Source organism: Pristiophorus japonicus, chromosome 1 (genome assembly GCF_044704955.1).
Source record: "Pristiophorus japonicus isolate sPriJap1 chromosome 1, sPriJap1.hap1, whole genome shotgun sequence".
Classification (NCBI taxonomy): domain Eukaryota; kingdom Metazoa; phylum Chordata; class Chondrichthyes; family Pristiophoridae; genus Pristiophorus; species Pristiophorus japonicus.
This window is the reverse complement of record NC_091977.1, coordinates 481,140,345-481,284,523: the sequence shown is the minus strand read 5'-3', so window position 1 is coordinate 481,284,523 and position 144,179 is coordinate 481,140,345. Positions and strand designations below refer to the sequence as shown.

General features: G+C 46.9%; 1 protein-coding gene across 1 annotated transcript; it reads right to left on the bottom strand.

Moving 5' to 3' along the window:
* Positions 1–26,844: 26,844 nt before the first annotated feature.
* Positions 26,845–140,803, bottom strand: pth1r (parathyroid hormone 1 receptor). The gene is made up of 13 exons (XM_070876518.1): positions 140,729–140,803; positions 99,827–99,932; positions 83,554–83,664; positions 79,026–79,150; positions 72,669–72,763; positions 65,767–65,956; positions 63,026–63,179; positions 53,774–53,834; positions 46,974–47,040; positions 46,752–46,846; positions 35,509–35,650; positions 34,346–34,387; positions 26,845–27,614 (listed from the first exon to the last, which is right to left on the bottom strand). Exons 1-13 carry the CDS (start codon positions 140,801–140,803, stop codon positions 27,243–27,245), a joined length of 1,635 nt encoding a protein of 544 aa, XP_070732619.1. The 3' UTR covers positions 26,845–27,242.
* Between the last annotated feature and the right edge of the window lie 3,376 nt (positions 140,804–144,179).

Below are 144,179 nucleotides of genomic sequence, written 5' to 3'. Positions count from 1 at the left end.
GAGGTTCAGCAACCCCATAGAAGAAGCAGAGGAAGAACACGATGTAGAGTTCACTCCTCCACAGGTGACCGAACACCGGAACCAAGTGGAGGAGAGCCCAGTCACTGTGTGCAGTCTGGACAGGCCTGAGGCACCGCAAACAGCAGGCACTCAGGCCAGCGCCCAACAACCGGAGCCCCAACTCAGGCGCTCTACAAGGGAGCGTAAACCACCAGAGAGACTTAGCCTGTGATCCCAATAAGACTTTGGGGGGAGGTGATGTCATGTATTTAACTGTCATTGAACCCATGTATAAACTGACCTAAGTTGTACACTGTGAGAACACTGACCACTAGGTGGTGAACTGGTGGGAGACACTCCTAACCTGGACTTTCAGGTATAGAAGGGGAAGCTCTACCCACCTTCCTCACTTTAGTGCTGGGAATTAAAGGTACTGGTCACAGAGTGACCTTCTTTCAAGTATGGGCCTCGTGTGCATTTGTACTGTATAGTAAGGCCATATCACAAGGGCTGCACATGTGTGTCTGTGGCCCAATGACCTCCGACGGTCACTCCCCCTGGTGGCAGGTAAACCCAGGCATACATACATTCCAGTTGACAATGCCAACTTCGGCACTGAGTACTTCCATCAGCACTGCACTAAACTGTCTGCCTGGATTCAAGTCTCTGAATTGGGTGCTTGAATCCATCACCTTCTGACTCAGAAGTGAGAGCCAAGCCTGACAAGGGTGGCACTGATGCTGCGGGATGCAGTGAGTGAGGCCATTGAGCTCAGATTGGGTGCCAAAAAAGTAGGGGCATCAAAGGTTACGGAAAATTCAGGCTTAGCCGTTGTCAACCTGGGTCAGTTAGTTCAAGTCCCACTCCAGAGACTTGAGCACAACAATCTAGACTGACACTCCAACAAGGGAGTGCTGCACTGTCTGAGGTGCCATCTTTTGGATGAGATGTTAAACCAAGGCCCCGTCTACTCCCTCAGGTGGACGTTAAGGATCCCATGGCACTATTTCGAAGAAGAGCAGTGGAGTTATCCCTGGTGTTTTGGTCAATATTTATCCCTCAATCAACATAACAAAATCAGATTATCTGGTCATTATCACATGGCTGTTTAAAGTGACTACACTTCAAAAGTACTTCATTGGCTGTAAAGCACTTTGGGACATCCTTAGGTCATGAAAGGCATTATATAAATGCAAGTCTTTTTTTAGTCACTCCATAGGCGAGGGAGTGGAATTGTCATTCACCCTGTGAGGTGAGCACTATCCATGAAAAGCACCCTGCTCCAAGAAACCATGAAAAACAGCGGGTGGGCTGGTGGGAATTTTGAAAGAACTCAGATGGTCTTCTGGCCTTGTCAGCAGGAGTTCGCTGGATTGCTATACAGGCACATGCCCTTCCCCTTCCCCAGCCGCACTGTTTTCACCTTCCATCTGGAACTGCCTCAGGAGCTGGCTGTTTCTACCAGTTAAATTGATGTAAAGACAGATACATAAAGCAATGGAAAAGGCTAATGGAATATCGGCATTTATTTCAAGGGGCTGTATTACAAAGGGACGTACTACTTTAGTTGTACGAGTCTTGGTCAGATCCCATTTGGAGTATTACATTCAGTTTTGAGCACAACACCTCAGGAAGATATATTGGCCTTGCAAGGGGTGCAGCGCAGATTCACTAGAATGGTACTGGGGTTTAGTAGGTTAAATATGAGGACAAGTTGTATAAACTTGACTTACATTGCCTTGACTATAGAAGATTGAGGAGTGATCTGATCAAGGTATTTAAAATGTTGAAAAGATTCAATAGAATAAATAGAGATACTATTTCCTCTGATGGGGAATCATGAACAAGGAGACATGATCTTAAAATTAGAGCTAGGCATCAGGAAGTACTTTTTCACACAAAAGGTAGTTGAAATATGGAACTCTCTCCCAAAAAGCCTGCAGATGCATGGACAATTGGAGCTTCCAAGGCGGAGATTGATAGATTTTTGTTGGGTAAGAGTATCAAGGATATGGAGCTAAGGCAGATAAATGGAGTTGAGGTACAGATCAAACATGATCTGGTGGAATAATGGAACAGGCTCAAGGGGCTGACTGGCCTACTCCTGTTTCTATGTTTCTGTGCTGGCTGTCCCATTGCCATATCATTTCCCCATTTGTCGTGTCAGCTGTGGCTCATTGAGTAGCACACTCGCCTCTGAGTCAGAAAGTTGTGGATTTAAGTCCCACTCCAAGGATTTGAGCACTAAAAATCTAGGCTGACACTCCAGCTGAGGGAGTGCTGCACTGTCGGAGGTGCCGTCTTTCAGATGAGACATTAAACCGAGGCCCCGTCTGCTCTCTCATGTGGACGTAAAAGATTCCATGGCACTATTTGGAAGAAGAGCAGGGGAGTTATCCCCGGTGTCCTGGAAAATATTTATTCCCTCAATGAACGTATGAAAAAACAGATTATCTGGTCATTATCACATTGCTTTGAGATTGTTTGTATGCAAATTGGCTGCCGTATTTCATATATTACAACAGTGACTTCAATCCAAAAGTACTTCATTGGCTGTAAAGCGCTTTGAGATGTCTGGTGGTCGTGAAAGGCGCTATATAAATTCAAGTATTTCTTTCTTTTTTGAGCCCATCATGCTTGTTCAAACTCTCCTGACCATTCACCATTTGACACATCATGCCTGTGCTGACTCTCTGATAAAGCTCACTGCTCAGACCTAGTCTCTTGCATTTTACCCGTTTGGCATATCATGCTTTTGCCAACTCTCTGAAAGAACTCTGCTTAATGCTATTCTCCTGCCATTTCCCCAAAGGTTTATCCTTTTCCGTTTTAAAGGCTATTGTGGATTCTGATTTTATTTCTGGTCATGTCCTCCCAATCCTCTACATAAAGCAATCTCCTTATATTCCCTCTTTGTTCTTTTGGGGTATAATATAAGAAATATGTTTTGAGTTTGAGGACTGGTGCCGAGCACGGGTTTTGCCAGGGAAACCTGGCACCGAAGAGAAGCAGTTCTCGAACAGGGCCGAGAAGTTAAGTTTATAAATATCTTTGTGGGTTGGGAGAAGAAGGAGTGCATCTTGGGCCCTACAAGGAAACCTGCCCTGGACTTCCTCCTCTCTCCAATCATGATTGCCACTGGTTCCCGCACCACCCCGCACAGATGCACTTACCTGACTGCCGGGGACCATTCCTACGGGTGTCTGATGGTGGCCTCCTGCCACCTCACTCACCTGAGAGATGGAAATGAGACCCGGGAGTTAAAATGGCGCAGGCCTCACCCCAGCCTGGTCATGCAAGCTCAGCGATCACTCGACCTCACGCCGAACCAATGCCCCAATTTAAAATCGGAGCTTTACTATTCCACCTAGTTACAGAGGAGCTCGCTTGCCGTGCAGGAGTTCCGTATAGAGCACTTGCTTTGGGAGTCTTGTGTCAGGCTTGCGAACAATGTGGCCTGTCCAATGGAGCTGGTCGAGTGTGGTCAGTGCTTCGATGCTGGCCTGATCGAGAACACTGACGTTGGTGTGCCTGTCCTCCCAGGTGGGCAGAGGAAACGTTTCAAGGACACCCTCAAAGCTTCCTTGATAAAATGCAACATCCCCACCGACACCTGGGAGTCCCTGGCCAGAGACCACCCTAAGTGGAGGAAGAGCATCCGGGAGGGCGCTAAGCATCTCGAGTCTCGTCGCCGAGAACATGCAGAACGCAAGCGCAGGCAGCGGAAGGAGCAAGCAGCAAACCAGACTCCCCACCCACCCTTTCCTTCATCGACTCTCTGACTCATCTGTGACGGAGACTGTAATTCCCGTATTGGACTGTTCAGTCACTAGGAACTCACTTTTAGAGTGGCAGCAAGTCTTCCTCAATTTCGAGGGGCTGCCTATGATGATGATGATAGTTACAAAGGAAACGGCATTCATCAGTCCCAGGAAATCAGATTTTAATTTATGTCTCGAATTCACATTTTTGTTAAAAGCTGTTAGAATAATTAAATGAGTTCCAAACAGGCATAACTAACTCGGTTAATTATTTACTGAGACAAGTTAGCAAAGCAGCTCAAACGTGTAGCAAAAAGAACATTTGGCCCCGTCATTGCAGAAACACGTCCCTTCAAAAGATGTCAACAAAGTGATTGAGAGAGTGGGAGAAAATGCACAGTGCTCTTGCACATTTTTATATTCAACGATGCGTTTCTAGAAAAATCTAAAATACACTTGTAAACTAAACATGATGTTGACTAACATCAGTTGATTGATGGCCATCAATTGATGGTTTCGGCCTTGGTCCAGTGCTTGCATTTTTATCTCTGAATCAGATGGTTCAAGCCCCACTCCAGAGACTTGGGCACATAATCCAGGTTTAGTCTTCAGTGTAGTAGTGAGGGTGATCTATTATACTGTCATATGCATAATAAATTGTCCTCTCAGGTGAAAGTAAAATTTCCTATAGCACTATCTGAAGATGAACAGGGGAGGTGCCTTGACTAATATTTATCCCTTAACCATTATTACTAATGCAGGTTATTTGGTCAATTATCACATTACTGTTGTGGGACCTTGTTGCGCCCAAATTGGTTCCACATTTCCTTACATTAGAGCAGCAACTACACTTTACTTTTCATTTATTTTCAGGATATGGTGTCTCTGGCAAGACCAGCGTTTATTGGCCATCTCTCAGAAGGTTGGACTGGGCCTTCTCCTTGAACCGCTGCAGCCCATGTATTGAAGGTGGTCGCACAATGCTGCTTGTTATTCTTGGTAGCAGCTTGATACAACTGAGTGGCTTGCTAGGCCATTTCAGTGGGCAGTTAAGAGTCAACCACATTGGTGTGGGATCATATAGGCCAGACCGGGTAAAGACAGCAGATTTCCTTCACATTGAAACATATAGGGCTCGAACATGGTGGCCTTACTGCCCACTGTCGCCCAGTTTTTTGGGCGGTCTCCCCACGGTGACAGATTGCTCTAGGTCTCCTGCCGGTGGCAGGGGAGTACTGCTGGGAACCGCCCACTGACGGCCTCTGACGAGCAAGTCGCAAAAATAACCTCCCACCCACCGAGCTGCCATATTGGTGCGGGTTGGAGTCAGCGGCAGCAGGGGGAAGGAACTCTGCGTGAAGGCAGGTCTAACCCTGACGGTAAGTAAGAAGACCTGCAAAAAAAGGTTAGTGAACTTATTTTAATTTTTTTTTCAGCGATTTATGAGTATGGGGTCCCCTGAAGGTGTTCCAGTGTTTTTTTTCATTTTTTGTGAAAATGTTTATTTTTAAGTGTTCCCCCTTCCCTGGGCTCAACGCAATCCTCGGCGGCACTTTGGCGAGGATTGCATTTGCCGTTGAGATTGGGAGCTCCCGCGCGCAGCCGCCCAGATTTACGGCATAAGTTTTTTTTTTGTCGCCAGGCAGTACTGTCATATGTTTGAGAGGAATCTTCCTGGCAAAGTACCGCCCAGTCTCTCGGTGCAGGGTGACTTGGACAGGTTAGGTGAGTGGGCAAATGCATGGCAGATGCAGGATAATGTAGATAAATGTGAGGTTATCCACTTTGTGGGCAAAAACAGGAAGGCAGAATATTATCTGAATGGTGACAGATTAGGAAAAGGGAAGGTGCAACGAGACCTGGGTGTCATGGTACATCAGTCATTGAAAGATAGCATGCAGGTACTGCAGGCGGTGAAGAAAGCAAATGACATGTTGGCCTTCATAGCTAGGGTATTAGAGTATAGGAGCAGGGAGGTCTTACTGCAGTTGTACAGGGCCTTGGTGAGGCCACACCTTGAATATTGTGTACAGTTTTGGTTTCCTAATCTGAGGAAGGACATTCTTGCTATTGAGGGAGTGCAGTGAAGGTTCATCAGACTGATTCCCGGGATGGCGGGACTGACATATGAAGAAAGACTGGATCGACTGGGCTTATATTCACTGTAATTTAGAAGAATGAGAGGGGATCTCATAGAAACAAATAAAATTCTGACGGGATTGGACAGGTTAGATGCAGGAAGAATGTTCCCGATGTTGGGGAAATCCAGAACCAGGGGACACAGTCTAAGGATAAGGGGTAAGCCATTTAGGACCGAGATGAGGAGAAACTTCTTTACTCAGAGAATTGTGAACCTGTGGAATTCTCTATCACAGAAAGTTGTTGAGGCCAGTTCATTAGATATATTGAAAAGGGAGTTAGATGTGGCCCTTACGGCTAAAGGGATCAAAGGATTTGGAGAGAAAGCAGAAATGGGGTACTGAAGTTGCATGATCAGCCGTGATCATATTGAATGGTGGTGCAGGCTCGAAGGGCTGGATGGCCTACTCCTGCAACTATTTTCTATGTTTCTATGTTTCTATATGTTGGCTATGACTTGGAGTTCAGCCTCTGTGTGTGCGCAGACGCAGGCGTTGTCCGTGTACTGTAGCTCGATGACAGAGATTGTGGTAGTCATGGACCTGGCTTGGAGATGATGAACATTGAACAGGTTCCCACTGATTCTGTAGTTTAGTTCCACTCCAGCAGGGAGCTTGTTTACTGTGAGGTGGAGCATGGCGGCGAGAAAGATTGAGAAGAGGGTTGGGGCAATGACGCAGCCCTGTTTGACTCCGGTTTGGACGTGGATTGATCTGTAATGGATCCGTTGATAAGGATCACGGCCTGCATGTCGTCGTGGAGCAGGCGGAGGATGGTGATGAACTTATTTGGGGGCATCCAAAATGGAGGAAGGCGCCCCATAGACCCTCGCGGTTGACAGTGTCAAAGGCCTTTGTAAGGTCGAAGAAGGCCATGTATAAGGGCTGGTGCTCAAGCACTCAAGATGCTACCCCACTGAGGGCTAAGAACGGGGAGGTGCTCATCAAGGACAGAGAGGCAGTCAGTGCCCGCTGGAAGGAGCACTTCGAAAATCTCCTTAACCGAGATTCTGGAAGAGAGATAAAATCTGAGGCACGCAGCCTTATTAAAATATTTAAATGAGAAGCCCGCCTCCTGAGAGTGGGTTGGTTGCCCGTCTCCGTTCCGCCTCCGTTAAAACTGGAAGTGGGCGGGTTCGAGGCGGGTTGAGTTTGAGTTTGAGGTTTTTCAATGTTTTACATCATACCTGACCCAAACTCACCCATTTTTTTCGGGTGGGGGCGGGTGGGGGTGAGGCTTAAAATTCCCCTCATTAACTGTTTCTCTCTGCACAGATGCTGCCTGATTTAAAATCATAGAATGACACAGCACAGAAGGAGGCCATTTGGCCCATCGTGCCAGTGCCGGCTCTTTGAAAGTGCTCCCTGCTGAGTACTTTCCAACATTTTCTGTTTTTATTATAGAACCTTGCACTAGCCTACTATCCCATCAGTTGGCCCAAAATACTTACTTTCTGAAGGCCTCATTCTCACCTGAGGCCTTGCTTTGGAGTCACACCTGCTCCTTTAAAGTCCCTTTTAAACCACAGCACTGCTGGGATTATCTTCCCTGCTTCCCTCTTAGCACCGAGAGCCCGCTGTGAATATAGAGAGAACATCAGACCAGGAAGATGGGTTGAGGTGATTGAGGGCGGATCTGGAAGGTGGGGCAGAAGGACTGATCCACCAGAATTCTGGCCTAGAGGGGAGAATCCCCTCAACGTATCTTATCAAGGAATCAGCACCAATGTGGGAAAAAACATATACTAAACAAGCAAACAACAAAAATAAAATACTGCAGACGCTGGAATCTGGAATAAAAACAGAAAAACAGAAGGGAGCCAAAGATTGGCAGCGGTTACACTCTGAAATTGTTGAACTCGATGTTGTGTCCAGAAGGCTGTGAAGTGCCTAAACGAAAGATGAGGTGCTGTTCCTCGAGCTTGTGTTGAGCTTTGTTTGGACAGTTCAGGAGATCGAGGACAGAGAGGTCAGAGTGGGAGTGGAGCGGAGAATTAAAGTGACAGGCGACCAGAAGCTCAGGGTCACACTTGCAGACTGAACGGAGGTGCTCCACAAACCGGTCACCCAATCTACACTTGGTCTCCCCAACTTGCACATAGCACATAGTAAAATGTCCCATGATGTCTCACAGGAGTGTAATCGGAAAATATTGACGTTGAGCAAAGAAAGTGATATTAGGACCGGAGACCATCATCATCATAGGCAGTCCCTCGAAATCGAGGAAGACTTCCTTCCACTCTAAAAGTGAGTTCTCAGCTACAGTCTGTACAGTCTAATACGGGAATTACAGTCTCTGTCACAGGTGGGACAGACAGTCATTGAAAGAAAGGGTGGGTGGGACTGGTTTGCATCACGCTCCTTCCACTGCCTGCGCTTGATTTCTGCATGCTCTCGTCGACAAGACTTGAAGTGCTCGGCGCCCCCCCGGATTCTCTTCCTCCACTTAGGGCGGTTTTTGGCCAGGGACTCCCAGGTGTCTGTGGGGATGTTGCACTTTATCAAGAAGGCTTTGAGGGTGCCCTTGAAACGGTTTCTCTGCTCACCTGGGGCTCGCTTGCCGTATAGGAGTTCCGAGTAGAGTGCTTGCTTTGGGAGTCTTGTGTCGGGTATGCGGACAATGTGGCCCGCCCAATGGAGCTGGTCGAGTGTGGTCAGTGATTCGATGCTGAGGGTGTTCCACCTCACCTTACTGCAATGTTCCACCTCACAGTGACCAAAAGAGCTAGATTTCAAGGAGTTTCTTAAAGGAGGAGAGGCAGAGAGCTTTAAGGAGGGAATTCCAGAGCTTAGGAACTAGACGGCTGAAGACACAGCCAGCAATAGCATGGTAAAAGGAATGGGGGATGCATAAGAGACCAGAGTTGGAGGAATGCAGAGTTCTCAGAGGGTTGTAGGGCTGAATAAGGTTACAGACAGTGAGTATCAAATAGGTGCGGTAAAATGATCTCCAACAGCTTGTCAAAATATTTTTCTTGAAACAGATTAAGATCTTCATTCACTCATTAGGTTCCTATTATAATCAAGCTGGTTTTAATCAAAGCTGGGTAAATGGGTCAGTCAATAGGTGGAATGCACATTTCATTGGTAATCTCATTGTCTGAAGATCAATATTGTTGATTCATGTAATTGTAAAGCTAGAATCGCTGTTCTGTGTAATTAAGCATAAGGTTTTGAATTACCAGTAATAGCAGGGAATCGATGAGAAGATTCGGCAATGCTGAAATGTCTCATGCTGGTGCAAGTCAATGTTTCCATTTTCGAAAATTTATTTTTCAAATTTTCTAACTGCCATCATCCCTTAATCACCAACAAAAATATTCATTTGAGTGCTGTGTAAAATTTGCCAGATCGGGATTTTTTAAATCGTCTAGATGGAAGGATGTGAGGAATTATAAGTTGGTAAAGAATGAGTTAGACTGACATGGTGCAATAATTCTTGAGGGTATATTCTATCCGGGATGGGTTCATCAACATTGGTGGATTGAGGCGCAGGCATTCAGCCACCACCCTGCCCCTTCTGCAACCCATTTACCTGGGGTTGAGGCTTATCAAAGAGTACCCCTGTTGGATCTCCAGAGAGCAAAATGGGAGATTGTAGAGGTGACAGTGTAGGGAGGGAACAAAAGCCTTTGCTGGCATTGAACACATTTGTTAATGTTGTCTTTAGTGTCTGTAGCCAGACTCATTTCCAAATTCCTCATTGTCCTATTAACCTCCCCATTAATGTTTCTGTAGGTTCTTATCCCAGTTGGTCCTTCCATCTTTCTCCTGATTAGGAGGGAACCATGTATGGAACCAAGGAGCACACCAGAGGTCAATGTGCAAGGAATGGAGGATAAAGCATTTGAGATGTAATGGTGCTCAAACAATCTGTTTACGCATGGCCAGCCAAAGGCTGCAAAAAGTTAAGTGATCAAAAGCAATGATGGGGAGAGACAGCTCACGTATAGCAGCTGTTGGCAACAAGGGTATACTTACTTGCTACTGACAAATCTTCTTTAGAGTTGCTCAGATTATGCTCTGTTTGATCACACATGGTATATTATTCTGCTGCTAAGGTGCAGCTGTATGCAACCCAGCCTGTCCCTTCAAACCCACAGTGGTAAATGGTTTTGTTATATATGTAAACCTGTAATTACCATGTCTAACCACCAGAGGGCTTATACCCTGGAGTCCTAAGGGATCCCACAATCCCTTGGGAGCACCTGTATATAAGGAGGCCTCACAGGCTGGAGAGGCACTCTGAGATCTGTAATAAAGGACTACGGTCACACTTACTTTGAGCTTGTGGTATCTAATTGACTCTTCATTCAAGACATAACAACTGGCGATGAGATAAAGATAACGAACCCCAAAGCAACAATGCAGAGAACTGTGGACATCCTGGAGACATTTTCAGAGGGAGATGATTGGAAAACCTTTGTGGAGCGACTTGACCAATACTTTGTGGCCAACGAGCTGAAAGGAGAAGCGAACGCTGCCAAACGAAGAGTGATCCTCCTCACTGTTTGCGGGACATCAATGTATCCTCATGAAAAACCTGCTCGCTCCAGCAAAACCCACAGACAAGTCACACGATGAGTTGTGCACACTGGTCTGGGAGCACCTAAACCCGAAGGAAAGTGTTCTGAGGCATCGATTCTACACGTACAAGAGGTCTGAAGGCCAGGACGTGGCGAGCTACATCGCCGAGCTAAGGCGCCTTGCAGGACATTGCGAATTTGAAGGACACTTGGAGCATATGCTCAGGGATTTCTTTGTACTTGGCATTGGCCATGAAGTAATACTTCGCAAACTTTGGACTGTAGAGACCCCAACCTTGAGTAAAACCATAGCAATAGCCCAGGCGTTTATCTCCACCAGTAACAATACCAAACAAATTTCCCAGCACACTAGTGCTGCTGCAAGTACTGTGAACAAAGTAACGTTTTTGAATCGAAATGTACAGGGCAGAACTTACACGCCTGCAGCTGCACGTCCGCAGATGACTCATCCACCATCAAGGGTGGTGAATACAAGGCAATTAATACCTTGTTGGCGCTGCGGGGGTGATCATCGATTCCATTCATGCCGCTTCAAAGGATACATTTGCAAGGGTTGTGGAACAATGGGACACCTCCAATGTATGTGCAGGCGAGCTGCAAACCCTGCTAATCCTGCAAACCACCATGTTGCAGAGAAGGACAGATCCACGGTGGATTATGACGAACCAGAGCCTCGGACCGAGGTGGCAGAGGTATAGGGGGTGCACACATTTACCACAAAGTGTCACCCGATAATGCTGAAGGTTGAATTAAATGGACTCCTAGTGTCCATGGAGCTGGACACGGGCGCAAGCCAGTCCATAATGAGTAAAAAGGCTTTCGATAAGTTGTGGTGCAACAAGACTTCAAGGCCAGTCCTGACTCCCATTCGTACCAAACTTAGAACATTCACAAAGGAACTGATTCCCATAATTGACAGTGCTACCATAAAGGTCTCCAACGATGGAGCGGTGCACAATTTACCACTCTGGGTGGTTCCGGACGATGGCCCTACGCTGTTCGGCAGGAGCTGGCTGGGAAAGATACGCTGGACGACGTCCAAGCACTTTCGTCCGTTGACGACACCTCATGTGCCCGGGTCCTAAGCAAATTCCCCTCGCTGTTCGAACCAGGCATCGGGAAGTTCCAAGGAGCAAAAGTGCAGATCTATTTGATTCCGGGGACGCAACCCATCCATCACAAGGCGAAAGCGGAACCTTACATGATGAGAGAGAGGGTGGAGATCGAGCTGGACAGGCTGCAACGAGAGGGCATCATTTCGCCAATCAAATTCAATGAGTGGGTCAGTCCGATTGTTCCAGTCCTCAAGGGAGATGGCACCGTCAGAATCTGAAGTGATTATAAAGTAACTATCAATCATTTCTCACTGCAGGATCAATACCCGCTAGCAAAGGCAGATGACCTATTTGCGACGTTGGCGGGAGGAAAGACCTTCACGAAGCTGGACTTGACCTCGCCCTACATGACGCAAGAGCTGGCGGAATCTTCGAAAGGCCTCACCTGCATCAACACGCACAAAGGTCTTTTCGTTTCCAACAGATGCCCATTTGGGATTCGATCAGCCGCGGCGACATTCCAGAGGAACATGGAAAGCTTGCTGAAGTCAGTCCCGCGCACCGTGGTCTTCCAGGACAACATCTTGGTTACAGGTCAGGACATCGTCGAGCACCTGCAGAACCTGGAGGAGGTTCTTAGTCGGCTTAATCATGTGGGGCTCAGGCTAAAACGCTCGAAGTGCGTTTTCCTGATGCCTGAAGTGGAGTTCCTGGGGAGAAGAATCACGGCGGACAGCATCAGGTCCACCGATTCAAAGAACGCACCGAGACCACAGAACGTGATGGAGCTGCGGTCGTTTCAAGGACTCCTGAACTATTTTGGTAACTTCTTACCAGGTCTGAACACATTGTTAGAACCCCTGCACTCTTTACTGTGTAAGGGAGATAAATGGGTATGGGGTAAAAGCCAAGAAAATGCCATTGAGAAAGCTGGAAGCTGTTATGTTCAAACAAATTGCTTGTGTTGTACAATCCATGTAAACGTTTGGTACTAGCATGTGATGCGTCGTCGTATGGGGTCGGGTGTGTATTTCAACAAGCTAATGAATTTTGGAAATTGCAACCGATTGCTTATGCATTCAGAAGTCTGTCTAAGGCCAAGAGGGCCTACAATATGATCGAAAAAGAAGCGTTAGCGTGTGTTTACGGGATAAAGAAAATGCATCAATATCTGTTCGGGCTCAAATTTGAATTGGAAACCGACCATAAGCTGCTTATATCCTTCTTTTCTGAAAGTAAGGGGATAAATACGAATGCATCAGCCCGCATCCAGAGATGGGCGCTCACGTTGTCAGCATATAACTACGCCATCCGCCACAGGCAAGGCACAGAAAACTGTGCCGATGCTCTCAGTAGGCTGCCATTGCCCACCACCGGGGTGGAGATGGCACAGCCTGCAGATTTAATCATGGTAATGGAAGCATTCAAGAGTGAGCAATCACCTGTTACCGCCCAACAGATTAAAACCTGGACGAGCCAGGACCCCTTACTGTCCTTAGTAAAAAACTGTGTGCTTCATGGGAGTTGGTCTAGTGTCCCGTTAGAGATGCAGGAAGATATAAAACCGAACCAGCGGCGTAAAGATGAAATGTCTATACAAGCAGACTGCCTCCTATGGGGTATCAGGTAGTTGTGCCAAAAAAGGGCAGGGACATTTTCATTAGTGATCTCCACAGTACCCACCCAGGCATTGTAATGATGAAAGCGATAGCCAGATCCCACATGTGGACGTCCGGTATCGATGCAGACTTAGAGTCCTGAGTGCACAAAGGTAATACATGTTCCCAGTTATGCAATGCACCCAGGGAGGCGCCACTAAGTTTATGGTCTTGGCCCTCCAAACCATGGTCTTGGGTTCATGTCGACTATGCAGGCCCATTCTTGGGAAAAATGTTTTTAGTGGTTGTAGATGCGTACTCCAAATGGATTGAATGTGTGATAATGTCAGCAAGCACGTCCGCTGCCACCATTGAAAGCCTACGGGCCATGTTTGCCACGCATGGCCTGCCTGATGTCCTTGTAAGTGACAACGGGCCGTGCTTTACCAGTGCCGAATTCAAGGAATTCATGACCCACAATTGGGTCAAACATGTCACGTCTGCCCCGTGTAAGCCAGCATCCAATGGTCAGGCATAACAAGCAGTTCAAACAATCAAGCAGAGGTTGAAGAGGGTAATTGAAGGCTCACTACAGACTCACTTATCCCGAGTCCTGCTTAGTTACCTCACAAGACCCCACTCGCTCACCGGGGTCCCTCCCACTGAACTGCTCATGAAAAGGGCACTTAAGACAAGGCTCTCGTTGGTCCACCATGATCTACACGAACAGGTAGAGAGCAGGCAGCTTCAACAGAATATATATCATGATCGCGCAAATGTGTCACGCGAAATTGAAGTAAATGATCCAGTATTTGTGTTGAACTATGGACAAGGTTCCAAGTGGATTGCCGGCACTGTATTGGCCAAAGAGGGGAATAGAGTGTTTGTGGTCAAACTCGCAAATGGACTCACCTGCAGAAAACACTTGGACCAAACCAAACTCAGATTTACAGACTATCCAGAACAACCCACAATAGACTCTACCTTTTTCGACTCTCCAATACACAAACAAGTGGCAACCGACCCAGCAGTTGACCACGAAGCAGAACCCATCACCCGCAGCAGCCCAGCAAGGTTCACCACCCCCAGGAGTCCAACAAGGTCAGCTGCACAGCAGCCCAGCGAAGGCCCAACAAACGACTCACCGACACCAGCATTTGCACCGAGACGATCCAGCAGGAAAGGAAGGCCCCAGATCGACTCACATTGTAAATAGTTTGGGGGGGTGTGTTGTTATGCATGTAAACCTGTAATTACCATGTCTAACCACCAGAGGGCTTATCCCCTAGAGTCCCTTGGGAGCACCTGTATATAAGGAGGCCTCACAGGCTGGAGAGGCACTCTGAGATCTGTAATAAAGGACTACGGTCACACTTACTTTGAGCTTGCAGTATCTAGTCTGACTCTTTATCCAAGACATAACAGGTTTCATCCTGAGGTCAATTGCTGTTGGTTGGAGAAATTTGCAAATTGGCAGTTTCTTGTAACTTCTCAGCTAGGGCTCAGGAGATACCATTATGAAACGACTGGCTTTCTTACTCTCTTTTTTATCATTTTAATACTTTGAAGTGTGACACCTATACTGTACACTAGCTGCGAGGTTTTGATATCCATACTAGCAGGTCTCCCATGGTGTTACTTGCGGTGAGTCAGAATATGTATTGTTTTATGACAATAAGAGGTCTTATTAGCAAAGCATGATAGGGGAAGTGTTACAGGAATCAAGCAAATGTGCATCATACATAAAACTTTTAACATATTATACATAGATTGTAGAGATGCTGAATGAGCAGCGGTTAATGTCCAAAGAAAGTGAGAATTTTAGCAATTCAAGTATGGGGCTTCTATAATCAAGATCCCTTTAAAAGAATCGAGAGAGGCAGCGGCCTATAAAAGGCTCAGCAGTCCGGGGAGCGTCGAGAGAGGCGGGAGTCGAGAGAGGCAGCGGCCTATAAAAGGCTCAGCAGTCCGGGGAGCGTCGAGAGAGGCGGGAGTCGAGAGAGGCAGCGGCCTATAAAAGGCTCAGCAGTCCGGGGAGCGTCGAGAGAGGCGGGAGTTGAGAGAGGCGTACCGGTGCAGCTCCAGCTGAGAGAAGTCAAAAAAGAAGTAGAAAGAAATCAAAAGGTGACGTCACAGCCAACGTGGTAAGTGATTGGCTGCTGATTGGTGAGTAGTTTTTCTTTTTCTTTATTAGTCAGTAACTTTTAACATTGTTGTTGGCAATTTAAGTGTATCTAAGGGTGAAGTCATGGCAGGACAGCTCGGTCACGTGATATGCTCCTCCTGTACCATGTGGGAACACGGGGACAACACCAGTGTCCCTGACGACTACATGTGCGGGAAGTGTGTCCACCTCCGGCTACTGACGGTCCGCGTTGCGGAGTTGGAGCTGAAGGTGGATTCACTCTGGAGCATCCACGATGCTGAGAATGACGTGAGTATCACGTGTAGCGAGTTGGTCTTACCGCAGGAGAAGGGTCCACAGCCAGTGAGGGAATGGAAGACCAGCAGGAAGAGTAGTGCAAGGAAGGTAGTGCAGGGGTCCCCTGTGGTCATCCCACTGCAAAACAGATACACTGCTTTGAGTGCTGTTGAGGGGTATGACTCATCAGGAGTGGGCAGCAGCAGCCAAGTTCATGGCACCGTGGCTGGCTCTGTTGCACAGGAGGGCAGGAAAAAGAGTGGGCGAGCGATAGTGATAGGGGATTCAATTGTAAGGGGAATAGATAGGCGTTTCTGCGGCCGCAACCGAGACTTCAGGATGGTATGTTGCCTCCCTGGTGCAAGGGTCAAGGATGTCTCGGAGCGGGTGCAGGACATTCTAAAAAGGGAGGGAGAACAGCCAGTTGTCGTGGTGCACGTTGGTACCAATGACATAGGTAAAAAAAGGGATGAGTTCCTACGAAATGAATTTAAGGAGCTAGGAGCTAAATTAAAAAGTAGGACCTCAAAAGTAGTAATCTCGGGATTGCTACCAGTGCCACGTGCTAGTCAGAGTAGGAATCGCAGGATAGCTCAGATGAATACATGGCTTGAGCAATGGTGCAGCAGGGAGGGATTCAAATTCCTGGGGCATTGGAACCGGTTCTGGGGGAGGTGGGACCAGTACAATCCAGACGGTCTGCACCTGGGCAGAATCGGAACCAATGTCCTCGGGGGAGTGTTTGCTAGTGCTGTTGGGGAGGAGCTAAACTAATATGGCAGGGGGATGGGAACCAATGCAGGGAGATAGAGGGAAACAAAAAGGAGGCAAAAACAAAAGACAGAAAGGAGATGAGGAAAAGTGGAGGGCAGAGAAACCCAAGGCAAAGAACAAAAAGGGCCATTGTACAGCAAAATTCTAAAAGGACAAAGGGTGTTAAAAAAACAAGCCGAAAGGCTTTGTGTCTTAATGCAAGGAGTGTCCGTAATAAGGTGGATGAATTAACTGTGCAAATAGATGTTAACAAATATGATGTGATTGGGATTACGGAGACGTGGCTCCAGGATGATCAGGGCTGGGAACTCAACATCCAGGGGTATTCAACATTCAGGAAGGATAGAATAAAAGGAAAAGGAGGTGGGGTAGCATTGCTGGTTAAGGAGGAGATTAAGGCAATAGTTAGGAAGGACATTAGCTTGGATGATGTGGAATCTATATGGGTAGAGCTGCAGAACACCAAAGGGCAAAAAACGTTAGTGAGAGTTGTGTACAGACCTCCAAACAGTAGTAGTGATGTTGGGGAGGGCATCAAACATGAAATTAGGTGTGCGTGCAATAAAGGTGCAGTAGTTATAATGGGTGACTTTAATATGCACATAGATTGGGCTAACCAAACTGGAAGCAATACGGTGGAGGAGGATTTTCTGGAGTGCATAAGGGATGGTTTTTTAGACCAATATGTTGAGGAACGAACTAGGGGGGAGGCCATCTTAGACTGGGTGTTATGTAATGAGAGAGGATTAATTAGCAATCTCGTTGTGCGAGGCCCCTTGGGGAAGAGTGACCATAATATGGTGGAATTCTGCATTGGGATGGAGAATGAAACAGTTAATTCAGAGACCATGGTCCAGAACTTAAAGAAGGCTAACTTTGAAGGTATGAGGCGTGAATTGGCTGGGATGGATTGGCGAATGATACTTAAGGGGTTGACTGTGGATGGGCAATGGCAGACATTTAGAGACCGCATGGATGAACTACAACAATTGTACATTCCTGTCTGGCATAGAAATAAAAAAGGGAAGGTGGCTCAACCGTGGCTATCAAGGGAAATCAGGGATAGTATTAAAGCCAAGGAAGTGGCATACAAATTGGCCAGAAATAGCAGCGAACCTGGGGACTGGGAGAAATTTAGAACTCAGCAGAGGAGGACAAAGGGTTTGATTAGGGCAGGGAAAATGGAGTATGAGAAGAAGCTTGCAGGGAACATTAAGACAGATTGCAAAAGTTTCTATAGATATGTAAAGAGAAAAAGGTTAGTAAAGACAAACGTAGGTCCCCTGCAGTCAGAATCAGGGGAAGTCATAACGGGGAACAAAGAAATGGCGGACCAATTAAACAAGTACTTTGGTTCGGTATTCACGAAGGAGGACACGAACAACCTTCCGGTTATAAAAGGGGTCGGGGGGTCTAGTAAGGAGGAGGAACTGAGGGAAATCCTTATTAGCCGGGAAATTGTGTTGGGGAAATTGATGGGATTGAAGGCCGATAAATCCCCAGGGCCTGATGGACTGCATCCCAGAGTACTTAAGGAGGTGGCCTTGGAAATAGTGGATGCGTTGAAAGTCATTTTCCAACATTCCATTGACTCTGGATCAGTTCCTATGGAGTGGAGGGTAGCCAATGTAACCCCACTTTTTAAAAAAGAGGGAGAGAGAAAAGAGGGAATTATAGACCGGTCAGCCTGACATCGGTAGTGGGTAAAATGATGGAATCAATTATTAAGGATGTCATAGCAGTGCATTTGGAAAGAGGTGACATGATAGGTCCAAGTCAGCATGGATTTGTGAAAGGGAAATCATGCTTGACAAATCTTCTGGAATTTTTTGAGGATGTTTCCAGTAGAGTGGATAAGGGAGAACCAGTTGATGTGGTATATTTGGACTTTCAGAAGGCGTTCGACAAGGTCCCACACAAGAGATTGATGTGCAAAGTTAGAGCACATGGGATTGGGGGTAGTGTACTGACATGGATTGAGAACTGGCTGTCAGACAGGAAACAAAGAGTAGGAGTAAATGGGTACTTTTCAGAATGGCAGGCAGTGACTAGTGGGGTACCGCAAGGTTCTGTGCTGGGGCCCCAGCTGTTTACACTGTACATTAATGATTTAGATGAGGGGATTAAATGTAGTATCTCCAAATTTGCGGATGACACTAAGTTGGGTGGCAGTGTGAGCTGCGAGGAGGATGCTGTGAGGCTGCAGAACGACTTGGATAGGTTAGGTGAGTGGGCAAATCATGGCAGATGAAGTATAATGTGGATAAATGTGAGGTTATCCACTTTGGTGGTAAAAACAGAAAGACAGACTATTATCTGAATGGTAACAGATTAGGAAAAGGGGAGGTGCAAAGAGACCTGGGTGTCATGGTACATCAGTCATTGAAGGTTGGCATGCAGGTGCAGCAGGCGGTTAAGAAAGCAAATGGCATGTTGGCCTTCATAGCGAGGGGATTTGAGTACAGGGGCAGGGAGGTGTTGCTACAGTTGTACAGGGCATTGGTGAGGCCACACCTGGAGTATTGTGTACAGTTTTGGTCTCCTAACCTGAGGAAGGACATTCTTGCTATTGAGGGAGTGCAGCGAAGGTTCACCAGACTTATTCCCGGGATGGCGGGACTGACCTATCAAGAAAGACTGGATCAACTGGGCTTGTATTCACTGGAGTTCAGAAGAATGAGAGGGGACCTCATAGAAACATTTAAAATTCTGACGGGGTTAGACAGGTTAGATGCAGGAAGAATGTTCCCAATGTTGGGGAAGTCCAGAACCAGAGGTCACAGTCTAAGGATAAGGGGTAAGCCATTTAGGACCGAGATGCGGAGGAACTTCTTCACCCAGAGAGTGGTGAACCTGTGGAATTCTCTACCACAGAAAGTTGTTGAGGCCAATTCACTAAATATATTCAAAAAGGAGTTAGATGAGGTCCTTACTACTAGGGGGATCAAGGGGTATGGCGAGAAAGCAGGAATGGGGTACTGAAGTTGAATGTTCAGCTATGAACTCATTGAATGGCGGTGCAGGCTAGAAGGGCCGAATGGCCTACTCCTGCACCTATTTTCTATGTTTTTATGTTTCTATCAGATACCGCCCCATACTATCACCATATAAAGTAAACCTGGAATCTTACTTTAAACTGCAATGAATGGGGACTGGGTTTATATAGCTTGTCACCCAGTGCAGTGAATGGGGATTGGGTTTATATAGACTGTCACCCAGTGCAGTGAATAGGGACTGGGTTTATATGGACTGTCGCCCAGTGCAGTGAATGGGGACTGGGTTTATATAGACTGTCACCCAGTGTAATGAATGGGGACTGGGTTTATATAGACTGTCGCCCAGTGCAGTGAATGGGGACTGGGTTTATATAGACTGTCACCCAGTGTAATGAATGGGGTTTGGGTTTATATAGACTGTCACCCAGAGTAGTGAAGGTGGATTGGGTTGGTATAGACTGTCACCCAGTGCAGTGAATGGGGACTGGGTTTATATAAACTGTTACCTAGTATGGTGATTGGGGACTGGGTTTATATAGACTGTCACTCACTGAAGTGAATGGGGATTGGGCTTATATAGGTTACCCAGTGCAGTGAATGGAGATTGGGTTGGTATAGACATGGGTCAGTAATTATTTCATCATCATCGGCAGTCCCTCGGAATTGAGGAAGACTTGCTTCCACTCTTAGAAAGAGTCCTTAGGTAACTGAACAGTCCAATATGAGAGCCACAGTACTTGCCACAGGTGGGACAGACAGCCGTTGAGGGTAAGGGAGGGTGGGACAGGTTTGCCATGCGTTCCTTCTGCTGCCTTCGCTTGTTTTCTGCATGCTCTCGGTGATGAGACTTGAGGCGCTCAGCGCTCTCCTGGGTGCACTTCCTCCACTCAGGGCGGTCTTTGGCCAGGGACTCCCAGGTGTCGGTGGGGATGCCGCACTTCATCAGGGAGACTTTGATGGTGTCCTTGTAATGTTTCCTCTGCCCACCCTTGACTCGTTTGCCATGAAAGGGTTCTGAGTAGAGCGCTTGCTTTGGGAGTCTCGTGTCTGACATGCGGACAATGTGGTCTGCCCACCGGAGCTGATCAAGTGTGGTCAGTGCTTCAATGCTGGGGATGTTGGCCTGGTCGAGGACACTAATATTGGTGCGTCTGTCCTCCCAGGGGATTTGTAGGATCTTGCAGAGACATCGTTGATGGTATTTCTCCAGCAACTTGCATAAACTTAGCTTGTACTCTCTTGTGTTTAAATGGTTGGGAGGTGATCTAATCGAGATGTTTAAAATGATAAAGGGATTCAATACGATAGATAAAGGAAATTTATAACCTTCGGTGGGGGAATCCAGAGCAAGAGAACAAAATCTGAAAATTTGAGCTAGACCATTCAGGACTGAGATAAGGAAGCATATTTTCACAAGGTGTAGTGGAACTCTGGAAATCCCTACCCCTACGATTTACAATCTATATTAACGACTTGGAAGAAGGGACTGAGTGTAACGTAGCCAAGTTTGCTGACGATGCAAAGATGGGAGGAAAACCAATGTGTGAGGAGGACACAAAAAACCTGCAAAAGGACATAGACAGGCTAAGTGAGTGGGCAAAAATTTGGCAGATGCAGAATAATGTTGGAAAGTGTGAGGTCATGCACTTCGGCAGAAAAAAAATCAAAGAGCAAGTTATTATTTAAATGGAGAAAGATTGCAAAGTGCTGCAGTACAGCGGGACCTGGGGTTACTTGTGTATGAAATACAAAAGGATAGTATGCAGGTACAGCAGGTGATCAGGAAGGCCAATGGTATCCGCCTTTATTGCAAAAGGGTTGGAGTATAAAAGCAGGGAAGTCTTGCTACAGCTATATTAGGTATTGTTCAGGCCACACCTGGAATACTGCGTACAGTTTTGGTTTCCATATTTACGAAAGGATATACTTGCTTTGGAAGCAGTTCAGAGAAGGTACACTAGGTTGATTCCGGGGATGAGGGGATTAGAAACATAGAAATATAGAAAATACGTGCAAGAGAAGGCCATTCGGCCCTTTGAGCCATTCAATATGATCATGGCTGATCATTCAACCTCAGTACCCCACCCCAGCCTTCTCTCCATACCTCCTGATCCCTTTAGCCATAAGGGCCACATCTAACTCTCTTTTGAATAGGTCCAACGAACTGGACTCAACAACTTTCTGTGGCAGAGAATTCCACAGGCTCACAACTCTCTGGGTGAAAAGGTTTCTCCTCATCTCGGTCCAATATGGCTTAACCCTTACCCTTAGAATGTGTCCCCTGATTCTGGACTTCCCCAACATCAGGAAAATTCTTCCTACATCTAACCTGTCCAGTCCTGTCAGAATTTTATATGTTTCTATGAGATCCCCTCTCATTTTTCTAAATTCCAGTGAGTAGAAACCTAGCCGATCCAGTCTTTCCTCATATGTCAGTTCTGCCATCCCAGGAATCAGTCTGGTGAACCTTCGCTGCGCTCCCTCAATAGCAAGAATGTCCTTCCTCAGATTAGGAGACCAAAAGTGCACACAATACTCAAGGTGTAGTCTCACCAAGACCCTGTACAACTGCAGTAAGACCTCCCTGCTCTGATACTCAAATTCCTTCGCTATGAAGGCCAGCATGCTATTTGCTTTCTTTACTGCCTGCTGTACCTGTATGCCTACCTTCAATGACTGATGTACCATGAAACCCAGGTCTCGTTACACCGCCCCTTTTACTAATCTGTCACCATTCAGATAATAATCTGCCTTCCTGTTTTTGCCCCCAAAGTGGATAACCTCACATTTATCTACATTATACTGCATCTGCCATGCATTTGCCCATTCACCTAACCTGTCCAAGTCAGCCTGCAGCCTCTTAGCATCCTCCTCGCAGCTCGCACTGCCACCCAGCTTAGTGTCATCTGTAAACTTGGAGATATTGCATTCAATTCCTTCGTCTAAATCATTAATGTATATTGTAAAGAGCTGGGATCCCAGCACTGAACCCTGCGGCACCCCTCTGGTCTCTGTCTGCTATTCTGAAAAGTACCCGTTTATTCCTACTCTTTGCTTCCTGTCTGCCACCAGTTCTCTATCCATGTCAATACATTATCCCCAATACCATGTGCCTTAATTTTGCACACTAATCTCTTGTGTGTGGGACCTTGTCAAAAGCCTTTTGAAAGTCCAAATACACCACATCTACTGGTTCTCCCTTATCCACTCTACTAGTTACATCCTCAAAAAACTCTAAAAGATTTGTCAAGCATGATTTTCCTTTCATAAATCCATGCTGACTTGGACCGATCCTGTCACTGCTTTCCAAATGCACTGCTATTGCATCTTTAATAATTGACACCAGCATTTTCCCCACCACCGATGTCAGGCTAACCGGTCTATAATTCCCTGTTTTCTCTCTCCATCATTTTTTAAAAAGTGGGGTTACATTAGCTACCCTCCAATCCATAGGAACTGATCCAGAGTCCATGGAATGTTGGAAAATGACCACTTATGCATCCACTATTTCTAGGGCCACTTCCTTAAATACTCTGGAATGCAGACCATTAGACCCTGGGAATTTATCGGCCTTCAGTCAATTCAATTTCCTTAACACCATTTCCTGACTAATAAGGATTTCCCTCAGTTCCCCCTTCTTGCTAGATCCTCGATCCCCTAGAATTTTCAGGAGGTTATTCGTGTCTTCCTTCGTGAAGCCGGAACCAAAGTATTTGTTCAACTGGTCTGCCATTTCCTTGTTCCCCATTATGAATTCACCTGATTCTGACTGCAAGGGGCCTACATTAGTCTTCACTAATCTTTTTCTCTTCACATATCTACAGAAGCTTTTGCAGTCAGTTTTTATGTTCCCTGCAAGCTTACTCTCATATTATATTTTCCCCTTCCTAATTAAACCCTTAGTCCTCCTCTGCTGAATTCTAAATTTCTCCCAGTCCTCAGGTTTGCTGCTTTTTCTGGCCAATTTATATGCCTCTTCCTTGGATTTAACACTTAAACACTTCCCTAATTTCTCTTGTTAGCCACGGTTGAGCCACCTTCCCTTTTTTATTTTTACGCCACACAGGGATGTACAATTGTTGTAGTTCATCCATGTGATCTTTAAATGTCTGCCATTGCCTATCCACCGTCAACTCTTTAAGTATCATTCGCCAGTCTATCCTAGCCAATTCACGCCTCATACCGTCGAAGTTTCCTTTCTTTAAGTTCAGGGCTCTAGTCTCTGAATTAACTGTATGACTCTCCAACTTAATGAAGAATTTTACCATATTATGGTCACTCTTCCCCAAGGGGCCCTGCATGACCAGATTGCTAATTAATCCTCTCTTGTTACACAAGACCCAGTCTAGAATGGCCTGCTCTCTAGTTGGTTCCTTGACATATTGGTCTAGAAAACCATCCCTTATACACTCCAGGAACTCCTCCTCCACAGTATTGCCAGTAGTTTGGTTCGCCCAATCAATATGTAGATTAAAGTCACCCATGATAACTGTACCCTTATTGCATGCGTCCCTAATTTCCTGTTTGATGCCATTCCCAACCTTCCTATCACTGTTTGGTGGTCTGTACACAACTCCCACTAATGCTTTCTGCCCTTTGGTGTTTCGCAGCTCTACCCATATAGATTCCACATCATCCACGCTAATGTCCTTCCTTACTATTGCGTTAATCTCCTCTTTAACCAGTAGCGCTATCCCACCTCCTTTTCCTTCCTGAATATTGAATGCCCCTGGATGTTCAGTTCCCAGTTTTGGTTACCCTGGAGCCATGTCTCCGTAATCCCGATTACATCATATCCGTTAACAGCTATCTGAGCAGTTAATTCATCCACCTTATTACGAATACTCCTCACATTGAGACTCAGAGCCTTCAGGCTTGTTTTTTTAACACTCCTTGTCCTTTTAGAATTATGTTGTAATGTGGCCCTTTTTGATTTTTGCCCTTGATATCTCTGCCCTCCACTCTTGTTTTTCTCCTTGCTACCTTTTGCTTCTGCCCCATTTTACTTCCCTCTGCCTCGTTGCATTGATTCCCATCCCCCTGCCCATTTTAGTTTAACCCCTCCTCAACAGCACTAGCAAACACTCCGCCTAGGACATCGGTTCCGGTCCTGCCCAGGTGCAGACCGTCCGGTTTGTACTGGTCCCACCTCCCGCAGAACCAGTTCCAATGTCCCAATGTTGACTTATGAGGAAAAGTTGATTAGGTTGGGCCTCTAACTCATTGGAATTCAGAAGAATGAGAGGTGATCTTATCAAAATATATAAGATTATGAGGGGGCTTGAGAAGGTGGATGCAGAGAGGGTGTTTCCACTGATGGGGGAGACTAGAACTAGAGGGCATGATCTTAGAATAAGGGACCGCTCATTTAAAACAGTGATGAGGAGAAATTTCTTCTCTCAGAGGGTTGTAAATATGTGGAATTCGCTGCCTCAGAGAGCTGTGGAAGCTGGAACATTGAATAAATTTAAGACAGAAATAGTTTCTTGAACGGTAAGGGGATAAGGGGTTATGGGGAACGGGTGGGGAAGTGGAGCTGAGTCCATGATTAGATCAACCATGATCTTATTGAATGGCAGAGCAGGCTCAAGGGGCCGTATGGCCTACTCCTGTTCCTATTTCTTATGTTCTTATGTTCTTGAAGGCTGTTTCAACTGAAATTTTCAAGACTGAGATTGATAGAATTTTGTTGAGTAAGGGCATCAATGATTATGGAGCAAAGGCAGGTCATTGGGGTTGAGGTACAGATTAGCCATGATCTGATTGAATGCTGGAACAGGCTTGAGGAGCTGAATGGCCCACTCCTGTTCCTATGTTGGTATAATGCAGTGAATGTAGACGCAGTTGATCTATTTGTCACTCTGTACAGCAAATGTTGGTTATAGACTGCAACCTGGTACAAGGAATGTGGCCATTGAAACATTTAAAAAAGAGATGCATGGATTCCTCAAGGAACAAGACGTAGGGAAAAGAAACCCAGATCCTAATCTACGTGGTTCGCTAACACTGTGCGGGCGAGCCAGTCAGAACATGTGGGTGTTTAATCCTGCTCTGGGGGCAGCACATCCATGACTGGGAAATTTACACTTGTTCTCAGGATCTGGACAACCCTGGCAAGGCCTGCATTTATTGTCCATCTCTAGTTTCCCTGAGAAGATGATGGGGGTTTTCTTCCTGCAATTTGCAACTTGCTCTGCCACTTCAGATGGTGTTAATAGTCGATCGCATAATAGCAGGACCGGAGTCACATGAAGGGGTAGATCAAGTAGGGGTGGCAGATTCCCTTCCCTGAAGGACATTAGCGAACCAAGACACTTTTTTTCTGGTGTCCGCCCACAAATTACCAGATTTATTGAACACAGGTTCATGATTTGTTATGCTGAGATTTGAACTCATGACCTCTGCATTACTATTACATGATATAACCCCTTTTTTTCCAAATGCGCCCTTTAAAACCTTATGTGAAGTGTACTTGTGGACTCTGATGCAAATGCAGTGAATAATCTTTCCAAGCGGACTAATTGTGGGTGAAACTCCCAGATTGCCATCACACGGTCTCCATTTTATAATAAAAAGGACATCAATCCAAAATGGAACACAATTCACTATTCTTGTCAGTCACTATAGAAACAGCCAGCAAATTTATTTATTTTTCACAATCATTAAAGCTGCAAACTGTCCTGCATTTGTTAAAAAATAATAATATTAACAATAAATAATAATTTATCCTTTTTTTTCTCACAATTGTTAACCAAATAACATGAACATTACAAACTCAACTAGAAACAACATCCAGAACATCACCATGTTTTGAACGTACTCCAATTAGTTCGCTGGACAATGAGTGGACATGAAGTCAGTTGAACTTTGATACCTTACACTTGGAGATCAATGCCTGGTCAATGGAGAAGATTGTGGTTTTCAATGTTGTCTTATTGTACTCAGGGGGTCACCATCCTACTCAAAGTATTAAAGATAATTGGGAATCTTGCAGTTGCATTACCCATGGTCTTTCAAACAGTGCCTGTGTGGCTTTTCACAATAGCACTATTCTAAATACCGACTTCTCCCTGCGTTTCTGCTATTAAGGATCTGTGCTGATGTTGGCTGTTGGGTCGTTTTGTTACCCCATTATTTCTCAATCTTCTTGCTATCCTCCCAAAATAAAAAAAGATCCAAATTATTAATTTCCCTGATATCAGTGCAAGATATTCAGGACATTGTCACACCCTAGGTGGGTCTCTGCAGCTCTTTATGTAGTGGTGCAGCAACCATCTGCAAACTCGATAAAAAAAGGAAGGGGTATGTTTCTAACTGTCACCTTTACATGATTCTGCTGAGGCCATCTTCCACACCCCTCTTCTCTGGGATCTAGTGGTCCCTCCAGCTGAAGATAACTCCTCAGCAAAAAAAAAACCCAGACATTGTCTGGGGAGAGTTTTGCATCATCAAATCCCAAAGCTGAATATGTCTGCCAACAAAGAAAAATAGAGTGGAGTAGATTGCCTGCTCTTCCCCATCAACCCAAGCAACTGATGGATCTCTAACATGGTCAATTGATGAGGGTGAGATGTAGGTGCAGAGAGGATTTACTCTGGTAGATTCAGGCCATGCAGAAGCAACGAGTGTCACCAACTCTGCTTTAAGTCTACCCACTGAATGTTGGCACTTGTGACGACATTGAGGAACAGTGCTCGACTAAAATCTAAATAATTATTCAAAGATGCAGGCAATCCTTAAGAGGGAAAAAGGATAACATGATGCAGCTGGATGTGTCATGTCTTCCTGATTCTCTTTCCACATTTTATTGGTCCTTTTCCAGTTGGAGTAGCCTGCTCTTACCAGTGTAGTGAAACAAATGGAGAATAAATTCATTCCATTGCTATTGTCTTAAAGTTGAGGAATGCAGTTGTGTGTGGAGTTGGATGCATCTTGTGCACGTATCTACCAGTCACATTACAGTCTCCCTCTCTTCCTCGATGACCAACGAAGGCTTATAGGACCCTGGAGACCCCAAACTCCTGCCATGCTCGTCGTCTTTGCCATACTGCTCAGGAAGGGAGGAGGGGTGGGAGTTCTCGGACACCGAGCTGTTCTTGACGTAGCCTGGCAGGTTCCGATGTCCATTCAGCAGCCCGCTGCCCAGTCGGCTGTTGAGGTGGAGGGCCTGTGGTGCTCGGGTGGTCAGGTTGGTGCTGATGCTGTTGTTGGTGTGTGACACCATCGGCCCATAGCTGTAGGTGGTACTCCCGCTCCGGGCTTTGCGTTTGAAGTCAAGTGCTAAGGTCCAGCGTGCCCATGCCTTTTTGATCTCACTCTGGACCTGAAGAAAAGGGCAGCGATATATAATCAAAAGTGGCAAAACACACAGCCTAGAACTTGGCTCGCACCGGAATCGGGGAGCGAGCCTGGTGCAGTGCACACCGCAACAACCTAGTTTTCCTGGTGGCAGGACCATGGCAAATTGGCCTGCTGGTCTCATTCATTTATTACTGCCAAGTGGCCAGAGGCAGTCCTCCAGTCATAGGGGGTGAGAGTGGGCAGCGAGATGGGCCAGCTCCACAATAAGGTAAGGAAAAAGCTTCATATTTACCTTCCAAGTGGCAGCACCCAGCTAGGCTGCCAAGCGCCTGAAGAAACTGACCGTAGTAAGGACAGTACACGATTTCTTAAAGGCAGTTTGAAACAGGCATTAAGCCCCGAATTTGCACTCGCATAGCGCCTATGGCCAGTTTCAGGCATGTGCTCTGGACGCCGAGAAAGGAGTCCAAATCAAATGGCTGATATTACAATTCCAGCACAGAATGAGCGCACGCACGCCACCCACCACATTGGTCCCTTAGGCGCCCGTTTTATGTCTGTAAAGCAGGTGCAGTGCGATCCAATTGCTAGACCCATGATTTTCAAAATCACAAAGAAGAAAAAGAAAAATCAGTAATTGGCAAACTATTGCCCCATGTTCAAAGCAATTCCCCCCCGCCCCCATTTTTTCAGATGGCACCTGTTGATGATTCTGCTATTCCCATTTATACCTCTTCTAGACCCATTTGTGATTCTTTACTTGTCCCATTACCATCTCATTTTGTGTTGCACCATCATCCCTTTTGTCATTTAATCTTTTCTGTATTCCGCCCCATCACAGTCCTTCCCTCTTGTTCTTTCCTCGATGTACATCAATCAATATTTTTGTAACTGTATACGGAATATAAAATGAGGGAATGCTTTGAGCAGGTAGTGTTCCGCGTGGATTTTCCCTCTCAATTTAAATCACTCACTCATGGGGATTATTATGGTCAATGGAAATTAAAATCCGGGAGAGATGTATAAAGTGCGGCTGATGTAATATCGCCCGACGTTAAAATGACCCCCATACTGCAATGATGAGAAGATTGTATCCTCTGGAGCACAAAAGATAAAAGCAAACCTAATTGAAGAGTTCAAAATTCTGAAAACGCCTGAGAAGGTAGAATTATAGAATTTATAGCACAGCAAAGGGTCAGTCAATTCAACGAGAGCTATCCACTCACATCGCACTTTATAAGTATGACTTCCTTAGTCCTCTATCATTAGTGATCTGACAAATCATCACATGCAGGACATTAAAACAGATGCATTTAGTATTTAATTGTTCTTCTTGAGTTTGATAATAGTCTACAACAAAAATTATCTGATTCCACTTACCGAGGCCACACCTTTCCCTCCCAGCAGCAGTTTACCATCACTGTCTTTGAAGCCGGCCGTGGCTCTCGCTGCAGGCAGGCGGGGGCCTAATTTAAATTTACAAGTTGCAGATTGATGGCATTATCAGCGCTGCAACGGTATTTTAATTTCAGCATTCGGGAGGGTCTCAGGAGGCCAACCCCGACAGCCAAACCAAATGGCAGTCCCAGAGAGGACAGAAGAAGCCATGGTAACTTAATAAATATTACTTTTACGTGGAATCCTTGTAGGCCAGAATGAGCAGGAGTGCTGCCCCCATCCCCAGAGCCCTGCAAGGAGCTCTTGGGTCTTCCTAGCCCCAGCCTTGCATCTCCCTCCCCGCGGCCAGTATTGGCTCGGCAACACCCCTCCCCCAGAATGTACCTTATTGCCAAGAACCGTTATCTTAGAATCATAGATAGTAAAGCACAGAAAGAGGCCATTCAGCCCATCGAGTCTGCACTGGCTCTTTCAAAGAACAATTTAGTTAGTCCCATGCTACCGGACTTTCCTTATATCCCTGCAATTTTTTCTTCTTCGAATATTTATCCAATTTCCTTTGAAGGCTATTATTGAATCTGTTTTCACCAGGTCTGCAGAGCACAGAGGGGTCTGCACAGAGCGGGATTAAACAGAGTGCACTAGAACAGAGTATTGTATTTGGGAATTTGGAAAGAATGGGAATTCGGAGAAGACGGGGAAGGACCTCATTGGAGGCGGTATCACCGGCGGTGGAACCTTCGCCGATTTCCCCAAAACAAGGAGTGATATCACATGATAGCAGAAGCAGCGGCAGTAAATCTCCAAAGCCTTCACATCCTTCCTAAAGTGTGGTACCCAGAATTGGACACACACCCTATACGTGCTAAAGTTCTGGAGAGAGACTTGAAAGTGCAATTTTCCAACTCAGAAGCAAGACTGCTATCACTAAGCCAAGCTGACATTTACGTTGATATATAAGGTCCAGAGGAAAGAGATTTAAGGTGATTGGCAAAAGAACCAAAGCAATGTAAGAAAAATAAATGTTTATGCAGTGAGTGGTTGTGTTCTGGAATGCACTGCCTGAAAGCGTGGTGGAGGCTGATCCAATCTGAGCTTTCTAAGGGGACTTGGATGAGTATCTGAAGGAAAAACATTTTCAGGGCTACTGGGAAAGGGCAGGGGAGTGGAATGAACTGAGAGTCGGTACGGGCTCGACAGGCCGAATGGCCTTCTTCTGGGCTGTAACCATTCTATGATGATTCTAAGGTAATTTATCAGATGGAAATACATTTTTAAGTGTAAAATATGGTGGATAAATATCTTTTGTCTATAATAAAGTTTTTTAATTTGAGGGATCTGTTACTTCATTTGACAATGCCGAATGTTCATTACAATGTGTTGTTTCTACAACTACAAGTCAGTACTTTTATACATCTTTTATACATCAAGGGCCTGCTTTTTCATCATTCATTTACAAAGTGTCATTTTCCGAGAAGCTAGTCTTGCCATTAACCATCTTGCATTCAGAAAGGTGAGTGCAGATTGAGTTCAGGGAAGGGGCTGAATCTGGTCTCTGCTTCCAATGATGTCACATTTAATTGTTCCTGTGGTGACAATATTGGAAAAATTAGCGACTTTAAAAGCACTTTTTGATGTGTCATTGGTGTCGCCCCCATTATTCCCTTAGTCATTGTTTTCTGTATTCCATCATAGTGTCAAATCAATTGCCATTTATAAAAGATCTAACCCACATGATCAATAGCTGTTGAAGTTATTTATGGGATGCTAAAATATAAGTCAATTGGATATAAAGGGAATCGTTTGTGATGCCTGTTTGAAAATAAGATAGGAACAAGCAAGCAACAAATACAGACCTAGTCCCCTGACAATTACTGCTGAGAATATCTTCTGTTGTGATTGTCAGACAAAAGCAAAACTTTCTCCTGTATGTAAAGGTGGTGTACAACATGAGGACTGTTAACCTTTTTTTTTAAACTCTCCATAAAGCCGGTCAGCTTCCTCGACTTAATGGTACATTACATCTGTGGCGATGGCACATTGCTGTCTGATGTTTCTGCCATGCCATTCTCCTACGTGAGTTTTCATTCCTCAGTTATAAGACACTGGAGAGTGAGGCAAAGAGCTCCTTATAATCAGAAACGTTCAAATGCTAACATTCTCAGAATGAGTACATGGGCAGGGAGGTGTTGCTACAGTTGTACAGGGCCTTGGTGAGGCCACACCTGGAGTATCGTGTACAGTTTTGGTCTCCTAACTTGAGGAAGGACATTCTTGCTATTGAGGGAGTGCAGCGAAGATTCACCAGACTGATTCCCGGGATGGTGGGACTGACCTATCAAGAAAGACTGGATCAACTGGGCTTGTATTCACTGGAGTTCAGAAGAATGAGAGGGGACCTCATGGAAACGTTTAAAATTCTGACGGGTTTAGACAGGTTAGATGCAGGAAGAATGTTCCCAATGTTGGGGAAGTCCAGAACCAGGGGTCACAGTCTGAGGATAAGGGGTAAGCCATTTAGGACCGAGATGAGGAGAAACTTCTTCACCCAGAGAGTGGTGAACCTGTGGAATTCTCTACCACAGAAAGTAGTTGAGGCCAATTCACTAAATATATTCAAAAGGGAGTTAGATGAAGTCCTTACTACTCGGGGGATCAAGGGGTATGGCGAGAAAGCAGGAAGGGGGTACTGAAGTTTCATGTTCAGCCATGAACTCATTGAATGGCAGTGCAGGCTAGAAGGGCTGAATGGCCTGCTCCTGCACCTATTTTCTATGTTTCTATGTTTCTAACTGTCAGCTAATAATAATTAAAAGCAAATGGACTGAAACACAGGCCAATGTATGTCTTAAAGCAAGGCATAAATATTACAAAGTATGAAAAGAAGGAAAGAAAGGAAGACTTGCATTTGTGTGGCGCCTTTCATGCCCTCAGGATGTCCTGGAGCACTTTGCAGCTTGTGAAATGTTGTAAGGTAGGAAGCGTGGCAGCCAATTTGCTCACAAACAGCAATGTGGTAATGACCAGACAATGAACAATCTGTTTTGGTGATGTTGGTTGGGGGGTAGCTATTGGCCAGGATGCAAGGAAAAGCTCCCCTGCTCTTCCTGATATGGTGCTGTGGGATCTTTGGCCTCCACCTGGCCTCGGTTTGGCGCCTCTTCCGGAGGACAGCGCCTCTGACAGCGCGGTGCTCCCTCAGTGCTCCACTGGAGTGTCAGCCTGGATTTCTGTGCTCGGGTCTCTGGGGTGGGACTTGCGACCCGTGGCCTTCTGCCTTGCGAAAGTGCTACCAACTGAGCCATGGCTGGTACCACAATGGCCTGGAGTTTCTACTATAGGCGTAATTGGAAAAATGCACTGGACAGTGCGCCAGCTTTTGCCGATGTAAAGTTATGCTCAATTTTCAGCAAAAACTTATTATATAATTCCAAACGTAAAATCTCCCTAGAATCTGTGCAATGCACCAGCGTAATCAAGCATCATCGATTTGTAACTAGAACAGGGCCAATGGGGCGTCAAGTAGCTGGAGCGGGGGCCTATAAAATGACATTAAAAATAAATTTCCTCTCAGTGAGCCTGAAGATCGCAAGGTAAGACATTTATCTCTCTTTGCATACTTACAGCCATGTGCCTTGCATGTATTTTTAGTTGCCTTAATTAACCTAAATAGTACTTTAGTTGTCAAATTTATGTATGTGTATTGGGCATAAACATTCTGATCAATTTAGATCCAAAGCCCTTTCCCTAAAGTTAAGATTGATTGAATCCAAAATCTGAAAAAACAAGACATTAAAGGGGTTTGGTAATAAAAACTTCCCTGGACCACTGAGCTATCTCAATCAAATAGTCCCCAAACCCTCCAGAGAAACTGATGCCACAGAACCATAGAGGGGAAGGACAATCCTCAGATGGGTAGCCCTAGCTCATGAGAAATGAGGGACCAGCAGAATGACCTGTTCCTCCCTCGCCACCAGCACTACAGTTGGATAGACCCATTAGAATACAGTGGAAAAAGACATGACCGATACATAGCTACCATACCTTCATGAATACTGAACCAATGGATGATTATGTCAAGATCAAATACAAACCATATAGTGGTGGGAAATGGAAAATTCAGCCCCAAGTGTCTTGCAGGACTCCTTTCCATTTTGTATATGAATTAATCATTACAATCTTAACACTACAACATGGAGTGGTTGAAGCGAATAACGTAGATGCATTTAAGAGAAAGTTAGATTGTACATGATGGAAGAAAGGAATAGAAAATGCTGATAGGGTTAGATGAAGTAAATAGTGGGGGAGGAGTCTTGTGTGGAGCATAAACACTTTTGTTGGGCCAAATGACCTATTCCTGTGCTGTAAATTCTATGTAATCTTTGCCTGAAATCTTTGTTCTCCCAACTTCAGTTCTAATTCAGTAAATCACATCTCCCAGTAGTAAATGTAAAGTTTGAATTTTTTTAAAAGTCAGCCAAAATACTAAGTAAGATTAGCTGAATAAGCTCTTGGTGAGGAAATTGTCCTTGCTATTTCGCATTAATTGATGTCTTCAGAAAGAGATGGTGAAAGTAATAAAACAGAGACTATTGCCTGCTGTCAGCATGCAGCAGGGCCAATGCAAAATCAGGCAAAAATATATTTAGTCCAGTGAAGTAAGAAAACAATTATTGATTGTATATTTGGGGTTACAAGATTAATCATTGCCCCTCAGGTTACAAAGATATATGTGATGCCAAATAATGCCTTCAGTCCTCAGGTTCAGTCATTATAAAAGACTAGCAGGTCATATTTGCAGGGCTGCGGGGAAAGAGCAGGGGGGCGCGACAAATTGGATCGCTCTTTCGAAGAGCCAGCACAGGCACGATAGGCCGAATGACCTCCTGTGCTGTATGATTCTATGATTCTAAAATACTGTGGATGCCGGAAATCTGAAATAAAAACAGAAAATGTTTAAAATACTAGGCAGGTCAGGTGGCATGTACGGAGAGAGAAACAGAGTTAACATTTCAGGCCGATGATATTTCACCAGAACTGGAGAAATGATGTGGGGGCGTATTTCCCAACGGATGCTGTTTACTGTGCTCGTATCAAATTCCCTGTTGCCAGGATTTATCACGTGAAACATTTTGGCTGCCAATTTCCTCGTGTTCCATCGCTGTTCACTTCACCTGATGGGAAGATTTACAGTGGCGGAGCAGGGCCAACTCCGAGGAAATTCCCAACCTTTGAGGTGCTTCAGCGTGGCAAGGCACTATATCAATTCAGGGCAGTCATCCATCTACACCTGGCACTTATGCTCAGTCACTAGAAACGACACACACACACACGAAGACGAACACAAGTACTTACCTCTCCATTACAGAAACAGTAGATAACAGCCACAAAGCAACCCTGAAAAGTGAAACGGACAGTAGTTAGAGCTCTGCTGTGCAATTAATAGAGCTTCCCTGGTAATCTGCTATAACAAACCCTCACTGTGATCTATACATACAGGGGCTGGTACTGAGACATCCTGACACAAGTCATACAGTACCAGATGGGAGTGAATCATTCCCTTTTGTGCGATATGTACTGTACATGTACAGGAGCTGACACAGACACACACGGACCGTACAGTACCAGATGGGAGTGAATCGTTCCCTTTTGCCCGATGTGTACTCTACATGTACAGGAGTTGACACTGAGACAAACATGGGCTGTACAGTAGCATCGGAAGTGAATCACTCTTTTTATTTGTTCTGAGCCTGGGCTTTGCTACCCTGAGCCTGGTCTGTTTGGATAGATGCATCCCTCTGGACAGAGAGTGAGCACTCCATGTCAGGTGAACAGAAACTCTCCCTGTGCAGTTTAGTTTGGAGACTCTTAAGCTTGGAGATTGATTACAATGTGTGTAAGATGTCTGGTTAACCAAAGGAAAAAAAGAGTCAAGAATCTTTGACACAGTTAAAAACATTTTTATTAATTCCCAGAACCTGGGTGTCCCTTATAAGGCCAGCATTTATTGCCCATCCTTAGTTGCCCTGAGAAGCGTGGGCCTTCATAAACTGAGTGACTTGCTAGGCCAATTCAGAGGGCAGCTAACAGTCAACCACATTGGTGTGGGACTGGAGTCACATATAGGCTGGACCGGGTAAGGACAGCAGGTTTCCTTCCTTAAAGGACATTAGTGAACCAGTTGGGTTTTTACAATAATCCAACAGCTTGATGGTCCTTTTTACTGATACTAGATAACTGCCACACTACCATAACCCCTTGTGTTGACAACAAAAATGTTATGTATGTAATAACTCGCTAGATAGAATACTGTAAACTAACACAGGTACAAACCTGGCTCTGCTTTATTAGGACTCAAAGTGATTACATTACATGATGGCTTGCCTTTTATACCTGGGCCGCACCCACGTGCGTACAGCCCAATGATCTCCGACAGTCGCGCCACCTGGTGGCTAGTAACCCCAAGCATACATGCATGACAAAAAATATATCCTTCTGCATAGGAAAAGCAGAATTACCTGGGAGGAATTAAAGAGCATTTCGTAATGCATCTGGATCTGCCAGAGAATCCCGGACACCTCGGTGTAAGGAATAGCCATGAAGACTATATAGTGAACTCCAAACAGAGGAGTCAGGACCAGAGTCGACTTCAACAGCTTCCTGCAAACCAAACAAGACAGGGATACAATGAGACAGAAGATCAACCTTCCCCTCAATGCATATTATCAAGAGATAGTGAAAAGAGTAAGGGAAATGTTAGAATGAGAGGTGAGGGAGGAGAGGCAAGAAGGAGAGAGAGGGAAGGAGAATGAGTTAATAGATAGAGAGAGACAGGAGTACAGAGAATTGTACAAAATGGCATAATTTTAAAGGGGATGCAAGAACGGTGTGACAAATCTTTGCAGGTGGCAGGACAAGGTAAGAAGGCTGTTTAAAAAGCCTGCGGGATCCTTGGCTTTATAAACAGAGGCATAGAGTACAAAAGCAAGGGAGTCATGCTCAACCTGTAAAAATCACTGGTTAGGCCCCAGCTGGAGTACTGAGGATAATTTTAACACCCCACAACAGGCAGGGGAAAGGCTGGTTAAAATTTCAAACTTCTGAAACCTGACCCCAATCCACTTCCAGTTTTAACAGAAGCGAGTTGAGGGACAGCGACGAGAGGACTCTCCAGAGGCGGGTCCGTTATTTGAATATGTTAATGAGGCTGCATGACTCAAATTTTACCAGCCTTTCAGATTTAAAAGTAGCAGTTCCTCCTTCCTGGCCCCTGAAGCAAACCTACTTTCCACCCACATTCTGATCTCTCCGCCCGACCCACACTCGCATTTCCCCGCCCCCAACCCATGCTCCGATCTCCCCCCCGGCAACCCATGTTCCGATCTCCCCCCCACCCCCGCAACCGACGTTCCAATCTCACCCCCCGCCAACCCACACTCCGATCTCTCCCGACCCACACTCCCATTTCCCCCCGACCCACGCTGCAATCTCCCCACCGCCCCAATCCACGCTGCAATCTCCGCCCCAACCCATACTCTGACCTCCACCGACCCATGCTCCGATCTCCCATCCCCCCGACCCACACTCCGAACTCCCCCGACCCACATTCCGATCTCCCCCCCGACCCACACTCTGACTCCCCCGACCCACACTCCGATCTCCCCCCCGACCCACACTCTGACTCCCCCGACCCACACTCCGATCTCCCCCCGATCCACATTCCGATCTCCCCCCCGACCCACACTCCGAACTCCCCCGACCCACACTCCGATCTCCCCCCCGATCCACATTCCGATCTCCCCCCCGACCCACACTCCGAACTCCCCCGACCCACACTCCGATCTCCCCCCCGACCCACATTCCGATCTCCCCCCCGACCCACACTCCGAACTCCCCCGACCCACACTCCGATCTCCCCGACCCACACTCTGACCTCCCCGACCCACACTCTGACCTCCCCTGACCCACACTCTGACCTCCCCCGACCCACACTCTGACCTCCCCCGACCCACACTCCGATCTCCCCCCGACCCACACTCCGATCTCCCCCCCGACCCACACTCTGACCTCCCCCGACCCACACTCCGACCTCGCCCGACCCACACTCCGACCTCCCCCGACCCACACTCCGACCTCTCCCGACCCACACTCCGACCTCCCCCGACCCACACTCCGACCTCGCCCGACCCACACTCCGACCTCCCCCGACCCACACTCCGACCTCTCCCGACCCACACTCCGACCTCCCCCGACCCACACTCCGATCTCCCCCGACCCACACTCCGACCTCCCCCGACCCACACTCCGACCTCTCCCGACCCACACTCCGACCTCCCCCGACCCACACTCAGACCTCCCCCGACCCACACTCCGATCTCCCCCACCCAACCCACACTCTGACCTCCCCCGACCCACACTCCGATCACCCCTCCCCCCGACCCACACTCTGACCTCCCCCGACCCACACTCCGACCTCCCCCGACCCACACTCCGACCTCCCCCGACCCACACTCAGACCTCCCCCGACCCACACTCCGATCTCCCCCACCCAACCCACACTCTGACCTCCCCCGACCCACACTCCGATCACCCCTCCCCCCGACCCACACTCTGACCTCCCCCGACCCACACTCAGACCTCCCCCGACCCACACTCCGATCTCCCCCCCGACCCACACTCTGACTCCCCCGACCCACACTCCGATCTCCCCCCGATCCACATTCCGATCTCCCCCCCGACCCACACTCCGAACTCCCCCGACCCACACTCCGATCTCCCCCCCGATCCACATTCCGATCTCCCCCCCGACCCACACTCCGAACTCCCCCGACCCACACTCCGATCTCCCCCCCGACCCACATTCCGATCTCCCCCCCGACCCACACTCCGAACTCCCCCGACCCACACTCCGATCTCCCCGACCCACACTCTGACCTCCCCGACCCACACTCTGACCTCCCCTGACCCACACTCTGACCTCCCCCGACCCACACTCTGACCTCCCCCGACCCACACTCCGATCTCCCCCCGACCCACACTCCGATCTCCCCCCCGACCCACACTCTGACCTCCCCCGACCCACACTCCGACCTCGCCCGACCCACACTCCGACCTCCCCCGACCCACACTCCGACCTCTCCCGACCCACACTCCGACCTCCCCCGACCCACACTCCGACCTCGCCCGACCCACACTCCGACCTCCCCCGACCCACACTCCGACCTCTCCCGACCCACACTCCGACCTCCCCCGACCCACACTCCGATCTCCCCCGACCCACACTCCGACCTCCCCCGACCCACACTCCGACCTCTCCCGACCCACACTCCGACCTCCCCCGACCCACACTCAGACCTCCCCCGACCCACACTCCGATCTCCCCCACCCAACCCACACTCTGACCTCCCCCGACCCACACTCCGATCACCCCTCCCCCCGACCCACACTCTGACCTCCCCCGACCCACACTCCGACCTCCCCCGACCCACACTCCGACCTCCCCCGACCCACACTCAGACCTCCCCCGACCCACACTCTGACCTCCCCCGACCCATACTCCGACCTCCCCCGACCCACACTCCGACCTCCCCCGACCCACACTCTGACCTCCCCCGACCCACACTCTGACCTCCCCCGACCCACACTCTGACCTCCCCCGACCCACACTCCGACCTCCCCCGACCCACAATCCAATCTCCCCCGACCCACATTCCGACCTCCCCCGACCCACACTCTGACCTCCCCCGACCCACACTCCGATCACCCCTCCCCCCCGACCCACACTCCGACCTCCCCCGACCCACAATCCAATCTCCCCCACCCAACCCACACTCTGACCTCCCCCGACCCACACTCCGATCACCCCTCCCCCCCGACCCACACTCCGACCTCCCCCGACCCACACTCCAATCTCCCCCACCCAACCCACACTACGACCCCCGCCAACCCACACTCCGACTTTCCCCAACCCACACTCCGATCTCCCCCCCAACCTACACTCCGATCTCCCCCACCCAACCCACACTACGACCCCCGCCAACCCACACTCCGACTTTCCCCAACCCACACTCCGATCTCCCCCCCCAACCTACACTCCGATCTCCCCCACCCAACCCACACTACGACCCCCGCCAACCCACACTCCGACCTCCCCCGACCCACACTCCAATCTCCCCCACCCAACCCACACTACGACCCCGCCAACCCACACTCCGACTTTCCCCAACCCACACTCCGATCTCCCCCCCAACCTACACTCCGATCTCCCCCACCCAACCCACACTACGACCCCCGCCAACCCACACTCCGATCTCCCCCGACCCACACTCCGATCTCCCCCGACCCACACTCCGACCTCTCCCGACCCACACTCCGACCTCCCCCGACCCACACTCAGACCTCCCCCGACCCACACTCCGATCTCCCCCACCCAACCCACACTCTGACCTCCCCCGACCCACACTCCGATCACCCCTCCCCCCCGACCCACACTCCGATCACCCCTCCCCCCCGACCCACACTCCGATCACCCCTCCCCCCCGACCCACACTCTGACCTCCCCCGACCCACACTCCGACCTCCCCCGACCCACACTCCGACCTCCCCCGACCCACACTCAGACCTCCCCCGACCCACACTCTGACCTCCCCCGACCCACACTCCGACCTCCCCCGACCCACACTCTGACCTCCCCCGACCCATACTCCGACCTCCCCCGACCCACACTCCGACCTCCCCCGACCCACACTCTGACCTCCCCCGACCCACACTCTGACCTCCCCCGACCTACACTCTGACCTCCCCCGACCCACACTCCGACCTCCCCCGACCCACAATCCAATCTCCCCCACCCAACCCACACTCTGACCTCCCCCGACCCACACTCCGATCACCCCTCCCCCCCGACCCACACTCCGACCTCCCCCGACCCACACTCCAATCTCCCCCCCAACCTACACTCCGATCTCCCCCACCCAACCCACACTACGACCCCCGCCAACCCACACTCCGACTTTCCCCAACCCACACTCCGATCTCCCCCCCCAACCTACACTCCGATCTCCCCCACCCAACCCACACTACGACCCCCGCCAACCCACACTCCGATCTCCCCCGACCCACACTCCGATCTCCCCCGACCCACACTCCGATCTGCCCCCGACCCACACATCAATCTCCCCCACCCAACCCACACTACGACCCCCGCCAACCCACACTCCGACTTTCCCCAACCCACACTCCGATCTCCCCCCCCGACCCACACTCCGATCTGCCCCCGACCCACACTCCGATCTCCCCCGACCCACACTCCGATCTCCCCCGACCCACACTCTGATCTCCCCCGTCCCACACTCCGATCTCCCCCCCGACCCACACTCCAACCTCCCCGACCCACACTCCAATCTCTCCCCGACCCACACTCCGATCTCCCCTCCCCGACCCACACTCCGATCGCCCACCCCCAACCCACACTCCGATCTCCCCCGACGCACACTCCGATCCACACTCTGATCTCCCCCACCAACCCACACACCGATCTCCCCCAACGCACTCTCTGATCTCCCTCAACCCACACTCTGATCTCCCCCGACCCACTCTCCGATCTCCCCCCCCCGACCCACACTCTGATCTCCCCCCCCGACCCACACTCCGATCTCCCCCCGACCCACACGCCGATCTCCCCCCCCAACCCACACTCCGATCTCCCCCCCGACCCACACTCCGATTTCCCCCCCCGACCCACACTCCGATCTCCCCCACAACCCACACTCCGATCTCCCCCGACCCACACTCCGATCTCCCCCATCCCACACTCCGATCTCCCCCGTCCCACACTCCGATCTCTCCCGTCCCACACTCCGATCTCCCCCGACCCACACTCTGATCTCCCCCAACCCACACTCTGATTTCCCCCCTGACCCACACTCCGATCTCCCCCCTGACCCACACTCGGATCTCCCCCCGACCCACACTCCGATCTCCCCCGACCCACGCTCCGATCTCCCCGACCCACACTCCGATCTCCCCCCGACCCACACTCCGATCTCCCCCCGACCCACACTCCTTTCTCCCCCGATTTCCCCCAACCCATGCTCCGCTCTCCCCCGACCCCGCTCCGTTCTTCCCCAGACCAACACTCCGATCTCCCCCGACACAGAGGTTAGTGTGCAAAATTAAAGCACATAGGATTGGGGGTAATGTATTTGCATGGAGTGAAAATTGGTTAACTGACAGGAAACAGAGAGTAGGAATAAACGGGTCTTTTTCGGGGTGTTGGGCAGTGACTAGTGGGGTACCACAGGGATCGGTGCTTGGGCCCCAGCTATTCACAATATATATAAATGATTTGGATGAGGGAACCAAATGTAATATTTCCAAGTTTGCTGACAACACAAAACTAGGTGGGATTGTGAGTTGTGAGGAGGATGCAATGACGCTGCAAGGTGATTAAGATAGGGTGAGTGAGTGGGCAAACACATGGCAGATGCAGTATAATGTGGATAAATGTGAAGTTATCCACTTTGGTAGGAAAAACATAAAGACAAAGTATTATTTAAATGGTTATGGCTGGCGAAGTGTCGATGTACAGAGGGACCTGGGTGTCCTTGTACACTAGTCATTGAAAGCAAACCTGCAGGTGCAGCAAGCAGTTAGGAAGGCAAATGGTATGTTGGCCTTCATTGCAAGAAGATTTGAGTACAGGAGCAAGGATGTCTTACTACAGTTATCACCATAGGCAGTCCCTTGGAATCGAGGAAGACTTGCTTCCACTCTTGAAGTGAGTTCTTTGGTGGCTGAACAGTCCAATACGAGAGCCACAGACTCTCACAGGTGGGACAGATAGTCGTTGAGGGAAAGGGTGGGTGGGCCGCACGCTCTTTCCGCTGCCTGCGCTTGATTTCTGCATGCTCTCGGCATTGAGACTCGAAGTGCTCGGCGCCCTCTCGGATGCACTTCCTCCACTTAGGGCGGTCTTGGGCCAGGGTCTCCAAGGTGCCAGTGGGGATGTCGCACTTTATCAGGGAGGCTTTGAGGGTGTCCTTTTAACGTTTTCGCAGCCGACCTTTGGCTCGTTTGCCGTGAAGGAGCTCTGCATAGAGCACTTGCTTTGGTATTCTCATGTCTGGCATGCGAACTATGTGGCCTGCCCAGCTGAGCTGATGAAGTGTGGTCAGTGCTTCAATGCTGGGGATGTTTACCTGGTCGAGGATGCTAATGTTAGTGCGCCTGTCCTCCCAGGGGATTTGTAGGATCTTGTGGAGGCATCGTTGGTGGTACTTCTCCAGCGACTTGAGGTGTCTGTTGTACATGGTCCATGTCTCTGAGCAATACAGGAGGGCGGGTATTACTACAGCCCTGTAGACCATGAGCTTGGTGGTAGATTTGAGGGCCTGGTCTTCAAACACTCTTTTCCTCAGATGGCCGAAGGCTGCACTGGCACACTGGAGGCGGTGTTGAATCTCCTCATCAATGTCTGCCCTTGTTGATAGGAGGCTCCCGAGGTATGAGAAATGGTCCACGTTGTCGAGGGCCGCGCCGTGGATCTTGATGACTGGGGGGCAGTGCTGTGCGGCGAGGGCAGGCTGGTGGAGGACCTTTGTCTTATGGATGTTTAGCGTAAGGCCCATGCTTTCGTACACCTCAGTAAATACATCGTCTATATCCTGGAGTTCAGCCTCAGAATGTGCGCAGACGCAGGCATCGTCCACGTACTGTACCTCAACGATAGAGGTTGGGGTGGTCTTGGACCTGGCCTGGAGGCAGCTTCCCACTGGTTCTATAGTTTAGCACCACTCCAGCGGGGAGCTTGTTGACTGTGAGTTGGAGCATGGCAGCAAGGAAGATTGAGTAGAGGGTTGTAGCGATGACGCAGCCCTGTTTGACCCCGGTCCGGACGTGGATTGGATACGTTGGTAAGGATCACGGCCTGCATGTCTCAGAGATGCAGTGATCGTGACCATCTTTAAAAAAGGGGACAAGTTCGACTGCAGCAATTACAGAGGAATCTCCCTGCTAACAGTCGCTAGAGTCCTCCTCAACCATCTTCTCCCTGTGGCCGAGGAGCTCCTCCCGGAGTCACAGTGCGGATTTCGTCCCTTACAACGGACAAGATCTTTGCAGTGCGACAGCTGCAGGAAAAATGCAGGAAGCAGCACCAGCCCTTATACATGGCCTTTTCCTTTGACACTGTCAACCACGAGGGTCTATGGAGCGTCCTCCTCGGTTTCGGATGCCCCCCAAAAGTTTGTCAACCTCTTTCGCCTGCTCTATACAGGGCCTTGGTGAGACCACACCTGGAGTATTGTGTGCAGTTTTGGTCTTCTTATCGAAGAAAGGATATACTTGCTATAGAGGGAGTGCAGCGAAGGTTCACCAGACTGATTTCTGGAATGGAGGACTGTCGTATGAGGAGAGATTGAGTCGACTAGGCCTGTATTCACTAGAGTTTAGAAGAATGAGAGGGAATCTCATTGAAACATAGAAACATAGAAAATAGGTGCAGGAGCAGGCCATTCAGCCCTTCTAGCCTGCACCGCCATTCAATGAGTTCATGGCTGAACATGAAACTTCAGTACCCCCTTCCTGCTTTCTCGCCATAACCCTTGATCCCCCGAGTAATAAGGACTTCATCTAACTCCCTTTTGAATATATTTAGTGAATTGGCCTCAACTACTTTCTGTGGTAGAGAATTCCACAGGTTCACCACTCTCTGGGTGAAGAAGTTTCTCCTCATCTCGATCCTAAATGGCTTACCCCTTCTCCTCAGACTGTGACCCCTGGTTCTGGACTTCCCCAACATTGGGAACATTCTTCCTGCATCTAACCTGTCTAAACCCGTCAGAATTTTAAATGTTTCTATGAGGTCCCCTCTCATTCTTCTGAACTCCAGTGAATACAAGCCCAGTTGATCCAGTCTTTCTTGATAGGTCAGTCCCGCCATCCCAGGAATCAGTCTGGTGAATCTTCGCTGCACTCCCTCAATAGCAAGAATGTCCTTCCTCAAGTTAGGAGACCAAAACTGTACACAATACTCCAGGTGTGGCCTCACCAAGGCCCTGTACAACTGTAGCAACACCTCCCTGCCCCTGTATTCAAATCCCCTCGCTATGAAGGCCAATATGCCATTTGCTTTCTTAAGCGCCTGCTGTACCTGCATGCTAACCTTCAATGACTGATGTACCATGACACCCAGGTCTCGTTGCACCTTCCCTTTTCCTAATCTGTCACCATTCAGATAATAGTCTGTCTCTCTGTATTTACCACCAAAGTGGATAACCTCACATTTATCCACATTATACTTCATCTGCCATGCATTTGCCCACTCACCTAACCTATCCAAGTCACTCTGCAGCCTAATAGCATCCTCCTCGCAGCTCACACTGCCACCCAACTTAGTGTCATCCGCAAATTTGGAGATACTGCATTTAATCCCCTCGTCTAAATCATTAATGTACAATGTAAACAGCTGGGGCCCCAGCACAGAACCTTGCGGCACCCCACTAGTCACTGCCTGCCATTCTGAAAAGTACCCGTTTACTCCTACTCTTTGCTTCCTGTCTGACAACCAGTTCTCAATCCACGTCAGCACACTACCCCCAATCCCATGTGCTTTAACTTTGCACATTAATCTCTTGTGTGGGACCTTGTCGAAAGCCTTCTGAAAGTCCAAATATACCACATCAACTGGTTCTCCCTTGTCCACTTTACTGGAAACATCCTCAAAAAATTCCAGAAGATTTGTCAAGCATGATTTCCCTTTCACAAATCCATGCTGACTTGGACCTATCATGTCACCATTTTCCAGATGCACTGCTATGACATCCTTAATAATTGATTCCATCATTTTACCCACTACCGATGTCAGGCTGACCGGTCTATAATTCCCTGTTTTCTCTCTCCCTCCTTTTTTAAAAAGTGGGGTTACATTGGCTACCCTTCACTCCATAGGAACTGATCCAGAGTCAATGGAATGTTGGAAAATGACTGTCAATGCATCCGCTATTTCCAAGGCCACCTCCTTAAGTACTCTGGGATGCAGTCCATCAGGCCCTGGGGATTTATCGGCCTTCAATCCCATCAATTTCCCCAACACAATTTCCCGACTAATAAAGATTTCCTTCAGTTCCCCCTCCTTACTAGACCCTCTGACCCCTTTTATAAACGTATAAAATTCAGACGGGGTTGGACAGACTGGATGCAGGGAGGATGTTTCCCCTGGCTGGGAAGTCTAGAACAACGGGCCACAGATGGTGGTAGGAAATTTAGGATTGAGATGAGGAGAAATTTTTACACTCAGAGTGTGGTGAACCTGTGGAATTCTCTACCACAGAAGGCTGTGGAGGCCAGGTCACTGAATATATTTAAGAAGGAGATGGATAAATTTACAGACACAAAAGGCATCAAGAGGTATGGAGTAAAAGCGGGAATATGGTGTTGAGATAGAGGATCAACCATGATCATATTGAATGGCGGTGCAGGCTTGAAGGGCCGAATCGTCTACTACTACTCCTATTTTCTATGTTTCTATGTTTCTACGCTCCGATCCCCCCTGACCCATGCACCGATCTCTTCCCCCCCCCCGACCCATGCTCCGATCCCCCCCCCCGACCCATGCTCCGATCCTCCCCCCGACCCATGCTCTGATCCCCCCCCCCGACCCATGCACCGATCCCCCCCACCGACCCATGCTCCGATCCCCCCCGACCCCGACCCATGCTCCGATCCCCCCCCCGACCCCGACCCATGCTCCGATCCCCCCCCCGACCCCGACCCATGCACCGATCTCCCCCCCGACCCATGCTCCGATCCCCCCCTCCCCGACCCATGCGCCGATCTCCTCCCCCACCCCGACCCATGCTCCGATCCCCCCCCTGACCCATGCACCGATCGCCCCCCCCGACCCATGCTCCGATCCCCCACGACCCTGACCCATGCTCCGATCCCCCCCCCTGACCCATGCACCAATCCGCCCCCCCCCACCCGACCCATGCTCTGATCTCCCCATGTCCCCGGCCCATGCTCCGATCGGGGGGAGATCGCTGCCTGAATATTCCAAAATTCTTCCTTGCTATGTTTATTATTTTCACACCCCATCCCAATATCTCAATTGCAAGATAGCACCTGAGACGATGCAGTACCCCCTCAGGCTATATTATACAGTTTCTGAAGCAGGACTTGGGCCTACAACTTTCTGACTCAGAGGCAAGAAGGATAACCAACTGAGACAAGCTGGACATTGTCAGATAAGCCCCTTCAGATGAGACCCGAGGTCCTGTCTGCCTATTCAGGTGGAAGAAAATGGATTGGTACCCTGGAAAGGTTGCAGAGGGGTCAAAGAGGATGAGAAAGAGTTAGTGTGCCAAGGTTGCAGTTACAGATGATGTCATTGGTGACTTTTAGCAGCAAGGGTGGGTTAGAAACTATAAAGGAAGGACTGCAAAAGGAAGTGGGATGGGAGAAGAGCATGTAGCTGAACATTAGGGTAAAACTGTCTCTTCAATGCCTCGTCAAATAATTTAAGGCTAGGTACAGCTTAGTTACAGAGTAAACCTTCTTTTACATTCTTGTTCAAGCACTAGCAAGCCAGGTTGAGTAGGAATCAGAAGCAAGATGAAGTCCATGCACAGTGACTGAATAAAGTGCCTTAATCTCAACCTCAGAGCGACACCTCCCCATTCGTTTCCATTTCCACACTAGACACCTTCTTCATTTCTCCATACATCTGCTTTATCTGAACCAATCATGTGCCCTTTCGGCTTACCGGTATTGCTGACGAGTATCGCACCTTCCGGCATTGGTCTCTCTCAGCTTTGTGGCTAAAACTCTGATAATGTTGATGAAAAGCATGAAGTTTACCTGGAACAGAAAAGAAACACTTCCTGTCAAGTGAATTCAGAAAGTTATTGGATGCGATGGTACCTGATGCCATGGAATCCACCTCAGAATGAAGAGGGAAGAATGCTGTTCTTTTTTGATATCTCACCAATATCGCTGCCAGAATGGGTAGCTGATAAATCAACTTTAGATTCCCCGCACTTAGATCCCAGCACCTGTAGAGAAAGAAAGAGGGAGAACATTGGGAGATGTGTTGAGTTATGTATGTAACCGTTATCCACAATTTATGCATTTCCATGGTATACTATATGGACAACAGACCAGAGAGGAAGAAAAGGACTAGCACCTTTCATGACCTCAGGGCATCTGCACTGAATAGCTTCTTTCTGTGATATAATACTCTATGAATCGATGATTCTTCTTCAAATAGTGCCTTGGGATCTTTAAAATCCACCTGAACAAGCAAAGGGATTTGGGCAATAAAAGCGGTCTGCACAGAGCGAAATTATACGGATGCACTTAAACAGTGTTTTATTTGGGAATTTGGAAAGAGTGGGAATTTCTGGTAATATTGGTCAATAGAAGCTATAGTGAAATTTAGTTATCATTTTGATTTAAACCACAAACTTTGAAAACTGTAGTTAACAGAACTCTTTTAAATTATGCAATTCAACCATGTGCCCCTTTATTAAAGGAGCACAACCATTAGAATCTGCAAACTAAGCAAAAACGTTTCAGAAAACCGAACAATTCAAATAAAAATTTGGTTTCCGGGGGTGATGATACACTTCAGTCCCTCCGGTGCCCACCGATTGTGGAAGGCCTCAAGTGTACCAGTGGACACTGCATGTTCCATCTCCAGGGACACCTGCGCGTGAAAGTAGCCATGGAAGAGAGGCAGGCAGTCGGGCTGAACGCTGTAGTTATCAGAAGCTGCCTGCCAGTGGCAGTTAACTGTCAGCCAGCTGTAAGAACATAAGAAATAAGAGCAGGAGTAGGCCATACGGCCCCTCGAACCTGCTCTGCCATTCAATACGATCATGGCTGATCCGATCATGGACTCAGCTCCACTTCCCTGCCTGTTCCCCATAACACCTTATTCCCTTATCGGTTAAGAAACTGTCTATCTCTGTCTTAAATTTATTCAATGACCCAGCTTCCACAGCTCTCTGAGGCAGCGAATTCCACAGATTTGCAACCCTCGAAGAGAAGAAATTCCTCGTCCTCTCAGCTTTAAATGGGCGGCCCCTTATTCTATTACGCTCCCTAGTTCTAGTCTCCCCCATCAGTGGAAACATTCTCTCTGCATCCACCTTGTCAAGCGCCCTCATAATCTTATATGCTTCGATAAGATCACCTTTCATTCTTCTGACTTCCAATGAGTAGAGGCCCAACCTACTCAACCTTTCCTCATAAGTCAACCTCTTCATTTCCGGAATCAACCTAGTGAACCTTTTCTGAACTGCCTCCAAAGCAAGTATATCTTTTCTTAAATATGGAAACCAAAACTGTATGCAGTATTCCAGGTGTGTTTACACAAATATAGGTGTAAGTATTTGTCTTGAATAGGTGCTAATCACCAGGAGCAGGGAAGCTGAGTCATCACTTGCAACTTGGGTGAGGCTACTATACTGTAGAGCAGGATTAAACAGAGTGAATTTGGAAAGAGTGGTAATTCGGAGAAGAGGAGGGAAGGCGTTGCTGCTTTTTTCCCGATGCTACTTGTAGTGCTTTGTATTACAGCTAGATATTTAATTTCATTGCCCATAACTCAATCGAGATCCATTAAGTAGTCAAGAAACTAAACTGTAAACTATGTTACTTAAATACAAATTTAATCAAATAGAACAAGGTCATATAGGGATGGCAGTGCAGGTAATGTGCTGCAACTGCAACATGTGGGAGTTTGTGGAAAGCATTGTGCCCGGACAACTCAGAGTTGTTGAGCTGGAGTCCAAGGTGCAGACATTGCGGGGCATCAGGGAGGGGAAGAGTTACCTGAACACTTTGATCCAGGAGGAAATCACGCCCCAATTTGCATAGGGATAAGCAGATTAGGAGGTTAAATGCGTGGTTCAAAGAGGGGTGTGGGAGGCAGGAATTTTGCTTCATGGGCCACTGGCACCAGTACTGGGGAAAGAGAGCTGTTCCATTGGGACGGGCTCCACTTAAACTAGGCTGGAACCAGTGGCCTGGTGAATCGAATAACTAGGGCAGTAGACAGGGCTTTAAATTAATTAAGAGGGGTGAGTGAGGATTCAGGAAAGAGTAAATTTTAAAATAGCAAGAGAAATGTCAAGGCTCTAGAGCACAGCAAAGTTTTAGGTAAAAATAAGCAGAGTGGGTCAGGAAGGTACAGAAAGAGTAACAAAGGTAATGGGGCATCAGTGACTAAGGTGACATCAGTATGTTGAGGAATCAACTAGGGAACAGGATATTTTAGATCTAGTACCGTGCAATGAGAAAGGGTTAATTAATAACCTTGTAGTAAAGGGGCCCTTAGAGAAGAGTGAGCAAAATATGATAGAATTTTATAGCATTTCAGTTTGAAAGTGATTTAGTTTAATCCAAACTAAGGTCTTAAATCTAAACAAAGCAAACTATGTCGGTATAAGAGGCAAGTTAGCTACGGTAGATTGTGAAACTACATTAAAAGGTGTGATGGTAGGTGAGCAATGGCTAGCAGTTAAAGAATTAAAACATAATTTACAACAAATATACATTCCTTTAAGGCACAAAAACCCCACAGGAAAAGTGGTCTAAACGTGGCTAACAAGAGACATTAAAGATAATATTAAATCAAAAGAAGAGGCTTCGAATGTTGCCAAAAAGAGCAGTAAGCCGGAGGATTGGGAGGATTTTAGAATTCAGCAAGGGAGGACCAAGAAATTGATAAAGGGGAAAAAAGAATGAGAGTAAACTAGCGAGAGACATAAACAGACTGCAAAAGCTTCTATAGGGATGTAAAAAGAAAAAGATTAGTATGGGTCCCTTACAAGCTGAGACAGGAGAATTTATAATGGGGAATAAGGAAATGGCAGAGAAATTAAACAAATACTTTGTGTCTGTCTTCACGGAAGAAGATGCAAAAAATCTCCTAGAAATAGTGGCGAACTAGCGCAAATGAGGAATTGAAAGAAATTAATATTAGTAAATAAATTGTAATGGAGACTGAAATCTGATAAATCCCCTGGACCTGATACCCTACGTCCTAGGGTTTTGAAAGAGGTGGCTATAGGGATAGTGGATGCATTGGTTGTCATCTTCCAAAATTCCGTGGATTCTAGAATGGTTCCCCCGGATTAGAAGGTAGAAAATGTAACCCCACTATTTAAGAAAGGACGAGAGAGAAAACGGGGAACTACAGACCCAATTAACCTGACATCAGTAGTAGGGAAAATGCTTGAATCTATTATTAAAGACGTGGTAACCCAGGGCACTTAGAAAATAATAGGATTGGGCAGAGTCAACACGGATTTATGAAAGGGAAATCATGTTTGACAAATCTATTAGCTTTTTGAGGTTGTAACTAACAGAATAGATAAGAGGGAACTAGTGGATGGGGTGTAATTGGATTTTCAGAAGGCATTCAATAAGGTACCACACAAGAGGTTATTAAACAAAATTAGGGCTCGTGGGTTTGGGAGTAATATACCAGCATGGATTGAGGATTGGTTAACGGACAGAAGACAGAGTAGGAATAAACGGGTCATTTTCGGGTTGGCAGACTAACTAGTGGGGTACCACAAGGATCAGTGCTTGGGCTTCAGCTATTCACAATCTATATCAATGATTTGGCTGAAAGGACCAAATGTAATATATCCAAGTTCCCTGATGATACAAAGCTATGTGGGAATGTAAATTGTGAAGAGGATGTAAAGAGGTTTCAAGAGGATATAAACAGGCTTAGTAATTGGGCAAGAACATGGCAAATGGAATATAATGTGGTGAAATGTGAAGTTATCCACTTTGGTAGAAAAAGTAGAAAAGCTGAATATTTTTTAAATAGTGAGAGATTGGGAAATGTTAGTGTTCAGAGGGACCTGGGTGTCCTTGTACATGAATCACTAAAAGTTAACATGCAGGTACAGCAAACAATTAAGAGAGCAAATTGTATGTTGGCCTTTATTACAAGAGGATTTGAGTATGAGCAAAGATATCTTACTGCAATTATATAGGGCCCTGGTGAGACCACGCCTGGAGGACTGTGTACAGTTTTGGTCTCCTTACCTAAAGAAGGTTATACATGCCATAGAGGCAGTGCAACAAATGTTCACCAGACTGAATAATGAGATGGGGGGATTGTCTTATGAGGAGAGATTGAGTAGACTACGCCCCTAGAGTTTAGAATTAGGGGCCCAAATTTCCCCAACCCCTTTTTACGACGCACTAACATGAGATGTGCTGACTTTGTGCACTCAAAATGGCGCCAAAAAACTTACTGCGTATTCTGGCAACTCTTCTGTGTGTCCCAGGTCCTGGCACAGCATTTCTGTTTGAGTGGGGAGGGGGGTGGTGAGCTACAGCCCTGCACCGAAAACAGTGCCGGCAGTTGTATGCGTGCATAGTGGAGTCTGCGGGCATGCGCAGTAGCTCCTCACCCTCCCAGCGCATCCCGATGCTCGCCGCCCCTATCCCTGGCCGAAGGGATGACCTGATGTTCGCCGCCCCTATCCCGGGCCGAGTGGCCTGCCGCACAGGCTGGCTGCTGCCTTCCTGCACTCGCACCCCCATTGCCTGCATCCTCTGCTGCCAAGCTACAACTTGCTCTGCACTGTGAGGTAAAGTAGAAAGGTTTGCAATGAAAAATATTCCCTCTATAAACTTTTTTTAGCTCAAAGGTGTATGATGGGCTCAGTAGGTCAGTGGACAGTACTTTTGGTACCTGTACTGCGTCGTACAGATTAAAAAGCTCCCAGCTTAAATCATCAATCTGTGCTGTGTTCATTGATCTCGGTTACTAAGGGCACCACACAAGTCTTCTGCATCCTTGGGCGAGAATAGGAGAAAAATCAGAGCTCCTACTCCTGATTATTACGGACTGATCCTTGTTGGAAAAATACAGGTGTCGATTGAGGACTGGATTGGGTTCTGCTGTGGAGCCTCATGTCTTTGAACAGTGTGCTGACACTGTCTGGTCTCCTGCATGAGTAATGATCTCTCCTGCTGCTTGTTGCGAGCCTCCCGCCCCCAGCCCTGGCCGAAGGGTTTGTCGGTGCGTGCTGAAGTCGGCGAGGTAGGACTTTTTATTTTTTAGTAATTAATTTATTTGTCATTTATTATTGATGATGGTTTTTATGCTTCTTTAATGTTGTTGTGAAGGTGTTTAGTGCTTTGCAAAATCTCTCACTTCCCTTCCCCGCAAATTCCCCCCCCCCCCAATCTCTGGCTACCTGCGCTGATTTCTTAAATCACCGCAAAGTTTTTCTGAGCGGACACAAGTGGCCACATATGCTGGCCTAAGTTAATTTGGAGTAACTTTTAGCTGGCTAAACTTGCTTAAATGGTCAAAATAGGCATAAGTGGCTGGTAATGCCCCCTTTTGAAAAAAAAGCTAAACTTAAACAAAAACCTAACTAACTCACTTACACAGGAGTAAATTAAATGGGGCGAATTGTGATTTTTAAGTGACTCTAAAAAAATCTAGTTGCTACAAAAAACACGGAGCAACTCCTGGGGAAACTTGGGCCCAATGAGAGGTGATCTCATTGAAACATACAAAATTCTTACAGGGCTTGATAGGATAGATGCAGGGAGAATGCTTCCCCTGGCTGGGGAGTATAGAATCAGGGGTCACAGTCTCAAAATAAGCGATCGGCCATTTAGGACTGAGATGAGGAGAAATTTCTTCACTCAGGGGGTGGTGAATCTTAGATATTCTCTACCTCAAAGGGCTGTGGAGGCTCAGACATTGAATATATTCAAGACTGAGATCTATAGATTTTTGGATATTAAGGGATATGGGAGAGTGCAAGAAAGTGGAGTTGAGTTCAATGAACAGCCATGATCTTATTGAATAGCAGAGCAGGTTCGAGGGGCCGAATGGTCTATTCCTGCTCCTGTTTCTTATGTTCTTAAAGCACAGGTTCAAATAGTAATCAAAAAGTCTAATGGAATGTTGGCCTTTATCACCCGAGGGCTGGAATACAAAGGGGAGGAAGTTATGCGTCAGTCGTACAGTCTTGGACAAACTCCATTTGGAGTACTGTACTGCATTCTATTCTGTGTACTGAATCTCAGGAAGGATATATTGGCCTTCGAGCGGGTGCAGCGTAGAATTACAAGAATGATGGGGCATAAAGAGTTAAATTACAAGGATAGGTTGCATAAACTTGTATTCCTTCGAGTTTGGGAAGTTTAGATCTGTTCTAATCAAGGTAATTAGAATGATAAAGTGATTCAACAGGGTAGAAACAAAGAAATAATTTTGTCTGGTGGGGAAATCGAGAATAACTGAACACAATCTTAAAATTAGTCAGGGTATTTAGGAATGAAATCAGGAAGCACTTTTTCCACACAAAGGATGGTGGAAATCTGAAATACTCTTCCCCAAAAGGCTGGGTCAACTGAGATTTAAAAAAACTTAAAACGATAGATTTTTGTTAGGTAAGGGTATCAAAGGCAGATTAATGGAGTTGAGGTACAGATCAGACATGTTCGAATTGAGTGAGCGAACAGGCTCGAGGGGCGGAATGGCCTACTCCTGTTCCTATATTCAATGGGGGTTAAAATGCAGCAGTCCCCCTAAAGTAGGGGATGAAGAAATATTGTGGGAGGGAATCCTTGATGGAATATTTATAACCGGACTCAGAGGAGAGCGGGATTGAAGGCCAAATTACCTTTTTTTACTATAGAATTTCATATCTGCTGTTTGGCACAGCCTTATTAAGGGGTTCACAGATTTCCCAGGGAGGGTCTCTAACCAAAAGATTAACCTGTCATACATACTGTGTATCTGCCAGAGTTGCCCTCACGCTTGCCCACGCTGCCACGAACACAGCAGGAACCCCTACAGATGTAAAAGAGTCCAAAGAAAACATTCAATTACAATAGAAATTCAAAATTCTCCAGTAAGACTTTACCTTTCATTTGTGTTCTTTTGGTGTCAGCCGTGACTCAGTCGTAGCATTCTCGACTCTGAATCACAAGCTTGTTCATTCAAGTCCCACTCCAGAGACTTGAGCACATAATATAGGCTGGCACTTCAGTGCAGTACTGCAGGAGTGCTGCACTGTCAGAGGTGCCATCTTTCGGATGAGACATTGTATAGCGCCTTTCACGTCTTCAGGACATCCCAAAGCCTTTCACAGCCAATTAAGTACTTTTGAAATATAGTCACTATTGGTTGTGCACAGCAAGGCCCTACAAACAGCAATGAACAAATCATCTGTTTAAAGGCTGAGTGATAAAAATTGGCCTGAAAACACAGAACTCTCCTGCACTTCTTCAAATAATGCCATGGAATCTTTTACATCCATCTGAGAGGGAAAATTCTGAGGCAGATTAACAGGTTAGATGTTGAAGGGTTGTTTCCCCTGGCTGGAGAGTCTAGAACTAGGGGGCATAGTTTCAGCATAAGGAGTTGGCCATTTAGACTGAGACGAGGAGGAATTTCTTCACTTAGAGAGTTATGAATCTTTGGAATTCTTGACTCCAAGGACTACGGATGCTGAGCCATTGAGTATATTCAAGGCTTAGATAGATAGATTTTTGGACTCTAGAAGAATTAAGAGATATGGGGATCGGGCAGGAAAGTGGAGTTGAGGTCTAAGATCAGCCATGACCTTACTGAATAGCGGAGCAGGCTCGAAGGGCCTACTCCTGCTCCTAAGTCTTATGTTCTTATGACAGGGCTATGGTTTAACGTCTCATCTGAAAGACAGCACCTTTGCCAGTGCAACACTTCCTCAGTACTGCACTGGAGTTTTAGCCTGGATTATGTACTCAAGTTTCTGGAGTTGAGCTTTTGGCTCCGACGTGAGAATGCTACCACTGAGCCTAGGCTGACTCCAGCATTCCTGTGTGTAGAAGTTGTCAGGGCAAGATCACATTCAGCTGTGATGCACCTGAATATCCCACCAGCAAGATGCCAAACTTCGACTGTTTCTGTGGTAATCCCATTGCCTCTGTGGCCTCTGTTCCTGATCCCTGCTGCAGTATCAAGGTTCGGAGTACAGTTAGCTAATTTACATATTTCTGCCAGAATGGACGCACCTTCGAGGCCTGCTGGGAAGGGAGGAGGATCATGTGACACTGACAAGCGGCTTGGTGGGGTAGGGGGGGGCGGGGAGGAGAGACAGGTGGGTGATAAGCCAGCACGACTAGCTGAAAAGTATGTTGAAACATATCAAATAAGTCCCCTTTATGAGGGCTTGATTTGCTTGATGCTGCCTGCAATCTTTCGGGGTGTTCCAGCCCAAGACCCAGAGTTCCCACTCGACAAGGATGTGATGGCCTTGAGAGAGTGCAGAGCAGAGTTACCAGAGTGATACCAGGGCTGAGGGACTTCAGTTATGTGGAGAGACTGGAGAGCTGGTCTTGTTCACCTTGGAGCAGAGAAGGTTAAGGAGACATTTTATAAAGGTATGCAAAATTATGAGGGGTAACCAGAAGACACAGATATAAGATCATTGGAAAAAGTAGCAGAGTGGAGATGGAGAGAATTTGGAGTGATCTGGAATGCACTGCCTGAAAGAATGGAAGAAACAATTTCAATAGTACCTTTCAAAAGGGAATTGAATATATATTTAAAAAGGTAATATTTGCTGAGCTATGGGGAAAAAACAGTGGAGTGAGACTAATTCATTCGCTCTTTCAAAGAGCCCGCACAAGCATGATGGTCAGAATGGCCTCCTACTATGATGTATGATTTTATGGTAAACCATGCAATTGCTGCACTGTATGCAAACTACTCAAATATATTTTTTAACACTGTGCTTACGAGAAAGCTGCGCTTCCAAGCACCCCGCCTCAACCCCCTCATACATCTATGACCAGGAATGCCCCCGGGAGGCTGCAACTAACGATGGCCGCAGACTCAGCTACTGAATGCCTGGGGTGACTTAGGTGGGATTGGCAGCTGTGAAATTAGGTCTGTCAACCATTGCCAAACCTAGTACCACTCGAGGAAATAATTGACCGTGATTCTGACAGCGATGCTGACGTACTATCGTGAGGTGGGAATATGAAGATTCCCAGTCCTGAAATGCACTCTGTTTTTGGGGGGGGGGTCCACACAATACAAACAACACCCCACAGCAATCTGAAAATTCTGCCTGTTGCAGATTTACAATCCTGCTCTCCTTCTAATGTTGAATCTAACAATATGTTCCACACAGATAGAACGGTTCTCGCTGTCATCCAACTCGAAGGGCGACAGTGATGGGTGACAGGAAGGACAACACAGGCCGGGTTATTGTCCCAGACAATATTCCTCGGAGGAAGGGTTCATCTGGAATCCTGCTCTCCCCCGCAGCTTGTCGTAAACAAGTTGACCGTTTCATTGGGGGCCCCCCCACAATTGTTTCCAGATGACACATAGGGGTTGACTTTCTAAGGGACATGGAAGATCTGCGGAATTCTGGAGAAATGGCCTAATAAAATGACGATAGAATCGGCAGAACCGATGTGGAAATGTAACTTTTAAAATTAATTCACGCGATGTGGCTGCCGCCGGCATGGTCAGCATTTATTGCCCATCCCTAATTGACCTCGAGAAGGTGGAGGTGAGCCGCCTTCTTGAATACAACTGAATGGCTTGCCAGGCCATTTCAGAGGGCAGCTAAGAGTCAATCACATTGCTGTAGTGGGTCTGGAGTCACATGTAGGCCAGACCGGGTAAGGACGGCAGATTTCCTTCCCTAAAGGACATTAGCGAACCATATGGGTTCTTACAACAATCTGTAGTTTAGTCATCACCACTATTCCAGATTTATTTCATTGAATTTAAATTCCCCAGTTGCCATGGTGGGATTTGAACTCATATCTCTGGATCATTAGTCCAGGCCTCTAGATTACTAGTCTAGTTACATAACTACGATGCTACTGTATCCTGTAAAACCTATAGTCTTCCAATAAATGGTATGAAGGAGAGGTTTGTTTGCTATTGGACTTCAACATGCTTCTTATACGACCGTAATTCACCTTTGACCATTACTGCAAGCACTCGCCCCGCTTGTCTGTATCACTATCCGCGTAGGACTCATGGCCCCATTTTGCAGCATGTCCCTTGATGACAGTCACCAATTTTGATCCCAGTCAATGGATTGCTTTATTTCCCGCTGGCCTCAATCCCCCCAAATTAGTCATCGCTATCATAAATTATGAAAGGATTCTACAGTAGACAACTGACATGATGGGAACAATTTTAACCCTATCCACTTATGACGACCTTTTTTCCATTGTTGCCAGGTTTAACCTGCAGGCAAATGAGGTGCCAACCTAAAGCAGGTGGGCGGGGCGGGTGGCTCATTAATTTAACAAAAATCAGAATCCTATTATGATATAAGGACCCCAATTGCACTTTAACTTGGGCATGAGTGAGGTAGTCGCTGTAGTTTTCCAGCAAGGCTGAAGGTGGTCTTCGGACAGAAGAGGCCCCTCCAAGGCATGTGAAAAACTCTCCTTAATGGGGCCAGCAGGAGGAATGCTCCTCACTTTTTCAGGTCCCACAAGGAATCTTGCAACCAGCCTTGCCCTGGAACCCGTGAGATCCTCCCAAAGCTCCTGACCCCATGTATCACCTATTTTCCGGCGAGCTTTCTCCTGCCTACCAGTCGGCATCCGCTGTCCGACCACAATGGTCTAGCTGCTGAATGGCAACACCAGATGAGAGCCGGGAGTTAAAATAGCCCAGGCTTCAAACTTAGGCCTGAGAGCGTGTTTTGCACTAGTTTCTCACCATACCCCCAATCCCACTGTTGTGTTCCTAACACAGATGAGACTGCACACAGGGAGGTTAAAGTAACAGTGACCTCAGTCTTTATTAAGACACTCCAGAGTGAGTAAACAGGCCTTAGGGGCCGGCTTATATACAGTGCTCCCAAGGGATGCTGGGACCCCTTGGGACTACAGAGGATGCGCTCCCTGGTGGCGGAACATGGAAGTGCATGCTTTACAGATACACAACATCACTCCCCCGCCAAAGTCAAAGTGAAAACTATTTACAAGGTGAGGCGGTCGGGAGCCTTTCTTTCCCTGGTGGAGCGCCTCGGTACAAATGTCTGTTCTGGTGTGTTGGCTGTGCCCTCGCTGGGCTGGCGTGTTGTTGGCCCGGCAGGGCTGCTGGGTGAGCCTGTCTTTGCTGGGCAGTTGGGTGTGATGGGTTTGATTTCCTGGTCCGGCGTGGTGTCGTTGATCCTTTGGGTGTGTGTTGTGGGCTCGAAAAAGGTGGTGTCTGCTGTGGGTTGTTCAGGGCAGTCTGTGAACCGCAGCCTCGTTTGGTCCAAGTGCTTTCTGCAAATTTGTCCATTGTCTAGCTTGACTACAAACACCCTACTCCCTTCTTTAGCTATCACCGTGCCCACGATCCACTTGGGACTATGTCCATAGTTTAGCACATACACAGGGTCATTCAGATCAATTTCCCGTGACACAGTGGCGCAACCATCGTTTACATTTTGTTGCTGCCGCCTGCTCTCTACCTGATCATGCAGGTTGGGTGAATGAGCGAGAGTCTGGTTTTAAGTGTTCTTTTCATGAGTAGCTCAGCCGGGGGCACCCCTGTGAGCGAGTGGGGTCTCGTGCGTTAGCTGAGCAGTACTCGGGACAGGCGGGTTTGGAGTGAGCCTTCTGTGACTCGTTTAAGGCTCTGTTTGATTGTTTGTACTGCCCGCTCTGCCTGCCCATTGGAGGCTGGTTTAAATGGGGCTGAGGTGACATGTTTGATCCTATTGCGGGTCATGAATTTTTTAATTCGGCACTGGTGAAACATGGCCCGTTGTCACTGACCAGTATGTCAGGCAGGCCGTGGGTGGCAAACATGGCCCTCAGGCTTTCAATGGTGGCGGTGGCAGTGCTTCCCGACATTATTTCACATTCAATCCATTTTGAAAAAGCATCCACCACCACCAGGAACATTTTACCGAGAAACAGGCCCCCATAGTCGACATGGATCCTCGACCATGGTCTGGAGGTCCAGGACCACAAACTTAGTGGTGTCTTTCTGGGCGCGTTGCTCAACTGAGCACACACGCTGCATTGCCGTACACAGTCGATACCGGACCACCACACGTGGGATCTGGCTATCGCTTTCATCATTACTATACACGGGTGTGTGCTGTGGAGATCCGAGATGAACGTCTCCCTGCCCTTTTTGGGTAGCACTACGCGGTTACCCCACAACAGGCAGTCTGCCTGAATGGACAGCTCGTCCTCTCGCCCCTGGAACAGCTTGATTAGCTCTTGCATTTCTCGGGGATGCTGGCCCAGCTCCCATGTAGTATACAGTTTTTTACTAGGGACAGCAGATGATCTTGGCTGGTCCAAGTCCTAATCTGGCGGGCCGTGACAGGTGATTTATCCTTTTCAAACGCTTCCATGACCATCAACAAGTCTGCGGGCTGCGCCACCATCAACAAGATTGCAGGCTGCACCATTTCCACCCCCGTGGTGGGCAATGGTAGCAGACTGAGAGCATCCACACAGTTCTCGGTGCCTGGCCTGTGGCGGATGGTGTAGTTATACGCTGATAGCACGAGTGCCTGCCCACCTTTGTATGCGGGCTGAGGCATTAGTATTTATCCCCTTGTTTTCAGTGAACAGGGATGTGAGGGGCTTTTGATCGGTTTCTAGCTCAAATTTGAGGCCAAACAGGTACTGATGCATTTTCTTTTCCCCCGAACACACACGCTAATGCTTCTTTCTCAATCATGCTGTAGGCCCTCTCAGCCTTAGACAAGCTCCTGGAAGCATAGGCGACAGGTTGCAACTTCCCCGCAACATTAGCTTGTTGTAACACACACCCAACTTTGTACAACGACGCATCACATGCTAGTACAATACAAGCAGCTTGTTGGAGCATAAAATGTTTCTGGCTTTCTCAAAAGCAATTACTTGTTTTTTTCCCCATACCCAGTTCTCACCTTTACACAATAACACATGTAGGGTCTCCAAGAGGGTGCTTAACCCCGATAGGAAGTTACCAAAATAGTTGAGGAGTCCAAGGAACGACCGCAGCTCCGTGACGTTCTGTGGCCTGGGCGCATTCCTGATAGCCTCTGCCTTGGCGTCTGTGGGCCAAATGCTGACCGCCGCGATCTTTCTCCCCAAAAACTCCACTTCTGTTGCCATGAAGACGCATTTCGACCTCTTCAGCCGCAGCCCTACACGATCCAGTCGCTGGAAGACCTCCTCCAGGCTTTGTAGGTGCTCGACGGTGTCCCGACCCGTGACCAATATGTCGTCCTGAAAAACCACCGTGCGTGGTACCGACTTGAGTATGCTCTCCATGTTTCTCTGGAAGATCGCTGCAGCCGACCGAATTCCAAATGGGCATCTGTTGTAGATGAACAGTCCCTTGTGCGTGTTGATGCAGGTGAGGCCCTTCGAAGACTCCTCCAGCTCCTGCGCCGTAGGCCGAAGTCAGGTCAAGCTTGGTGAACATCTTGCCTCCTGCCAGCGTCGCAAATAGGTCATCTGCCTTAGGTAGCGGGTATTGGTCCTGCAGCGAGAAACAATTAATAGCTACTTTATAATCGCCGCAAATCCTGACCATGCCATCAATTTTGAGTACTGAAAGAATCGGGCTGGCCCACTCGCTGAATTCCACTGGGGAGATAATGTCCTCACATTGCAGCCTGTCCAGCTCGATTTCCACTCTCTCCCTCATCATGTGAGGTACCGCTCGCGCCTTGTGGTGAATGGGTCGTGCCTCTGGGACCAAGTGGATCCGCACCTTTGTCCCGGAAAAGTTTCCAATGCCTGGCTCAAAAAGGGAAGGAAATCTATTAAGAACTTGGGTACATGAGGCCTCATCGACATGTGATAGCGCTCGGATGTCATCCCAGTTTCAGCGGATTTTGCCCAGCCAGCTCCTTCCAAGCAGTGTGGGGCCATCGCCTGGGACAACAGAGTGGCAGTTCGTGCACCGTGCCCTCGTAGGTGACCTTGACCATAGCGCTGCACAGGACAGTGATAAGCTCTTTGGTGTATGTTCTCAGTTTCATGTGGATGGGGCTCAGGGCTGGTCTGAGTGCCTTGTTGCACCACAGTCTCTCAAACATCTTTTTACTCATGATGTATTGGCTAGCGCCAGTGTCCAGTTCCATGGCTACGGGTAAGTCATTCAAATTTACGTTTAGCATTATAGGTGGACATTTCATCGAAAATGTGTGCACCCCATGTACTTCAGCATCTGCCTCCTTTCCCTGAGGCTCGAAATTGCTTTGATCCACCATGGACCGATCTTCCTCTGCCACATGGTGGTTAGCAGGTTTTGCAGAGCTTGCAGCTCGTCTGGAGGTGCCCCATTGTTCCACAGCTCTTGCAAACATACCCTTTGAAGCGGCATGAATAGGCTGAATGGAAGCCTCCACAACGCCAACAAAGGTGTGAATTGCCTTGTATTCATCCTATGTTGCGGACTCTGAGTCATCTGGGTCACCTGAGGCCTGCTGGCAGTTGCAGACTCGTGGTTTCTGCCCTGTATATTTCTGCTCGCAAACACAGTTCCAGTTAAGTTATGAACATTGCTAGCACTTGTGTGCTGAGAGATTTGCTTGGTATTATCACTGGTGGACATAAACGCCTGTGCTGTCGCAATGGCCTTACTGAGGGTCGGTGTCTTTACAAAAAAAAAATTCATAGGATGATCTCGTGGTCAATGCCCAGTACAATAAAGTCTCTGAGCATCTGCTCCAGTTAGCCATCAAACTCACATTGTCCTGCAAGTCGCCTTAGCTTGGCGACGTAGCTCACCACTTCCTGACCTTCAGATCGCTGGTACGTATAGAACCGATACCTTGCCATCAGCATGCTCTCCCTCGGGTTTAGATGCTCTCGAACCAGTGTACACAGCTCCTCATACGACTTATCTGTGGGTTTCCCCGGAGCCAGAAGATTCTTCATGAGGCTGTAGGTCGGTGCCCCGCAGACCATGAGGAGGACCACTCTCCTTTTTGCAGCGCTTCCTTCTCCGTCCAGCTCGTTGGCTACAAAGTACTGGTCTAGCCATTTGACATAGGCTTCCCAGTCCTCACCCTCCGAGAACTTCGCTAGGATGCCCACAGTTTTCTGCATCTATGCGTTGGATTCGTATACTCGTCGCCAGTTGTTGTGTTCCTAACACATATGAGACTGCACACAGGGAGGTTAAAGTAACAGTGACCTCAGTCTTTATTAAGACACTCCAGAGTGGGTAAACAGGCCTTAGGGGCCGGCTTATGTACAGTGCTCCCAAGGGATGCTGGAACCCCTTGGGACTTCAGGGGATGCGCTCCCTGGTGGCGGAACATGGAAGTGCATGCTTTACAGATACACAACACCAAGCACCCACCCAAAATCTGCTGAGGGTTAAAATGACCCTGATGATTTGGCGCATAACTTGCTCCACTCCCAGTGCAGCCATTCACTCGTAGTAACCGTAGGATGGGAATGGACCTGTGTTGTTACACTTTATCGTTGTCCAGTAATTACATCTAGAGAGACCCCAAACCAGTGGAGGAATGCTTTTTTTATACACATCTGCTTAATATTTCACCATTCACTTTTTTGACACAAATCCAAAGTCTTTTACATGAGAAAAAAAGATATTCGAAGATTTGTTTTCAGTTCGGCAGGAATCCGATGCGTTGAAATCTATCTCCATATTTGGGCCTCCAAACCATGCTTATGGAGAAAGCCACACAGGGAGAGTTTCTGTTTGCCTGCTATGGAGTGCACACTCTCTCTCCACAGGGATTCACCTCACTTACCCAAGTCCAGAGAGCTTCGGACATGGTTAGCTAGAGCAAGTGTGCACTGGGATATTGCCTGACTATGACCAGCTGAAATCAGTTAGCTATCTAACACAGAGAGGGGGAGAAAGAGTTAGAGAGTAAGGAACAGACAGAATTCAACATATAAATCGAAAGAGAGAGAGAAACCAGACATGCCGTTTGAGACAGATGAGAAAGAAATTGATAGAAAGAGAGCAAAAGGTGCAGAGAGAGATGGGGGAGAGCAGAGAGAGGAAAAAACAGTTGTTCAAAGTCTTTACCTTACCCCAGCCTATTAAGGTGAAGCCCCAGAGATACTTTTTGTCAGAGAAAAAGGTCATGAAGATGAGGCTATGGAGATAGAGGCCTTCCACCAGAATCCAGTAGTAATTAGTAGCCAGGAAGTAAAGGAAAATGGTGACAGCCACCTTGCAGCCAATCTGGAAGACAGTGAGGAGAAACATATCAACATCGCCATAGGCCAGAGTTACTGACTGCTCTAAAACCTTGACAGGAAGTTACAATGATTAACAATGTCAAAGGTTGGTGCCAAATATGGCATCAACAATGTGAGGTCCTGCACATTTCTCCTCAGTTCACACACCCTTTCCCCACATCCACATTTCAAGACACATGTGAGGACCACTATTTAAATGTTCTTGTTCTCAATCCCAAACTTTATCTCTAAATTTCACCCACTTCCTGTCAAAGTTTCATGAAGAAGTCAATATATAAATAGCAACAATTACCGAATATCAAACATGAGTTGATGCTGCGACATTTTAACTCTTCCTCAGATGCTAAGATGATGGGATAGGTCAAATTGTGGTACGGTTCAGGAGTGGAGTTAATTTGCGGCGACCTGGTTGTAAGTAGCCTGGCAGCTGCTTCGATTATAAAAGTCCAAGGCTGGTGACATCTGTTAAAGCCTGCTGAGATGAGAGTCTCATCTATCTGTTACCTGCACAGGTTCTGTATGGAATGCGTTTGGACCATCTGAGCCTTGTGCATGTGCCCAGAGTCCAAAACTCCCATTAACTCCTGCTGGCAAATCTTGCTCAAGACTTATTTTAAAATATTTATTCTTAGGATGTGGACGTTGCTGGCAAGGTTGGCATTTATTGGCCACTCCTAGTTACCCTGAGAAGGTGGTGGTGGGACTTCTTCTTGATCATCTGCAGTCAGTGTGGTGAAAGTATTCAATACAGCTGAGTGGCTTGCGAGGCTACTTTACAGGACAGTTAAGAATCAACTACACTGTGATGTGGGACTGGAGTCACATATAGGTCAGACCGGGTTAGGACGGCAGGTTTTCTTCCCTAAAGGACATCAGTGAACCAGCTGGATTTTTACAACAGTCCAACAGCTTTCTGGTCACTTTTACCAGCTGTTTGTTTCCAGATTTTTTCAAAACTGAATTTAAATTCTCAAACTGCCATGGTGGGATTTGTACTCGCGTTATCTGGATTATTAGCTCAGGCCTGTGAATTACTAGCCCAGTTACATAACAATTACACAATTGTACCGATGCAGGAAATGGAAAAACAGTGCTTGATAGTGACACTAGAGGGTAAGTATTCAAAACTGCATTCTTCAGGATTGGAGCTCGACTCAACATGACTGCACACCTCAAAATGACCCCTGCAGTTCATGAGTTATCCGACATAAATGTTATATGAACATCACCTCCACGTTCCCCTCCATCCTGACTGGGACATATATCGCCGTTCCTTCATCGTTGCTGGGTCAGAATTCTGGAACTCCCTTCCTAACTGCACTGTGGGAGTACCTTCACCACACGGAATGCAGCGGCTTAAGAAGGCGGCTCACCACCACCTTCTCAAGGGCAGCTAAGGACGGCCAGCAAATGCTGGCTTTACCAGCGACACCCACATCCCAAGAATAAATTTTTTAAAAAGCTCCCAGTTTAATCCCCGGTCAGTGTTGAGCTAGTTCAACATGAGGCAGCAATGGTAGAGATACTCCCATTGGCCTCAGTTCTACTGGATTAGGCCAGGGATCCTGTGTCCGATCTCTATCCAGCGACAAATGCACATGAATAAATTTTGGTGAGAACAGGATGTGATCCCCCAATAGAAACATTAATGTTTGCATCACAGAAAGAGGCCATTCGGCCCATTGTGCACATGCTAGCTAGAGCAATCCACAACGAATCCAACTGCCCTGTTGTCTCCCCATAGCCTCGTATCCTCTCTACATCAAATGTTTATCTAATTTTCCCTTGAACCAGCCTCAAACTCTCCCTCTGACAAAGCATTTTATTTTCCAACAGTCCTCTTCGTAAATACATTTCTCTGAACTCCGTACTCTCAGTAACAATTTTAAATTGATAATCTCCCCTTGCCAATAACTCTCCAACCAAAGGATGGTCTTTCCCCATTCATCCTTGTCAAACCTTTTATAATAAAAAAAACTCTTTTCAATCTTCTTTTAACCTTCTCTGCACTGGCGAAAATAGTCCCAATATCTGTAGTCTTTCAGAGCTATAGTTTTCCATCCCTGGCATCATCCTGTTGAATCTATGCTGTGAAGTTATTTTCTATAACAGGGTGCCCAAAACTGCACAAAGTAATCTAACCACTGCCTTTTGCGAATAGCCTGCAGGTACTCACTGTGCCCAGGAACTGCAGCAGACAGGCTTGGCTGATTTTAATCGTCGGGCCCTAAATATGCCACTTGACAGCTACCTGATCAAAATGGCCGGGATGGGGAATGAGGTGTTTTTGTTTTCATCTTCATGACAGGTACAGCAAACCTAAAGAGATAATTGCTGTACTCACTGTCTAAGCTTGCATGTAAATGATGAACCTACGGATAAAATACTGAAGGGCAGTACTGGAGGGGTAGTGATGGCTGTGGAACTATTGCCCCTCCAATTCCCCCCTCCTCAAGGAACGAGCGTGAGAATTTACAAGAAAAAACATGGAATTGCGAGGGGCAAAAGGATTAGTAGCATTCAAATGCTTAGAAATGAAGTATTTTCTTACCAAAAAACATGTCACTTACATACTGAGACTTATCTTGAGATGGAGGAGCATCAGTTATAGATTTCAGATCCTCCAAGTCAACTCCTTCCAGATCCAAGAATGCTGTCTCCGAGTACAGCACTGCATCCTTCACAAAGATACTGATGGCTCGGAGCATGAACGACACAAAGAGATGGATGTGGATGTAGTTCCTGGTACAGTGTAAGCGTCTGTGAGGGAATGGTAACACGTGAATGTCATGTATCTTACATTATTATATATAACTGTATCCTAACATGCTATACATGACTGTAATAAGATATGACCTGTAACCACCAGCATACCTGACCACCAGGAGTGCACTTGCAAGAGTCAGGTATATAAGGACAGGTCTCAGGCAAATGCAGCATTCCAGAGCTGTGAAATAAAGGTGCAGGTCCAGAGTGACCTTGACTTCACTACATGCCTCGTGTGAATCTGTACTGAGGGGACAGGACTTTACAGTGGCGACGGGTTACGGGATTACAGAATCCACAGAATGGCGAACAATGGATCAGATGAAAAGTACAATGCGGGAGACAATTGGGAGGACTTTATAGAAAGGCTCCAGCAAAGCTTTGTAACCAAAGACTGGTTAGGCGACGATAAGGCAGGCAAGAGAAGAGCCCATCTCTTGACCAGCTGTGGCTCGAAAACATATGCTTTAATGAAGGATCTGTTGGCACCCGAGAAACCAGCAAGCAAGTCGTTTGAAGAATTGAGCACACTGGTAAGAGACCACCTGAAGCCAGCGAGCAATCGATACATGGCCAGACACAGGTTCTACAACTACAGACGCTGTGTGGGCCAGAGCATACCCGACTTTGTGGTGGAACTTCGGAGACTGGCTAGTTTATGTGAGTTCTCCGATGAACTGAGGAGAGAAATGCCGAGAGACTTTTTCATTGAAGGAATAGGCCACGCAGGCATATTCCGAAAGCTCATAGAGACCAAGAACCTGACCTTAGAGGCAGCAGCACTGGTTGCACAGACATTCTTGGTAGGGGAAGAAGAAACGAGGTTGATTTACAATGCAGGTACGACAACTAACGAAATATCAGAAGAAGAAGTTCACAGCACTAAACAAGCTGCTACCCCCACACACAGACACAACTGGGAGAACAGGTTCTCGACAGCAGGCAGAAGCCATCAAGCTGCTACCTCCAACACAGACACAACTGGGAGAACAGGTTCTCGACAGCAGGCAGAAGCCATCAAGCTGCTACCTCCAACACAGACAAAACCGGGAGAACAGGCTCTTGACAGCAGGCAGAAGCCATCAAGAGCCACAGGAACGGCCGTTCACACCTCATCAACCCACAATGCGAGCAATCAACTACAAACTGAGAGAAGCTCAAGGGAGATCAGCCAAACACAGCTCATTCTTTGGGAACTCTTTGAACAATGGAACAGGTCTGTGCTTGAGGTGTTGGGGTGGGCACTCGTCAAGGGGATGTCGATTTCAGTAGGCTGTTTGCAGAAATTGTGAATATACAGGGCATTTGGCCCGCATGTGCAAAAAAACGGCCGCTCGGCTGGTATACGAATCGGATGGGTCGGAAAGCGGGCCAGAAGACGGTGGGGACAGTACATGGGACACCGATGTACAGCGGGTCAACACGATCAATGGCCGCTGCTCCTACGACAGGACGCCTCCTATAATGATGAGGGTCCTACTCAACGGGATATCTGACAACATGGAGCTGGATACAGGAGCGAGTCAATCTCTCATGGGTGCTCAACAATTTGAACAACTGTGGCCGCATAAAAGAGACAGACCAAAACTCACAAGGGTCGACACCAAACTAAGGACCTATACCAAAGAAATCGTACCAGTCCTCGGCAGTGCCATGCTCTCTGTCACACACAAAGGGACAGTGAACCAACTTCCCCTCTGGATTGTCCCCAGAGACCCCCCAGCACTGCTGGGGAGAAGCTGGCTGGCAAAACTAAACTGGAAATGGGATGATGTCCATGCCATGTCATTAGAGGAACGGACCTCCTGCTCAACAGTTATAAAGCGATTTGAACATCTCTTTCAGCCAGGTGTGGGCACTTTCAAAGGGGCCAAAGTCAAAATCTACATCACACAGGATGCTAGACTGGTCCATCACAAGGCCAGAGCAGTACCCGATGTGATGAGGGAAAAGATTGAACACAAACTAGACAGGCTTCTGCGGGAAGGCATTATATCACCTGTGGAATTTAGCGACTGGGCAAGTCCCATCATCCCAGTCATGAAGCCTGATGGATCCGTACGAATCTGTGGTGACTACAAATCTACCATAAACAGAGTCTCTCTACAGGACCAGTACCCGCTGCCCAGAGCGGAGGACTTATTTTCCACATTGGCTGGAGGTAAACTTTTCTCAAAATTAGACCTCACATCTGCGCATATGATGCAAGAATTGACCGAGGAATCCAAGCTACTCACCACACATCGAGGCCTTTTCATGTACAATCGATGTCCATTCGGCATCAGGTCGGCAACTGCCATATTCCAGCGCAACATGGAGAGTCTGCTCAAGTCCATCCCGGGGACGGTTGTATTTCAAGACGACATACTTATCACGGGCAGGGACACCGACTCCCATCTCCGTAATTTGGAGGAAGTACTAAAGCGGTTGGATCGGGTAGGCCTACGAATCAAGAAATCCAAGTGCCTGTTTCTCGCACCCGAGGTTGAATTTTTGGGCAGAAGGATTGCCGCTGATGGAATCCGCCCAACAGCGTCCAAAACAGAAGCAATTCGCCTGGCACCCAAGCCCCGGAATGTCTCAGAACTGCGCGCCTTTCTCGGGCTACTCAATTACTTTGGGAACTTTATGCAGAACTTAAGCACGCTGCTGGAGCCTCTCCACGTGCTACTCAGGAAGGGGTGCGATTGGTTTTCGGGGGACGCCCAGGAACACGCCTTCAATAAGGCACGCAACCTTCTGTGTTCCAACAGTGTTTTGACTTTCTTTGACCCAGGTAAAAAGCTAATTCTCACATGCGATGCGTCAGCGTATGGGGTCGGGTGCCTTTTGCAACATGTCAACAGTCCTGGCAAATTACAACCCATAGCTTATGCCTCCAGGTCACTTTCGCGGGCGGAGCGCGGGTACGGAATGATAGAGAAGGAGGCGCTCGCGTGCGTGTACGGTGTCAAAAAGATGCACCAATACTTTTTCGGGGCCAAGTTCGCGTTAGAAACCGACCACAAGCCCCTCACGTCCCTCCTATCCGAGAGCAAGGCAATAAACGCCAACGCCTCGGCGCGAATTCAACGGTGGGCACTCATGTTGGCGTCCTACGACTACACAATAAGGCACAGACCAGGCACAGACAACTGTGCCGACGCGCTCAGCAGGCTACCCCTGGCGACCACGGAAGGGTCTGACGAACAGGACTGTGAGATAGTCATGGCAATCAATGCCTTTAAGTCCACAGGTTCGCCCATGACGGCTCGTCAAATCAGAGCCTGGACGGCCAGCGGCCCCACGTTATTCTTAGTAAAAAGATGTGTCCTAACCGGTGACTGGGCAGAGGCTCGCGATGCCTGCCCCGAGGAATTAAAACCCTTTCACAGGCACATGCATGAGCTATCACTACAAGCAGACTGCCTGATGTGGGCAGCCGAGTAGTCATGCCTCTGCAAGGCAGAGAGGCATTTGTCCGGGAGCTCCACTGCGAGCACCCGTGGATCGTTCTCATGAAGGCCATAGCCTGATCCCACGTCTGGTGGCCTGGTATTGACGCGGACTTGGAGATCTGCATCCAAAGGTGTACCATTTGTGCCCAACTCAGCAATGCCCCCAGGGAGGCTCCACTGAGCCCCTGGCCCTGGCCTACCAAACCGTGGTCGCAGGTGCACGTAGATTATGCGGGCCCATTCATGGGCAAAATGTTCCTCGTAGTTGTAGATGCATTTTCAAAGTGGATCGAATGCACCATTTTAAACTCGAGCACAACCTCCACCACTGTGCAGAGCCTCGCAACCATATTTGCAACGCATGGAATCCCTGACACATTGGTCAGTGACAATGGTCCGTGCTTCACCAGCGCAGAATTCCAAGACTTTATAATTGACCACGGCATAAATCACGTCAAGACGGCACCGTTCAAGCCGCCCTCCAACGGCCAGGCAGCAAGAGCAGTGCAAATTATTAAACAAGGCATGCTTAAAATCCAAGGTCCCACGCTGCAGGGTCGCCTGTCGCAACTGCTGCTGGCATACAGATCTCGTCCGCACTCACTGACTGGGATCCCCCCGCGCAACTGTTGATGAAAAGGACTTTAAAAACAAGGCTCTCATTAATCCTCCCAGACATGCACAAAATCATTGAGGCAAAGCGCCGTAAGCTGACTGAGTACCATGACAGAAATTCGAGGGGGAGATGGAATGAGATAGGGGACAAAGTGTTTGTACTAAACTATGGCAGGGGTCCCAAATGGCTTGCAGGGACAGTAATGGGCAAGGAAGGAAACAGGCTACTGGTAGTACAAATGGACAATGGCAAAACCTGCTGGAGGCAAGTAGACCAAGTCAAAAGCACATTTACCAACAATACTGCGGAACCAGAGGCAGACTACAATGTGGAACTCGCACCACACCTGGTGGACAGACAGAGGGAACAACCTGAGGAAAGGGCAATCCCAACAGACAGCCCAGATGAGTCAACAACAATCACACCAATCGAAACAGACAGCCCAGGCGAGATACCAGCAACCACACCCAAAGCAAAACAGACACCAAGGCAAACAACTGAACCACAACTCAGATGCTCCACGCGAGAGCGTAGACCACCTGAGAGACTGAACCTATAAAGACAATAAGACCTTGGGGGAGGGTGATGTCATGTATGTTACATTATTATATATAACTGTATCCTAACATGCTATACATGACTGTAATAAGATATGACCTGTAACCACCAGCATACCTTACCACCAGGGGTGCACTTACAAGAGACAGGTATATAAGGACAGGTCTCAGGCAAGTGCGGCATTTCAGAGCTGTGAAAAATAAAGGTGCAGGTCCAGAGTGATCTTGACTTCACTACATGTCTCGTGTGAATCTGTACTGAGGGGACAGGACTTTACAGTGAACAAAATTTAGTGTGGGATCAACCCACTCTCAGGAGGCCAGATGCCTATGGCAACCCAACTCTAAAACTCCTTGCCACCCAAACCCCCCGCAGAAGCCAAGCAACACTGTCCAATCTCAATAAAAAAAAGTCCCTCGTGAACAACAACCTCCATGAATAGTGTCTCCTGTGGCCAGAGCTTCCGTTGATGTAGAACTTCTCACATCTTCAGGATGTCACAAATTTCTTCAGAGCTGTTGCATTCAATTTAATTCCTGGAATGGGAGCACGGCAAAGCAACTTGAGTACAAAATCAAGGCTGACACACCAGTGCAGTACTAAGAGAGGGCTGCACTGTCGGAGTGCTGTCTTTCGGATGAGACGTTAACCGATGCCCCGTCTGACGTCTCAAGGGGACATAAAAGATCCCATGGTACTTTTTTGAAGAAGACCATGGGAGTTCTTCCTAGTGTCCTAGCCAATATTAATCCCTGAACCAAAGCCTAAAAACAGTCAATCTGGTCATTATTCCATTGCTGTTCGTGGGATCTTGCTGTGCACAAATTGGCTGCCGCATTTCCTATAATACAGCAGTGATTACAGGTCAAAACACTAATTAATTGGCTGTCAAGCGCTTTGGGATGTCCTGAGGTCATAAAAGATGCTGTATATATATATATGCAAGTCTTTTTCTTTCTTGGATAGTCCTCTTGCCTCAAAATTAGAAGGTTGTGGGTTCAATGCCCTATTCTAGAACATGAGCATCTAATCTAGGCTGATACTTCATGCAGTACTGAGGGAGTGCTGCACTTTAGTTAGCAATGCTATCTCCCAGGTGAGGTGTTATACCTGCCCTGTCATGTGAATGTAAAAAATTCCATGGCATTGTTCAAAGAGGAGCAAGGAAGTGTGCTGGCCAACACTACAATACCATAAAATAAAACAAATCCAGATTCATCTCATTTGTTGTTTATGAGGCCTTGTCACAATATGGCCATCATGTTTGCCTGTGGAACTAAATGGCTGTAATTCAAAAGTAATTCAATGGCTGTAAAGTGATCCTCCAAGTCAACTTCCTCCCGATCCAAGCACACTGCTTGCTTTCCAAATAGGAATAGTGACTGAACCTCAATTACCCTTACTGGTAACATGCTCCAGCTGTTGCTCACCTTCTGGACGCTATTCTAAACTTGCCATTCAAACGCTCAACCTCACTGTCCTGCACCTTTCAAAATATAATTCCAAATCTACTACCTCCATCCCAATATGAAGATACGAACGGGCAGGAAAAGAACAGCTGGTCTATCAAGCCTGCCCATGATGGCTGGAGCATCATAACCAGACACTCCCTTAACCCCGACCCCCCCACACCGCCTCTGCAGCAATGTGATCTCCCAGGTGAGGCAAAAAAACAGAAAAAAGCCCAGGGCCATAAGGGGGAAAAATCTCTGGAAATTCCTCTCCGACCCCCTCAGGCGATCGAAAGGAGCCCAGAAGATCACATTGACCATGTGTACGTTATCACTTTCTATGTGATGCGTTGGAATCGGTCTACTTCTCTCTTGAAGACATGAAGTTATTAAAGCATTTTATCTCCCTCTACAAGGCCCCCTCTGAGGTGTCTCTTTAAGAGCTTGGTCTTATTCAAGTAGCTTCCGACTTTGAAAAACACATTCCCGAAGGAAACTGAAGACGGAGCACAAAATAACGATAAGCCCTGCCCCTCAACGGCACTCCCTCCTCCCCACAGCTACTTGGACCTTGAATGTGATGCAATTTTTTCTGTTGATTAAAGTGAACCGGAGCTGTTGTAAATTCAGTTGATGTTCTTTACCTGAAGTATCCCAGTATAATAACAGCCACGGTCAATGAACCCAATGAGATGGAGTACCCCACCGTGTATATGAGGTACAGACGATCAAAGATGTCCTGCAAGAAAGTATTGAGATGTCACAGGTTATAGTTAACAGTAGCCACAAGGCACAAGCATGCAGAGAGCTCCTATCAACACCACATCACAGCGCAGTAATTGAACTGACAACTCATGCTCTGAATGGAATGTGTGTGGGGCCGGCAGAATCATGAAAGTTATAATTCTATTCTACAGCCCTGGGATAGATACAAATTTTCAGTGAGCATCATAGACACAGCATGAGACATGAAGCAATGGTGTATTACAAAATGCTCAACAATGCAACACACAGAATGAATGTGCACCTTGCAACAATATATATTCCCTTTCAGTGCTAGTATATATCTGGTTATCTATTTCTTTCTCTGAATCTCAATTTCTCCTAGATTTACAATCCCAGATGTCACTGTATATAAAGGACTCCGAATGCAGAAAGTATTGAGATGTTACAGGTTGTGGTTAACAGTAGACAAAGACACAAGCATGCAGAGAGCTCCTATCAACACCACAACATGGCACAATAATTGGATGACTGACAGCTCATGCTATGAATGGAATGTGTGTGGGGTAGAGAGTATTGAAGTCTTCAAATTTATAATTCTATTCTGCAGCCCTTGGAAATATATGAATTTGCACTGATCATCATAGACACAGCATAAGACATGAAGCAATGGTGTATTATAAAATATTCGACAATACAATACACAGAATAAATGTGCACTTTGCAACAATATATATTTACTTCCAGTGTTATTATATGTCTGGTTCTCTATATCTTGTATCTCAGTTTCTTCTAGATTAAAGTGTGAGGTCATGCACTTTGGCAGAAAAAATCAAAGAGCAAGTTATTATTTAAATGGAGAAAGATTGCAAAGTGCTGCAGTACGGCGGGACCTGGGGGTACTTGTGCATGAAACACAGAAGGTTAGTATGCAGGTACAGTAAGTGATCCAGAAGGCCAATGGAATCTTGGCCTTTATTGCAAAGAGGATGAAATATAAAAGCAGGGAAGTCTTGCTACAGTTATACCAGGGTATTGATGAGACCACACCTGGAATACTGCGTGCAGTTTTGGTTTCCATATTTACGAAAGGATATACTTTCTTTGGAGGCAGTTCAAAGAAGGTTCACAAGGTTGATTCCAGAGATGAGGGGGTTGATTTATGAGGAAAGGTTGAGTAGGTTGGGCCTCTACTCATTGGAGTTCAGAAGAATGAGAGGTGCTCTTATCGAAACATATAATATTATGAGAGGACTTGACAAGGTGGATGCAGAGAGGATGTTTCCATTAATAGGGGAGACTAGAACTGTCATGTATGTATGCTTGGTGTTACTAGCCACCAGGTGGCGGCACTGTCGGAGGTCATTGGGGTGTACGCACGTGTGTGCAGCCCAGGTATAAAAGCCAAGCCATCATGGGCCCGAATAAAGCAGAGCCAGGTTCGTACCTGTGTTAAGTTTACAGTATTCAGTCTATCGAGTAATTACATACATAACAAGAACTAGAGGGCATAATCTTAGAATAAGGGGACACCCATTTAAAACTGAGATGAAGAGAAATTTCTTCTGTGGAACTCGCTGTCTCAGAGAGCTGTGGAAGCTGGGACATTGAATAAATTTAAGACAGAAATAGACGGTTTCTTAAACGACAAGGGAATAAGGTGTTATGGAGAGCTTGCAGGGAAGTGGACCTGAGTCCATGATCGGATCAGCCATGATCATATTAAATGATGGAGCAGGCTCGATGGGCCGTATGGCCTACTCCTGCTCCTATTTCTTATATTCTTATGTTCTTATTATCAATCCCAGATCTCATAGTAAAGACAGGACTCTGAATAGACTCCTTGATTTATAATCCACGGCTTTGCAGTATTCCTGTGCATCTGAATGGATTCCATTTCCTACACTATAACAGTGACTACACTTCAAAACTACTTCACTGGCTGCAAAATGCATCTGGATGTCCGGAGGTCATGAAAGATGCTATATAAATGCAAGTCTTTCTTTCTCCAAGATTCATAATCCTAGTCTCACAGTGCACTTGTAACTATAGTTATGAGAGACTTGAGGTAGTGGGTACATTTCCATTGGAGCAGAGGAGGCTGAGGACATTTAATAGAAGTTTTTTAAATTATAAAGCATTCTGATAGAACATAAGAACATAAGAACATAAGAATTAGGAACAGGAGTAGGCCATCTAGCCCCTCAAGCCTGCTCCGCCATTTAAAAAGACCATGGCTGATCTGGTCGTGGACTCAGCTCCACTTACCCGCCCGCTCCCCATAACCCTTAATTCCCTTATTGGTTAAAAATCTATCTATCTGTGATTTGAATACATTAAATGAACTAGCCTCAACTGCTTCCCTGGGCAGAGAATTCCACAGATTCACAACCCTCTGGGAGAAGAAATTCCTTCTCAACTCGGTTTTAAATTGGCTCCCCCGTATTTTGAGGCTGTGCCCCCTAGTTCTAGTCAACCCAACCAGTGGAAACAACCTCTCTGCCTCTATCTTGTCTATCCCTTTCATTATTTTAAATGTTTCTATAAGATCACCCCTCATCCTTCTGAACTCCAACGAGTAAAGACCCAGCCTACTCAATCTATCATCATAAGGTAACCCCCTCATCTCCGGAATCAGCCTAGTGAATCGTCTCTGTACCCCCTCCAAGGCTAGTATATCATTCCTTAAGTAAGGTGACCAAAACTGCACGCAGTACTCCAGGTGCGGCCTCACCAATACCCTGTACAGTTGCAGCAGGACCTCCCTGCTTTTGTACTCCATCCCTCTTGCAATGAAGGCCAACATTCCATTTGCCTTCCTGATTACCTGCTGTACCTGCAAACTAACTTTTTGGGATTCATGCACAAGGACCCCCAGGTCCCTCTGCACCGCAGCATGTTGTAATTTCTCCCCATTCAAATAATATTCCCTTTTACCGTTTTTTTTTCCAAGGTGGATGACCTCACATTTTCCAACATTGTATTCCATCTGCCAAACCTTAGCCCATTCGCTTAACCTATCTAAATCTCTTTGCAGCCTCTCTGTGTCCTCTACACAACCCGCTTTCCCACTAATCTTTGTGTCATCTGCAAATTTTGTTACACTATACTCTGTCCCCTCCTCCAGGTATCTATGTATATTGGAAACAGTTGTGGTCCCAGCACCGATCCCTGTGGCACGCCACTAACCACCGATTTCCAACCTGAAAAAGACCCATTTATCCCGACTCTCTGCTTTCTGTTAGCCAGCCAATTCTCTATCCATGCTAATACATTTCCACTGACTCCGCGTACCTTTATCTTCTGCAGTAACCTTTTGTGTGGCACCTTATCAAATGCCTTTTGGAAATCTAAATACACCACATCCATCAGTAGACCTCTATCCACCATGCTCGTTATATCCTCAAAGAATTCCAGTAAATTAGTTAAACATGATTTCCCCTTCATGAAACCATGTTGCGTCTGCTTGATTGCACTATTCCTATCTAGATGTCCCGCTATTTCTTCCTTAATGATAGCTTCAAGCATTTTCCCCACTACAGATGTTAAACTAACCGGCCTATAGTTACCTGCCTTTTGTCGGCCCCCTTTTTTAAACAGAGGCGTTACATTAGCTGCTTTCCAATCCACTGGTACCTCCCTAGAGTCCAGAGAATTTTGGTAGATTATAACGAATGCATCTGCTATAACTTCCGCCATCTCTTTTAACACCCTGGGATGCATTTCATCAGGACCTGGGGACTTGTCTACCTTGAGTCCCATTAGCCTGTCCAGCACTACCTCCCTAGTGATAGTGATTGTCTCAAGGTCCTCCCTTCCCACATTCCTGTGACCAGCAATTTTTGGCATAATTTTTGTATCTTCCACTGTGAAGCCGAAGCAAAATAATTGTTTAAGGTCTCAGCCATTTCCACATTTCCCATTCCTAAATCCCCCTTCTCATCTTCTAAAGGACCAACATTTACTTTAGTCACTCTTTTCCTTTTTATATATCGGTAAAAACTTACTATCTGTTTTTATATTTTGCGCAAGTTTACTTTCGTAATCTATCTTTCCTTTCTTTATTGCTTTCTTAGTCATTCTTTGCTGTCGTTTAAAATGTTCCCAATCTTCTAGTTTCCCACTAACCTTGGCCACCTTATACACATTGGTTTTTAATTTGATAACTCTCCTTTATTTCCTTGGTTATCCACGGCTAGTTATCCCTTCTCTTACCGCCCTTCTTTTTCACTGGAATATATTTTTGTTGAGCACTATGAAAGAGCTCCTTAAAAGTCCTCCACTGTTCCTCAATTGTGCCACCGTTTAGTCTATGTTCCCAGTCTACTTTAGCTAACTCTGCCCTCATCCCATTGTAGTCCCCTTTGTTTAAGCATAGTATGCTCGTTTGAGACACTACTTCCTCACCCTCAATCTGTATTACAAATTCAACCATACTGTGATCACTCATTCCGAGAGGATCTTTTACTAGGAGATCATTTATTATTCCTGTCTCATTACACAGGACCAGATCTAAGATAGCTTGCTCCCTTATAGGTTCTGTAACATAGAGTGAGTAGGGGAAAACTATTTCCTTTAGTTGGAGTGTCATTGATGAAGGATCATCAATTTAAAATCAGTGAGGAGAGAGGTTACGAGAAATTTATTCCACTGGAGCATGGAATGCTTTGCTGCAGGGAGTGGATGAGGCAGAGACCATTGCATCTTTTAAGGGAAAACTGTATAAATATTTCAACAGAGGAAATTACAGGGCTGTGGGGGAGAGTGGGGCAGGGGAATTGTCATTGAATTAGTCTAGTAAAGAGTCAGCACAGACATGATTGGCCACTTGGTCTCCTTCTGTATTGTAAGCATCTATGGTTAAGTGTCATCTGCACTCCTGTGAGCCAAAATTAAAAATACCCACTACTTGGAGAATTGGATTGGGGGCAAGGTGGGTGTATGATCAGGTCTTTAAAATGCTGAGTGTTGTAGGTGAATAGTTGTGACCAGGCTATTTGACTGATCAAGATCAGAGATTTGAAGCAACTTGCAGCCCCAAACATTGTGGGCAGAAGACTCAGCGAAAGCGTTAACTGCACAAACCACAAGATCTCAAGGTCAATTCAGATATAGAAGGCCCTGCAGTCCATTCAATTTTACTCTTCCAAAATACCAACCCTATCATCTCTCCACTACGGCACCGAGCTGGTTCTTAAATAAGTCCGTCATCATCATAGGCAGTCCCTCGAAATCCAGAAAGACTTTCTTCAACTCTAAAAGTGAGTTCTTAGGTGACTGGACATTCTAATATGGGAATTACAATCTTTGTCACTGGTGGGACAGACAGTCATTGAAGGAAAGGGTGGGTGGGACTGGTTTGCCGCACGCTTCTTTTTGTTTTCTGCATGCTCTCGGCGATGAGACTCGAGGTGCTCGTCCTCCACTAAGGGCGGTCTTTGGCTAGGGATTCCCAGGTGTCGGTGCGGATGTTGCATTTTATCAAGGAGGCTTTGAGGGTGTCCTTGAAACGTTTCCTCTGCCCACCCGGGGCTCACCTGCCATGTAGGAGTTCCAAGTAGAGCGCTTGCTTTGGGAGTCTTGTGTCAGGCATGCGAACAATGTGCAAATCGCTGGAGAAATACCAGCAGCGTTGTCTCCGCAAGATCCTGCAAATCCCCTGGGAGGACAGACGCACCGACGTTAGTGTCCTCATTCAGGCCAACATCCCCAGCATCGAAGCACTGACCACACTCGACTAAATAAGTCCAGTGTCTTGGTCTCAACCGCCCTTCACGTCATCCCGCTACAGCTGCTGACCACCCTGTGCATAAAGAAATATCCGGTTGGGAATGAGCTAGATGACTGGAGGGCAGAGGTACATTGCAGACCTCATCCCTGAGTCCAATTTCCTGGGGAGTAGGAGCCTGACGTGATTCAGCACATTGCATACCCACCATCATATTGTCAGTCCACAGAGCACATAATCTTGACTGACATTCCAGTAAGAGTGTGCTACACTGTTGGAGGTGCTCTGGATGAGATGCTAAACCAAGGCTGCATTCAGATGGATGGTAAAGGACCTATGGTATTATTCAAAGAAGTACAGAAAGTTCTCCCAGTGCCCTGGCCAGCATTTCTCTCTCAAAAAAGACAGATTATCTGGTCATTCACCTCACTACTGTTTGTGGATGTTGCTGCTATAACCATAGATATTTAAAACAGTCACCCCAAATGTTCCGAGTTGCTACATAAACTGAATTATATTGTAATAAAAATGATTTATCGGTTTGCGTCACCTTTTCTGTACCTTGGTTCATGTGCGCAAGGTACCTGGCACATTCAGTATAATTTGCCCATGTTCGGTTGTTGCTGGGCACAAGCTCCCACATCCCATTCACGTTACACTGCCGATAAGCATGGCCTGTCGTTAAACACAAAGCAAGTCAGTATCGAGCACAGCTTCGCCTTTCACCTTTCGCTCTCTGCTCACTCATTGGTGTAACCGTAAAGGCAATTGAGTCACAATTTAGTTTGAGGGGCAGTTGTATTTTTTACAAATGATCTAAATGTGCTGGACAGACCACCCTCTGAGTGAATGGCACAGTGCGTTTCCTTTATTCTCCTGGAAATGGATTTGATTCCAGGCCCAGCAATGTAATATTTAATAATGATGAGCACAGGGGTTATGGTGAATACCAAGCAGGAAAGGTAGAGAAGGGGATGAAAGTGAAGGCCTGGTCAAAAGGAAGATTTTGGGCTGACTTTTGGAAGGTGAATGAGGTGGGAGGCATTGAGTCCTACTGGATTCAGGCTTCTCAGAGTCAAATGACCCATTGATTTACCACTGTCCAATCCCAGCATACATCCACAATGGGCAAAGAATCCCTGGGAGCACCAATTCTAGATTTCCTGCATGTTAATGAGGCTCGGGCCTCTCGGCCTAACAACCAGTGAGTGACAGTTCACCGCTCACCTATTGCCGCCTCAGTTAAAATAGCCCCAAATGTTGTTTTTCTTTCATAATATAATTTCTACAGTAATTATACATGTGTTATATTTACTGTTGTTTATTAGATTGTTTATCAGTTGGTGAGAGGGGAGCGACCTATCAAAAGCCCAGCGGGAGATCGAGAGCCAGCGGCAGTTGGTGAGAGGGGAGCGACCTATCAAAAGCCCAGCGGGAGATCGAGAGCCAGCGGCAGTTGGTGAGAGGGGAGCGACCTATAAAAGGCCCAGCGGGAGATCGAGAGCCAGCGGCAGTTGGTGAGAGGGGAACGACCTATAAAAGGCCCAGCGGGAGATCGAGAGCCAGCGGCAGTTGGTGAGAGGGGAACGACCTATAAAAGGCCCAGCGGGAGATCGAGAGCCAGCGGCAGTTGGTGAGAGGGGAACGACCTATAAAAGGCCCAGCGGGAGATCGAGAGCCAGCGGCAGTTGGTGAGAGGGGAACGACCTATAAAAGGCCCAGCGGGAGATCGAGAGCCAGCGGCAGTTGGTGAGAGGGGAACGACCTATAAAAGGCCCAGCGGGAGATCGAGAGCCAGCGGCAGTTGGTGAGAGGCGGGAGCGGCCTATAAAAGGCCCAGCGGGAGATCGAGAGCCAGCGGCAGTTGGTGAGAGGGGAACGACCTATAAAAGGCCCAGCGGGAGATCGAGAGCCAGCGGCAGTTGGTGAGAGGCGGGAGCGGCCTATAAAAGGCGTACCGGTGCAGCTACAGCGGGAGAGAAAGCAAAATAGAAGTAGAAAGTAATCAAAAAGTGAAGTCACAGCCAATGGGGTAAGTGATTGACTGGTGATTGGTGAGTAGCTTTTCTTTTCTTTTTTATATCAGTAAGTGAACTGTAACATTGTTATTACCAATTTAAGGGTATCTAAGGTTAAGACATAGCAGGAGAGCTCGGTCACATGATATGCTCCTCCTGTACCATGTGGGAACTCGGGGACACTTCCGGTGTCCCTGGGCGCTACGTGTGTGGGAAGTGTATCCGCCTCGAGCTCTTGACGGTCCGCGTTGCGGAATTGGAGCTGAGGGTGGATTCACTCTGGAGCATCCACGATGCTGAGAATGACGTGAGTATCACGTGTAGTGAGTTGGTCTGACCGCAGGAGAAGGGTCCACAGCCAGATAGGGAATGGAAGACCAGCAGGAAGAGCAGTGCAAGAAAGATAGTGCAGGGGTCCCCTGTGGTCATCCCCCTGCAAAACAGATACACTGCTTTGAGTACTGTTGAGGGGGATGACTCATCAGGGGAGGGCAGCAGCAGCCAAGTTCATGGCACCGTGGCTAGCACTGCTGCACAGGAGGGCAGGAAAAAGATTGGGAGTGCGATAGTGATAGGGGATTCGATGGTGAGGGGAATAGATAGGCGTTTCTGCGGACGCAATCGAGACTCCAGGATGGTATGATGCCTCCCTGGTGCAAGGGTCAAGGATGTCTCGGAGCGGGTGCAGGACATTCTGAAATGGGAGGGAGAACAGCCAGTTGTCGTGGTGTACATTGGTACCAACGACATAGGTAAAAAAAGGGATGAGGTCCTACGAAAAGAATTTAAGGAGCTAGGAGCTAAATTAAAAAGTAGGACCTCAAAAGTAGTAATCTCGGGATTGCTACCAGTGCCACGTGCTAGTCAGAGTAGGAATCGCAGGATAGCGCAGATGAATACATGGCTTGAGCAGTGGTGCAGCAGGGAGGGATTCAAATTCTTGGGGCATTGGAACCGGTTCTGCGGGAGGTGGGACCAGTACAAACCGGACGGTCTGCATCTGGGCAGGACCGGAACCAATGTCCTAGGGGGAGTGTTTGCTAGTGCTGTTGGGGAGGAGTTAAACTAATATTACAGGGGGATGGGAACCTATGCAGGGAGACAAAAATGAGGCAAAAGCAAAAGACAGAAAGGAGATGAGGAAAAGTGGAGGGCAGAGAAACCCAAGGCAAAGAACAAAAAGGGCCACTGTACAGCAAAATTCTAGAAGGACAAAGGGTGTTAAAAAAGCAAGCCTGAAGGCTTTGTGTCTTAATGCAAGGAGTATCCGCAATAAGGTGGATGAATTAACTGTGCAAATAGATGTTAACAAATATGATGTGATTGGGATTACGGAGACGTGGCTCCAGGATGATCAGGGCTGGGAACTCAACATCCAGGGGTATTCAACATTCAGGAAGGATAGAATAAAAGGAAAAGGAGGTGGGGTAGCATTGCTGGTTAAAGAGGAGATTAATGCAATAGTTAGGAAAGACATTAGCTTGGATGATGTGGAATCTATATGGGTAGAGCTGCAGAACACTAAAGGGCAAAAATCGTTAGTGGGAGTTGTGTACAGACCTCCAAACAGTAGTAGTGATGTTGGGGAGGGCATCAAACAGGAAATTAGGAGTGCATGCAATAAAGGTGCAGCAGTTATAATGGGTGACTTTAATATGCACATAGATTGGGCTAGCCAAACTGGAAGCAATACGGTGGAGGAGGATTTCCTGGAGTGCATAAGGGATGGTTTTCTAGACCAATATGTCGAGGAACCAACTAGGGGTGAGGCCATCTTAGACTGGGTGTTGTGTATTGAGAGAGGATTAATTAGCAATCTCATTGTGCGAGGCCCCTTGGGGAAGAGTGACCATAATATGGTGGAATTCTGCATTAGGATGGAGAATGAAACAGTTAATTCAGAGACCATGGTCCAGAACTTAAAGAAGGGTAACTTTGAAGGTATGAGGCATGAATTGGCTAAGATAGATTGGCTAATGATACTTAAGGGGTTGACTGTGGATGGGCAATGGCAGACATTTAGAGACCGCATGGATGAATTACAACAATTGTACATTCCTGTCTGGCGTAAAAATAAAAAAGGGAAGGTGGCTCAACCGTGGCTATCTAGGGAAATCAGGGATAGTATTAAAGCCAAGGAAATGGCATACAAATTGGCCAGCAGAAGAGTGAGAGGGGACCTCATAGAAACGTTTAAAATTCTGACGGGTTTGGACAGGTTGGATGCAGGAAGAATGTTCCCAATGTTGGGGAAGTCCAGAACCAGGGGTCACAGTCTAAGGATAAGGGGTAAGCCATTTAGGACCGAGATAAGGAGAAACTTCTTCACCCAGAGAGTGGTGAACCTGTGGAATTCTCTACCACAGAAAGTAGTTGAGGCCAATTCACTAAATATATTCAAAAGGGAGTTAGATGAAGTCCTTACTACTCGGGGGATCAAGGGGTATGGCGTGAAAGCAGGAAGGGGGTACTGAAGTTTCATGTTCAGCCATGAACTCATTGAATGGCGGTGCAGGCTAGAAGGGCTGAATGGCCTGCTCCTGCACCTATTTTCTATGTTTCTATGTTTCTATCTATTGTTATGTAACTTTGCTTGATGGTGAAAGTCCAAAATAAGGTCGTAATGCTCTGTCGCTGGGGAAACATAGGATAAATCCAATGGCTAAGATAATTAAGAGAAAGGTTTACCTGCTTTATACCTGACTGCCAGAAAAAGATCACAACCCTTCCAACACAATGGATGTAGGGCCTGATCAGTCCTGGAGAGAAGCTACAACATTGTTTATTATTTACAGTCTATGAGAAAACAGCATCAAAGCTCTCTCATTGGCAGCTTAATTACCTACCTCAGCCTGTTTGTTTTTAACTTGCAAGAATACGCAACACTTTTAAAACTTAACAGTTAAAGTAATTCTGTTTTGTCCTCATGACCTTTCTGTGGAAAATGGTCAAACGATCCCGAAGTGTGACGCATTCCAATAACTGCAGTTTGAAATACTGTGCTCTAAAACACGGTACCCTAAGTCAATGTTAAATGGAAGCTACTGGCCACATTCTTACCTTGGTGGTTGAAATCGTATATGTAATCTGGGCACTGCATTGGCACCAACATGCCTGGTGGTCCTTCTGGCCAACAAAGGATGCCGTCCCATTGGGGAGCGCAGTACCCTTCTGTGGAGCAAAGTGCAAAGTGTGATTTACCGAAAAGAGACAGCGCATTGAATGAGGCTTGTACGGATCAGTTAATTAGGTCAAATAATCAACAGCACATAGGTACAGTAGACTGTGATAATGGTATGGGTTACATTAGATTAAATCACATTCTGGACAATGCAGAGATATAAGACCAAGAATGTTAGGTGTAGGGCAGCCTGGAAATGGAACAGTAATTGTTGGACAGGCGCTCAGATGTCTGATGGAAGTGAATCGAAAAAGGCTTCAGTCAATAAAAATCTAAACAGATAAGGAAGCAAGGATTCTGCAGGCTCGCCTTCGATAATCATGTGTGTGAAATATCCAGGGAATATAAACAGGTAGAATTGCTAATAGCATGCACAAGAGGGAGTTGTGCTCTGCGGAACCACTATTGAGCTTATGTACTAAACTTACATATTTATGTACTAACTATACGGTACTATGGACGCACTTGCATACTAACATCAAGCTTACCTCACATAATTAACCATATAAAGATAAAACACACTTTAGGAACGCGAAGTAGTTTTGATGAGAGGACTGTGAGCGATCAGAAGACTCAGTTCATGAGGCCTGATAAGTTTCTTGCCTGTGAGTGTGATTGACGTTAACCTCATCAGTACTGTATATCCTGGGTTTGTATTAGTGCATTGATAAATAAAGATTATTAATTCAACATCTCGCTGTCTCTTGACTCCACGAGCCTGTATTAAAGTTAAGGATAAACTCGGGTCTGATGTGTGTGGGTGCCCCCCACCCTCTACAACCACTCCCTCACTCTGACCTCTCTGTCCTCGGTCTCCTGCACTGTTCCAACGAAGCTCAACACAAGCTTGAGGAGCAGCACCTCATCTTTCGTTTAGGCACTTTACAGCCTTCCAGACTCAACATCCAGTTCAATAATTTCAGAGCATAACCGCTGCCAATCTTGGGCACCCTTCCACTCCCGCCCACCTACCCAAGCATGTTTCTGTTTTTCTCCTTCTCTTTAACGGTAACTGGTCATTATGTCGCCATTCACACCCTATCTTGACTAACATTTTTCTAACTCCTGACATTACCATTTCAATTCGGTCCATCATCCCTTTTGTCTCTCTAATCTCTCCTGCCTTCCACCCTACCACAGACCTCCCTTTTGTTCTTTCCTCCCCTCCCCCTTTCAGTGCTTGTTAAGAATCTGTTCTTTCCAAACACTCTCCAGTTCTGACGAAGGGTCGTCGACCCAAAACGTTAACTCTGCTTCCTCTCCACAGATGCTGCCTGACCCACTGAGATTTCCAGCATTTTCTGTCTTTATTCCCTCATTATATGGATGTGGAAGCCCATAAAACCCTCCTGCTGTATGGAACTAATCACCCAAACAGCTGGTATAAAGATAGTTAGGGCCATGGAAGGAGCGTCACATTGCGGCTTGTCAGATTGTTAATCAGCCTGTGAATCCTTCCACTACTCCAAGAAGAGTGCGAAAATACGAAAACAACAACTACGAGTGTGACTGATTTTTTCCCCTCCCTAAACCAGGGGTGCTGAGGTCAATTATAGCAGCTCCAACTGTGATCAGCTAACATGGCACCGAAGCAGTGATCGAATCCCGTTATGCCCTCCATGTGCAGCTGTATAAATGGTCTCCTCACTGGTTCTATGATGGGCTGTCATTAAAAAATTGCAAAAAAGAAACATATTATGACTACTTTTTTTGAACCCATCAAAGGAACACAAGTCACCCAGTATCAGCATCTACACATGGCAAAAAAGGTAATCATGTGGAGTTTAGATCAGTCAAAAGAGGGTAGGTTTGTTTGACCAAATGATGGCCCGGTCGGCTGCTTCCTGCGAGTGATCGGGTAAAAAACTTTTTTAAAATGCGCACTTACCTTATCCTGCTGCATCCACGCGAGTTCCCAGTCCTGATGCCTCCTCTGATTGCGTCGCAGCGCGTGCACGTCGGGACGTGCGCAGGCCTGGAGCTGGAGTCACATGGCTCTGCGCAGCCAATCAGGTAAAGTATGTTCTCATTCATAATAATGGGAACTCCGTAAGTTGCAGTTCCCATTATTATGAATGAGAAATGGCACCCAAAACACACAAAACCAATAATAAAAAATAGAAAAAAATACACCACATATTTTTATTAAATTAAATTACAGTTATTTATGTACTTAAAAAATATATATATTTTTCCGATTTTTAAAAAAAATTTTAAATTATGGTTTAAAATAAACTTAGCGTAGTGGAGAGGGTTTTTAACAATAAAATGAGTTTTTATAATTTTATTTTAAAATGTTTTTGTCTATTTTCAAATTCTTACGCCTGTAAAAGTAGGCTATGTGCCTGCTTTTATCAGGCGCAAGAGTTATAGGACATTTGCTGGGCAAGGAATGAGTAAATACTGCAATCTTGTCCTCGCTCCCAAGATATGGAAGATCTGTCAAGCTCCAGCTTGATAGATCGGAAAAGCCGGTTTTCAGCGCATGCGCATTGTGCTCTGAAAACCGGCTTTTGAGATGCCTTCCTGGGTCTGTAGACACTAAGTACGGATCTGGGAGGCTGGAATTTCTGTCCAATAATCATCGTGTTTCTTAAAATTCTTCTCTTAGAATTTCTTAAGGATCAGATTTGACCAAGTTTATCTCTGGGATGTAATAATGTGTGTGCAGTCCAGCACAATTAACATCCAATTTCTGCTGCATTTTCATGAAGATAAGACTACTTATTAATTTGTCTGGGGAATAACGTTCCAGATTTGTGGATTGCGGTCGAATGTCACTCCTGGTAGGTTGAAGCTCTGTGTTTACATTGGCGGATGCCGTGGGCTGTCAAGTTGAAACTCCGCCTTCATTAGAAGCACAGAGATCTTTTTTTTATTTATTCGTTCCTGGGATGCGGGCGTCGTTGGCAAGGCCAGCATTTATTGCCCATCCCTAATTGTCCTCGAGAAGATGATGGTGAGCCACCCGAGCTAAACAGCAACAAGCACCTTTCTCCTCCACAGTAATGGTAACTTGAACAGACTCCCAGTAAACGGTGTCGTGGCTAAGTCGGTTAACCCCTTCAGTTACCCTACTGGTTCTGCTTGATCTTTAACCAGAGTAGATGATGACAATCTGATGCGCCCCTGGGATGTAAGCCCATCGCTCACTGTGTGGGGCACAGGCTGCTGGCCACCTACTGCAATCCACCTTAATATCTGCAAGGGAAGGAATACTCACTGAATTCCTTCAAGCCACAGCGGACCTGTTTCTGGCTGAGGTGAAAATCACCTCGTAATCTGGTAACATTAATCGGGGCCAGAGTGGTCTCCTGGACTAGTTTCGATCAACTGAGGGGATCAGAGATTTTTTTTTGCTCAAATTGGCCTGGGATTTTAGCTGTTTTTTCACCTCCCCCAGGAAATTACATGGCTCTAGGTGGGTGGGGAGTGTCTGTGTCGTGGTGCACAAGATATCACAACTATATGGGACAATCTGAACGGACCAGTGGGCCTTTACCTGTCCGTCGTTTTCTGTATGTTCAGATGAATCCCATCGGTACTGATATTTGGTAAAATCTACCCTAATAGACCAGAAGGACCCAGGATTGAAGTCTGATATTTTCAGAATCCGCTGGTCTCAGCTAGCACCTTGGTAAGGAAGGGCATGGCAATTGTTCTCGGTGTCACTGGAGGTACTGAGGGGAACCCTCAGCCAGCATGTTTCCCTCGATCATCAATTAGTGCTCCTTTGCTGCAGGATAAAGTGACATGGGAAGAGCCTGTATGGCTGTGGGATTAGTTTTGGATTGTTTCAGCAAAGAGCAGACACAATGTACCAGACGGCCTCCTTCTGTGCGGTGACCTTCTATGCAAGCAATGCCTCCGTGGTCGAATGGCCTGCCAATGTTCTTTGTCCAAGTTCACACATGAAGATGTAGCCTGGGCCTGTACCCCAGGGTGAGTCAACAATAAAACAGGGAGAAAACTTGATAAAACAGAAGTGCAAAAGCCATCTGGTGGTCAGCATTTGTATTACAAGAGTCAATATGTGACAGACACAAGCCCAGAGTCCCAGATAAAGAACTCCTTCTCTTAGGCAAAAATTTTATTGTGGCAAGTCCAGCTGTGCTATTTTTGGTTTACATTTTCAACATGACCCAACATTTTTGCTAACTGACTGTCAGGCAATAGGTAATATCTCACAGCATTGGTCCAAATCTTGTGCTTGTGCAAAAACCAGCTTTGAAACCAAACAAACTGCAGTGGGCATGACCTCCCTGACTGACACATTCTACAGTCTCTGCTCGTACCCAGCAATTAATTTTAATTACTTCTTTTTTCTGCTGAAGAATGTAACACGTTTTCTCCACGTTTTACTTCCAATGTCGGCATCATGCACTCCCAGGTCAGTTATAGTGCAGGTTAGCTACAGAGTAAGACTTGCTGTACACTGTCACATTGAACACCCCAGATCAGGTACATTGTGGGTTAGATACAGAGTAAAGTTCCCTCCATATGGTTGCATCAAGCACTCCCAGGTTAACACTCCTGTACATGTTTTATAGGTATATGCTGTCTGGTACTGGGTATAACACCTCTGTACATATTCTATAGGTACACGCTGTCTGGTACTGGGTATAACACCCCTGTACATGCTCTGTAATAACACACCGTGGCAGTAGGTTTTGACTTGGTACGATAGTGTAAAGCGGGTGAATTAGCAGCAGGTTTTATATATCTCCTGATTCTTATTTCCATTGATTTCTATGTAACACTATTTGTTACTGGGTATAATAATACTGCACAGATAACCCATTGGGTGTTACTAGATATAACACTACTGTATAGATAACACGCTGGATGTTACTGGATATAACATCCCTGTATATATTATATAATAATACATTTTGTGTTCCTTGGTATTACACTCCTGTATAGATAACACACAGTGCATTAAGGGGTATAATATTCAACAACAATATAAAAAACTTGTATTTATATAGTGTCTTTAAGTAGTAAAATGTCCCAAGGCGCTTCACAGGAGTATTATAAGACAAAAATTTAACATGGAGCCATGTAAGGAGAAATTAGAGCAGAAGACCAAAAGCTTGGTCAAAGAGGTAGGTTTTAAGGAGCATCTTAAAGGAGGAAAGAGCAGTATAGAAGCAGAGGTTTCGAGAGGGAATTCCAGAGCTTAGGTCCTTGGCAACAGAAGGTGCAGCCACCAATGGTTGAGCAATTATAATCAGGGACGCTCAAGAGAGCAGAACAAGAGGAACACAGATATCTCGGGGGGTGGGGGAACGCGGCGCTTGTGGGGCTGGAAGAGATTACAGAGATAGGGAGGGGTAAGGCCATGGAGGGATTTGAAAACGAGGATGAGAATTTTAAAATCGAGGTGTTGCTTAACCAGGAGCCAATGTAGGTCAGCGAGCACAGGGGTGATCGGTGAATTGGACTTGGTGTGAGTTAGGACACTGAGTGTCGAGTTTTGGATTACCTCAAGTTTATGTAGGGTAGAATGTGGGTGGCCAGCCAGGAGTGCATTGGAATAGTCAAATGTAGAGATAACAAAGGCATGGATGAGGGTTTCAGCAGAAGATGAGCTGAGGTAGGGGGGAGACCGGTGATGTTACGGAGGTAGAAAAAGGCGGTCTTAGTTATGCCGCAGATATGTGGTTGGAAGCTCATTTCAGGGTCAAATATGATACCAAAGTTGTAAATAGTCTGGTTCAGCCTCAGACAGAAGGTAGGGATGGAATCAGTGGCTCAGGAACGGAGTTTGAGTTGGGGACTGTAGACAAATGGCTTTGATGTTCCCAATATTTAATTGGGGAAAATTTCTGCCCATCCAGAACTGGATGTCGGACAAGCAGTCTGACAATTTAAAGACTGTGGAAGGGTTGAGAGAGGTAGTAGAGAGATGGAGATGGATGTCGTCAGTATACATGTGGAAAGTGACGCTGTGTTTTTGGATGATGTCACCAAGGGGTAGCCTGCAGATGAGAAATAGAAGGGGGGAGGGGGCAGTGGGCAAGGATAGATACTTGGGGGGCACCAGAGGTAACGATATGGGGGTGGGAGGAGAAGCCGTTGCAGGTGATTCTCTGTCTACCATTAGATAGATATGAATGGAACCAGGAAAGTGCAGTACAACGGTGGAGAGGCGTTGGAGGAGGATGGAGTGGTCAACTGTGTCAAAGGCTGTGGACAGGTTGAGGAGAACAAGGAGAGATAGTTTACCTTTGTCACAGTCACAAAGGATGTCGTTTGTGATTTTGTTGAGAGCTGTTTTCGTACTGTGGCAGGGACAGGAACCTAATTCGAGGGATTCAAACATGGAATTCTGGGAAAGAGAAGCACGGATTTGGGAGGCGATAACACGCTCAAGGACTTTGGAGAGGAAAGGGAGATTGGAAATGGGGGGGTAGTTTGCAAGAACGGAGGGGGTCAACGGTTAGTTTTTTGAGGAGAGGGGTGATAACGGCACATTTTGAAGGAGAGAGGGACAGTAAGAGGGGAGAGAGAACAGTTAACACTGTCAGCTAACATGGGAGTCAGAAAAGAAAGTTGGGTGGTCAGCAGTTTGGTGAGAATAAGATCGAGGGAGCAGGAAGTGGATCTCATGGACAAGATGAGCGCGGAGAGGTCATGAGGGGAGATCGGAGAGAAACTGGAGAAAGATGCGTGTAAAATATATAATAATACACCTCTTGGTGTGCAACATTGGTGTAACATTCCTGTATATTATATAATAATACACCGTGTGTAACATTGATGTAATATTCCTGTATATATAACACACCATGTATTACTGGGTATAACATTCCTGTATATATTATATAATAGCACGCCATGCTTTATTGGGTATAACATTCCTGTATATATACTTTATTAAAAGAGCTGAAGAATAAACACATGAGTGAGGCACGAGTTCAGCAGATGATGGTGCAACTTTACCCCAGCATGAGACAGCGCACTGAGGAGAGGAGGGGGGAAATCAGCAGCAAAGAAAATCAAAGAAGATACGATATTGCAGGAACCAAGCCCCATCCCCAGTCCCACCAGCAGCGTGAGTCCGCTGCCCATTTAAAATTTCCTGCAAATGTTATTCTCCCGATTCTCCTAACTTGAAGAAAAACAATCTTGAATTACAAAGATTTTGGTAAACAAGAAAGTTATTTTTGGCTGCCTTGCTTCAGAGGCCCATGTGTCTGTGATCCCACTCTGTCAGTCGGACCCTGGCCGCGTGCATGTGTGGATTTTTATTTTATTTTTGCAAAGCAGTACTATGTTAAAATAGTGACACACTGTCACCCAGAGAAGGAAAAAAAAGGATATTGTGGTATTTGGTAATGAAATATTCTTAAAGGCTAATTTTAGGTGTTTGGATGAGAGCAGGCAGCGGTGGCCTGGTATACAGAGCACGCTTCTGTATAGCAGGGAAACTTGAAACAAGGCTGGTTATGTTTGCAGTAAAATTCAGTACATAACCCCTGACCACACTGCTAAAAACAGCCGCCCCACAATTCCCTTGGGCCGTTGCCCATAGGTTCCAGCTATCACTGACAAGTAATTTTTTTATATCTATGAAATATGTAGCAGTTCTAAAAGATTTATTGCCCTAAATTGGTGAACATTATGTACCATTTCAGGTGTTAGATGATGGTTCTGGGGATTAGAATGGTTCTCTCTGTCCCTCATTCTGACCCTCCATCCCACACCCCACTGGAGTAGCAGTTGATTGGTCCAGGTGCACTGATCCAATGTTAGTATTCCCTTGCGTTCACGAAGCATCAATGTTTCACATCAGTTAGGGTATATAATTTGGAGACACTCCCTTAACAAACAATCTTGATAATGTTGCAATTAGGTAACTGGTTCAATCCAGACTGTGCTAGCCAAAAGCCTGAAAGATAAAGCTTGTAAGCAGAGTTGCTAAATCCTGCCATAGCTAAAGTCATTCTAAATCACTAAAAAAATTAATCCTTTTTCAGTCAATGTCAGATTATAATGAATCCCAAAAGCAAGTTTAAATCAAAACTTTTCACCTGGTAAAGTCCAGTTACCTCCACTTGCTGATTTGCTATTGTATTTATATAGCGCCTTTAACGTAGTGAAACGTCCCAAAGTCTTATGAGGAAAGGTTGAGTAGGTTGGGCCTCAACTCATTGGAATTCAGACGAATGAGTGGTGATCTTATCGAAATGTATAAGGTTACGAAGGGGCTTGAAAGGTGGATGCAGAGAGGATGTTTCTACTGATGGGGGAGACTAGAACTAGAGGGCATGATCTTAGAATAAGAGACCGCCCATTTAAAACAGAGATGAGGAGAAATTTCTTCTCTCAGAAGGTTGTAAATCTGTGGAATTTGCTGCCTCAGAGAGCTGTGGAAGCTGGGACATTGAATACATTTAAGACAGAAATAGACAGTTTCTTAAACGATAAGGGGATAAAGGGTTATGGGGAGCGGGCGGGGAAGTGGAGCTGAGTCCATGATCAGATCAGCCATGATCTTATTAAATGGCGGAGCAGGCTCGAGGGACCGTATGGCCCACTCCTCCTATTCCTTATGTTCTTATGTTCCAAAGCACTTCACAGAAGTATTATATGCTAAAAATTTGACACCAAGCCACATAAGTAGAAATAACCATAGGTAACCAAAAGCTTGGTCAAAGAGGTATGTTTTAAGGAACATCTTGAAGGAGGAAAGAGAGGTAGAGAGGCAGAGAGGTTTAGGCAGGTCTTATCAAAATGAATATGCAGAAAAAAATGGGCCCAATTTTAACCAGGCGAATCAGCGAAAAAATTTATGGTAATGCATTCAGTCGTTAAGATCACTAAAAAACAGATGATCCAATCCTGTATCTCATAGCCGTTTGCAGGAACTTGCTGTGCGCAAACTGGCTGCCATGTTGCCTTCATTCCCACAGTGACTGCATTTCAGAAAGTACTTCATTGGCTGTAAAGCACTTGGGAACGTCCTGAAGTCATGAAAGGTGCTATATAAATGCTGTTATTTTACAGTCTTTACATATGTATATAAAAAAATATAATTGATATATAAGGACCGTAGGGCAGCACTATGAATATTTTGTTAGTTCTATATATATGAATGCTTTTTTTCTTAACAACTGACAATTTGCCTTTATTTTAAAAAATGTTTAAGTGAATGTCACATCATTTTTAGACTCAATTCCCAGTGCTCGGTGCCCATCAGAGGCCGCTGAGGTAGCACATTCTGCCAATTAAGCCTTTTTTTGCACTTGATGCTGTGACTCAGGTTGGCAGGCAGTAGGGTGAGGGCATCCTGCCAATGAGGCCGCCACGGTTTTCCCACCTGCCCATCCCCCTCCTTCACACCCTCCTTCAGCACAAGCTCTGAGATGGCTTGTTAAAGCTGGCAAAAAGGATAGATCACTCAGTGCCTCTTATAAAAATAAATAATAATAAACTATGGAATGTTTCACAGCAAGGCTTTACACATCACTGAGAGGTTGAGCTCCTTCAGCAAGCAAACAACTTGGAGCCGATTTTATTATTTAATGACTTGAGTTCAATGGGCTGCCCTTGTCTCGCTGTATCAGCTCAGTCGCTTCTGCTATACTCCTCCGATGATGCCAAAGGTGTGAGAACCTGAGAATAGATTCAGTAAGGAGGGAAGTAAAGCTGGAATTGGAAAGCAAAAATGTAGAAAGTGAATTTAAAGGACAGAGGAAACAAAGGCTAGTAATTGTCAACAAGGAGATCTGACTGTACTAAATGGTTGAACTTCCCTTGTCTGGCACCCTCAGGACATGCCCTGTGCTGGATAAGAGAATTTGCCGGATGACGGGAGGTCAGCATTTCGGGCCCAGCTTCAGCACCTCAGTCGGCCCGGAGGCAGCGGGGAGAGGAGGAGCGGCCGGCCCCAGGACGCAGCGCGCCGGTCGCGGAGAGAGCCATGTGCGGAACATGAGGCCAAGGTTATAGTGACCGGTACAGGGACAGAGGCAGAACCTTGCTCGAGGAAGTGCCTTATCCTCCCCCCGCCTCATTTTGATCATCCGTGACCGATCGACAAGCTTCCGACCTCCAAGGGATTTGCAGTGAACGAACGGGAATTTGTGGTGGAGGTAAGGCCGTGTCAGGTCACCTTGCCAACTGGGCCTGCTCCCTGGCGAGGTCCAATCCCCAACCCCCGAAGGGGGTTTCGATCCACAACCCGGGGTGAGATTTGTCCACGGGGGGGGTCCGATCACTGAGCCCAGGGAGGGGCGATACCTGGGGGTGGGGGGGAGGGGGTTATGATCCCTGACCCGGGGTGGTGAGATCGATCCCTGGCGAGGTCCGATCCCCGAACCCGAAGCGGGGCGTCTGATCCCTGAACCTGGGGGCGGGTGATTGATCCCCAGGGAGCAGTGGGGGCGATGTCCGATCCCCGACCCTAAGGTGGGGCGGGGGGGACTGCTGGGGAAGCCTGCGGGGCCAGGAGGCCCAGAAGGATTGTTCCCTGAGGCTGTACTTGCCTTGTTGCAGCTACTGGGAATCCTTAGCCAGCGTGCCGACCCGGCCTCAGAGGGAGCACCGGAGGCGGCGGGGAGAGGAGGAGTGGCCGGCCCCAGGACACATGGCCAGCCCCAGAAAACAGCATTTTCTCTATCAGGCATATAACGTTCTTACAGACCTTACCAGGTACTGCTGACAACACTGCTGTCAACGACCTGACCGTGTTCTGCGCATGTGCCCCCCCCGGGGCCGGGAATGATGCCAGACAAGGGAGGTTGCCGGATAAAAGAGTGCGGAATAAAAGTGGTTCAACCTGTACTTCAATACAAGGAGTACAGCGAATAAGGCTGATGAGCTGAGAGTGCAGGTAGACACTTGGGAGTATGATATTATAGCTATTACAGAGACATGGCTAAAAGAGGGGCAGGTATGGCAGCTTAACATTCCTGGTTACAGGATTTTCAATCAGGATAGAGAGGGGGGTAAAAAGGGAGGGGGGATTGCAGTATTGATTAAAGAAACTATTACAGCTGTGAGGAAGGATGATATGTTAGAGCAATCACCAAATGAGGCCATATGGGTCGAACTGAAAAACAAAAAAGGGGTGATCACACTGCTGGATGTGTACTATAGACCCCCAAACAGTGAGAGGGAGATAGAAGAGCAAATATGTCGGCAAATTTCTGAGAAGTGCAAAAACCATAGAGCAGTAATAGTAGGGAATTTCAACTATCCTAATATTAACTGAGACAACAATAGTGTGAAGGGTATAGAGGGTGCAGAATTCCTAAAATGCATTCAAGAGAACTTTTTTAGCCAGCATGTAGTAAGCCCAACACGGGAGGGGGTGATTCTGGATTTAGTTTTCGGGAATGAAGCTGGGCAGGTGGAAGGAGTATCAGTGGGAGAGTATCACTAGTGGGGTGCTAGTGACCATAATTCAGTTAGATTTAAGGTAGTTATGGAAAAGGACAAGGTTAGACCAGTAATAAAAGTTCTAAATTGGGGAAAAGCTACTTTTGCTAAGCTGAGAGGTGATTTAGCCATAGTGGACTGGAAACAGCCACCTGAAGGTAAATCGGTGTCAGAGAAGTGGGAGGCATTCAAGGAGGAGATCCGCAGGGTTCAGGCCAAATATGTGCCCTTAAAGAAAAAGGGTGGGACTAACAAATCTAGAGCCCCCTGGATGTCTAGGGACATACAAGGTAGGATAAAGAAAAAAAATGAAGCTTATGACAGATACCGAGGGCTAAATACTGCAGAATCTCTCGAGGAGTATAGAAAGTCCAGGGGTGAGATCCAAAGGTATGTTAGGAAAGCAAAGAGAGCATGAAAGATTCTTGGCAAGTAAAATCAAGGAAAACCCAAAGATGTTTTATAAATATATTAAGAGCAAGAGGATAACTAAAGAAAGGGTGGGCCTATTAGAGACGATGACGGTAATCTATGTGTGGAGGCGGAAGATGTGGGTATGGTTCTTAATGAATACTTTGCGTCTGTTTTCACAAAAGAGAGGGGCGATGCAGACACTGCTATTGAGGAGGACCGTGTGAGGTATTAGATGAAATAAATATAATGAGAGAGGAGCTATTAAGGGGTTTAGCAGCTTTGAAAGTGGATAAGTCCCCCCAAGCCCAGATGAAATGTATCCCAGGCTGTTAAGCGAAGCAAAAGAGGAAATAGCAGAGGCTTTGACTGTCATTTTCCAATCCTCTCTGGTTTCAGGTGTGGTGCCAGAGGACTGGCGGACTGCTAATGTGGTACATTTGTTTAAGAAGGGAGAAAGCGATAGGCCAAGTAATTACAGGCCAGTCAGCTAAACCTCAGTGGTGGGAAAAGTATTGGAAAAAGTCCTGAAGGACAGGATAAATCTTCATTGAGAAAGACACGGATTAATCAAGGACAGTCAACACGGATTTGTCAAGAGAAGGTTGTGTCTGACTAACTTGATTGAATTTTTTGAGAAGGTAACCAGGAGGGTCGATGAGAGCAGTGCATATGAAGTAGTGTGTATGGATTTTAGCAAAGCTTCTGATAAGGTCCCACATGACAGACTGGTCACGAAAGTAAAAGCCCATGGGATCCAGAGCAAAGTGGCAAGTTGGATCCAAAATTGGCTCAGAGACAGGAAGCAAAGGGTAATGGTTAATAGGTGTTTTTGTGACTGGAAGGGTGTTTCTAGTGGGGTTTTACAGGGCTCAGTACTAGGTCCCTTGCCTTTTGTGGTATACATCAATTATCTAAATTTGAATATAGGGGGTATGATTAAGAAGTTTTCAGATGATACTAAAATCGTCTGTATGGTTGATAATGAAGAAGAAAGCTGCGGACTGCAGGAAGATATCAATCAACTGGTCAGGTGGGCAGAACAGTGGCAAATGAAATTTAATCCAGAAAAGTGTGAGGGAATGCATTTGGGGAGGGCTAACAAGGAAAGGTAATACACATTAAATGGTATGACACTGAGCAGTGTAGAGGAACAAAGGGACCTTGGAGTGCATGTCCACAGATCCCTGAAAGTAGCAGGCCAGGTAGATAAGGTAGTTAAGAAGGCATACGGAATGCTTGCCTTATTAGCCGGGGCATAGAATACAAGAGCAGGGGGGGTTATGCTTGAACTGTATGAAACACTGCTTAGGTCACAGCTGGAGTACTGCGTGCAGTTCTGTTCACCGCATTACAGGAAGGACTTGATTGCACTGGAGAGGATGCAGAGGAGCTTTATGAGGATGTTGCCAGGAGTGGAGAATTTTGGCTATGAGGACAGATTGGATAGGTTGGGTTTGTTTTCCTTGGAACAGAGGAGGCTGAGGGGAGACCTCATTGAGGTGTATAAAATTATGAGGGTCTAGATATAATGGATAGGAAGGGCTTATTTCCCTTAGAAGCGTGGTCAACAACCAGGGAGCATAAATTTAAAGTAATTAGTAAAAGGTTTAGAGGAGATTTAAGGGGAAATTTCTTCCCCCAGAGGGTTGTGGGAGTCTGGAACTCACTGTCTGAAAGGATGGTAGAGGTAGAAACCCTCACCACATTTAAAAAGTACTTGGATGTGCACCTGAAGTGCTATAACCTGCAGGGTTACGGACCTAGAGCTGGAAAGAGGGATTAGGCTGGATAGCCTCTTGTTGGCTGGCACGGACACGATGGGCCGAAATGGCCTCCTTCCATGCTGTAAACTTCTATAATTCTATGATTCTATGATTGTATGAGGTGCTCGTTCTCAAACTAAATTGATTCCTCCAAACTTTTACCGCCCTGGGTCTCCAATTCACCATTCTTCAAGTTTTAATTCTGGATGTTGAGTTTCACCGGATAGAGGGAACAACCCAGCCAAGCTGGCATCTGGGCAGGTGCACTTTCAGTTTGCAGCGGCAACACCCTGGCTATTGCTCGATCAACAACTGAGCAGTGCAAAGGTCAAATTATATCATCCCAGTATTTATGTGGGCGCTGTTTCACAGTTCCTGTCACATTTTGCACGTGATTCACAGTTCCTGTTGCCGTGTACACAGTTCACAGTACCTGTCACCACTTGCACACATTTCACAGTTCCTGTAAAATTTGCGTGCAGTTTCACAGATCCTGTCACCATTTGCAAACATTGTACAGTTCCTGTCAAATTTTGCACGTAATTCACAGTTCCTGTACCTGTCACCACTTGCACACATTTCACAGTTCCTGTACCATTTGCGCACAGGTTTACAGATCCTGTCACCATTTGTACACATTTCACATTTCCTGTTACCGTGTACATATTTCACAGTTCCTGACCAGTTGCACACATTTCATATTCTATTATGGCCAGATCCTTAGTTTCACCATTTAAAGTCCATCCACATTCCATTTAATTTTGCCACGGTCCCTTTAATCAGCGACATTGCTTTTCAACGCACCGTAGCAGTAATGTTTTTACTGTTAACTTTAAATTGCCGAAATTTCCCCCACTCCTTAAAGTCCATTACTTTACTCTAAGAGGCAGTAATGGGGCGTTAAGGCCGTTCCGACCGGGGGCAGGCGGTTGGGCCATCCCGTCCATGTGGCCGCCCCGTCGGCCACACGCCGACCCCTTCCCGCCTGGCGGTGACCCCTTTCTGCTTGTTGCCCCCGACAACTTTTCCCATGCGCCATTTTATTTTATTTGTCGGCCGACTCTGAAGTTGGCCCGACAATGGCAGCCACGAGTTTGTCCGGGCTGCCAACAGGCAGCCGGCACCTCATCTTGGGTGCTGGACCTCTGGCCCAGCCGAAACTCTCCCTGGTGGCCCAGTAGGCACCACTCAAGTAGCTGTAGAACTTGCACCGGCCCTCCCCTTTAACTGAATGACACTGATGACACCGCCCACCTTCCACTCCCGAACCACTTCCGCCCCTCAACCGCCTCAAACACCATCCGGAAAAATGAAATTCTTTAAAGATGCCAAGGATTGGGGCGGAGAATAATAATTTATTTCGGAAGGTATTTATTTTGGGGCAAGAGCAATTTCGGCCTCACTCTATCTTCCCCTGATCATTGCTACTTCACACAGCTACAGAATTTATCCTAACTCACACCATGTCCCACTCATTCACCACCCCTGTACTCACTGACCAACATTGGTTCCCTTTCCCCAAATGCTTCCATTTAAAAATTCTTCGGGGGAAATTGCCCCCTTCTTTAAGGCCCGTTACCGCCTCTAATGTCCTTTCCGCCCAGGGGAAGGTGGCAGGGCCGACCCATCTGCAATTGCCCCCGAGCCTGGGTGGCGGGAATGGGTTTCCACCACACCCCGTGTTTCCGTCCCGCCCGGCGGCAACCCCTTACCACCCCACGGGGGAAATTGCCCTGCGGGAGCGCGGCCACCGCCAGTCGGTGCCCCCAACAGCTTCACAAAGTGGGAAGCAGCCAGTGGCTGGGTGGTGCAGCCACCCTTAAAGGGGAGGGCGCACTGCTGTGGTCGCCATTTTGTTTTAATTGTCGGCCGACTCCTGAGTCGGCCCGACACTGGTGGCCGCTGGTTCGGCCGGGCCGCCAATAGGCAGCTCGGCATCACCCCTTGGATGCCGGGCCGCTGGTCTGGCTGAGCCCCTCCCTGGTGGCCCAGTGGGCTCCACTTCCGCCTCATAGCGAAGGGGAGGGGCATTGCAATGCGTCAGCGCGACATTATCACCGCCCCACTCCCTCGCAAACCTGCCTCTATACTGACTCAAACAGCGCCCCAAAGTGCTGGGAGGCAGTGTCAGAGTTAAAGAGCCCAATTTTCCGGCTCTTCTGACTCACGCCGGGCAGTAAACTTCCGGTTAATTCAAAGTGCCCTCCCCAATTTCCTGCCGAGGGCAATTTCAGCACCCTTGTGTTTTTAAATCTTGTGTTCAAAGCCCTCCATGCCCTCACCGCTCCCAATCTTTGAAACCTCCTCCGGCCCGATAACCCTCCGCAAACTCTGCATTCCTCTAATTCTGCCCTTGTGCATTCCCAATTTTCTTTGGCAGTCGTGCCCTTGGCCATACAGGACCTAAGCCTCTCCACCCCTCTCATCCTTTAAGACGCTCCTTAAAACCTACCTCTTTGACCAAGCCCCTCCTAATGTCGCCTTCTTTGGTGTTATATGTTATTGTGAACCACCTTGAAACATTTACTATATTAAAGGCACGGTATAAATATAAGTTGTAGTTAACGAAATTAAAGGACGGACTCACCAGCAGCTTTCCCCATTCTGGACTTCAACTTCTGCTCGCACTTCCATTTAGCGTGAAGCAGCAAGTAAATCTGTTCATCTCTGGTAATGACATCATCTGCATCAACCTGAATAAGGCAAAAGGAACACGCACAAAATTAGCCGTGAAAAATGGGGCAGAGGAGGAAGGACTTCTGGTTCAGATTCAGAAACCAGAGTCATCAATTTAAAATTGTCACTAGGAAAGTGTTGAGAGAAAGCTGGAAACATCACTTTTCTCAGAGAGTTGTTGGGGCATGGAATGCTTTATGACAGAGAGCATTGCATCTTTTGTGGGGAAATTGGATAAATATTTCAAGCAGAGAAGGATACAGGGTTATGGGGAGAGAGTGGCACAGTGGGATGGTTCTACTAAAGAGCCAGTACAGACGTGATGGGCTCATAGGCCTTCTTCTGCATTGCAAACCTCTATCGAATGTCATCAAGCCAGTATAAAAAGGATGGGAAATAATATTTTCTTCCTAATTTTCTCTCCTCTCCTGAAGATGTTGGAGGTGTGGCTAGAGGTTGAGGGTTGGGCACCGAGGGCTAGAGGTGGGAGTCCGGGGCCAGATCCACAGGTGTTGCGTTTTCTCCAAATCTCACCAATATGCCCATTCTGGATGTATGAGAGTTAACAGGTAAATAAACCATGGGGAGCATTACATCCGAGCCCATTCCTGTCCTCACCTGACATCTTTATGCACGCATTTGTCCAGCAGGGGTCACTGGACAGCAACCGATTCCCTTTTCTAGTTTGGAAGAGAGTTTCAAGAGTGCTCATGTCCTCAGGACAACAAAAATTGCTTCACAACTAATCTCTGAAGTGCTGTTGTGCAGGTAAACACATGCAGCAAGATTGCACAAGTAGCAAATGAGACCAGTTAATCTGTTTTTTTGGTGGTTTTGGTTGAGGAAGGCATGTATGTTGGCCAGGACACCGGGAGAATTTTCAGCTCTTCCTCCAATAGTGCCAAGGGATCTTTAACATCCACATGCTGTCAGCCGTGGTTCAGTGGTAGCACTCTTGCCTCTGAGTCAGAAGGTTATGGGTTCAAGCCCCCGCTCTAGAAACTGGAGCACACTCTAGCGCAGTATCGAGGGAGTGCTGCACTGTGAGATACCATCTTTCAGATTAGACATTAAACCGAGGCCCTGTCTGCCCTCTCAGGTAGATTTAAAAGCACTGGGATGAAGAGAAGAATCATCTATTGGAGGAGAAGCTTTTTCTTGTATCCTATCCAAGAAAAAGCTTGTCTTGGGTGATGTAGCCCATGGTCACTGTTATATCCTTGAACACATTTCTGATCCTCTTTGGAGGTCAGGGATTGGAGATGAATTTCCCAGAATTCTTTCTTTCCCTGAATTGGACTAAGGTTTTCATTAATGCGTTTCTTGCCTCTCGCAGGAAATTACATGGGGTGCGTTGGAGGGGGGAGGGGGTTATGTTCCTTAGTTGAAACATGGCTGAATGGGACAGATTGGATGGACCAGCCCGTCTTTTTCATACGTTCATATGTAAGATTGGTAATTGGCTCCTCCACTAGATATCACTAGCACATTTGGTAAGTGCTTCTTCACATCACATTTATAAAGCATGCTAGAGAAATCTAAGGAAAAAACTCTGATATATTTGATTCCTTCGATTCAGTGATGGACTCCTGGAAATTGAAGACAGATGATTGCACAGTGTTCAGTTCCATTCGCAACTCCTCAGATAGTGAAGCAGTCTGTGCCCGCATGCAGCAAGACCTGGACAACATTCAGGCTTGGGCTGATAAGTGACAAGTAACATTCACGCCACACAAGTACCAGGCAATGACTATCTCCAACAAGAGAGAGTCTAACCACTTCCCCTTGTCATTTAACGACATTACCATCACCAAATCACTCACCATCAACATCTTGGGGGTCACCATTGACCAGAAATTTAACTGGACCAGCCACACAAATACTGTGGCAACAAGAGCAGGTCAGAGGCTGGGTATTCTGTGGTAAGTGACTGACCTCCTGGCTCCCCAAAGGCTTTCCTCCATCTACAAGGCTCAAATCAAGAGTGTGATGGAATATTCTCAACTTGCCTGGATGAATACAGCTCCAACAGCACTCACGAAGCTCGACACCATCCAGGACAAAGCAGCCCACTTGATTGCTATCCCATCTGCCACCTTAAACATTCACTCCCTCCACCACCAGTACACTGTGGCTGCAGTGTGTACCACCTGCACGATCCCGAGGGATTGCCTATGATGATGATGATGATGATGATGACGTGTACCATCTACAAGGTGCACTGCAGCAACTCGCCAAGGCTTTTTCAGTAGCACCTCCCAAACCTGCGCTCTCTACCGCCTAGAAGGACAAGGGCAGCACACGCATGGGAGCAGCATCACCTGCAAGTTCCCCTCCAAGTCACACCCCATCCTGACTTGAAAATATATCGCTATTCCTTCATCGTCGCTGGATTAAAATCCACAAACTCCCTCCCTAACATCACTGCGGGAGTACCTTCACCACACGGACTGCAGCAGTTCAAGAAGGCAGCTCATCACCACCTTCTCAAGGGCAATTAGGGATGGGCAATAAATACTGGCCTTGCCAGCGACGCCCATATCCCATGAATAAATTAAAAGAAAGAAGCCTGAAAGGATTTCTAGTATCAGAATCCAAGATCTAGGATAATACCGAGGTACATACGATCATATGAACAATGACAGAGGTAAAGGCCCTCTGGTCCATCGAGCCTGTCCCACACAATTGTGATACCTTCTGTATCACAATATATACACTCTGCCCCACACAAAATCATGTGATCTCCTTGGAGAGACAAGAAAACAGGGCAATTTGGGGGGAAAAATCTAGGAAATTCCTCTCTAAACCATTTAGGGAATCAAAACGAGTCCAGGAGATCACTCTGGCCCTGAATTCCCTGCAATACCTACCTTCTGTAAGAGATGATCTCCACCCCAACCAGAAACAGGTCCAGCTCTGGCTTGAAGGTATTCAGCAAATCAGCTTCCACCGCACGAGACGGCAACCTGTTCCAGAAGTCCACTATTATCTGGGAAAAGAACCATCTCCTGACATCTAGCCTAGATCTAGCATTTTACAACTTAAATTTGTGACCCCTGGTCCTTCATAACCTATTAAATTGAAACAAACTTGTCAACTGGAACACAATCTATTCCCTTAATTATTTTTAAACCTCAATCAAATCACTTCTAAGTCTACGCTTCTCTAAATTGTAGAATCCCAAATCTTTTAGCTTATCTTGACAACTATGATGCATTAAACTGGGAATTAGTCTCTTGGCCCTCCTCTACACCCTTTCCGAAGCCTCAATATCACCCATCATGTGAGGAAACCAAAACTGGACACAGTATTCCAAGTGCATTCTGCTGTCTGGGATACTGTTTTTTGGGTGACATGTTAAGCTAAGATCCTCTTCTGCCTGTCCTATGGGATATTAAAGATTCCATGGCACACCTTTCATTCATGTACATACATTTAGCATCCTCGTATCTCTAAGTGCTTCACATACAATTAATTACTTTGAAATGGAAACCACTATAACAGCCATTTTGCATAAGGCAGGATGCCACAAACAACAAAGAGCAGTCATTCTGGATCTTTCAATGCTATTGGTTGAGAGAGGAATATTGACCAGGTAACCAGGATAAAAATGATTCTTCATTGATTACACGGGTTCTTTAATGTCCACCTTAACAGGCAGATAGTTTAACATCTCATCAGAAGGTCGGCACATCTGACAGCGCAGCACTCCTGCAGTACTGCACTGAAGTGTCAGCCTAGATTACGTGCTGAAATCCAGAAAAGAGGCTTGAACCTACTGACTCAGAGGAAAGAGCCAAGCTGGTACTTTGCCAACAATAACAGTTGTCTCTTTGGCAGTTTATTAAGCAAGTAGGGTTTTTTTTTCTGTGTTTTGTTTCCAAACAACTGCACAACTGACTGTCTGCTCAACTCCTGACTAATCAGTTGGAAACTTAATCGGAGTGTGTAGCCATGGAATTCGTCACAGTTGCTAAGTTCTAAATCAAAAGAAAGATAAAGACTTGCATTTATATAGCACCTTTCACAACCTCAGGACGTCACAAGGCACTTTACAGCCAATGATGCAGTCTTGGAGTGTAATCATTGTTGGAATGGAAACATAGCAGCCAATTTGCACACGGCAAGGTCCCACAAACAGCGTTGAAGTAATGACCAGATATTCTGTTTTAGTAATAGTGGTTAAGGGACTAACATAGCAAGCAAAAATAAAAAATGCTTTCATAGAATTATACAGCACAGAAGGAGGCCATCCTCCCATCACAGCAGCCCATTTGGAAAGCGGTGACAGAATCGGACCAAGTCAGTCTGGATTTATGAAAGGGAAATCATGCTTGACGAATCTTCTGGAATTTTTTGAGGATGTAACTAGCAGAGTGGACAAGGGAGAACCAGTGGATGTGGTGCATTTGGACTTTCAAAGGGCTTTTGACAAGGTCCCGCACAGGAGATTGGTGTGCAAAATCAAAGCACATGGTATTGGGGGTAATATACTGATGTGGATAGGGAACTGGTTGGCAGACAGGAAGCAGAGAGTAGCGATAAACAGGTCCTTTTCAGAATGGCAGACAGTGACTAGTGGAGTGCCGCAGGGCTCAGTGCTGGGATCCCAGCTCTTTACAATATACATTAACGATTTGGATGCAGGAATAAAGTGTAATATCTCCAAGTTTGCAGATGACACTAAACTGAGTGGCGGTGTGAGCTGTGAGGAGGACGCTAAGAAGCTGCAGGGTGACTTGGACAGGTTAGGTGAGTGGGCAAATACATGGCAGATGCAGTATAATGTGGATAAATGTGAGGTTATCCATTTTAGTGGCAAAAACACGAAGGCAGAATATTATCTGAATGGCGGCAGACTAGGAAAAGGGGAGGTGCAACGAGACCTGGGTGTCATGGTTCATCAGTCACTGAAAGTGGGCACGCAGGTACAGCAGGCAGTAAAGAAGGCAAATAGTATGTTGGCCTTCATAGCTAGAGGATTTGAATATAGAAGCAGGGAGGTCTTAATGCAGTTGTACCAGGGCCTTAGTGAGGCCTCACCTGGAATATTGTGTTCAGTTTTGGTCTCCTAGTCTGAGGAAGGATGTTCTTGCTATTGAGGGAGTGCAGCGAAGGTTCACCAGACTGATTCCAGGAATGGCTGGGCTGTCATATGAGGAGAGACTGGATCAACTAGGCCTTTATTCACTGGAGTTTAGAAGGATGAGAGGGGATCTCATAGAAACATATAAGATTCTGATGGGAATGGACAGGATAGATGCAGGAAGAATGTTCCCGATGTTGGGGAAGTCCAGAACCAGGGGACATAGTCTTAGGATAAGGGATAGGCCATTTAGGACTGAGATGAGGAGAAACTTCTTCACTCAGAATTCCCTGCTGCAGAGAGTTGTTGATGACAGTTCACTGGATATATTCAAGAGGGAGTTAGATATGGCCCTTACGGTTAAGGGGTTCAAGAGGTATGGAGAGAAAGCAGGAAAGGGGTACTGAGGGAATGATCAGCCATGATCTTATTGAATGGCGGTGCAGGCCAGAAGGGCAGAATGGCCTGCTCCTGCACCTATTTTCTATGTTTCTATGTATCATGCCTGTGTTGGCATTGTGAAAGAGCTATCCAATTAGTCCCACTTGACCGCTCTTTGTCCATCGCCCTGCAAATTCTTCCTTTATAAAAATATATTTTTCAGGAATATCTTTCAAGCTACTGTTGTTGAAACTGTTGCCTTATTTTAATGATGCATGTCCCACAGAAACAGAGGTATGGAGAAAAATTCCTCATTAAACTTATTCAGTTTTTATTTCAAATGGTGCTAGGAGGAAGGTTGATATTCAGGATCAGACTTGTGGCATACTAATCTTCAGAAATCTCCTGAGCCCAGTTACCATCTTAAGAGGACTGGATGGTGCAATTGGTTAATATATTGCTCTTTCACCTCTACGTTTGAATCCAGCTAAGGCTGGTGGCTGAGTGAGTTTTCTCATAGCCAATACAAATTTAGAAAGCAGACTGAGGGCCTCAGTTTAACGTCTCATCTGAAAGATGGCATCTTCGATAGTGCAACACTCCCTCAGTACTGCAGTGGAGTGCCAGCATTAATGATGTGCTCAAATGTCTAGAGTAGTTTTTGAACTCACAATCTTCTGACTCACTGAGCCAAGGCTGAAACTATGGGGGTAATTTTAATTTAAATGGCGCTGCGGGAAACCCATTGGATCAGGTGGAATGCTGGTTTTAGACCCCGCCCAGTGACTTCAATGGAGGATAAAATCGGGCGGGGTGCAAAACCCACAATACACCCAATCCCATCAGATTTCCCACAAATGGGTTATGTTAAAATTGCCCCCCTTCAAGTCAGATGAGGTACTGATTGAACTGTACAGCACTCTGGTCAGACGGAACCTTGAATACTGAGTCCAGTTCTGGTCACCGAGACAGAAGGGAGATTTATCAAGCACTGGAGGCAGTGCAGACAGAAGACAAAAGCTGATCCCCAGTGTCAGGTGTCTAAATTATGAGGAAAGGATGGAGAGATTTGGGCTTTTCAGCCTGGAAAGGAGGTGATATGAAAAGAAGATATACAAGCAAGTTCACGGAATGGAAACGGTGAATCTGAAATATTACTTTAAATTCATTTGAGAGTAGGACAGGTGGACATAGGTTCAAACTAGTAAATATTTTGACTGATATCAGACAATTCCTCTTCACAAGGATGAATGAATTGACTTGAGCCAAATGGCCTTCCTCATCTGTAATTATGTTGTGATCCTGAGACCTTTTCATGATGGTGAGACCCTCTTCTGATGGTGAGACCCTCCCCTGATAGTGAACCCTTTCTCGATGGGAAGAGTCTGTCCTGGGTGAGACCATCTCCTGAGGGGGAATCTCTTTCCTGATGCGGAGACTTCTTTGATAGGGGTCTGATTATATAGGTTGAACCTCCCTTATCCAGAACCCTTGGGACCTGGCCTATTTTGGATAAGGGATTTTTCTGGATGAGGGGTGATCACGTTAAGTTGGATGGTACAGGTACTGAGCAAAGGGATATCAGGCTGGCTGGCTTGGGGCTGGGAGGGATTATGGGAGTGGGGGTGGGGGCAGTGAATCGCGGGGTCAGGCCAGCGATTGCGGGAGTCGACAGCAAGGAAGGACTTCAATTTGTTCATGTCGGAGTTCTGCACATGCGCCACCCGGTGGCCAGGAATGGATCTGGACGAGGGGTGGTTCCAGATAAGGGAGTTCTGGATAAGGGGGGTTCAACCTGTACAACTTCCCCCCTCACCTGTTAACAATTGTCATTTTATCAGAGTGCTCTATAAAGTAGTTTTTTTTAGTTGACAAGTCTTGGTGAAGGGTCGTAAGACCATATGACAGGCTGTTGCACAAGGCCCAAAACATCACACAGTGAGTGCCTTTAACTAACTTACAGGAGGAGGTTAGTGGAAGTTCATCCTTGTTACTTCAAAAGTGCCAGCAGCGAGCTGAAGAGAGCAATTGTTATCATGTGATTCTACACAGTGGATCTGTGAACTCTACAGGGAAAAGGGGGCCTTCATTGCAAAGTATTGTCTTGGCTAGTATCACTAGACTTCATCGGGGAGATTGGACAGGTTAGTAACAGTGCAAGGGTTGAAAATCAGGCCACAGCGTAATGAAATTAGGGACACGGCATGTGAAAATAAAGCCTTTGTCCAAAATATGATAGTAGGTTTGAAAAGACTTCTTTGTAAATCGCGCTTTATCATCTTTCTCAGAATATATCACAGCGTTTCCTATTCAATGAATTACATAGAAGTAAAGTGATTGCTGTTGTTTAGGTGAATATGGCAGCCATTTTGCACACAGTAAAATCCCATAAGCTTTCTACCAGTATCCCCATTAGCCAACAAGCAAGAGGTGTACTAATGGTGAAATTCAGGACTGCTGTAAAGTTGGTGCTTCCCTCACCTTTTTGTGGCCATTAGCGCCGAAAATGTTTTGTGGCTGGGCCACCCCATATTTAGTTTCAAAAGTGAACAAATGGGTTCCAGTGCTAATGAACCCTTCCAAAGTGGATTTTGTAGCGGTGTGGCTGTCTTAATTTGAGCGTTATCACCACTGAGAAATTCAGCACGCGGTAAGGGTTTCTAATGAGCCAGCAAAAGGCCAGGCTTTGCAGTAAGGCCCTGAGGGGTGAGGGAGGTTGGAAGGATAGCAGGTATAAGAGGTGCAAGGACAGTCAACAGGTTAAGAACATAAGAAACAGAAGCAGCAATAGGCCATTTAGCCCCTGGAGCCTGCTCCGCCATTCAATAAGATCATGGCTGATCTGATCATGGACTCAGCTCCACTTCCCTGCCCACTCCCCATAACCCTTTACTCCCTTATCGCTCAAAAATCTGTCTATCTCCACCTTAAATATATTCAATGACCCAGCCTCCACAGCTCTCTGGGGCAGGGAATTCCATAGATTTACAATGCTCTGAGAGAAGAAATTTCTCATCTCAGTTTTAAATGGGCGGCCCCGTATTCTAAGACTGTCCCCGATATGTTCACTGATATGGAACTGGAGGCACTGATGGACGGTGTGGAGGACAGAGGAAGAATACTGTTTCCTGACATGGGGAGACCTCGCAGACAGGCAGTTCATAATGCATGGAGAGAGATTCCAGAGTGCCGATGGGTCGATGCCTCCCAGCTCTGGGGCGATGGGGATCCTCCTCCTCCTGCGCCTCATACTCCTCCTCATCCTCAGGTGACACTGCTGTCTCGACCTCCAGCGGCTGTCCCCCCATGATGGCCAGGTTGTGCAACATGCAGCAGACCATGACGATTATGGAGACCCATTGAGGAGATTACTGCAAGGTGCTACTAGAGCGGTCCAGGCACCGGAATCTCTGCTTAAAGAAGCCTATGCACTGCTCGATGATGCACCTGGTGGCACTATGAGCGTCATTGTAGGCATGCTCTGGCGCTGTCCTGGGGTTCCGCAAAGGAGTGAGTTGCCAAGTGGACAGGGGATATCCCTTGTCTCCAAGCAGCCAATCGCAATCCTGATTCGGGCCGGTGAAGATGCCAGGCACACTGGTCTGGCGTAGGATGAACGAATCATGGCTGCTGCCTCCCTTGCCCGCTGTCTGTCTGCAATGCCTTCCCCTGCATGCCGCCCTGCTTCTGACCAGGTGTACCAGGTGTTGCCCTCCCAACACTCCTCCCATCCTCAGGGTGAACCCTGCCAAGCAGGTTTCTGCAGCCCACAGGACTCCGCTAACGAGTCAGACCTGAAAGTTGTACAAAAGTACAGGGGTATGTGCAAACCTCTGAGCAGCACTCAGCAGGTTTAATGGAGCCAAAACAATTAATAAAATTATGTGAAAAGATAAATTTTGTGGATGCTGGAAAATGAAATAAAAACACTAATAACTAATAAAACTATATCAAAAGATAAATACTGCGGATGCTGGAAAATGAAATAAAAACACTAATAACTGATAAAACGATATCAAAAGATAAATACTGCGGATGCATGCTGGAAAATGATATAAAAACATTAATAAAACTATTTACCTACCAAAAGGCCCCAGCGGTGTCGCGTTCGAGCACCGCATCAACACTTCATGGGGGCACTGCCGGGAAAAGTCCTACCTTTTCCTCGGTGAATTGTGCTGTGGTAGTCCCTTTCCAGCGTCCCGCACGCTGCAGAGCTCACCGCTGGAAACCTTCCTTTACAGCGGCTTCATCGCGCCGTTTCCGGCGGAAGTGATCACCGCTGAAATCCCCCCGAGCTAAATATGGCTCGGGGAGGGAAAAGTACCCGACCGCAGCAGCAGATCGATTTTTTTCGATCGACCGCCCAAACTCCACGGTAGCCATCCCTTCGGGGATGGTAAATTTCAGGCCCTCACTCTTTAAAATGAGTCTCCCTCCCTTCTAAATTGATGCACTGACTTTGACATACTCCACCACCCGGTCCCCATCCCCACCCACCCCTACTCTAAGGACCATGGTTAATATCACTGCCCCCCGGCATTATTCAGTCTGGCAGTTTTCCAACCGGCTGCAAACATTGTGAGAGTTTAGGATCCATTGGCTCAGAGTGAAGAAATAATTAATTTGCAATTATTTAGCACCTTTCACAACCTCAGGACATCCCAAAGCACTTTACAGCCAATAAAGTAGGTTTGAAGTACAGTCACTATTGTAATGTAAGGAAACAGGGCAGCCAATTTGTGCACAGAAATGCCCTACCAATGAGATGAATGACCAGTTAATTTATTTTGGTGATGTTGGTTGAGGAGTAAATATTGACCAGGACACCAGGAGATCTCCCTGCTTTCTTCAAATAGAGCCATGGTCTCTTGTACATCCACCTGAGAGGGCAGACGGGGCCTCAGATTAACATCTCATCTGAAAAACAGCACCTCTAACAGCGCAGCACTAAAATGTCAGATACGATTATGTGTTCAAGTAATGGAGTGGGACTCATGACCTTCTGAATCAGAGTTACCAACTGAGCCAAGGCTAACACTTCCAAGCATCCCTGCCTCTTCTACCCGAAATATGGGCCAAGTAATCATAACAAAGATACAAATCGCAAGCTCAGAAATATGAAACTTCTGGGGCCGAAATTGCCCCTTTCTTTTAGCCCCGTTAGTATCTCCGGGGAGCGCTAATGGGGTGCAATTTCCTTTTCGCCCGGGGGAGGGCAGCGCTAACGCCTCCGGAGAAATTGCCCCAGAGGTTTGGGGGGCGCTGTATAGCCGCGCCCCGAGATTAGCACCCCGGGCCGACACACAACAGGCGATGTCGTCATCGCCGTGCGAGCCAACCCTTCAGCACTTCGCGCCGACCCCTTTGCGCCATGTGGGTAAAATTGCCCCGCAGACCATGAGGCTGACGCGGCCGGATGTCAGCGCCAGCTGCGCGGGGCACAAGGTTGGCGGACATCCACCACTGGGACGTCCCTTAAAGGGAGGGCCTTTATCGCCCCGGGCCTCCATTTTACTTTGTCGGACGACTCTTGGGTCAGCCCGACAATGGTGGCCCTCGCGTCTTCCATTTTGGATGTTGGGACGCTGGTCCGGTCGATAGCGTCCCTGGTGGCCCAGTGGCAGCCACCAATGGGCCTGCAGAGTGCGCCAGGAGCGCTCTTCCAACGAGGCAGAGCGTCGGCCCCAGAAGGTTACCGGCCCCAATCGGGCCAAGGGGCAATTTTGCCCCCATGTTTTCAAATTCATTATCAGATGGCAATTACAAATAAATCCGAGATTCTCTGGCTTCACGCCTCCTCAGCTAATCCAAGAGTTATGAACAGCTATTTCAAGAAGTGCTTTTCGATGCATTTGAGCTCGGAATTAATATTAATCACAGCTAGTTTCCATTAATGGGTGACTCATCCAGTCCAATCTCATATGCTATTAACTTGTCTGCAAGCCAGTTCTTGGGGGCTCTTCTGTCACCCACAGTGTGTCACTTCTTTGCAAGTTTACTTTAGACAGATCTTTTTGACATATCCCAACCTCACATCACCTTCTAAAAAGTGGCACTGTCTGCTGTGCTATAAATCAGTTGTTAATCTGCCAACCAGGCACTCTTCCCATTAGTCCCAATGTTCAGGCTGATTAACTGTTTTGCTTCAGTTTTTTATCGGATCTTTCCGTCTTTTGGATGAGACATTAAACCGAGGCCCCGTCTGTCCTCTCGGGTGGACGTAAAAGTTCCTATGGCACTATTTCGAAGAAGACTTATTCCCGGAGTCCGGGCTGATATTAATCACTCAATCAACATTGCTAAAAAACAGATTATCTGGTCATTATCACATTGCTGTTTGAGGGAGCTTGCTGTGCGGAATTTGACTGCCATGTTTCCTACATTACAACAGTGATTACACTTCAAAAATAAAGTACTTTATTAGCTTTAAAGCACTTTGGGATGTTCGGTGGTCGTGAAAGGCACTATATAAATAAAAGACTTTCTCCTTTTTTGCTGATTTTTGGGGAAGTTGAGATGAGGAATTATCCTGGGGAATAATTGTTTACCAATTCAATCCATTCCCAGACCAGGTATAGAGTGGAATAGATACAGAATAAAGCTCTCTCTACATTGCCCCATCAAACACTACCAGGTCAGATACTGCACAGATTAGATGCATCATCATCATCGGCAGCCCTCGGAATTAAGGAATGCTTCCACTCTTAACATGAGTTCTTAGGTGGCTGAACAGTCCAGTATGAGAACACAGACTCTGTCACAGGTGGGACAGACAGTTGTTGAGGGAAGGGGTGGGTGAGACATGCTCTTTCCGCTGCCTGCGCTTGATTTCTGCATGCTCTCGGCAATGAGACTCGAGATGCTCAGCGCCCTCCCGGATGCACTTCCTCCACTTAGGGCGGTCTCTGGCCAGGGACTCCCAGGTGTCAGTGGGGATGTTGCACTTTATCAGGGAGGCTTTGAGGGTGTCCTTTCAGAGTAAAGCTCTCTCTACACTGTCCCATCAAACACTACCAGGCCAGAAACAGCATGACCAGATAAACACTGAGCCATATCAAAATTATTACTCAATTCCAACCTCAGAAGGAGCCCTCCCTCAATGCACCATTTCCCATCCTGAGGGCCTTTCTAGTGAGATAGGCAATTTAGTCTCAATTAGTATAGCATTCAGGCCAGTTTAGTGTGACAGTTTCATGGTCTCTTGGATCAGGGTTGAAGATGTTCCAAATCACATAGAACCCGACAACCACCAGAGAGAGGAGCCTTTCTTCCAATCAGGCTGGGCTGGATATGAATCATGGATCATAAATTTACAGAAGGAGACCATTCGGTCCATCATATCAGTGCCGGCCGACAAAGAGCTATCCAGTCTAATCCCACTTTCCAGCTCTTGGTCCATAGCCTTGTAGGTTACGGCACTTCAAGTGCATATCTAAGTACTTTTTACATTCTATGAGAGTTTTTGCCTCTACCATCCTTTCAGGCAGTGAGTTCCAGACCCCTATCACCCACTGGGTGAAAATAATTCTCCACAAATCCCCTCTAAATCTCCTACCATTTACTTTAAATCTATGGTTATTGACCCCTCTGCTAATGGGAAAATCCACTCTAACTAGGCCCCTCATAATTTTATACACCTCAATAAGGTTTCCCCTCAGCCTCCTCAGTTCCAAAGAAAACAACCCCAGCCGATCCAATCTTTCCTCGTAGCTAAAATTCTCCAGTCCAGGCAACATCCTTGTAAATTTTCTCTGTACCCTCTCTAGAGCAATCACATATTTCCTGTAATGTGGTGACCAGAACTGCACGCAGTACTCTAGTGTTTTATACAGTTCAAGCATAACCTCCCTGCTCTTATATTCTATCGACTCTGGATCAGTTCCTATGGACTGGAGGGTAGCTAATCTAACACAACTTTTTAAAAAAGGAGGGAGAGAGAAAACGGGAAATTATAGACCGGTTAGCCTGACATCAGTAGTGGGGAAAATGTTGGAATCAATCATTTAGGATGAAATAGCAGCGCATTTGGAAAGCAGTGACAGGATCGTTCCAAGTCAGCATGGATTTGTGAAAGGAAAATCATGCTTGACAAATCTTCTGGAATTTTTTGAGGCTCTAACTAGTAGAGTGGACAAGGGAGAATCAGTGGATGTGGTATATTTGGACTTTCAAAAGGCCTTTGACAAGGTCCCACATAAGAGATTGGTGTGCAAAAACAAAGCACATGGTATTGGGGGTAATGTACTGGCGTGGATAGAGAATTGGTTGGCAGATAGGAAGCAGAGAGTCGGGATAAATGGGTCCTTTTCGGAATGGGAGGCAGTGACTAGTGGAGTGCCGCAGGGCTCAGTGCTGGGACCCCAGCTCTTTACAATATACATTAATGATTTGGATGCAGGAATTGAGTGTATTATCTCCAAGTTTGCAGATGACACTAAACTGGGTGGCGGTGAGCTGTGAGGAGGATGCTAAGAGGCTGCAGGGTGATTTGGACAGGTTAGGTGAGCGGGCAAATGCATGGCAGATGCAGTATAATGTGGATAAATGTGAAGGCAGAATATTATCTGAATGGTGGCAGATTAGGAAAAGGGGAGGTGTAACGAGACCTGGGTGTCATGGTTCATCAGTCACTGAAAGTTAGCATGCAGGTACAGTAGGCGGTGCAGAAGGCAAATGGCATGTTGGCCTTCATAGCTAGGGGATTCGAGTATAGGAGCAGGGAGGTCTTACTGCAATTGTACAGGGCTTTGGTGAGGCCTCACCTGGAATATTGTGTTCAGTTTTGGTCTCCTAATCTGAGGAAGGACGTTCTTGCTATTGAGGGAGTGCAGCGAAGGTTCACCAGACTGACTCCAGGGATGGCTGGACTGACATATGAGGAGAGACTGGATCAACCGGGCCTTTATACATTGGAGTTTGGAGGGATGAGAGGGGATCTCATTGAAACATATAAGACTCTGACAGGATGGGACAGGTTAGATGCGGGAAGAATGTTCCCAATGTTGGGGAAGTCCAGATCCAGGGGACACAATCTTAGGATAAGGGGTAGGCCATTTAGGACCGAGATGAGGAGAAACTTCTTCACTCAGAGAGTTGTTAACTTGTGAAATGCCCTGCCTTAGAGAGTCGTTGATGCCAGTTCATTGGATATATTCAAGAGGGAGTTAGATATCGCCCTTATGGCTAAAGGAATCAAGGGGTATGGAGAGAAAGTGGGAAAGGGGTACTGAGGTGAATGATCAGCCATGATCATATTGAATGGTGGTGCAGGCTTGAAGGGCCGAATGGCCTGTTCCTGCACCTATTTTCTATGTTTCTATGCCCCGGGTAATAAAGGCAACTATCCCGTATGCCTTCTTAACAACTTTATCGGCCTTACCCACCTCGGATATATCGAGACAGGCGTTTATACCTCCACCAGAGTGATGTGTCAGAAGGCAGTGTTTCCGCAAATAAGTTGTAACTGAGATCTGTGAGTTGGTCAAAGCAGACCTGCAACCTAGAAGCGTCAGGAGGACTGCTTTGTCAGTTGAAGTGAAGGTTACAGCTGCACTTTCATTCTATGCCTCCGGTTCGTTTCAAGCTACAACTGGGGATGTGTGCGCCATTTCTCAACATCAACACATGTCTGCATTCACCAGGTAACAGCTGCACTGTATGCGCGGAGGATTAACTTCATAAAGGTCCCCATGGCCGCCCAGGCAATGCCTGAAAAGTCTGTAGGTTTCTCCAGGATTGCTGGCTTCCCAAAGGTACAGGGCTGCATTGATTGTACCCACATCGTCTTGCGAGCACCTTTGGAAGATTCCGAGATGTATAGGAAAAGAAAAGGCTTCCACTCTGTTAATGTGCAGCTCGTGTGTGACGACATGCATCACATCATGTCAGTTGATGCGAGATATCCTGGGAGCAGTCATGATGCGTTCATCCTACGCGAGACACTATATCTGCCATGTTTCAGCAGCAGCCAGAAGGGCAGAGCTGGCTGCTGGGAGACAAAGGGCACGGCCTCGCCACCTGGCTCATGACGCCTCTACGTGTAACCCGGACGGAAGCTTACCAGGAATACAACATGTCACACATTGCGACGCGCAGCATCATAGAGAGGACTATTGGCATCTTGAAACAGCGTTTCCGATGCCAGGACCATTCCGGAGGCTACTTGCTGTATTCCCCTGAGATTGTCGGTTAGTTCACTGTTGTGTGCTGCATGCAGCATAACTTAGCCACCATGAGGCAGCAGCACCTGGTAGTGGAAGACCCACCTGCGGTGAGAGTGGCTGATGATCATGATGTGGAAGATGCAGATGATGAGCAGGAGGAGGATGACGAGAATGAGGAAGCCATGCAATTGCCTGAGGCCGGAGCACGACGGCAGAGGAGGGCGGGCCATCGTGCCCCTTTAACGATTGCTCGAGCCTTGCACCAGCAGCTCATCTGTGAATGCTTTACTGCTGCCTGATGGCTCAGCGGAAACTATTCCACATTGACCATGTTTACTGTTTGGAGCTGTTCCGTAATGTTGTGTCGTGTAATGGAACATGATTCAGTTTTAATGTAAAATATATTTTATTCAAAAGTTTAACAAACAGTTCTTTTATACTTAACTTAACTTTAATAAAATTATTCTTGTATCAAACTTTACTTTAAGATCACTCTTTAAAATCACTTAAAAACTTTAAGATCACTTACGAACTTTTAAACTTGTACATTTTCATAACTTACAAAAAACTTTTAATTTGAGAACAGTTATAACAGTAACAACAATAATAATAACAACAGCAGCAAAGAAAGGCTGCACCCATCTCTCCTTCACCTTATTCTAAGACCGCCCGCTGCGCTTGTTCTTGGACTCTCCACTCACCCTGCCCACAGGCGGTGGCGCAGTGTTTCTGGTACCAAGCTTATTCTTTCTAAGATCTCGGCTACTGCGCACCTGTTGGCGGGGGGGGGGGGGGGGGGCGGGGGGGGGGGAGGGGTGATGGCGTCTGGCGGCAAGTTGGAGGGCCCAGCTTTGGGCTCTTCAGAGGCTGGTGTGGGGATTGGAGTAGGAGTGACAGTTGATTCTGTCAATGGACTCCAACATACCGTCTGTCATGCGCCCTGACAGTGTCTCAGCGACCTGCAACATTCCCTCCCTCATCGTCAGTGAGTGGTTTGCACTACCTCTGACATTCACTCCCTTATGGCCACTATTCCCTCACTGATGGTCCCAGATAGCGTTCCCATTTCTCATGTCATTACTGTTACTTCTCCTGACAGTCCCGCTATCCCATCGCTCACCTCACTGATGGCATCCAGGAGTGATCGGGTAAGGGCAATGCTCTCCGCACTCAATGACATCATCTGAACTACAACTATTAGATCCTGTACCTCAGCAGAGTGCGGTCGAGCTCTCCTTCCCCTCCTCCCGACGGGTGTGCCTCACTGCACCCCACCACTGGAACTCGCAACCTCGGAAGGTATGAAACCATGGAATGTCCCACCAGCACTCAAACCACTAGTCACGGAAGAGGCTGTCACCTCAATGAGCGACACCTCCTCCAAAGTCAGTACAACAGTGGGAACCTCATCCAGCTCCATCCCCTCCCCCTCCCCCTCACCCCCATGTTCTTGTTCTGGAGGGTTGGATTGGAAGATGATTTCCTCTTCAGGCTCGTCCACGTCTGAATCTTCTTCTGCATCGTCAGGGTTGGCCTTAAGTTCTGCAAAATATAACAGAACAGACAAATGGTTAGCAGCAGGGGAGGGGGCAGGGTGGGTGGCATAAGTAGGCTCACACAGCGCAGGCCAGGCAGCAGGCTGATTTGAAGGACCACGATCAATTTGCAAGACTTACCCTCTCCTTCGAGTGTGGGCCCAGCTTGTGCAGTGGTGGTTGCTTTTCTCCAGGCAGGACCCATCAGAGCAGCAACCCTCACTTTCAAGGGTGTCAGTGGGTGCAGATTTGCCGGGCCTCCTCCTGTTCAAGTTCTTCCCTTTTATTATGTGCCACTTCCCTCTGCAAAGATGAAAATGCAACTTTTTAGAGAGGGTGTCCTTCTTCTGGGTGGGACATATACAGCTGGTCACATTTACAATTGCAATTCCATTGAATAAATTAAAATATTACTTACACTAACAACTTGACCAAGGTCCTGCCACTTCTTTTTACACTGGCCTTCAGATCTCGTGGTCACCATTGCACAGTAATCTTCTGCAACTTGCTTCCAGAATGTCTTCATTTTTTGGGGTGGAACTTTTATGTGATCTCTGCTGGTGTCCAGCTCCTGCCATCTGTTCTCAATCACAGTGACTAGTGCCTCCACTTTTTCTTGTAAGAAATTCTTGGTCCTTGCACCATGTTGCATCTTGTACTGCTGCAACTGCAATTTTTCCGATGCTCTCACACAGTACTCAACATTCTCATACACACAACTGGCTCTTTAAAAATGGCCGATTGTCAACTCGGAGCTGTACTGTGCATGTGCGTCCACTGTAATGACATCAGAAACGTAACTTTTTTTTCTGTGCATGCGCAGAAGGTGTGGCATCGGTTTTCGGCGCAGACAGCAGGCTCCACCCCCCGAGGCAACTGGACACACTGCGTGGCACCAAATTCAAAGTATACATCGGGGAAACTTTAGCAAATTATTTCCGGTGCATTTCTGGCCTAGAAAAACAGGCATAACTCTGGCAATACGCCAGAAAACAGACTTGGGAAAAATTGAGCCCATGTCAGAGTTCAAATTCTCAAACTACCGTGGTGAGATTTAAACTCACATTCTCTAGGATTACTAGTCCGGGTCTCTGGATTATCAGTCCAATAACAGAACCACGAAACAAACCTCCCATCCAGCTCCTGTCAAGTCCACCATGCACAATTGTCAACTAAACTGGCATCTCTCTCATGGATAACACGGAATGGAAAAATATCATGGTGGCTTTTGAACTCACATTCATTTTTTATTGATTCTTAGTCTATGGGTGTCACTGGCATGGGCAGCATTCATTACCCATCCCTAGTTGCCCTGGGAAGGTAGTGGTGAGCATTCTTCTTGAATCACTGCAGTCCATGTGGGGAACATCGTGTGGTGTGCTGGTGGTGGAGGAGAGGCCGATCAAATGGATTGCTTTGTCCTGGATCCTATTGAGCTTCTTGAGTTTTGTTGGAGCTGCACTCATTCAGGCTAGAGGATAATATTCCATCACACTCCTGACTTGTGCCTTGTAGATTGTGGAGAGGATTTGAGGAGACAGGAGGTGAGCCATTTGGCACAGAATACACAGCCTCTGACCTGCTGCAAAGCCACGGCATTTATGTGGCTGGTCCAGTTCAATTTCTGGTCAATTTTTTAAATTCATTCCTGGGATGTGGGCATCGCTGGCAATGCCAGCATTTATTGTCCATCCCTAATTGCCCTTGAGCAGATGGTGGTGAGCCGCCTTCTTGAACCACTGCAGTCCATGTGGTGAAGGTACTTATAGGGAGTTAGGGAGGGAGTTCCACGGTTTTGGCCCAGCGACGATGAAGGAATGGCAATATGATGTGCAACTTGTAGGGGAGCTTGCGAGTGATGGTGTTCCCATGCCCCTACTGCCCTTGTCCTTCTAGGTGGTAGAGGTTGCGGGTTTGAGAGGTGCTAGAGAAGAATGGTGACCCCTCCAGGATGTTGATGGTGGGGGATTCGGTGATGGTAATGCCATTGAATGTCAAAAGGAGGTAGTTAGGCTCTTTTGCTGGAGATGGCCATTGCCTGGCACTTGTGTGGCCTGAGTGTTACTTGCCACTTATCAGCCCAAGCCTGGAAGTTTTATGGGTCTTGCTGCATGCTGGCATGGACTGCTTCAATATCGGAGGAATTCTCTGAATTATTAGATCAGGCCTCTAGCGACGTAACCACTACCCCATCGCACTGACCCTACTTGGTTTGGAAGGTAATCTCGCCAAGAAGCTGAGGCTTCAAAAAAATAGGAGTTCCCAACAAACTAAGCAAATGTTGGGACATGTTTCTTGGAAGCAGTGTTCCCACCTCAACTGACTCAGGAATCTGTTTTTTCGGCGGTGATGTCCTTTTCCTGTTGCTGCAGATAACCCTGGGATGTAAAGGAGTTGGGCCCTCTCCTCCACAGTTCCTGACTGAAAACCTTGTCATAATTATTCCTGTAGTGAAGCTCAACGAAGGGAAAAATTCACACCGGACAATTCTGTCAGTGTGTCTGAAATTAACCTCATCCTTTTTCCATTAACAAATCCCAGAATAACTTCACCACAAGGATAATTTAGCTCTAATCCAGCATATTCCTGCCGCCCCCACTCCCCCACCCCAACAGTTGTCTTTCCTGAAGTCACTGATTTCCCTCTCCCCTCCCCCCATCGACCCAGGTTACAATTCCACAAATGCCAGTCACTCTCCGACATCTCGTTCATATGGGCTTCCTTCATTTGTCAATCCAAACAATGACTGCCAACAGTCTATTCAACTGCAGAGGCCATCACACCTTAGCCAGATCATCTTCTCACCTTACATCTGCACACCCATACGCACTTTGCCGCAAGAGTCACCGAATGCTGATCAGACAGCGGTCCACATCCCAACTGCCACACAGGCTGTGATCAGCTGACTTTTACAGAGGATATGCGGGACTCAGGACACAATGATCAGATAGTTTCCACACTGATCCAATTGTAGCAACCCTCAACTGCTGTACTGGCTGTGATCAGTTACCTCATGCACACATCATGGATTCATTTGTGGACTTCCTCATTCATACAGCTCAGTACCACACAGGGCAGTGCACTCATCTGTGGTATCATTCGAAGAACTGGACTGTGGCTGTTCGTTCCTCAATTTATTTAAAAATTAACCATTTAGCAATAATGAAGAGGATTAAAAGAAAGAAGGTGCACTTATATAGCATATTTCATGACCTGAGAACGTCCCAAGTGCATTACAACCAATTCATTACCTTTTTTGAAGTGTAGTTGCTGTTGTAATGTAGGAAACATGACAGCCAATTTGCACACAACATGGTTCCACCAACAGTAATGAGATAAATGATCAGATACTTTCTCATTGGGGATGAATATGCAGCAGGACCCATGCAATTTCCCTGTTCTTCTTCAAATAGTGCCGTGGGATCTTTCACATTCTCATCCGAGGTCAGAAGGGGCCTTAGTTTAATATCTCATCCGGAAGACATTACCATTGTCAGTGCAGCAGTCCCTCAATACTGCACTGGTGTACGAGCCGGGATTGTGTGCTCAAATCTCTGGACTGAGGAGCTTGAACCCATGACCTTCTTACTCAGAGACAAGAGTGCTACTGACTGAGCCAAGGTGGATAGTTTACAGAGTTATCGTTATAATTTTTTGGAACATTTGAAGAGTGGGGTTTAAAAACAAAGGTGAATGAAGTCATGCACGAACCCACATCAAAAATAATTTGCCCGTTGCAAAGGGATTAGATAAGTAATGGAGGCGAAATTGCCCTGCGCCCCCATTTGGGCGCACAATTTGAATTAAATTAAAATTTAGCACCCGGCGAGATGGGCAGTAAATGTTCCGGAATTGGGGTCTTTGAATCAAGAAAATCTGCAGTATAGGAGGTGTAATTCACCTCTGCCGGGCGGTAGGGGGCGATAGAGGGGTGGAAGCGTGGCACGACGCTCAGTGCAACAGGACGTGCCGCATTGTGCTGACGCATCACAACGTTCCTCCCCTGCTTTTAAAGGGGAGGGCCATTGCGAGCTCTGCAGCCGCTTTCCTGGCGCCCACTAGGCCACCGGGGAGGGTTTCGGCCAGGCCAGCGGGGGTCCTGAGCTGCATGTTGGCGGCCCGGCCAAACCAACGGCCTTCATTGTTGAGCTGACTGTGCATGGCCTTTTCCTTTAAAGGCAGCTGAGGCGCCCCAGCTACGACAGCTTCGCGACCCGTGGGACAATATCCCCTGCAAAGGGGTCAGCGCGGGGTGATAAGGGGTCGGTGCGCACGGAAATAACATCATCACCGTGTGCGCCCCCATCTGGGCCAAAAAGTACGGGGCGCAGTACAAACCCGTTTTCGCCCACGGCATCCCGGGGACAATTCCAGGTGGGTTGCTTTTGCTGCCCACCCTCGACGATAATTAATTAGCGCCCCGTTAGCGCCTCCCAGAAGCGCTAACGGAACTTTTGGAAAGGGGCAGTTTCACCCCCAATGAGCCTAGAATATTCTGGTGAAATTTGCAGAGGGACGTGTTAACAGAATATTTTTAGCCTCTCTCATTACACCAGATCATACAGTCTCTGCTGGAGTAATGAAACTCTGGATAGATGAAATTGGATTTTGTTTAACTATCAAATGACTGTATAGAACAGGATTCCACTGTATTGGCGGTGATGTGTACTATAATGTGCACACTTTGTACAGTTGATTTAGTGCTGGACGAGGCCTCTTCATCAATTGACAGAAAAAGGGTGTGAGCCACAGCAAGGAGTTCAGATAAATAAATACAGGGCCTGTTTGAAGGCTCTGGCAAAAATGTTATTGGATACTGGATGTTTGTTGAGTGACGCTGCTTTACGGGGAAATGCTGAAAGAAGTAACCACGGTAAGGGTTAAAGCTGCAACTTAAGTGGCGCTGATTCTAAATTTTGAGGAGATTGGTAGCACTCTCCCACAGGCTCTTTAACAGCCCAACAACCAACACACCAGAATTGTTCTGGAGTCCCCAGGAATTAAAAATGAATCTCCCCCGAATAGTGCTGCGAGCAATCCAGGAGAAAGAGAAAGAACTTGTATTTATATAGCGTCTTTCACAACCACAGGACATCCCAAAGCACTTTATAGCCAATGAAGTACTTTTGAAGTGTAGTCGCTGTTGTAATATAGGGAAATGCGGTAGCCAATTTGTGCACAGCAAGATCCCACAAACAATGAGATAAATGACCAGTTTTCGTGATGTTGGTTGAGGCATAAACTTTGGCCAGGACACCAGGAGAACTCTTCTGCTCTTCTTCAAAAAGTGTCATGGGATCTATTACATTCACCTGAGAGGGCAGACAGGGCCCCAGTTTAATGTCTAATCTGAAAGACAGCGCCTCCGACTGTGCTCCCTTAGTACTAATAAATGTTGTTTATTAGTTATAAAGTTATCAGAGATGGGGAGAAAAAGCTGGTGACTGATATCAAGAATGATCCAGTCAGGTAATAAAGAGTCTGTTCACTTTCCATTTGGAAGGCGATGTGCCAATGAGCTGGACATGATGGGTGACCAATGGCGGGAGTGTATGGTGGGGCGGTTGGAGGCTATATGATGAAACCTACAGAAATACGTCCAACCAGACCTGCCAACCCTAGTATCACGTCTTGTCCAGAAGGTTGTGGGTCAAAGCCACACTCCATGATTCAAGCCCAGAAGCTGCTGCCACCTTATGCCTTAGCACTACTTTGGTGACGTGTCTGGTGAGCATTCCTGGGCTATCCTGAGAATTCTGCCAGAAACTCGCCCCCGATAGGCCCATCGGGACTCTTGTGTGCTGAGAACAAGCATGAGCTCCTATGTGGGCCTATAACAGAGCCTGAAGTTCAAAAGGCACACATGAAATCGATTCCAGAAGGATCGCTTGTCATTTCAACAGGACGTAAAGTCAATAGGCGGAGAATATAATTTAAAATGGCAACTTATTATCCTTAACCTGAGCAGCTTTTGGATCCCCTCCTGGAGTGGCTCTGATGCTCCATGGTTCAGCTGCCTTCATAAGCACCTGCATCCCCTGAATTAAATGACCCCATCCCCAGTATATTGGGCCAGGGTTCAGCAGAGGGCAATACTGAGATAATGTTGCATTATTGGAGGAGAAATTAATCTGAGACCATCCCTACCTCAGGTGCAGATGGATATTAAAGAGCCTGTGGCACTATATGATGAAAAGAAGGATGTTTTCTTGATGACCGTTCAGTATTGAACCAAAAGCAGGTCAACCATCTTGTGGCTGTCTGTGGGATCTTGTATGCAAAATGGTTGCTGTGTTTCCTTATACAACAATAATCACTGCATTTCAAAATACTTTAATTATTCATTCTTCGGGTGTGGACATCACTGGCAGGGTCGACTGAAGTGCAGAGAGAAGTCCTGAGGTGCTGTTTGTCTTTTATCTCTAACCATGCTTCCGTCTGCTTTAGTTCACCAAATGTGGTTTTAAATGTTATTTTTATATGTTTTTTGTATGTTTTAAAACTCTTACACTGGTAAAAGTAGGCTATGCGTCTGCTTTTACCAGGTGCAAGGGTTTCAAGGATATTCGCTGGGCAAGAGGTGGGCAAATACCGCAATCTTGACCATGCGGATGTCCTTGCTGCCGAGATGCGTTGGATCTGTCAAGTCAGAGCTTGACAGATCGGAAAAGCCGATTTTCGGCGCATGCTCATTGTGTGCCATAACCATGGGATCTTTTATGTCCAGTTGAGAGGGAAAACGAAATCTCCGTTTAGCATCTCATCAGAGAGATGGCACCGCGTCAATAGAACAGATTATCTGGTCATTTATCCCATTGCTGTGTGTGGGATCTTGCTGTGTGACTGTACTTCAAAAAGGACTCCATTGGCTGTAAAGTACTCTGTGAAGTCCTGAGATTGTGAAAGGTTACTTTTAAAATGCATGATCTCTCTTTATATCATTTTTTATAAATGCCAATGAACCCTCTCCAATTACCTGGGGGTAATTCTAATCCAAGCCATCGAAGTCAGCAGGAAGTTAAATTGGACAGGGGGGTAAAACAGTCAGCCGATCCAATCCCGTCAGTTTCCCACCGGAGGGAGCGTTAAGTTAAAAGTGCCCTCAATGTTTTCACTGACTTAATTAGTGCTACGTGAAAAAATAAATCACTCGCACTCAGACCAAAATAATAGATCCTCCGCTGTGTGTGTAGAGGCCCCACAGTTTCACACAGGTAACTCTTCACAGCACAGAAATACTTCTTGGGAGCCTTCCAAGAAGTACAACTTAGTCTCTACAAATATTTCTATTGCAGCCGCTGGTAAACAGAGCCTGTGGAGCAAGTGTAGCAGATACACACAAGGGACCTACTGTGCCCAGTATCAAACCTACTCGCCCATCAGCCAGCTCCCGTCCCCAACGCATTACATTTAAACTTTTAGGGCTGGATTTTCGGTTCTGCTCATTTCGGGGTGGTAATGGTGGCAGGGCGGTAAAGTTTGAGCCCAGGACCAGTTTGCGCCTCAGTCAGCAAAATTCAGCACCTGGGCCCTGAGTGTGGGGCAGAGGCATTACACACCTCTCTTAAGGCGCTATGCCGGCCGAGCAAGCGAAAATCCCAAGCTAACTAGCCGGCCTCGGAGCACTCTAAGAGAGGGCTGGGGGGTGGGGACCTGAAAAAACCCACCACAAACATTACCAGTAAATAACTCACACCACCACAACATAAATCACAAAACAAATGAAATAAAAAACAATCACACTCACCTGACGTCGACATTACTTACCTCACTGAGGCCGCTACAGCTCGGAAACCCAGCTTTCGCTGGTGGTCCCAGCACGGCGCTCCTACGGAGCGCTACGGATTGGGCGGCAGCCAAAAATCAAGCCGGTGTCGCAACCAGGGGCATTGCACGCCGGCTCACCTCTTCCGGGCGGTAATGCTCCGCGCCCCATCGAAAGGCCCGGCAGGGTGCTGGAAAATGGCCGCCCACCTGGATGTGCTTACTGCCGCCATTGCTGCCCCTCCGGGGTGCTAACAGGGGCAGCAGAAAACCGAAAATCCTGCCCATTGTCCCATTGTCTTTGTTTTTTAATCTCTTCGCGGCCTCGCTCCATCCTATCTCTGCAATCTCTTGTGCGCTAAACCTCAAACCCATCTCCTCTGACAAGCATTTTGCCCTGTTACTGGCCTCTCTCACTCTTCCTTTGCCCAACCATTGACAGCCATGCCTTCAGCCACTTGGCTTCCCATCTGCAGAATACCCTCTGCCTCTCCTCCTTACCCATCTCCTTGAAAGCATTGCTCTTTCGGACAAGATGTTGAACCGAGGTCCCTCCCCTCTCATTCCGTGACATCACCAGCTGCCGCTACTGTGAAACCTTCAGTATTGGTGGCACCACCCACTACCCCCTCCCCCACCATAGAGAGCTGGTACCCGCTTAGGGGTGGCCGAAAACTGGACTAACTGGTGTAGAAGCAGTTGGCAGTTTAGGGAAGGGGAAGAGAGAGAGGGTGGAGATGTGCTGGGTTCGGTGGGATGAGGGTAAACAGGGACTACCGGGTAGGGGATTGAAGCTCGAAGTGGGTGGGTGACTGAGAACGCGAGGTTTTTGGGCTTGGGATGGTAAGAAGGAATGACAGCAGACTGAGGGTTGGGGGAAATGGAGGCAGGAGTTGGGGCGTGGGGGTTAGGGGCTCGGATGATGGGGAATGAGATAGAGAGGGGGATCGGGGAATGGGGGAGAAATGGAGACTAGGGACTGGTCTTCAAGAGATTGGGACTCATCAATGAAAGAGAGGGTAACTAGGGAACACCACACAAGAGGTTATTAAACAAAATTAGGGCTCATGGGATTTGTGGTAATATATTAGCATGCATTGAGGATTGGTTAACGGACAAAAAACAGAGAGTAGGAATAAACAGGTCATTTTCAGGTTGGCAGACTTTGGGGTGCCGCAAGGATCAGTGCTTGAGCCTCAGCTATTCACAATCTATATCAATGATATAGATGAAAGGACCAAATGTAATGGCACTGAAATTCCGAGGAGGCCTTCCCACCGGGTAAATCCTGAAAAAATAGAAATAAACTGCACACTTACCTGGAGCTGCTGCGCACGTTGGGACTTCTGATTCACAGGCCTCCTCTCCCAATGACACGCAGCGCGTGCATGTCAGGATGCCCGCAGGAGTCACGTGTGCCTGGACACCCAATCACAGGTAAGTATTTTCTCATTCATAGTAATAGGAGATTCGTAAGTTACAAATCTCCTATGCTAGGAATGAGAAAAACCCCAAAACGCACAAACATTATCCAAAACATTTAAAACAACACTTCACACAATAAACTAATAGAAATGAAAAATGTTACACATGTTTTTTAAATAGAAAAAATTCCCGATTTTTAAAAAAAGTTAGGGTTAGGGTTTAAAATAAAATTATCTGAGTGGGCAGGGTTTTAACATAAATGTGTTTTTAAAATTTTTATTTTAATAATTTTTTTTTAATGTGTTTTTAAACTCTTATGCCTGTAAAGGTAGGCTATGCGCCTGCTTTTTCAGGTGCAAGATTTTAAAGGACATTTGCAGAGCAAGATATTCGTAAATATCGGAAATCTTGCCCTGCAAGTGTCCTCGCTCCCGAGATACGGAGGATCTGTCAAGCCAGAAACTTGACAGATCGGAAATGCCGGTTTTCAGTGCATGAAAACCGATTTTTCCGATGCCTTCCTGGGTCCGTAGAAACTTCATACGGACCCGGGACATCGGAATTTCAGGGCCAATATGTCCAAGTTTGCTGATGATACAAAGCTAGGTGGGAATGTAAGTTGTGAGGAGGATGCAAAGAGACTTCAAGAGAATATAGACAGACCATGTGAGTGGGCAAGGACATGGCAAATGGAATGAGAAATGTGAAGTTATCCACTGGTAGGAAAAATAGAAAAGCAGAGTATTTATTAAATGGTGAGCAACTGGGCAATGTTGGTGTTCTGAAGGACCTGGGTGTCTTTGTACATGAATCACTGAAAGTTAACATGCAGGTACAGCAAACAATTAAGAAAGAAAATGGTATGTTGGCCTTATTACAAGAGGATTTGAGTATAAGAGTAAAGACATCTTACTGCAATTATATAGGGCCCTGGTGAGACCACACCTGGAGTATTGTGTACAGTTTTGGTCTCCTTACCTAAGGAAGGATATACTTGCCATACTCGAAGGTTCACCAGGTTGATTCCTGGAATGGGGGGGATTGTGCTATGGGGAGCGATTGAGTAGACTAGGCCTATATCCTCTTGAGTTTAGAAGAATGAGAGGTGATCTCATTGAAACATGCAAAATTCTTACAGGGCTTGACAGGGTAGATGCAGGGAGGATGTTTCCTCTGGCTGGGGAGTCTAGAACCATGGGACACAATCTCAGAATAAGGGGTCGGCCATTTAGGACTGAGATGAGGAGACACTGCTTCACTCAGAGGGTTGTGAATCTTTGGAATTCTCTACCACAGGGGGCTGTGGAGGCTCAGTCTTTGATTATATTCAAACCGGAGATCAATAGATTTTTGAATATTAAGGGAATCAAGAGATATGGGGACAGTTCAGGAATGTGGAGTTGAAGTGGAAGATCAGCCATGATCTTATTGAATGGCGGAGCAGGCTCCCGGGGCCGAATAGCCTATTCCTGCTCCTAATTCTTATGTTCTTATGTTCTAAAGACTTGACTATTCCAATGTTCTCCGGCCACCCAGCTCCCACACGCCGTAAACTTGAACGCATCAAAACTCCGCTGCCCATGTCCGAACTCACACCAAGTCCCGTTCACCCCTCACCCCTGTACACACTGACCTATATTGCCTCCCGGTCCAGCCATGCCTCAATTTTTAAATTCTCATCCTTGTTTTCAAATCCCTCCATGGCCTAGCCCTTCTCTATCTCTGTAAATTCCTCCAGCCTTACAACCCTCCGTGAACCCTGCATTTGTCCTTTTCTGGCATCTTGTCCTTCACCTGGCCGTGCCTTCAGCTGTCTGGGGGAAGGGAGTAGGAAGGTATTTGTACTCAAGGTTACTAGACCATGAGATGCTTCACCATGACAGGCTATTAAGGCATAAACTAGAATATAATTTAAAAGGGAATGAGATAAGTATTTGAAAAGGAGGAATATCATTGGTCTGGGGGAATGGGAGCTACAGGAGTGAGTGCCAGCACAGGCACTGGGGGCCGAATGGCCTCCGCCTGGGCTGTAATTTCTAAGAAAACGCTCCTTTATTGAGTCTGAGCCCAGGGAGTAGTTTAGAAAGCTTGATGCAGAGTTATGTTTAGGATGACATGGCCTGTGAGAAGTGCTCCAAACACTGAGCCAGCTGCTCTTTGTGCGATCTCTCAGTTTGGTTCCGGTCGGTCTGTGCTGACTGAATTTGAAGTCATTGACTCGGGAGCCCGACCATCCCTGGGGGATTCTGACTGTAGTTTTAGTGTGAATGTTAATGAGTTATAGGATTACTACTAGTTACAGGTATAATATCGGGGCATTACATCTATAACTGCATATAGACTATCAGTAAGTTATTGTATAACTGTTGGTTATGAGAGGAATCTGAATGTTGCAAGTATTGCTATTAGTTATCAGTGCAATTTCAGTGCGTTACTATGAGTTACTGGTGGAATCAAAGTTCTTCCCACCTCTGGTTCCCCCTCTCCAAATTGCTCTGCCGCTTATGGTTTCCCCTCTCCCCCACCCTCAGTTTCCCCTCTCCCTCACCCTCGGTTTCCCCTCTCCTCCACCCTCGGTTTCCCCTCTCCCCCACCCTCAGTTTCCCTCTCCCCCACCCTCAGTTTCCCCTCTCCCCCACTCAGTTTTCCCTCTCCCCCACCCTCAGGTTCTCCTCTCCCCCACCCTCAGTTTCCCCTCTCCTCCACCCTCAGTTTCCCCTCTCCCTCACCCTCGGTTTCTCCTCTCCCCTGCCCTCAGTTTCCCCTCTATCCCACCCTCAGTTTCCCCTCTCCCCCACCCTCAGTTTCTCCTCTCTCCCACCCTCGGTTTCCCCTCTCCCCCATCCTCAGTTTCTCCTCTCCTCCATCCTCGGTTTCCCCTCTCCCCTACCCTTGGTTTCCCCTCTACCCCATCCTCGGTTCCCCTCTCCTCCACCCTCGGTTTCCCCTCTCCCCAGCTCTGGGGTGGCCTCCTGTTTCTCGAAACTTCTCGCACAACAGCTGCTGGCGTGAAACCATGAACAAAGATATTCAACTACAGGGAACCCAACCATTACAGGGTCAAATGCAATGGCATTTGCAGATGTCATGAATTTAACTGTCATTGTAACCCATGTATAAACTGACTAGTTATACACTGTGAGAACATTGACCACTAGGTGGTGAACTTGTGGGAGACACTGCTAGCCTGGTCTTTCAGGTATAAAAGGGGACGCTCCACCCACCTTCATCACTTGAGTGCTAGCGAATAAAGGTTACTGGTCACAGAGTGACCTTCACTCAAGCATGGGCCTCATGTGCATTTATACTATATAGTAAGGACTTATCATTGGCGACGAGAAACTGGGATTTAAACCACGTGAGCATGGCCACTAGCAGCACAGATGAGAGGTACTGTGTTGGGGATGATTGAGACGATTTTATTGAGAGACGACAGCAACTTTTTGTCACTAAGGAATGGTTGGGACAGGATTCGGCCGACAAACGCAGGGCTCATCTCCTGACGGTTTGTGGATCCAGAACATACTCCCTGATGAAGGATCTTCTAGCGCCAGAGAAGCCGGCGGACAAGACGTTCGAAGACCTCAGTAAGTTAATCGGGGAACACCTTAAACCGGCGAGCAGTATGCACATGGCGAGACACCGGGTTTATATGCACCGGCAGCGATAAGGACAAAGCGTTCCAGACTTCGTGGCAGATCTCCGGCGCCTGGCGAGCCTATGTAAGTTCCCAGATGCATGCAGAGCGGAGATGCAGCGAGACTTTTTTATTGAGGGCATCGGGCACGCTGGGGTTTTCAGGAAACTGATTGAGACCAAAGACTTGACTCTGGAAATGGCAGCCTTGATGGCCCAGACTTTTATCTCAGGGGAGGAAGAGACCAGAATGATGTTTGACAATAATCTGGGCTCAAATGCAGCAAATGGGCAGGGAGTCAACATTGTTAATGCGGCACACAGTTCTCCAGGCAGGCAGGGGCAATCGGACATGCCCCAACATGTAGTCGAACCCAGAGGGGGAATTCAACAGAGACAATGGCTAGCTGAACAGCAATTCACGCCATCGCAAGGGACAATGTGGTCAGTAATGGGGCCATCAACACCTGTTAATAGTGCACTTAAGGGCAGTCACAGAGACAGTCAGAGGAGATCGACTGGTAATGGACCTTTTGTTTCCAACAACGGCTCATGTTGGAGGTGTGGAGGCACACACCCAGCCAGGATTTGCAGGTATCAGCAATATACCTGCAGAAATTGCAACGTCAGCGGTCACTTGGCGCGCATGTGCCAGGAAGTCTGCAGCCAGGCTGATAACCGAGGAGGACGGGCCCGATGTAAGCCCTATGAGGCCAAATGAACACTGGTGGAAATCGCTGGAAGCTGAAGTTCAGCGAGTTCATGTCGAGCACATACACCAGGATGCCACCGATAATTATGAAAGTGCTCCTCAATGGCATCCCAGTATCAATGGAGCTAGACATGGGGGCCAGCCAGTCCCTGATGAGTATCAAACAGTTTGAAAAGTTGTGGGCTTCCAAGGCCAGGAAGCCAAAATTATCGCCGATTGACGCACAGCTACGGACATATACAAAGGAGGTCATTCCGGTGCTAGGCAGCGTCACAGTAGTCGTGACCCACAAAGATTCGGTGAACAGGTTGCCACTCTGGATTGTCCCAGGGGACAGTCCCGCACTAGTGGGGAGGAGTTGGCTTGCTGTCATGAACTGGAAATGGGGCGATGTCAATGCAATTTCTTCTGTGGAGCGAGTATCATGCTCACAGATCCTGAACAAATTTGACTCACTATTTCAGTCCCAGGATGGGGGCCAAGGTAGTAATTCACATAAACCCGGACGCTAGGCCAGTACACCACAAGGCCAGAGCGGTGCCGTATGTGATGCGGGAAAAGATAGAAGGCGAATTGGACCTCCTGCTGAGGGAAGGCATCATATCGCCAGTCGAATTCAGTGACTGGGCGAGCCCGATTGTGTTGGTGCTCAAGGTGGATGGGTCGGTCAGGATGTGTGGTGATTACAAGGCCACCATCAATCGGGTGTCACTCCAAGACCAGTACCCGCTACCGAGAGCTGAGGGCCTCTTTGCGACGCTATCCGGTGGCAAACTTTTTTCAAAATTGGACTTGACCTCAGCTTACATGACCCAGGAGCTGGCGAGTGAGTCGAAGAAGCTGACCACCATCACGACACATGAGGGGTTGTTTGAGTACAACAGATGTCCGTTCGGGATTCGTTCGGCCGCCGCAATCTTTCAACGAAATATGGAAAGCCTCCTCAAGTCGATTTCAGGGATGGTGGTTTTTCAAGACAACATCCTCATCATGGGTTACGATACTGAAGAACACCTCCACAACCTGGAGGAGGTGCTACGCAGACTGGACCGGGTAGGGCTGCGACTGAAAAAGGCGAAGTGCGTCTTCCTAGCTCCAGAGGTAGAATTCCTGGGGATGAGGGTAGCAGCAGACGGGATCAGACCTACTGCGTCCAAGACGGAAGCGATCCAGAGAGCACCCAGGCTCCGTAACATGACGGAGCTGCGTTCATTCCTGGGGCTCCTGAACTATTTTGGTAACTTTCTTCCCAAATTGAGCACACTGTTAGAGCCGCTATGCATGCTCCTACGCAAAGATCGTGAATGGATCTGGGGGGACAGCCAGGAAAGGGCCTTTGATAGAGCACGCAATTTGTTATGCTCCAACAATCTGTTAACGTTATATGACCCATATAAGAAACTTGTTTTAACGTGCGATGCGTCATCCTATGGTGTTGGGTGTGTGTTGCAGCATGTTAATGCCAAGGGTCAGTTACAGCCGGTAGCTTATGCCTCCAGAAGTCTGTCCCAGGCAGAAAGGGGCTACGGGATGGTAGAAAAGGAGGTGCTTGCATGTGTATATGCAGTAAAGAAAATGCACCAGTACCTGTTTGGCAGGAAATTTGAGCTGGAGACAGATCACAAACCCCTAACGTCTATTTTGGCCGACAACAAGGCCATAAATGCAAACGCATCGGCCCGCATACAGAGGTGGGCACTCACATTAGCCGCCTATGACTATACAATTCGGCACAGACCGGGCACCGAAAACTGCGCCGATGCACTCAGCAGACTCCCACTAGCCACCACTGAGGGGGCTACTGAGCATGCTGCTGAGATGGTCATGGCTGTTGAAGCTTTTGAAAGCGAAGACTCGCCCGTGAGAGCCCGTCAGCTTAAAGTCTGGACAAATAGAGACCCGCTACTGTCTTTAGTCAAGAAAAGTGTCCTGAATGGAGACTGGGCAGCCACGTACGGGGCATGCCCTGAGGAATTTAAACCATTTCACAGGCACAGGGATGAACTCTCGATTCAGGCCGATTGCCTACTGTGGGGAAACCGTGTAGTCATGCCCCAGGTTGACAGAGAGGTGTTCATCAGAGAACTCCACAATGAGCACCCGGGCATTGTCATGATGAAGGCAATTGCCAGGTCACAGGTTTGGTGGCCAGGGATAGATGCAGACCTGGAACTTTGTGTTCGCAGGTGCAACACATGTGCTCAGCTGGGCAATGCGCCCAGGGAAGCCCCCCTTAGCCCCTGGTCCTGGCCCACCAAGCCATGGTCACGCATCCATGTGGACTACACAGGTCCTTTCATGGGAAAAATGTTTTTGGTTGTAGTAGACGCCTACTGCAAATGGATTGAGTGTGCCATTTGAAATTCAAGCACATCCCCTGCCACGGTAGAAAGTCTACGGGCAATGTTCGCCGCCCATGGTCTACTGGATGTCTTGGTCAGTGACAATGGCCCGTGCTACACAAGCACTGAATTCCAGGACTTCATGGCAGGCAATGGAATTAACCATGTCAGAACGGCACCGTTCAAGCCGACCGCAAAAGGCCAGGCGGAACGTGCAGTGCAGATAATCAAACAGGGGATACTCAGAATCCAAGGGGGTTCCCTACAAAGCCGCTTATCATGCCTCCTGTTGGCCTACAGATCCCGACCACACTTGCTCACAGGGGTTCCACCAGCAGAGCTGCTAATGAAAAGGACACTCAAAACCCGGTTATCCCTTATACACCCCAAAATGAAAGAAATTGTCGAGAGCGTCAGTCACAATGTGACTACCATGACGGGAATGCGAGGGCGCGATGTATCGATGTCAATGACCCTGTCTTGGTCCTCAACTACGCTGCAGGGCCCAAATGGCTCGCAGGCACTGTGATTGCCAAAGAGGGGAATAGGATTCTGGTAGTTAAACTTACCAATGGACAAATCTGCCGCAAACACATGGATCAAACAAAAAGGAGGTTCAGCAAACCCATAGGAGAAGCAGAGGAAGAACACGATGTAGAGTTCACTCCACCACAGGTGACCAGACACCGGAACCAAGCAGAGGAGAGCCCAGTCACTATGGCAGTCCGGACAGGCCTGGGGCACCGCAAGCAGCAGACACTCAGGCCAGCGCCCAACACCGGAGCCCCAACTCAGGCGCTCTGCAAGGGAGCGTAAACCACCAGAGAGACTCAACCTGTGATCCCAATAAGACTTTGTGGGGGAGGTGATGTCATGTATTTATCTGTCATTGTAACCCATGTATAAACTGACTAGTTTTACATTGACCACTAGGTGGTGAACTTGTGGGAGACACTCCGAACCCGGTCTTTCAGGTATAAAAGGGGAAGCTCCACCCACCTTCATCACTTGAGTGCTAGCAAATAAAGGTTACTGGTCACAGAGTGACCTTGTCTGAAGCATGGGCCTCGTGTGCATTTATACTGTATAGTAAGGACTTATCAGCAAACATCACATGATCCACTGTCACATGATCTGATGTCACGTGATCAATCCTTCAGGAATACCTCCAACCAGAATTAGCAATCCTCATGTCCTCGTCATGAAGCAGGGGATGGCGGGATGCTGGGCTCCTGTGTCACTGGCCTACAAACTCATGGTTGCATGTGAAAGGCTTCCCTTTTTGCCCCTTCAGTCCCAGCAATGGCTGCTAATGGGTTGAGAAGCCCTTTAAGGCTGTCCAGGGGCTTTCAGAGTTGTTGCCACTCTGTTGTGGCACTTCCCTTTCATTAAGAAATAAGAACATAAGAAATAGGAGCAGGAGTAGGCCATATGGCCCCTCGAGCCTGCTCCGCCATTTAATACGATCTTGGCTGATCCAATCATGGACTCAGCTTCACTTCCCTGCCCGCTCCCCATAACCCCTTATTCCCTTATTGGTTAAGAAACTGTCTATCTCTGTCTTAAGGTTATTCAATGTCCCAGCTTCCACAGCTCTCTGAGGCAGCGAATTCCACAGATTTACAACCTCTGAGAAAATAAATTTCTCCTCATCTCAGTTTTAAATGGGCGGACCCTTATTCTAAGATCATGCCCTCTAGTTCTAGTCGCCCCTAGAAGTGAAACCATCCTCTCTGCATCCACCTTGTCAAGCCCCCTTATAATCTTATACATTTTGATAAGAGCACCTCTAAATCTTCTGAATTCCAATGAGTAGAGGCCCAACCTCCTCAACCTTTCCTCATAGGTCAACCCCCCTCAACTCCGGAATCAACCTAGTGAACTTTCTCTGAACTGCCTCCAAAGCAAGTATATCCTTTCGTAAATATGGAAACGAAAACTGCACACAGTATTCCAGTTTTGGCTTCACCAATACCCTGTATAACTGTAGCAAGACTTCCCTGCTTTTATACTCCATCCCCTTTGCAATAAAGGCCAAGATTCCATTGGCCTTCCTGATCACTTGCTGTACCTGCATTCTCACCTTTTATATTTCATGCACAAGTACCCCCAGGTCCCGCTGTACTGTAGCACTTTGCAATCTTTCTCCATTTAAATAATAACTTGTTCTTTGATTTTTTCTGCCAAGGTGCATGACCTCACACTTTCCAACATTATACTCCATCTGCCAAATTTTTGCCCACTCACTGAGCCTGTCTATGTCCTTTTGCAGATTTTTTGTGTCCTCCTCACACATTGCTTTTCCTCCCATCTTTGTATCATCGGCAAACTTGGCTACATTACACTCAGTCCCTTCTTCCAAGTCGTTAATATAGATTGTAAATAGTTGGGGTCCCAGCACTGATCCCTGCGGCACCCCACTAGTTACTGATTGCCAACCCGAGAATGAACCATTTATCCTGACTCTCTGTTTTCTGTTCGTTAGCCAATCCTCTATCCATGCTAATATATTACCCCCAACTCGGTGAACTTTTATCTTGTGCAGTAACCTTTTATGTGGCACCTTGTCAAATGGAAGTGCAAATATACCACATCCACTAGTTCCCCTTTATCCACCCTTAAAATTTCACTCATACGGAAATTTCCAGTCCATGCACTCATGGTTAGGAGCTAAAAATTGCTTGTGCATGAATATTACCGTTACACAAATCTGAATTTATACAAATGAGCTCCTTCGTATTACTAACATATTTATGAGCTGACTAGATTGGCACCATTTCTGAACCATATAAGACTGACATGCACCACTGGGTTAAAAAGCCACACCAACAACAACAGCCAAATTTGCACAGTGCAAAATCTGCTGACTGTTTGTTAACAAGATGACGGTATTGTTCCCCATATACCTCGTAACAAGTTAACTCTTTGCTGTCAATCTGCTGCTGTGACGCTTTGGTTCAGTTCCCCTTATAAAGTTAATTCAAGAACCAATGGTTGGATGAACTATTTATTAAGCTGTTCAATGATTCATTCATTTCAGTTGTGAGTGTATATTTTTTTTATCTCATCCATTTCCTAAGAATACTGACACTTCATAGAATCAGAGAATGGTTACAGCACGGAAGAAGGCCATTTGGCCTGTCGAGCCCGTGCCAACTTATGTTAATCCTCTCCATATTACAAATTGAACTTGTTTGCTCTAAGTTCATTCGACAACTTACATTTATATAGCACCTTTAACATAATAAAATGTCCCAAGGTGCTTCAGAGGAAGGTTAGCAGACCAAAACTGATGCTGAGCCAAACATGAAAATATTAAGATGGGTGACTAAAAGCCTGGTCAAAGAGGCAGGTTTTAAGGAGGGTCTCAAAGGAGGAGAGAGAGGTAGAGAGATGCAGAGCTTTAGGGAAGGAATTCCAGTGCTTAGGGCCTAGATGGCTGAAGGCACAGCCACCAAGTGAAGGGAGGGTGTGCCTTCAGTCATCATCCAGCCGAAGAGAGAGCACCTTCAGTGTGGGGGTGGGGGGGGGGGGGGGGTGCGGGGGTGGTGGCTACCTTGTGGGACCCAAGGGACAGATCCTTCAGGACAGGGGGTGATGAACTGCGACAAGGAAAATATGAAACAAATCTCCAACGACTGACAGAGAAATGAAAAGAATTTACAAGATGTTTAAGTGCCAAGGCGTTTCCCTGGCAATGACTGCGGTGTGTCGGCTGCTTTGGTCTCTGGTTCAGATTTCTCTTTGCTGGTTTAATTACTTAGAAAGACGGCCCATTGTAATTTCTGCTCGATACAACCCTGCTTTATTTTTAGAACCCAAAGTTAGTCTTCCTTTGAAGCCTGGTGCCGTGGGTTTTTACTTCTGTAACTCCAGATGTTCTGTGGAATTCACATGCCTTTTAACTCTCCACTGACAGTTCAAGTGGTTTGTCGGGAGCAGCGGGCTGTTTGATCCGATGGGATGTCCTTTCTGAAGTTCTCTCTGCTCTGTGCTTGTGAAAACAGGGACCCAGGCAACCACAGGTCACTCCAGCCGCCTTGCAGTCTCTCACCATTCTCAATGTGACCATTCTTCATGTTATCTCAACTATATTCTTTGCTGGATGTGGGCTCTGCCAGCCCTTCAGGGTCTCTTGGCTGTAGCTGCTCATCTGCATGACACCCTTCTGTATCAGGCCTTCATCTGCACACTGAGCTATTCCGCAATAGAGGCATCACAGCCAATCTTGTTTTCACACACCAGGGGGCACTGGTCAGCAGTAAGGAGCAGGAGAACACTGACTGATTCATTTTTTCCACCAAGGGGTACTAAGTCCAATTGTACCCCCTTACCATTGCCCAACTGAGATCAGCAAACTCAGCACAAACCAGGAATTCTAACCTGCGACCTAGCTCAGTTTCATGCTGGGTGCTAAAATTGCCAGTGGAGCCAGCAAGGGAGGTTCAGAAAGGCTCTAAGTCAATAGTTTCTGATAGAAAAATAAATTCCTAGGTGAGTGTTTCTGCTTGTGTGTGGTGTTAGTTGAGGGAGGAATGTTGGACAGGATTTAACTGCTCTTCCAACAATGCCATGAGATCTCCTACATTCACCCGAGAGGGCAGCCAGGGCCTCGGTTTAACATCTCATTGGAAAGACGGCATCTCCGACAGTGCAGCACTCCCTCAGTACTGCATTGGAGTGTCAGCCTAGATTATGTGCTCAAGTAAAAAAGATATCAAAGGTCCTTGGAACCCCACTCCAACATGAGATGGAGAATAGGGCAGAAGATATTTTATTGAAGTGTGGCAAATTCTTTTTGTAAATTAGCAGTGAGGAAGGTGACCAAGCCAAAGCACTAATTTCTCTTTTTTTTCTCTCTTCACAGTTGCTGACCTGCCTGCTGTATGTTTCTGGGATTTTGGGGTTTTATTTCAGGTTTGATGTGTTGATTTATTTTTACCTTTGTTCTTTAAATCAGACACAAGGTAAGATTCCTGGTAACCTTTTTCGTTCAGCCTTGATGTTTCATACCCCGGGTTCTGGAGTCACTGCTGGTTTCTAAACAACCTCCCTGCATTCTCCTGCTGTTGAGATTGATTTTTCTGTCACTTATTTATCAAGAGCGCTCCACATCCTTTCTTACAACACCAACAATCTCAATAGTCTGCTTGCCCTGAGGCTGCTGGTCATGGACTGTGTATTTTATGTCAGCCATGCGTCAGTTGGTAGCTCTCTCAACTCTGATTCAGTAGGTCATAGGTTCAAGCACCACACTCCAGTTCTGCACTGTCAGAGGTGCCGTCTTTCAGATGAGACGTTAAAACAAAGCCCTATCTGCCCTCTCAAGTGGTTGTAAAAGATCTCTTGGCACTATTCAGTTTTCCCCGGTCTCCTGGACAATATTTATCCCACAATCGGCACCACTAAAATGGATTATCTGGTTATTTATCTCATTGATGTTTGTGGGATAAATACCTGTGTGCTAATTGGCTGCTGTGCTTCCTATATTTCGACAGTGAAGCGCTTTGGAATGTCCTGAGGTCAAGAAAGACGCTATATAAATGCAAGTTTGTTTATTCTCTCTTAACTGAGGGACAAAGGTGGATAAATCCCACATTGGAGCTGCAGTCTGTGCTGAGTTAACTGATCTCAGGTGTGATTGCCTGCAGTGCCTCTGGAATGGGAAGGGCAGGGGAGCAAAGCAGTCAAGAGCTCCCACCCTGATCATGGCTCGGGGGGGGCAGGGGGGCGGGAGGGTGGTGGCAGTGGGGAGGTGCTGGGTTGCACATACATATGTGCGGATATCAGGTATGAACAGAATCAAGCTTGGCCATGAAGACCCCTATGATCAAACAGCCTCCTCCGTCTGGACTCGTAGACAAAAGATGGACACTTGGACAAGGTAGCGGGGGGTGGGGGACACGATCCTGTGGAACCCACAGTATGGGAGAGGATAAAGGGAGGAAATAGCAAAGAAAAATTAAAATGAAAAGCCGATAACGGCAATGCATTTTCCAAATTAAATAGTAACCTTTAAAATGAAAATGTTCCTACTATCTCCTCATGATCGGTGTCAGTTGATAGATTAAATAAGTGGGGTTTAATAAAGTGTTCAAAATGGTGAGGAGTTTTGATAGAGTAGTTGGGCAGAAACTGTTTCCACTGGCGAGAGGTTGGTAATCAGAGGACATAGATTTAGGATAATTAGCAAAAGAAACAGATGCACACACACACACACAGAGGCACGCACAGACACTGGCATGCACAGACACTGGCACACACAAACTGGCACACGCACACTGGCACGCACTCACACTGGCATGCACTCACACTGGCACGCATTCACACTGGCACAGAGACAAGCTCACAGACATGGACACACACTCACACATACTTGTACATTCACACATGTGCACAGACAGACACACAGACATGGACACACACACTCACTTACAGACGCACACATACAGACACACACATGCGCACAAAGACACATAGAGACAACAGCAACTGGCATTTAGATAGCCCCTTTAACTTAGTAAAAACATCCCAAGATGTTTCGCAGGAGCGTTATTAGACAATATTTAACATCAAGCCACATAAATGACAGGAAAACTAAAGCTGGATCAAAGAGGTAGGTTTTAAGAAGCAACTTAAAGGAGGGAAAAAGAATCAGAGAGGTGGAGAGATTTAAGATGAGAATTCAGAGCTTAGAGCCTAGGCAGCTGAAGGCACGACTGCCAATGGTGGAGCAATTAAAATTGGGAACTTGCAGGAGACCAGAATTGGAGGAGTGCACAGTCTTGGAGGATTGTAGGGCTGGAGCGGGTTATAGAGATAGGGAGAAGTGAGGCCATGGAGGGATTTGAACACAGACACAAACACACACACATATGGAAGAAGAGATGATGGAGCCTAACAGTTAGTACTAGATCTCACTAGATGTGGAATTCTCTACCACAGAAAGTTGTTGCATCCAGTTCGTTGGATATATTCAAGTTAGGTGTGGCACTTATGGCTAAGGGGATCAGCGGGTATGGAGAGAAAGTGGGAGTGGGGTACTGAAGTTGCATGATCAGCCATGATCATATTGAATGGTGGTGCAGGCTCGAAGGGCCGAATGGCCTGCTCCTGCACGTTTTTTCTATGTTTCTATGTTTCTATATGAGTGCAGGACCGGGGTTAGAATCATGACTCTATCTGATCTGCACTTAGGTCTGGCAAGACAGTGAGCTGGCAGTAAAACCGCGTAATGTCTATCCTATAGTTTATGTACAAGTAGATATTATATATAGCGTATACTCACACGTATATATTCATGTGCATTTATGTAAAATATATACATACAATATAAAGGAAAGTATATATATGTAGTGAGAAAGAAAGTCTATGCATATATTTTATATATATATATATATAGACTGCAGGCAGCAAAGTCTTTCAATTTTTATCCAATGGTGCATGCACGTAAATATATAGTATATGATCACACTCATACATGCATATCTGAATATATATATAAAAAGAAAGAGAGAGAGATCAGCTTATTTTGGAAGTGAGAGCGACTAGAGGTTGTCTCTAGCTCCAGGTATACATTCATAAAATTAATCTTATAATATATAAGTAATCTATAATACACACATACCTATATATAACATCAGAAACTAATATAAGAAATATGTGGTATCATCGAACCGGATTAACCCAATAAATTAATCTGTGCACATGTCATTAAAACACGCTCTCCTCTTTAAAGGAACACAGGCACTCACTCACTCACTCACCAGAGCGTAGACACAGCTGAGGACCGAGCAATACAGCAAGACTCCCAGGCTGCTGGAGACGGTAGCGGCTCCCATGTTCGACATCGGACAATGTCAGCCCAGTTCCTTCCTCTTCATCCACTTTTCAAATTCGTTATTTCAAACACTTTCCTCTCTTCCTTCACCTTCGGTAGCATCGAATCCACGAGTCCATTCCAACTGGCCCCCCGACCCCACCCACCAAGCAAAAAAAGCTAATTGAAACTCTCGCTACCTTTTCTTCCTTCAGTTGTGGAGGGAGCAGAGTCTGGGGCAGTCACTGCTGCTGTTTGATTTTCTGTGCATACTGGTTAGAGAGCAACAAAAAAAAATCACATCCATATGACAGAACTCAGTTGCTTATTAACCCCCTCCCGTCAATTCACTATTTCTCTCCTCCCCTTGGATCTTCCCCAGTGGCAAGAAACGAGTTAAAATCCTAGGCTGGCGGTTTCTGTGCTGTCACATCAGGCGCCTTTCTACACTTTCCTTAATCCAGTTCCAGGATTTCGGTGAGGGGGAAAGGAGCCCACCTCTGTGTGTGAATATCTCCGCGTTTATTTCGTGTCAATTTCAACCCACTTTCACATTCTCCAGCGTGCATATATATATATATATATATTCCAGCTTATTATCTCCAAATTGTTCTGTAGATTATAGTCTTATAAACTGAGAGTTCTATTTAAAAGAAGTTTATTCAGCTTTATTTAAAGCCTTGGAATAGTTTCAATTATATATATATATATGTATATATATTTCATGTTAGTATTCCTACTCTCCTTATCCATTCCTTCCCAGTCCTCTTGCCCACTAGCAGTGATGAGCCTGGAAATGATGGAATCGTACAGAATGATGTCCTTATAGCCCAGCTCTCTCTCTCTCTCTCTCTCTGTCCACTCTGTGTGTGTTGGGCAGGTATTAGAGATGGGGGTGAGCAAGTACCGAGGTTAGGCTGCCTACCATTGGCTCAGCCTCCACCCAGCTTGTGATTAGTAAGAGGTGGGGGAGGAAATATTTAAAAAATGTAATATAATTACTCCCTAGCTCTTTCCCTCCTCAAACATGCAATGATCTCCAGTCTCTCTCCATGAGATGGTTTCCTGACTCCTGCTGGAATCTATTAAGCTATTTTTTTCACTTGGCAGTCAATATCTAGTCCCAAAATAAACGGCAGGAATGCAAGGCGCAAGCAATTTGAGAAAAAATGTTCTGGGAATTATTACAGAATGTTTCAAAGACTTATATTTTCATTATTATCAGATTACATTGATAATTCCCATAAATGATACTCAGTGTAAAGGATTGAGGGTATTTCTTTATATGATACCCTGGGGTATATGGTAATCATTCATTCCTGTCTCGTACTGTATGGTTTGAGAGTGTCTCCATGTGAGCTCAGTACAGGTAGAGTACACAGCGGGTAAAAGGGAATGATTCACTCCTGTCTGGTACAGTACAGCTCATGTATGTCTCAGTGTCAGTTCTTGTACTTATATAGTACACACCAGGTAAAAGGGAATGATTCATTCCTGTCTGGTATTGTACCGCTCGTGTGAGTCTCCATCTCAGCTCATGTATATGTACAATACACACTGCGCCATTCTGACCTGGTACGGTACCAATCATGTGCGAGATGAATTTCCCACTGCAAAGACTCAGTTGCCAGGAGTCAGATTGAAGAATTAGGTTTTGATGTTTTTGTCCACAGTTCTCTATCTGGAGCCCGCTCCAGTGTTAATCTCTGTGAAGTGCTCTCTGACACTAGTCTGCATTTCCCTTTTGCCACTTTGTACCCACCACGTCCCTTTTTCTCCTGCAGTCGAAGTTCAACTCGACATAATGCTTCATATTAAGCTTTTCTATTGCATTTAGTATCTTATCTGTCTATAATGTCACCTCTCATCTGCCACCTTTCAAGACTGAAGAGTCCAGGCTTTTCTAATAGTTCCTCACGACCCAGTCTCCTGACACTAGGGCTCAGTCTCACATTCCTTTCCAGCACTACTTCCACAGCTTGGATGGCATCCTTGTGTTTGAGAAACCAGAGCTGAGCTCAGTATGAAGGTCTGGCCCCACCAAGCTAGGACTCTCCCCCCCGTCTTATCTTCCTCTCTGCTGGGAAGTAACTGGTATCTACTCTGCTTCCCATTAATGCTCTCCCTACCATTCTGAGATAGTCTGAAGCTTTTTCTTGTAGGAGTACAAGAAACTGCCCATCTATCTCTCTGGTATTGATCCACTTAGCTACCTGTCTTTTAACTATTTACCATCTGTTATCAATTAGATATTCATTTAATTATCTATATGTTTCTCTATCTATTTATCTATCTACGGGCTCAATTTTCCCCAGTTATCTGCGCAGGTTTTTTGGCGCACGGCACTTTTTTTGGCTTAAATTAAAATATCCAAGTTTCCCAAAAGTTTCTGCGTCAGCGTAACTCAGTTAGTTATGATTTTTTTAGGTTAGTATTTTTTTGATCAACTTACATTTTACCTAGGACTGCGTATGTGACCTCACCCAAAAAAACCTTCTGGGCACTTAAGAAAAACCAGCGCACATTTAAAAATCGGTGCAGAAAGACGCCATTGTTTTTATGTGAAACATATATACATAGAAACATAGAAATTTTGGATGGAGTCAAGAAGACATTAAATATGCATCATGGAGCTTAATTTTTTCAAACTCAAAACAGAGAAAATGTAAGTCTAATGTAATTCTTTAATTTTGGAATTTTTTCAAAGTGCCACGCCACTACCGAACATCTCCTCATCAGGCTTGAGGGTCAAAGCAACAGCCGGCAGAATGGGTCCCTCGCCTGGACACAGGGGCTCAGGGCTTGGCTTCAAAAGAAGCCCGGTGGGGGTGGAGGGGGAGGGGTTGGAGGTGGTGGAATCCAAACTGAAGGGATGAGAACCCTTACAGTATGCAGCAACTTCGAAAGAATCCCAGGGTGGGGGGGGCGCTGGTGTTTGCCGAACCCCTGTGTCCGGGCGAGGGAGCTATTCTGCCGGCTGACCCTCGAGCCCAGTCGGCGGTGGAGCAGTACTTTGAAAAAAATCTAAAGTTAAAGAATTGCATTAGACTTCGTTGCCCCAAATTTCCTCATTGAGTGCCTAGCTTCCCATTCTAAGCAAGCCTATTGCACATGCGCAGACCTGGGTGTGATCCATACTAGGGCGTCGACCTTGGGGAGAGAGAGAGGAGAGAAGCTTTAACTCCTTGTCCTGCTGTTTTGAGCTTCATGCAAAGGTACAATTTAACTATGGGGGCAATATTGTCAATGCCATACCTCGTGCGAGCCTTCTGCATGATGGTGCTGCGGAGGAGGCGATTGATTCAACGTCATCGCATCAGCAACCTCAGAGCAGGTAGGATGATGGGCAGGAGGCCTTACCCACGTCGAGTAAATTGAGACAGACATTCATACCTGCA

Bases quoted from the DNA above. Each gene is read 5' to 3' on its own strand.
- pth1r (XM_070876518.1), bottom strand. From the start codon at position 140,803: ATGGGAGCCGCTACCGTCTCCAGCAGCCTGGGAGTCTTGCTGTATTGC. The intron at 79,151-83,553 runs GTAAGAATGTGG...GTTTAACGACAG, and splicing joins ATACGATTTCAACCACCAAG to GCCATGCTTATCGGCAGTGT. The intron at 46,847-46,973 runs GTGAGATATCAA...TTTCTGTTCCAG, and splicing joins CCATTCTGGCAGCGATATTG to GTAAACTTCATGCTTTTCAT.